The sequence below is a fragment of the Corylus avellana genome, chromosome 9 (assembly GCF_965113065.1).
Source record: "Corylus avellana chromosome 9, dhCorAvel1.hap1.2, whole genome shotgun sequence".
Lineage (NCBI taxonomy): Eukaryota > Viridiplantae > Streptophyta > Magnoliopsida > Fagales > Betulaceae > Corylus > Corylus avellana.
The window spans coordinates 14,927,968-15,072,146 of record NC_142498.1 but is presented as its reverse complement, the minus strand read 5'-3'; the positions used below and the strand labels follow the sequence as shown (position 1 = coordinate 15,072,146).

Below are 144,179 nucleotides of genomic sequence, written 5' to 3'. Positions count from 1 at the left end.
ATCGATGTTGCCTATATTACTAAACCCTAAAAACGTAGTTTTAGTTTTTAAGAGGTATGGGCATAATTCTAGCAGAAATCACCAGTATTTCTAGTGCAAGAAAATAATGCTTTATCTAAGTCATAATTATCTTGTATCATCTACGCAAGATATTATCCATTTTCAGTAGGGTTGGCGTTGTTCTGAGGGACCATTAATACAATACGTGTGCCCTTGATATTATACACTACCATTCATAATACTAGCAGCCCGACTGAGTTCGACCTCGGGTGGCCCCCATTACTAATGATGTACGTCTTGTAATGACCCGTCAATCAAACATGATTGCACCGGTCACGAACAACCATTAGATTCAAGACTCATATAAGCACACACATTTGTTTGACCATAGAGTCTAGCCCATATAGTAAGCACATGGCCATTATACCGCATATATCGGTGCACGATGTCATACGATGCATCTTATTAATTAATTATTTAATCGTTACCAAGTTAAGTAAGAAATAAAAGGCTCATAACATATGTTGGGTGGGCACTAGAATGCATGCAAAACTCTAAAATACTAACTAACCCATGTTCTAATCCAACCAAAGCTACTAATAGATCAACATAATCATGTTAAACCATAGGCATAAATGCAAAAGTAGTCATTATAGTTGGCCTAAATTACAAATCACTCTTTATAATATAAAAAATAATTCTGAAGTCCTTGAGGTAAGCCAAAATAACAATTTATTCACTGCAGTCAAATTCCGTAAAAACACTTAACAAATTTTATTAATGTGCTATGTCAGCACCAATAAAATGATGATACGGGTCACTCTTAATAAAAAAATATATAAATATATTAAATGTCACGCCTCTTTTTTTTGTAGTAGGTCCCTAATTCTTTTTATTTTGAGGATGGAAAATACCTAATTGCTAAAAAAATTCTACACAAATGTTGAGTTAATCCCAAACCTAGTGCTTAAAGGAAAGGAAAAATGCCATAAACTCTAAAACAATTCAAATCAAAGTACCATGATTACGAAGAAAGACCGAATCTAGTCTTCAATTTGTTCTCAAAGTCATGGTCGTCCAATAAGCTCTATTCGTCATCGTCTTGTAGTGACAAAAGAGTCAATGTTGGGACAAGAAGGAAATGACACCATTACCAGTTACACACCCAACATCCAATCACCTTTTCCTAGAGCGTGATTGACATGCTATTTTAACAACCATTTTAACTAAACACTGAAAAACACTTTTCACGCGTGTATCCAACTACTAAACCTTTTCAAATATTTCTTCCTGTTATATCTTTTAGGGGCGAAGATTGACATTATTATGTAACAAAAATAAATAAATAAATATGAGTACGAGACCCACCCTCTACACCTCTTACAGAGGTGCGGGGGTGCGAGGGTAAGTCTTCCACCCCCACAAAACTAAAGGGTATGGAGTACCTCTCACTAACAATTCTATACTATAAAATTATTAAACTTAGGCTCCGTTTGTTTCGGCATAAAATATTCTCTATCATAAAATATTTTCAGGAAAGTTATTTTACTGGAAAATAATTTATAATAAAAACATTTTTCGGCATTTGGCGCGCTTGGGACCCACTCGAGACTTGATCGGAAGCCAACTGGGACTCGACCAGACCTACCTGAGACCCGCTGGGACTTGCCCGGGACTCACCTGGGACTAAACCCATATATTATTCTCCATTAACATAAAGTTTCTATGGATAGAAGAAGGGGTAAGAGAAGAGAGGAAGGGATTGGATTTCCTTGAGTTTCTTTGAGACCAATTATTTGGCCTTTGCTACTTCTTTCTTCGATAATACTTAGGAATTCCTAGAGACTAAAGCAACAAGGCTGCGTTTGTTTCAACGTAAAATATTTTCCGTCATAAAATATTTTCAAAAAAGTCATTTTACAGGAAAATATTTTACGATGAAAAAATTTTTCGGCGTTTGGCGTACGCTCGGAAAATCACAAATATTTTTTATATTACCATTTTATAATATTAACCTATAAAATGTAATTTTTATTCACAACATAAAAGTACATATACAATAATTTAAAAAATAAAATATAAAAATACCCGCCTTGGACTTGACCAGGACTCGTCAAGGACCTCGCCGGTACCAGACTGGGACTTGACCGGGACTCACCCGAGACCCCACCATGACCTGACCAGGACCCAACCAGACCTACCTGGGACCCGCCCCAGACTTGACCGGGACCTACTCGGGACCCCCCAGCATTCGCCCGTGGCTTGACTAGGACCCACCCAGGACCTATTCGGGACCAGCCTAGGACTTAACCTGGACCTACCTGAGACCCCGCCTAGACTTGACCGGCACCCACTCAGGACCTGCAAGAGACTTGACCGGCACCCACTCAGGACCTGCAAGAGACTTGCCCGGGACTTGACCGAGACCCTCCCGAAACCAGCTCAGGACTCGATCGAACCTGCCTGGGACCCGTCCGGGACCTGCCCGAGACTCCACTGGACTCGCCCGAGACACTGCCAGGACCAGATCGGGACCCACCCGAGACTCGACCGGACTTCCCGGGACCCGCCCAGGACTTTACCAAAACTTGCCTAGGACTTGACTAGGGGCGGGTCCAATTGGGTCTCTGTTAAGTCCTGGTCAAGTCCAGGCGGGTCCTAGCCAAGTCCGGTCGAGTCTCGGCGGAGTCCCGAGCAAGTCCCGGTGGGGTCTTGAGCAGGTTCCGGGCTAGTCCCGATCAAATCCCGAATGAGTCCTAATCAAGTCCCAGGCAAGTTCCGACGGGGTCCTGGTCAGGTCCCAGGCAGGTCCAATTGGGTCCCGGTCAAGTCCCGAATGGGTCCTGGGCAGGCCCAGTCGAGTCCCAGAGAGGTCCTGGACGAGTCCCGGTCAAGTCACAGGCTGGTCCCGAGCATGTCCCAAGCGGGTCCTATTCAGGTCTCGGTGAGGTCCTGATCAGGTCTCGGGCATATCCTGGTAAGGTCTTGGCAGGGTCCCGGGCAGGTCCCGTCAGGTCCAAGACGAGATCCGATCAAGTTCGGGGCGAGTCACCGTCAAGTCCAGGGTGAGTCCCGGGAGGGTCCCAGTTAAATCTCGATGGGGTCCCAGGAGGTCCCGATCAAGTCTCGGGCTAGTTCCTAGCAGGTCCGGTCGAGTCCCAATGGGTTTCCAGGAACATCCAGTTAGGTCCCAGGCAGGTCCAGGCGGGGTCCCGTGTGGGTCCTAGACGAGTCCCGGTCAAGTCCCGGGCAGGTTGCAAGCAGTTTCCAGCGGGGTCCTGGGTAGTTCCCTAGGGTTTCCAGTCAAGTCCCGAGCATGTTCTGATCAAGTCCCTGAAGGGTCGTGGGTGGATCTTGGCATGGTCTATCGATTCTAGAATGAGATACTCAAAGTTGAAAAATGGTTTACGGCTGACTATTATTTTACGTCGCGTCAAATACCCGAAAATACGTAAAACATTTTCCGTAAATCATTTCATGGCAAAACAAACGGAGCCTAATTTGAGTTATATTTCTAGCTTTTTTGATAACTTATATTTAGTGATTGGGCCAGCCAAGTCGAGTGAACAATCGCATATGTAAGATTAATTCTAAGGCTCTATTATTTTCAATGTAAAATGTCTATTATTTTCGATGTAAAATGTTTTTCCATCATAAATTTTTCAACGGAAAACATTTTTTTGAAAAATGATGTTCTGAAAAACATTTTTCAATGTTCGGTGCGTACCCAAAATCACAATTTTTTTACATATATAAATATTTTCATTCAATCATATTATACTTCAAATTACGAAAATGTCCCGACCAGGTCCTGGCAATGACCTGGTCAAGCCCCACGAGTCTTGCCGGAGCCCTAACCCAGTCTTGTTGGGGTCCCTATCGAGTCCTGGCAGTGTCCCAATCAGTTCTCAACGGGTCCCAATCGAGTCCTTGTGAGGTCCCGATCAGGTCACGGCGGGTCTCGACAAAGTCCGAGCGGTGTCCTAACCGAGTCTTGATTGGGTCCCGACTGGGTCCCGTTAATGCCCAAACGAGTAGCTATCAAGCCCTAGCGGTGTCCCGACAGGGTCTTAGCCAGGTCCTGACAAGTGCTAACCAAGTCCCAATAATGTCCCAATCGAGTCCCAACGACGTGTAGGTCGAGTCCTAGCATGGTCCCAATTGGATCCTAGCAAGTACTAACCGGGTCCCAATCGGGTCTCGACAGGGTCCAGCCTAGTCTTAGCGAGGTCCCTTTTGAAATCAGAATTTGATCAAAATCTAATAGTGATTAATTACAAGTTCAATGGTGATTTTAAGAGTTACATCATCCTTAGAGGGACACAAAAGAGACTTGTAGCATTACTCTCATCTAATGATAATTTTAAGAGATATGATAGGAGCTCAACTGAGCCCCATCTAAGACCCAACTTTTACTTACATTGCACAAAGTCAAATAAGAGTTGTGTTAGGTTCAAAATTGAAATTTAAAAAAAGAGACAAAAATCAAAACATATGTCCATAAAAGTTGAGTCTTAGATGGGGCTTAATTGAGCTCGTATCATATGTCTAATTTTAAAAGTCATGTCAATTTTAAAAGTCATGCAAACTTGTTTAGTATATACTAGCATATTTTACTTGTGCATATATATATATATGGTATGTTATTATTATTATTATTATTATTATTATTGTTATTATTATGTTCACACAAGAGGAAAGAGAATTGAGATTCAAACTAGTGACCTCCGCTTTATGAGACGTGGTCCCTAACCAATTGAGCTACCTCTTGAAGACCTATATACATGTGTTATTAAGTTTGTGTATATACATTAACATATTTTAGTTATGTATTATGTTAGTATATATACAAGCTAGTATTTTATTATTATATATGAGCTTAATGAGCTAAGTTGAGTTATACGGGCATTGTTCACGATCTTAAACAAAGCCGAACCGAATTTATCCAAATTTGACTCGTTTAATATCATCCTATTTCTTAAAAAAAACTGAGCTCACAAGTCGAACTTATAAGACCCGAGCTAAAACTGTTGTGAACAATTCGGTTCTTTTACAGCCTTAGATCGAGTTATTTTGAGGTACAAGTCATAATTACTTCTCTCTCTCAGCCTTCCCTTGTTTTTGGCAACAAAAGTTTATTTTAGTTTTTATCTTGGGTGCTTCTTAGAGATATGGTTTATTTTCCTAATAGTAAGCAACAGTACCAATCCCTAAAGAGGAAACAATTGGTGTTGAGATTAAAGAACTTGCCTAAACCCTAAACCCTATAAGGCAGCACAGCAAATGAACTCCCAATCCTAGATCAGTGAAGATGCCAAACTGCAACTCACATTTTTATAAGTTTACAAATAAAAATTTGTTTATCTAATTAACTAAAACACATAATCTTAATAATAATTGAATAACTAATCATTAGAATAAATCCTTAAAAAAATGTGTCAAATAATAAAGATTATTTATTTCATATGAAGAATAAATAAGTGAAGCAGGTCATCAGCAAAGCTCAAATTCGTTCAAAAAGTAAATAAACAAAGCTTGAACATGTAATCTATCTCAATAATAAGTTCGAACTCGAGTCATAGTCAAAATAAAATTGAACAAATGAAGCTTAAAAATTTAGTACTTAGATTGACTAGACTATATTACTGCCCTAGCTCTAGGCAACAACTTTCCAAGAAAATCTAATCCAAACCCAATGTCCTACGACAAGTAAACGGATCAAAAAGTGGTTGTAGAGAAAAAGATGAATAGATAAATGCACTAAAGTGGGGAGATTCAAAGTCTCGAAATAATTTAGATAAAGATGTACAGGTCCTTGAATTGAATTGACTCCAAATTTGTTTGAATCTGGTACATGGAGGAGTACCACAGCGACATAGAATTACCATAATTTTTATAAAAAATCACGCTTCAATATTGTGCTCAAAGGAGGAGAAAGAACAAAAAGTGGGGACTTGTCTCACACAGAAGTTGCTAGTCATTCTTCATCTGAATAATTGAACTTAACGGAGTGAGATTGCAAATCAATCTGCCCACCTCTATATGTCCCACGCTTCTTCTTGGTCTTTTCATGCCGAAAATCCCTGAGAGAGAGAGAGAGGGAGAGAGAAAGAGGTGTCAGGCTGCTTCTCTATACAATGAAAATAACAATGGCATCAAAAGAAAGATTCTAATTGCAATGCTCATGTTCAATCACTCTTGAAACCTGAATGTTCACTATGAGTAACATAGCATACAATGAAGAAAGCAAGTCAATATTTTGGAGAATTTGCTATTTATAGTGTTGATCTTCCGGTCCTCGCATTATGTCAGAAAATTTATATTTTTTTGGCAACGAGAAAAGAAAATTTCAACAGAAATAAACTCCTAGATGCAAAAGGCAAGCACCTCAGGAAAATTGCCGAGCCTTGCTCTAGCATCTACACTATCACTGGCTCACCTTGAACTTTCTATAGATGAGGCAATTGGTACATTATTAACACGGCAAACTGTAATAAAAGAGGAGAGGATAAAAAAGGAGAGAGAGCCTAACTAAACTGCCATCTGAACCAGGTCCAACTGGAAACTATGTTAACAGCTTAGGGTACATTCGGTACGTGGAATAGCTATTCTATTAGAAAAAATGAATAGCTTTTATTAGGAATGGAAAAATGTGGAATAGAATAGCTTGGTGTTAGAGTAGAATCCTTATCATATACTCTAACACTTGGAATAGGCATTCCCATATATTTAGTAATAGCTATTCCTTAAATTTAAAAAATAGTCATTCCCTTGAAGGCCATGAGAATGGCTCTTTCAAAGGTATTCAATTCCACTTTCTTCCATTCCCAATAAAAGCTATTAATTTTCCTAATGTAATAGCCAATCCGCATACCAACAGTCATTTCCTCATAGGCCAAGAGAATGGCTCTTTCAAGACTATTTGATTCCACCTTCTTCCATTCCCAATAAAAGCTATTCATTTTCCTAATGTAATATTCATTCTGCATACCAAACATACCCTTAATCTTCACTTTGGTTGCCAATAGTGATAATCAAGAACAGCATTAACACAACATTGTTATCAAATACGGAGAGGGAAAAAAGGGGGAGAGAGCCAAACTGAACCGCCAACTAAACCAGGTCCAACAGGACACTATTAAAAGCTTAATCTATGGTTCGGTTCCCAACAATGGTAATAGCAGAACAGAATTGAGGCAGCTTTTACCTCAACAGAATGAATAATGTTCTCCAACAAATACACATATATAGATGGCATACAGCAAAACATACCGTCCTCTAACTTGCCCAAGAATTTCTTGTGCTTTTGCACCATAGCCACTTTCTGCCCCATCCTGCAGAGATTTGACCACGGGTCAAAATTTAATACAAAAAAGAAATTACAAAAAAAATGATAGCAAGGGGGAATAAAATGGATGAAACACACACGTAAAGCATCAGTATATCACACCTTTGCCCAGTAAGAATTATCTTCAAGCCTCTTATCAGTGAATATCACCTCCTCAGCTTTTATCCGCCGAAATGCATTAGCTGTCTTTGGCTGCAACAAAAGAAGCGATCAGCGTGAATATTACCAGGAATCTACTGTTGTCTAAGAAATATTGCAAACTTGTATAGAGCAACCCTCACCCTTACACAACATCACATTTGGACAGAAAAGCCATTGCCTCTTGAGCAACATCCTCATCAACACACAAACCCCTAGGTGTGGTCGCCCACCCCCAATACAAAAAAAAAAAAAAAAAAACTCTTTTTTTTCACTTGCACTTTTCTTTTCTTTCTTTTCTTTTCTTTTAAATAACTTTATAGGGGTATAGTTGGTATTTCATATGGCTTCCGTTTGGAAATTAACAAAAAATGTGACAAATGGACTTGGATTGAAAAAGGGCTTAAGCTCAAGACTATTATTGAAAAATGGCTTGCAACTGATTTTGTTTTTCTAATTTCTTAAGAATTTTTTTATTTGTGTTTTTCTAAAGCTTCTTAATTTAGTGTTTCTCTTGTATACTTCTTATATACTTGGGTTGCGCCCCTCTGCACCTTTTTAATAAGATTGAATTACTTCTTTAACAAAAGAAAAGATAACATTATTTTCTTCATATTCCCTATCATATTTTTAACACTGAAAAGACACATAAAAGGACTTCACATGATATATGGACAATATCATTCCCAACCACTTAATGTATGTAGCATATGCTTTTCTTAATGGAGAGCCTGATCACTAACATACCATGTAGAACTTCAAGCAGCAACTCCTAAGTTTGCAACATATATAAAACCATGTGTCATCAAAACCGTGCATATGCATATTTTATATGCTAGAATTTTGATACAATGGATGGTCGCTTGTGAATACTAGATAAATGCACATATTATACTCATGATGGTAACAACAGCAAAGGACGTGTAGTGAGATTGTACTCTAGGAACAGATCAAACCTGTGGGCACATTCGATAAATAGAAGGATTTGGCTTTTAATTTTGAAGATGATTCACTTGTGTGCTTCACTCATATGGTAGTATAGACTAAGAAGGTAGTTAGAACCATACCTCAACTGAACCATTATGTTGGTTCTTAGTTTTCTGAAAGGCAGGTTTCTCTCCATTTTCCTCAAGGCTTCCATTTGTCTGCCCATCACTTACTAGGGACACATTCACCTCTGCAGGCTGCTCACTTCTCTCAGATTGTTGCAAACCTTCTACCTTTCTACGTTTTGATTCTTCAGCTGCTTTTTTGTCGACAGGCTGTAAATCATTTTCTTCAGAAGCCAATCTTTTTCTTTTTTTGGAACTTTTCTTCTTGTTGTTAGCCACATCGTCATCTGGCGTTTCACAATCATTATCTTTAGAATGGTTTCCATTTACATCTCCTGTCTCAAGATCCTCCAAATTATCCTTCTTCTTTTTCTTACCTTTAGATTTGACACTCTTATCTTCTGTAGTAGCACTAGAATTATTAGCTTGGGCATCTCTTGAACACTCCACAGATTTTTCCTCAGTTGCTCCAGGCAGTGATTCTAATAAGGGATGTTCCACAGAATTAACTAGAGATCCGGAATCTGACTTGCTTTTCTTTTTCTTTTTCTCCTTGCTTTTCTTATCAGGTTCCTCCTCCATATGCGATACACAAGCAATAAGACCAGCAGGCCCCTTTGATATTTCTGTGTTGAATTGTTCAGTTCCTTGACCGAGCAAATCAGAAATCTTCTTGCTTTTCTTCGTCTTTTTAGATCTTATATTTAGTTCTGGGGCTGCATCATTTGTTATTATCTCCTTGGCATTGTTAGAATTAGAAAGTGTACTAATTTTGTTGTTTTTCTTACTTCCAGTCTCCACAATCTCAGTAGAGTCACGTTCTTCATCTCTTTTACTAGTGTCCTCAATCTTTGTATCTGAAATTTAGCAGAACTAGAATGAGTTATATCAACATTTATCAAATGAAGTACATCATGCTGCCACTGAGAAGGAGGTAGAGAGAGGGAGAGAGGAAAGCCATAACCCCACTAACATAATTAAATTTCAAAAACAAAGTATTTGAAATTTCAGCAGTCCCCAAGGGATAGTTCAATTGGCTGGAAGCGGTCGAATCTCCCCTTCCCCCTCCTCTTGGGGACAAAAATTTACTTGTCAAAAAAAAAAAAAAAAAAAAAAAAAAAAGAGCATACCTTGCTTGTCCTGGTTGCTTACTTCTGTGTTGGAAAGATTCCTACATAGAACAGAAGCTCAAATAACATGAGAATAGAAACTGGAATTCAATCTCTAAATTGACAATAGCATAGCATATGCATGTATGTATCACACACACACACACACACATACATATGAGAAAAGCACAAAATGCAAAAGATAGATTTGGCAGCTGACACCAGAAGGGACATTTGTCTGTGATGGCAGCTGACATCATGAAAACTATGGTTGTGAAGGCTTTTTGATGTCTTACAAAGATATACCCACGTTAATCATTATTGAGAAGTAAACTGCAGTGCTATAAAGAGAAATTGGAATAATAGATATTTGATTGAAAGGAATAGCAAAATCATATTCTTGTGGCCAACTCCAAATGGGTAAACTATGCAATATAAATGGCAAGAAACATGAGCAACAAAGTCTAGCACACACATTTCCAATAAAAGTATATTAAGTCTTATGCCTTATTTACTTGTCCAAAAAACGTTTTATGCCTTGTGAAGACACAAGAAAAAAAGTAGAAGACATCAAGGAAAATAGATAATTTATGATTAAAAGGCTACAAAGATATCACTCAATATATATGTCAGAGCCACTATAAATAATGATATTATCTTAGAGTAATTCTTGTGGGTGCATGTATGTGTACGCATGTGTGTGCATGCATGAATGTCTATATATAACCAAACACATAAGAATGAACAATTTCTTATCATACCACATCTCCAAATACTTGTGGTAAATTTCTTCCAAATCCAGTGTGGAACCCTTCTGACCATCTTTCTGCAGCAAGAATAAGATGAAGAACATTGACAAGCGGATTTGGGTTAAACTACAAAAATATGCTATCAAAGAATGAACCAGAACTCTTTCATAGGACACCGTTCGAAGAGAAGGGGGGAAACTAAACTACACATAAACACATTATCAAGGACTACGATGTAATGGTTTACTCAAACACGTCAGCCATACTTTTATATTACCGGGTGCAATGCCAAGCAAGTAAATTCATGTGATATGCATAATTAAGTCAAAAATGTTGAAGGGAACTAGAAATCAAAATCTTAACGGAAAACAATATGCGAATTATTAAAAATTTCTAATATGGTTCAATTCAACATGCCTACAAGGCCAAGAAGAAGGTCAACTGAAAAAACAAGCCAAGCCACAAAACTGATAGAAAATAGAGATGGCCTGCACAAGAAATGGCTTGTACATTTAGCGATGCGACTGAGTATGTATATATGTAAGTGTGTGAGTACTTGTGTGAGTACATTATAAATAAGACAATTTATTTAAACAAATCCAAAAAAGGGAGAAACCGAGTAGACAAGTATGAAGGAAATGCAGAAAATTTAAGAGAATAAATAAATAAATAAATTAAATCCAATGGTCTATTAAATTAAAAAAGTCCAATCTCCAAAGTAAAAAACAATAAGCAACTTAAGTCCACCTTATCACCATCTAACTTCTTATAAAATCATATGTCAAAATTCACAAGTATCCAACTTCCAATATCTTAACCTGAATCGTATAACCCAACATCTCCACAACCAATCTCAACAAACCACATAACAACAAGAATACTAGTGAGCAAAGTTCCATAGCAATCGAGAAATGAAATAGAAGCCAATCCACAGTCTTCACACATAAAGATCCTTGGGGAAAACTGGGTAGAAGTTTTCACTTTGGGATAGGGTCCTAGTGCCACATCTATAGCATCATCTGACATACATATCTTTTTGGAAGCCTAAGACAAGATATCACCTCTACACCAGGCAAGAAGCCTTTTAGGTCCAAAAATAAGTGTCCATTGTAATTACTTAGGGTAGTCTGTTATGTAATACCAAATTAATCTAGCTAATTAATTGCCTGAAAACACTTCGAACCACTCCTTTAAAAAACTAAAGGACTAAAAATCAGATCACAGATGAAGATTAACAGTTTGCAAAATTATTTATCAAAAGAATATTTTCCAAACAAAGATCACTCCCTCATGCTTTCAGATAAAAATTTGCAAACTCTGCACTCTAAATCTTCAGGAATATCTTAAATTTACACAAATCCTGCTGATTTCCTTGGTGTTGTTAGTTCTATTGAAAGGTAAGGTTTCTATTACTGTTCTGTAAGAAGATACTTTGAGCCAAATGCACCATTGAACTAAACAATCCAAAGAAACACCAATCTCCACTCCCTTCTCTTTCCTCCATATTTATATCCTCTCACTAAAATCACTCCTATCGAATGGACTGTTGGACTATTTCCATAAGGAAAACCTGAAACTTTCCAAATAAATCCTCAGCCAAATCTTTGAGCCAATCGATATTGCTAGCTCCACTTCTAACGATTTTAAATGCACTCACCACCATGGTACAGAGAAGCCAAGGGGAAAACCCATCTTACACTTCAGTTTAATCTGTACTTTGAAATGGCAAAACCCTCTGCCTTTTTCACAATTTACAAATTTGTTGCTAATAGAGAAAATACAAACGGCATAACCAAGCTGAGGTGGCATATATCAGACAAGGTTAAGAAGACTCATAATCTTAACATTATAGCTAATCACCCTATACAAGGTCCAAAATGCATAGAAATTTTATATGCCTCTCTAACAAAATTATATCTAATGAATCACCCCATATAATGCCTTATCCAAAAAAAAATCAGCATACTCGATATGCCTTTCTAAAAAACCTTCACCATTCTCTAAAGTGCAAGACCACAAACCTAACAAAACTAAGCATAGAGCGCAATTATTTAGATCAGGTTTATTGAGTAAGCGGACCCCCTATCACACCTATGCTCCTTACATAGCTAATCATAACATCCAATATTGTTTTGTACATGTGGTCCGCGCAATTCAGAACCTAACATCATTGGGTTCGTTCTATTGTCAATCTTTCTCCCCTAAACACTTCAAATGCATTTAACCAAATAACAAGATGATTCTATCTTCATCCAAGAAAATGATTTACAGATGCATATTGCAGTAAACACAAACAGATGCATAGATACATTAATCAAATATAGGAACAAATAAGCATTGCGCATATCACATGCACAAAAGTGAAGAATCAAGCAAAAAAATAGAAAACATTGAAAATCCCTAGTTCCTCTACTTTCCCGGCAACCAAACAGAACCGTATCCACATACCTCGACCTGCGCTTCGGACCGAAACTTCTTGAGGGTCTTGGAGAACCCACTGCGGTTCAAGAACTGAGCCACAGCTTGGAGGAGACGGGCCTTCTGGTCCGCGGTTAGGGCAGAGGAGGAGGCCTTGCCGCTGCTGGGCTTCTTCATGGTGGTTAGGTTCGCGAGCAGAACTTGGCGAGGCTTCAGGGCTAGAAGGGAAGGGTCCACTGCTGGGTTCTCTCTTATTAGGGTTTTGGGCATGTGAGCGAGCTTTACCACTCTCTGCGAGTGTGGGTGGGTTTAGGGTTTTGAGGTTCCCTGGCTTAATATTTTATTAGGACATGTAACAGTTGATTGAACTACAAAAGCTAACGTTTTACTGTAATAATTTATTTATCCAAATAAATTTTGATCACCTTTTCCTGCAAGTAAATCTCATATAACATCTCTCGGATTATCGGCCTAAATTATAAGCAATTCGAATATATAATTATTATGAATCTCAATCTATTCTTAAAAAGAAGTGTTATATATCCATTTCTTACTCATCTCTTTTGCAAATTTATCATTAAATCTATAAAATTCACGTGTGGATCTAGTGAGCGGAAATAGACAAAAGATGAAAACCAAACATTTCTCGCTTTTAAATGCTATAATTTTGATATTCGCATGATTTCTCAACTTAATCTTAAACACATAATTTGTGATAATTTAATAATTCTCTTATAATTTTCTGTTATTGATTTTCAAATGATTTCCATCACATTATTTAATGATATAGTTCATTGTCACCTTATATTATTAATCTACATCAACAAAACAAAATAAAAAATAAAAAATAAAAAATAAATCAATCTACCGTTTTTTTATAAATAAAATTGTAAAACATAGGAAGAATACAACAACATTACAAGAGAGAAATTGATAGGGAGGCTCTAGGGGTGAAAAGGTGGACGGTTATTAACCGCCCACTAACCGTTAACAGTCATAACCGCTAACCGTCTTAAAAGCGGTTAATAAAAAATCGTTAACTGCCTAGTCGGTTACGATTAGGTGTTACTGAGTTTGCTAACCGCTAATCGCCAACCGCCTTTATTCTATAATATATATTTATATATTTTTATAATAATAATAATCTTTATATATATAACATGATCAATTGATCATTAAATCATAATTATTTTTTTTTGAGATAATTAAATCACAATTTAAGTATTAATGTACTACCATTATAATTATATGATTATATCACATGATCAATTAATTATTAAATCATATGATTATATAATAACAAATTATGCATATATAATATGACATAACTCAAAAGTATACAAATTCATACTAATACAACAATTAAGTACCTAAAGACTTATTTTCAATGTATGCTATAAACTTATAAGTCCATATATATTATAAATTATAATTATACATATATGCATATTGAATAATATAAATGAATAAGATCAATACTTAATCATATGATTCAAATTAAATTTAAATAATTAATCATAATATTTATGTACAATGATAATATGATTCGTATAATATCAAATTAAGTAATTGGCATTGGATTAAACAATGTGTTACTTATAACCACAATTGAAGTATTAATGTATTTTATATATATATATATATATATATATATATATATATATAATCATATTAACTTTTTTTTTCTATTAGTATAACTTGTAATCTTAACAAGTTATGATTTACATTTAAGGATTTTTTTTTTAAAAAAAAAGTATAAATAGATGTAAATTAATGTGAATTTGGGGTCAAATATTTTAGATTTTTCAATATGGGCTCCTTTTAGAGCAATTTGGCCCAATGTGGTATATAAGAGAAAAAGCCCAAAACTGAAAATTGGCCCAAAGGCCCAACTTTGAAAAAAACGGTTATAGTAGGCAGTTATATGTTTACTAACCACTAACGGATGCGATTAATAAAATTTAGTAACGGTTACGATTAGCAACTATTGGTAAGGATAATACTAGACATTCCAACATTTTTTCCCAAATGATCTGGTTTATTCAATAAATAAATAGATTTATATTGTTTTTTTTTTTTCTTAAATGAATGTAAGGTCCAGATCATTTAAGAAAGGAAATTTGGGAAAAAGTGTTGGGATGCCTAGCAGCCCTCTAATGATAATAACCGCTAACTGCAACCGCCTTTTCACCCCTATAGGGAGCCAACACTAGCCATGATCCCCTTTTTTAAAAAGCCCCCTTAAGTTAGAGCATCCCAACAAGCCCTCTAATATTGTTACACCCCCGTTTTGGCGATATAGTGGAAACATGAACAAAATGATCCTTTAACTAACAAGGAAATAAAATGAACAAGCAAGCCCAAGAAAAGGTAAAAGAAAAAAATCATTATAAAGAGTTCTTAACATAATATATATAAGATGTCATCTTTAATACATAGAAGTTGGGATCATAATACATAAAGTGTCCTACAAAAGAAGGAGGTGTAATAACAAAAAGTAAGTTAGTACAAGAAAATCATAGCCTTCCCAGATATAAGTGGCCTCCTATACGCAAGACTTTAAATTAAGGGCTATACAGTATACAAAAGGATCAAAAGTTGTATAATCTACATAACAAAAGTTGCATAGTCTATATGAGTCTTAGGTTGTACAATCTATTTAAAGGAGTCATATGCACTACTACTGCTTCTACTACTACTCCGAAGAGAAGTGAGTCAAAGAGTCTCAATCATAGGGTCATATGTTCGGATCAATGATGACCAAGATGCCCACTGGTATCTCCGTCCTCAATGCTATGATAAGTAATGCCATCTGAAAAAGTTTATAGAGTGAAAGGGTGAGTTTGACAACTCCGTAAGTAAACACAAAACAACAGTAAGAATATGAATTATTTTGAGTGAAATGAGATGTTAAAATACATGATATACATATTTTATATCACAAATTCATTTAGGTACAACAATAAACTTTGCAGAATAAAGCAACTAGCAAATAAACCATGAATAAATACATCATTAAGATTAAATTAGCTATATAAGATAACTTAAGAGCTCATTCCATTCATTTTTCTTTCCATAAACTGTGTGTTTACCCCTTTGACCAACTCCGATAGTCATAGGGCATGTTTGGAATTTGAGGTGGCTAAAAGTGCGTTTAAAACTCAAAAAGTCCATTTAAATAAAAAAGTACTCGTTTGGTAAAGAAATTAAAAGCGTTTTTAACGGTTCAAAAAGCCTAAAAATTGCCAAAACGCACTTTTGGCAAAAACTTAAAAATGAAGCTTTTACCAAAAAACGATTTTTTACTTAAAAGCTCTATTTCTCAAATGCAATCCCAAATAGGCTCTTAAACTATGAGCAGCGAATATTGGCTTGTCCTGAGGGACTCTATAGACTCATAATGTGGTCACAAGGGAGAGCGGGGCATGTGGTGGGGATCTTCCCTAGTCGAAGTACCATGATCGAGCACCAGACCGTCGTCATATGAGAAAGCCATCGGGCTAATAGCCTACACCTTCATCTATCCGTCCTTCGGTGTGGTTTGCCATGCTGTCCATGAACTATACGTGTTAAGTGATCCGGTACCAATCATAAACATATCACTACGGTGTCATGGGGTCAAAACATATGAACATGTATACACATATATGTAACTTTGAGAACTCTTATCATTCATAACCATAAGACGTACCAATCATGATGTAAATCTTTTCATAATTATAGCATGAGAATTTAAAGCAGTCATATCATGTAAAATTCTTAAATCATAGTATGAGGATTTATCATGATTATATCATGTATAAAATATGGAAGGAAGTATAGCATTGAAACATGTAAATAAGTGAGTGATAAAATTTCCAACTTTTTTCCAAAAAGTTTACAATAAAACTTGTATTGGGGGTTTTAGGGGTGTGTTTACTTACCTGGGTGTGATGAAGGGTGGCATTAGGTTGCTTTTCTACCAAGATTATTTATAAAGATATGTTAATGAGGATATTCAGAAATTTAATAAAAATGTTGGGTTGTTTACAAAAATTACTGTATGGTGATATTATCTGAGAATGTACTATTAATCTAATTCCACGCGACTCTTTGCAACTTTCTAAATGCTATAAACATTGGGCTTTCGTATGGGTTTTGAAGACAAGAATAACTTCTATAAGGACCTAGCATAAACTAGCTACTTTGTGTCCTCCAATAAAAAATGAGCACATCAGCATATTGCACAAAATGAGATAGAGAGAAAAACACTAGATTTTTACTTCTCACAGCCCATCGTTTTCCACTTGGTCGTGATAAAATAACCTACTACCCACCCCACCAAGCCACCACCACCGCCACCTCCCTTTCCATCGTTGAGGGCCGCCAAACACCACCACCGGTAAGTTCTTAGATTTTTTGTTTTTCTCTCTCTACTTTCTCTAACTTTTTGTTTATGTCTGTGTGTGTCTCTCTCTCCATATGGTTTCCACGGGCAAGGATTTTTGGAAATGCTTTATGCTAGAGCAAATCTAATATACTTTGGAAAAATTGGAATGGTATTAAAGGTGGTAGTTACCAATACATAAGAAGAGCAAATTTTGGCAAAATAAATACAAGGAGTGCCGACTAGAATCCTAAGTAAGGGGAGATTTAAAAAGAAATAAAGAAAACTTGCTATTTGGGAAGATATAAAATTTGGCGACATATACATCAGAAGTGCGATGAAGAGACAGTTTGTTGTAGAGGTTGTTGTTTGGGTGCTGTTGAAGTAGCGGCAGGGGAACATTTGGTGGCGTCCGGCGGTGCTTGATAGAGGAGAGGGTGGTGATGGTGTGGGCAGTAGGGGTAGGCGGTGGGTCTCTAGTTCTATAATGAATTTACGATTAAATGGGAAAAATGGATTTTGTAAAGAGTAAAAATCCAGTGTTTTTCTCTCTATCTCATTTTGTGCAATATTCTGATGTGTTCATTTTTTATTGGAGGGCACAAAGTAGCTAGTTTATGACAAGTCCTTATAGAAGTTATTCTCTTTGAGGACATACACATTGTCAAGATATAAGTAAAGTGACTAGATCATACCTCATAACAGGTTGTGACGAAAATGACATTAATTTCTCATGCTAATGCTGCTCAATAAGTAAATCATAGAATCTTCAACCATATGAACCTTAGTTTTCAAGTTTTAATCCTTGCTTCAAAATAAATTTGGTGCTTACCTAGAAAGTCCACACAAAACCAACTGAAAATTTGCTCAAGAATTAGCCAAAACTCAAGAAATCAAACCAAATTGAAACTCCAACTCATAAACCTCACTTCTAACAATTCTCCTCCCGATACAATCCTATCAACTATCTGAAACTTAAAAAAATCAAATTCAAACCTTACTTATATTCGACCATTACAGACATCTCCACAAAATCAAACCAAAATCACACATCAATTCCTCAAAATCAAACTACTTGAAATCTCAAAACAACAATATATCAAGTTCTACCATCATTTAGCTAGTTCCCAAAAAATCAACTAAAGACAAAACCCCCAAAATATGCAAAATCTCAAGCCTAAAATATTTACGAGCCAAAAACTATAGTGACCCGGATAATTAACTAGGCTTAGGCATCTTAGCTGAGGGGATAATTTAGACTTTGGGTCACTAGGAACAACTGGAAGGGCACTTTGAGAACTTCAAACTTTCTGACCGAACGTTCGCAGGGGGGACCACGCAAACGTACGCATGGGGACCGGTCGAACGTTTGTTGACTTCTAGTTGACCGCTAGATAATGCCCGAACGTACGAGGCAGCCTTTATTCCATTGGATAAACAGTACGCAAACGTTCACCCCTATGGTACCAAATGTTCGCTACTTTTCATAACAGTCCCCACAGCACTCACAGCTTTTCCCACCTATAAATACCCTACCTCTACGCTACCCTTAAGCCCATTTTTGCTCTTGTGTCCTCTGGAGACCCTGTGTGAGTGATTTTGTGAGCTTTGGTTGTTCTTGAGGAAGGAGGAGAAGTTTTTGGAGGTTTTGCTTCTAAAAGGTAACCTTCTACGCTTAAGTTTCTCTTTATAGTCGTTATATTGCTTTTCTAGACTAGCTTAGTTGTTAGTTTGGACTTTTAACTAGGTTTTTTTGTCTTTAATCTTGGCTTAAGCTCGGTTTAACATTTTATTTTTGTTGAACGTATTTTCGTATGCATGGAGACGTTGGTTTGGGATAGGAGGTGCTAGAAAACCTTTTGATAGCCCTATGACTAGTGCCAGAGGTTTAGGAGGACGTGTAGACCAAATGAGGTTCCAGCTGAACCTTCTGGCCGAACGTTCGACCAAGGGACCGAATGCTCGCCCAGGAGTGCTATAGGGGAAACGCCACTTGGGCCAGATGTTCCGTAGCTCCTGTTTTCATGTCTTAGGTGTCACGCCCCCGTTTATGGTGAATAAGGAAAACGTGAACTAAAATAATTCATAATTATTAAGCGAATATATAATACTACTATTATTATTATTAAACGAACACAAAGAAGCCCAAGGGAAAATAAGAGAGGCAATTGGTATAAAAAGAGTTTTTAATATACTTAGAACATCATCCAAAACATATAAACTAAGAATCCATAATACATTTCAAGTCCTTCAAAGGAGGTATAAACAAAAGTAACTAATATAGGGAGGTAATATCCTTCCTAGGTGTCAGAGTCCTCCTATACATAGGATTTGTATGGTATACAAAAAATCAAAAGTTATACAGTCTACATAAACAAAAGTTGTATAGTCTACACTTGTCCCAAGCGATCTATAATGGAGTCCTAGGCACTACTATTGCTGTAGCTCCTGCTAGTCCACAAAACAATAGGTCCAAGTATCCCAATCATTGGGCCAGATGATTGGCTCTTTAATTACTAGGAGGCCCACCGGTACCCTTGTCTTCAACACTATTATAAATAAAGCAATCTAAAAAAATAAAAATAAAAAAGAGGGAGAAGGGGTGTGTTCAACAACTCAGTAAGTAGCCACAACACCAAGATGCTATAAAACATGCTATGCAAATTTTTTATGTCATAATCTCAGTCATGCACAAAAATAATCTTTATAGAATAAAATAATTAACAAATAAAGTAAGAACATTAAGTAAATAAGTTATAAAATGAATATGCACTTCCTTTTATTTTTATTTCTAAAGAAAATCACGTTTTACCCTTTGACCCGACTCCGCAATTTTACCATGAGCGGCGCACGTTGGCTTGTCCCGAAGGACCTATAGGCTCATCCTGTCGTCATAAGGGAGAGCTATCACTTTGGGAACTTCCCTAGGTGAAGGCCACCTGGTCGATAGCACACACCTTCTCGTAACCGTCCTTCGATGTGCTTGCCATGCTACCCATGAGATTCGGTACCAATTGTGACTTGTGTAATACCTCGAGGTTAAACATTTATTAACATGAATGCACATGTAACATTTCATATAATTTTTGCAAGCTCATCTATAATCGTGTAATACACCATGAAACCTTAAGAGCTATTTTCAGTCACAATGACAGTCATATATAAATCATAAAAAAAATAAGATAATTGTAACACTTAAAATTCTTAAACAATGACATGTGAATGAATAAAACTTGGCATTAAAATATGAAAAGAAGTGCAATCATGTAAGTGGATGATTTATAAAATCCTCAACATTTTTTCAAAGATTTATAATAAAATTTATTGGGGTTTTTAGTATTGTGTCCCCTTACCTGAATTTGATAATAGATAGCGTTGGGTTGTCCTCCTATCTAGAGGAGTATTCTGGAATTTCAAGTCTAAAATTTAAATTAAAATACTGCACATATATACAATGACCGTACTTATACATATATACATATATACAGTATTTGTAAAATCTACAGAAACTAACACTCAACAACAAACACTCGTTGAATAAGCCTTTTACAAAAATCCTAAAACAAATACCCATCAACTACTACCTAATATTCACCCATAAACTTCACAAACACCCTCATCGATCAACATCTAGAAATTAACCAAGAAATACAAAAATCAAACCTCAAAACTCCATTTGGCTAACCCATAAAATCTCCATTAGAGTTCCCATGATCAAGCACCAAATTGAAATACAAAACCCAATTATAATCAAGAATCAAACTTAAGAGGAGGAATTTACGAATATAACAATGGGTACAGAAAATCGTCATGAATATATATCCAACACATAAAAAGCAAGCAATAAAAATATCTTCAAAAGGACAGAATATCCAACGGAGAAAGAGAGAGGCGATTTCTTACCTTGAGAAGCCGGTTAGATGATGTTATGTTACAAACTGTCATAAAGAAGAGGAAAAAAAAAAAAAGAATTAACAATGGACAGTAAGAATCATGATACATAGAAGAAGAAGAGCCTCAAAGGAAAAGAAAAAGAAAGAAGAATGTTATAGTTTGTATGAACGGTTTAGACACAAAAAGTGGAGACTATTAAACTTATTCAACTTATGTTAACCTAATACAAGCATCATATTATATAGGATTAGGGAAATACAATAAAGACTAAATGTAATACCCCGGTCCCATATTAGGAAAATGAGAAGAAACCCACATAGAGTGGGTTGTTTTTAAAGATACAAGCAAACGAAAAACAACTAGAAAAATATACTCTAACACTCCCCCTCAAGTTGGAATAGCTTGGAGCACACAATACAAATAACAAGATAATTAAATAAAGCTTCAACACCGGTTGAAAACTCATCACAACATTGGATCGGTTCTCGCCTCAAAACACCAAGGCCGATCGGATACATCGATCCATAACAACTTGGGATCGGTTCTAGCCATAAAACACCAAGGCCAGTCAGATACAATGATCACCAACAATCAACAACAAATTTTTCACATGATTAACCAACAAGTTTCACTGGAAAACAGTTACTAAAAAAATAAAAAAATAAAAACATAATAGAAACAGTGACAAGAGGAAAACTACACAAATATAGCGGAAACACTACTACAAACAAAGGGCCAAGGATTTAAACCCTAAAACTCTAATACCATATTATACACTACAAAAAAAAGGCAATTTTGTGACGTGTCAAACAGTTCCAGTTTTTTGCCACGTCAACAAATTTTTTTTGACGTGCCAAAAGTGGCACGTCAACATTTACTGATGTGTTGAATATAACACGTCAGGATTTACTGACGTGTCACTATCTGACACGTCAGTAAATTTGAATTTAATTTTATTTTAAAAGTTTTTATTTAAATAACATAATAATTTAATATTTACTGACGTGTCAAAATTAGACACGTCAGTAAATATTGACGTGCTACTTTGACACGTCAATAAATTATTGATGTGTCACAGTGGCACGTCAATAATTTATTGACGTGTTAAAATGACACGTCAATAATTTATTGACGTGTCAAAATGACATGTCAGTAAATATAATGTTTATACATATATAATATAAAATAAACATGATTTATAAAAAATAAAAATTAAAAATATATATATATATATATATATATATATATATATATATATGATAAAAGGAATTCCTGACGTGCCATATGTGGCATGTCAGGAATTCCTGACGTGCCAAATTTGGTACGTCAGGAATTCTTGACGTGCTAAATCCGGCACGTCAAGAATTCCTGACGTGCCACATATGGCACGTCAGAATTTCTTTTATCTTTTTTTTTTTTTCCTTTATATATATATATTCCTGACGTGCCTATGTGGCACGTCAGGATGTGCCTTAGAAGGCCAGCAGGCAGCATGGCCCATCGCATTTGCCTTCTATTTTTTTTTTTTTTTTTATCTGGTTTATATATATATATATATAAATATTATAAATTACTGACATGCTAATTTAGCACGTCAGTATTTTTATTTTTACTTTTTTCTTAAATATCAGGTATATATATATATTGTAAATTTCTGACGTGTTGATTTGGCACGTCAGCATTTACTGACGTGTCAAAACTAGCACGTCAGAAATTTCTGACGTGCTAAAATTAGCACGTCAAAAAATAAAAAAGCGGGATATTCAATTTAATTTTCCCTCTTCTTTCTCTCTTTTATTATTTATTATTTCCCCAGATTTACTTTTCTTATTTAATTCCAAATTTTTTTTCTCTCTCTGAATCTCCCTCTTCTCTCTCAATCTCTCTGAATCTCCCTCTTCTCTCTCACTCTCTCTGCACGGCTACTAGAAGAAAAGCAGATCAAGAAGAAAAAAAAAACAAAAGGAGAAGAGAAGATCGAAGAAGAGAAGCAGAAGAAAAAAAAAAAAAAAAATTAGAAGAGAAGAGGATCGAAGAAGAGAGATTTTTGATTTGAAGAAGCTCTGATTTGGTTTATTTTGATTTGATTTGAGAGATTTTTGATTTTTGATTTGAAGAGAAGAAGATAGAAGAAGGAAGAAGGATAAAGTTTATATTTTGATTTGGGTTTTTGATTTTTTGAAGATTTTTTGGGTTTGGGTTTTTGAAAATGGAGGAAAGAAGAGAGAGAGAGAGAGAGTGCAAATGGAGGAAGGAAGAAGGCAGCAGGGAGAGAGCTGGGGGGAAGAAGAAACGTACTGTTTCAGACTAAAAAAAATATTTTTAATTGAAGAAAAAAAATCCAGAAAAATTTTAAAAAAAGAAAAATAATTTTTTTAATAATTTTAAATTTCCTGACGTGTCAATTTTGGCATGTCAGGAAATTTAAAATTATTAAAAAAATTAATTTTTCTTTTTTTAATTAAAAAAATTTACCGACGTGTCAAAATTTGACACGTCAGAAAATTTTTTGACGTGTCAGAATTTGACACGTCAAAAAATTTTCCTGACGTGTTAAATCCAACACGTCAGTATTTTCTGACGTGTTGGATCTAGCACGTTAGGAATTTCTGACGTGCCATATTTGGCACGTCAGAAATTGCCAATTCCTGACACCCACATTTTTCACGACTGAACACATGTCAGGATTGCCCCGTCAGGAGGGTTTACTGACGTGTCAGACAGCCTGACACGTCAGTAAACCTATGTCAATAAAAAATCCTTTTTTTGTAGTGTATAGTTTGTATGAACGGTTTAGACACAAAATGTGGAGGCTATTAAACTTATTCAACTTAAGTTAACCTAATACAAGCATCCTATTATATTAGATTAGGGAAATACCATAAAGACTAAACAACCTCCAAAACCCTAATGACTCAAACCCTAACTCTTCTAACAAAGAAAAGAAAGAAAGATTACAGAAATTTTGGAAGAACGTGAGACAAGTTTCTTATTCCTTGGCTTGGTACAGAATGTGAGGAAGATGAAAGGTTTTTGGCTCTTCTAAAATAACCAAAGAGGGAGAGAGAGAAGAAGACTCATGTAATCAGGTTGAAAGACAAGTGGCTTCTAAAAATTTGATTGAGCTAAGCATGTGAAATATGTGTCAAAGGAAGAAAGAGGGAGAGACACGTTTATGCTTGGAGGCTACGGTAGTTTTGAGGTTGTAATTAAACAATAATTCCTCATAGATTCTAGAAAGCTTCCTATTATCTAATTGTTAATGACCCCCCACTAGCAGTTACCTAGTTTAATGGGTCATGCTAAATATATATAACAGATAAATAATAGTAATAACACTTATAAATGTCTATAATACTATTTTACCTTCTGTCGATCCGAAATAAAAGTCCATCCATGTTGACTAGGGCCAAGATCTGTAACAAGCGCCCCTAAAAACTATGTCCAGCTATCTTTTGTCTTAGCCTCTACAACAGCCATTGCAATAGGGTATATATTGTTGTTGGCATCCCTGCCCACAGCAACCATGATTTGCCCCTTATACGTACCTTTTAAAAAATATGCATCAAGACCTACAACAGGCCTACACCCTTCCACAAAACCATTCTTCATGGTTGCCAATGAAAAATAAAGCCTTTGAAATTTGCATGGCACTTAAGGCATTGGTCTCTCAACCATCAAAATCAAACAACTACCCACATTAGTGCTCCTAACCATGGAGCAATAACCCCACAACCGATTTCATCCAGTTTTCCATAAATAATTTCTCTTGCTCTTTTCCTTGCCTTATACAAAGAACTCACATGGACATCCACATTTCATTTTGCTTTTACCTTTTTCTGCAACACATCTATGGGCATGTTTGGCTGCTCCCTAAAAGAATCCATGCACCACTCAGTTATCCAAGTTAAAGTGACCATATGATTTTGATACTTCCTAATGCAAGTGTGTTTGAGCCTTATGGATACTAAAAGGAATGTCATCTCATTCTTCAATTGCTTCTCATATACCCTATACTTACACCTTGGATCTTTGCAGACAATCACAACCCTCTTATTTTCATTTCTCTTGAATTTCAAATTCTTCCCTCCACTAATATGTATTGTCTCACGGTTTTTCTAAATTTCACTGCACTATGAAATGTATTCCCTACAATCAATATTGGATTATTCATATCAGTACGATTAAAAGGAATTCTTTTGGTTACATCCTTACGGGATGAGTGCACTATACTTTCATCACCATTAACATGTGGTGACTTTAGCTTATCATTATCATATATGTCTCCACTACTATCACTATCTTCCCTCTCTTCCCCACCCTCCCTAGCATTACCCTCCTCAGCATCACCCTCCCCAGAAATATCCTCAACATCCCCTTCCACATCTACCTCGTCAACAACCTCTTTAGCATTTTCAACCCCCTCATGAATGGCCCCACTACTATGAGTAGTATCCTCATCAGAATCAAGACAATATGTATCATCACTAAGAACTAAATCCCATAAGGCATCCTTCCTAAACATAAATGCTCTCTCGTACTCTAAATCTTCTTCTTCATCTCCATCAACTACATCATCTGTTACACCATAAGTTACTATATACAACACTACAAGATCATGATCTAGATGTTTTGCCACCATTTCAGTTACATTGTAATCAAATGACAGAATTCTTAACCCTTGGTCTAATGGCAAACCTGGTACACTGTAATAAACAAGGTCCCCAGACCTATACCCATATGTCCTACACATGTCCTTGATATCAAAAAATTTCAATTTGTTCCCATCATATGGGTCTGGGTAATTACTAACATTGCCCCTTCATAATTAATCATATATTGCCTGTTAGAAGTACCCACATGATGCACTTCAAACATCATACAATGTGTGCCCATCACGTATCCTGCCACATTCATTACAGTCAAAGGTTTAATACAATACCCCAAACAATTCCAACCACAAAAAAATTATACAATGAGAAAGTTATAAATATACCAATGAGCAGATATTTGCCATAATCATATATTGTCTTCATCAATCATTATTATAAAAACAAACCAACTAACAATTTCAGCAAAGTAAAAACAACACATTCATAATTGGTGGCCAATAACTGGACTCAATCAAAGCATATATTTAATCTTAGTTTAATTAAAATCCATACATAACTTTTTATAAAATTGACCCTAAACTCTAAGAATATTCTACATCTTACCCCTGTACTCAGAGCAGCCACCAAACAAATCAACAAAGTTTAAGTAGTAATAACCTAAACCCTAATGATAAGAAACAATCCAACTAACAATTTCAGCAAAGTAAAAACAACACAATCATAACTGGTGGCCAATAACTGGACCTAATCAAAGTATATATTTAATCTTAGTTTAATTAAAATCCATACACAACTTTTTAGAAAATTGCCCCTAAATCCTAAGAATATTCTCCATTTTACCCTTGTACTCAGAGCAGTCACCAAACAAACCAACAAAGTTTAAGTAGTAATAACCTAAACCCTAATGATAAAAAAACAACCCAACTAACAATTTCAGCAAAGTAAAAACAACACAATCATAACTGGTGGCCAATAACTGGATCCAATCAAAGCATATATTTAATCTTAGTTTAATTAAAATCTATACACAACTTTTTAGAAAATTGACCATAAACCCTAAGAATATTCTTCATCTTACCCTTGTACTCAGAGCAGCCACCAAACAAACCAACAAAGTTTTAGGAGTAATAACCTAAACCCTAATGATTTAAAAAAAAAAAACCAAGAAGTAGTAATACCCTAAACAGTGATAAAAAAAAAAAAAAAAAATTAAAAAATTAAAAAAACAAGAGCATTGTACATTATGCTACACATTATGCATTGTGGTCCCGTTTGGTTATAGTAGCAAAGGATTGCACTACTCATAAACCCTAAACAACAACTTCAACAAAAAGTGAACCTCTTTGCCGATGTATAAGCACATTTGTGCCTTTTAAGGTCAGAAACCAAACAAGTAGTAATGGAAAGGACCACTTGACCACTTTATTCAATGTAATAAAACCCATAGTGCTAATCACGTGTCCAACACAAGTCCAAGCTAGGGGACCACACTTAGATGAAAAAAACAACAACTTTAAAAAAAAAAAAACTAACGACAAGCTGACCAAACATATGACAACTTTTAACGCATTGTCAGAAAACAACAAATCTAAAAAACGACAAGATTACGACCCACTTCAAATAAATACTACTCAAAATCTCTTCAAATAAATACTACTCAAAATCCTTTCCAGAGTCGTTACATGCAAAACCCCCCAAACATCCAGCACAAATTATTGATCAACCATAAATTTCAAATACAAACCCTAAATCTAAATTTTAGGGATAACGAAACTTACTTGATTATAGTGGATTTGAACTGATTTATATGAGATTTCTAACTAAAACGCTGCAAATCGATAATCAAACTTTAGCTACAATGGTTCGCCGGCGATGAAGACAATGGTTTGCACTGGCAGTTCCTTCTAGAAGTGTTTGGCAATTTGTGATGTCGATTTTGGAACATTTAGGTTTAATTTTGCCCCTTTTCAAGTGAGGGTATTTTGGGTATTTCGGTTAGTAAGTGTGAGGGCAAAACGGGTAACTAAACCCTAAACAATCACGTGAAAGTCACGTGATAGGCATTCTGTTTGATCTTGACGATTCAGATAGACGCAAGGGTCCTATTTAAGAGCAAATGGAAGTTCAGGGGTCCAAAATGAGAGATTTAGAAGTTCAAAGGGGTCTGTAAAATCGGATGAAAATTTAGGGGGCCAAAGTGAAGTTTCCCACAACTGTTAATGTAAAACTTTTTATTATTTTCAAACAAATATATATATATATATATATATATATATATATATATATATATATATATATATATATATATATATATATATATATATATTCATTATCATCATTGTTGTTTCGATAGAGAGAATCTGTGATATGGTAGTCCAATATCATTTGTTTTGGTTATTTTCTTTGGGGAAATTTCTTGTCTAATAAATGTTTTTCTTCTCTGTGCAGTTACAATATGGTATTGATGAGTCGTACAAGTTATCAGTTCTTACATCTGGGAAGCCTTATTTGTAATTCTTTTTTTGCTGCTTAGCTACATATGAAGTTTAATTTCTTAAGGAACATTGTTGTTGATGTATGCCTTCTTTGGCACCGGCTTAAAAACTTGACAATTATGTAGTTTTCTCATGATATTTTTGAGACTTATTCACTTGTAATGAACTCTATTTCAGACCTTTTAACATATTTAATTAGAAAAAGAGTTCTTGAGATAAGCTCTAACTACTGTTATGTTTAGATCAATCATACCAAACAATTTAAACCATTAATCGGCCAAAAGGAAAAGCATTTGATGTTGATGACGACATTCATCAGCAACGACATTTGTCGTTGCTGATGTATGGGTCATCAGCGACAACATTTGTCGTCTCTAATGTGTGCATCATCAGGAATGACATTTGTTGTTGCCGATGTGACATTTGTCGTCGCTGATGATGCTCACATCAGCGACGACATTGACTTTAAGAGGCATTTTTAGTGACAAATTTTGATAGTTATTAGTGAAGACATGCAAAGTTGTCGCTGTTTAGTCTTTAACGACAAATTACTTGCAACGACTGGGGGCGACGACCATAGTCGTCGCTAATTAACATTAGCGACAACTTGCGGGCCTTTTAGCGACAACTCAAAGTCGTCGCTAAAGACTGACTTTCCTGTAGTGACATGTGGGCTGACAATGTTCACAACTGGATGAAAAATGCATTTTTCATTGTTTAAATATTTGAATGGATGAGCTTTTTAGTGATTTGGTTAGCCATTTTGGCTAAAAGAGAAAATGGCTAAGCCACTGGAGTGCTCTTAGCAAAACCTTCTCAGTAATACTCGATTCCTTCATTTGCAAATTTATTTGATCATTAGTTGAACTCTTAAGTGTAAAATCCTAATTTACCCTTCTAGTATCTATGCCCCTAAAATTTCACAAAGACTCATTTGTGTATTGTCTACATACTATAAACCCCCCCCCCCCCCCCCCCTCGCGCTTGATATACCTTTTTTTTTTTTTTTTTTTTTCTTCACGTTCAATCGGAGTTTGAAAGGGATTGTGATCGAGGCGTTTGGATCCTCTTGTTTGAAAGGCTATCAATCGAGCCTTTGGATGGTAATTGCTCATGTTCGAACACAGCTATTGTTCATCGCCTTCCCCGATTTCTCTTCGCCAAAGCTTCGAATTTTCTTCCATCTGTCACCTCATCGACCTCCCAAAACACTAAATTTGTACTCAAGAACATTAAATTTTAAACATGGTATCTAGTAGAAATTATAGAAAAAGTTGGTGTAGATTATCTATTAGGAAGCTAAAGCTCGAACTATTACAACAGGGAGATTTAGGTAGATTATTGGGAACACTGAACTTTGTTTACAAGTGGGGGTTACCGGCCTCAATCCTCTCTAAATAGTAGTCTTAGGGCCTGTTAGGGATTACGTTTGAGGAGCCTAAAAGTACTTTTAACACTTAAAAAGTTCGTTTGAAGAAAAAAATACTCGTTTGGTAAAAAAATTAAAAGCGCTTTTAAGGGTCCAAAAAGCCTAAAAATGGCAAAAACGCACTTTTGGCAAAAACTTAAAAATGAAGCTTTTGCCCAAAAGCTCTTTTTGACTTAAAAGCTCTATTTCTTAAACGCAATCCTAAACAGGCTCTTAATGTCACTATTATTATATTATGAGCTTATTAGTTTTACATATAACAGTGTCTTTTGATTAGAGCATTCACATCCGGCTCAATAAATATTTAGCTAAAAAACACATTTTTTTCTATTTTAGCTACCCACTTTTTCGAATCATCTACATCCAGTTCAACATTTTAGCTATTCACTTTCACTTTTCTATATAAAATATTATTTTTTTATCTACTTTTCTTATTCCAAAGGAAGAGAGAGCAAGAATACTTTTATTATTAATTTAAATAAGGATTTGTTGAGTTACAGTGCTCAGCGAATTTGCTTAGCACTGTAGCAGCTCAACAAATCCTTAGTCATTTTATTGAGCCGGATGTTGAACATTTTTTGTTACATTGATAATTAAAATAGCCAAAAAGCTAATTTGTTGAGGCCAATATGAATGCTCTAGCATTCACATCCGCATCAACAAATGTTTAGCTAAATTTTAGCTAAATGATCACATTTTTCTATTTTAACTATCTACTTTTGCAAAGCACCTATATTTGACTCAGCATTTTAGCTATCAACTTTCATTTTTTTCGTTTAAAATATTATTTATTTATCTACTTTCCTTATTCTCAAAGAAGAGAGAGCTCAATATTAGATTTTTTTTTTCTTATTATTATTAGATATGCATTGTTGAGCTACAATGGTCAACAAAGTTGTTGAGCACTATAACTGCGCAACAAACGTTTGGTTACTTTGCTAAGCCAGACGTAGAGTGTTTTTACCAACGTAGCTCAATAAAGTAGTCAAAAGGTTATTTTGTTGAGCCGGATATGAATGCTCCTGTACTAGTTTTCCTAATTTCTTTTTTATTGTCTTAGTACTAATTAAGTTACAATGGTTGATTTGTTATAAAAATTATATTCAACAAGTTAGATAGAAAAGTTCATAAATCAAATTGTCACATGTATCAAATTGATGGATGATATGTGTTAAAGCTATTATTTCTTTTCATTTTTTCTCAAAAAGAGTTAAATTAAAGGAAAAAATACATATACTCCCTTCAAACTATAAGGTAATTTGTAATGTTCCTCCAAACTTTCAATTGAAGCAATGTCCCTCTATGTACCAAAAATGACAAAATTACATTTAGAAAAATTTAGAAAAAATACCAAAAAAAAAAAAATCAGAAAAAACATTAAAAAAAAAATAATAGTGACCCACCCAGGGCCATTGTAGGTCACAAGAACCATAGTTACCGTGTTTTTTTTTTTTTTTTTTCTTTTTTTCTTTTTCTTTCTTTTATATTTAAAAATGTATTTGTCTTTTTGAGAATTTGTACGACTATTTTTGTCTTTTTGTGAGACAAAATGAGTAAATTACAATTTTTAGTAGTTTGAAAAACAACATTGCTTCAATTAAGAATTTATGAAAACATTGCAAATTCCCTTATAGTTAGAGAGATATAAATACTTGTCCCTAAATTGAAAGAAAAACTTTAAATAAATTCAGGATTGTAAGAGTAGCCATCCTTATTTCCTCCATTTATGAGTAAAGGTAAAAGTCAATATATAATGGTTGTATTCATTAGTCCTTGGACAGAAATTTCGTACAAATTGGTTTGAAAAATATTTCTTGAAAATTGGTTTGAAAAAAATTTCAATCAATCTAGTCTAATAAGTGGCAAGTTTTATCTTTCACATATTTTTTTTAATATTTTAACCGTCGTTTATTGTCAGTTCACTAATCTAGAAACCTAAACATTAATTTTTTAAAAACAAAAAAATGTTGAATGACACTTATCACTTATTAGGGTAGGTTGAAGGAAATTTCCTCCAAACCAGTTTGGAGGAAATTTTTTGTCCTTAGCCTTTCCTCTCAATAAAAGCTCAACAGATGGAGCATGTCGTAAACTCAGGATTAAGGTTTTAAGGAGTAATGATATAAAATGCGGATTATAGTCTTCTCAAATATGATGTGATTTTTAAAATCATCAATAAATTAAAATTTAGTAATAATTATCTCAAATTTAATGGTAATTTTAAAAGTTACATTACATTCGAGAAGAGTCAAAAAAGGATTAGAATCCTTCTTATATCATAACTCATTTTGAGATGGGTAATAAGGGTGTGCTTGAGATTGTAATTTTGCAAGAATAATATGCGTTTTTAAAAAAATATCGCAAAACGTAAGATGTTTGGTATTGCAATTTAAAAAACACTTAATCTAAAATAAGAAAAAAAAAATCTGTGATTTCTATTAGCATGTTAGGAGGTACTTATTTGAAAAAACGCAAATTTAAATAAAAATCACAATTTTGCATAACAAATATTTGATTAAAAAAAATATTTTTTAACATGTTTTACCAAACGCCATAGTAATTTTAAAAAGTAGTAATTTTAAAAATACAAATTTTAAAATTTCACTTATTAAACCGCAATCCCAAACAAAACCGCAATAATGTGCGCACTCTCACATTCTTACTCTATTGTCAATGGTACGATTTTGTCCTTGCTCTGAAGTTGTAGTAAACTAGTGTTCGAAATGTCGATTTTGGCTTTGCCTTAGTTGAGGTAACCAAAACCCAAGCAAGGCCAAAAGCGACATTTGACATACACCAACGGCTAGGATTCAGTTATATAAACATCGCCAACATTGGACCGTCGATGGAATCCTCCACAAAACCCTAATATCACTTCATTGCTCTCTCTCTCTCTCTGAAGCTTTGGCGAGCCGCTGAACCGACCCTCTCCCAGCGATCTTAAAGTAACTCTCTTTTCTCTCTCATTTTCTGCGTTTTTCTTAGCATTTTCGAATCGCTTCTATTGCTGTGAGATGTTTTGCTCTTATGAGATCCAGATACGCTTAGTTTTCTGAGCACCCAAACTGGACTTTTTATGTGAAACGAAGTCACGGGTCTCAGTTTGTTGTTTATGAGAGACCGACCCTTGTACTGTTTTTGCTATATTTTGTAGAAAGCAGTGCTTGTTTGTTTCTCTGGAAAATATTTGCAGTAAATGTTTGTCTATCTGCTTTCTGGATTGGAAACTAGGAGTAGGAATGAAAACTTCTGAAATTTTTAAGGGACGGCGGTCTTTTGAATCTGATTTGGCTGAAAAGAACTCTGAAGAAAGTTTTGTATGGATTTGTCTTTGTTTGGCAATTTCTCTGTACACCCATTTTGCTTTCACAAAAATAAGATGGGAGTCTTAGAAGGGAAATAAATTTTGCAAGAAACTCATGGAGTAGAATTCGCTAGCAAAACAATTGGGTTGTCTAGTTTTTTGTTATTGAGTTAAAATTATTGTGGTGAAGCACTTTATATTTTTGGTGCTTTGTGTCCCTTCAGATACAGAGAGATGGGTGTAGAAGAAGCCAAGGGAGGACCGGTTGTTCCAGAATCTGTTTTGAAGAAGCAGAAAAGGAATGAGGAATGGGCTTTGGCAAAAAAGCAGGATCTTGAAGCTGCGAAGAAAAAAAGGGTTGAGAACGGGAAGCTCATTTATAAGAGAGCCAAACTCTATGCAAAGGAGTACGATGAGAAGGTATAGGAAGTCATAGTTGTAGTTAGTGCTTGATATGTGCTTTGATATCTCTGTTTTGGTATTCTATTTGCTTAAATGGATTCTCTAAATATTTTTATTAGCAAATGGAGCTGATTCGGTTGAAGCGAGAGGCAAAACTTAAGGGAGGGTTTTATGTTGACCCAGAAGCCAAGCTCTTGTTCATTATCAGGATCCGTGGGTATGCCATTTATGGTATTGCTGTGATTCATGTACTTATTCTTGATGCCAGAGTGTTGATTCTGTTTATTATAAATTTTGAAACTTTCAGTATCAATGCCATGGACCCTAAGAGCAGGAAGATTTTGCAGCTTCTGCGTTTGAGACAGGTAACACCACATCCAAATAAACTCTTTGTATCAGGATTTTCATTATATATAATGCCTCTAATAGGGTAATTATGAAGCCATCCTGTAGTACACTCTTTGTCTCTGCACTTTGTGATTTCAGATGTTTAATTCTAAGGGTCATTAATACAATTTGTTTGCGTGTTAATAGGGTAAGCAAAAGATGGCCTACCACCAACCAATGCTGTCTTCAATTCTATGCCCTTCTTTAAGAAAATTTCTGGATTTTATGCCCAGATGTCTGTGCTTCTTTGTTTCTTTAAATATTGATTTTGCAAAACAAAGTGAAAACAAAAAAACAAAAAGGGATAGGAAGGAAACATAGCATAGCTGGAAGAATGAGTGAGCTTTTGGAAAATAATTTGATCTTTTTTTTTCAATTATGAAATGCTTTCCGGTTGAGTTATGGTTATCTATTGACTTGTGTGCATGCTATAATAGATTATATAAGGTTGCTTTTGTAATTTTCTTTTTTTAGTTCAGTAATTCTGCATAATTTTGCAAACAGAAAACTATTAATTTTTCACCCAACCATAATCAACTGAAGTCTATGCGCTTTTTTCTTGAGATTTTTAATTTTCTGGTGTGGCCTAAGAGTTGTTGGAACAACTTGGGATGTCCTACTTATCATTTGAATTTCTAGAAATGGCACTTTTCTGGCATGTATGCTACAGAATGAGTTCTTTGCTTGTCATCTTGGGCTGTTGTGGTTATCATCTGTTTGGGTGTCTTAATTGAACAAATAGGTGGAACCATCAGCACCCATAGAATAAGAAAGCTATATTGCTTTGTTCATGGCCTCTAGAACTGGTAGTCTGTGGATTTACCCATTCCTTATGAAAGAAGGTTGAGAAATTGATATTTCCCTCTGTCGACTATTTTGTTAGACTCATTTCTCTAGTCTATCGTGGTATTTGCAGTAATACTTGTGCTTATGTATATATGGAAAATGAGTTTGAATCAGTAAATTTTCAAATGTGCATTTTTTTAGTATTTTATATACTGATTATGTAGCTGTCAGATCCATACGTATTTTTAAGAATTATAATGATACTCCCTGGGCATGAGGATAAACTGCTTAACCCGTCAGGGGTGAAAGCTCTTGGATTACCTGGTAACTAGTTCTGGCGGGTAGGGTCAATTACTCGTAGGAGTTTGATTAACGGTGAGGATTGTTGTACAGTATGCGTTTGCGACGTGCAATTAATCTAAGTAAAGTTCTCCTACGTTATAAAAAAATAATAATAATAACGATACTCCCTTGGTTAACATTTGTAGATTCCTTTTTCACAAATATTATTAAATTAACTAATGGAAGAGTGTCTTTGGGTAGACCTGTTCGGTTGTGGATTCATCGCCACACTTAGTTAGTCATGGCCTATTTGTTCTGTTCTCTTGTTGGATAGAATGGTAAGAATGATTTAGTCCTTTTGAGGGATCTGGGCTTGTAGGGGAATGTCTGCTCATGTTTGGTTTCCATCTATAGAATGGATGATATTTTGGGTCTTTGTGCAATGCATTATGATTTTCTTTGTGTAGACTGCTCTGGAAAGATGACTTGATGATTGTGTTTAACTTCAAGAGTCTTCTTTTTATTGTTATTTAGATTCTTCAAGATGTCCTAGGTCATTTTCTTTCACCTGCAACCTCTCTCTGTTCCCTATTTTGATTCTATTTTCAAGTTCATAGGGAGGTGATCCCCTCGTCACTGAATATTCAGTGGCCTGCTATTTCCATTCAGTACGCATATTTCAGGAGTTAGCCTTCTTGTAGAACATATCTCCTTTTCATTGTGTACTTCTCAAATATTTGTTTCAAAAGAAAGATAGTTGTATTCAATTATCTACCTTTGGTGGTTGCAGATATTCAATGGTGTCTTTCTGAAAGTAAACAAAGCGACAGTGAATATGCTGCACAGAGTTGAGCCATATGTGACCTATGGGTATGCATTTATCTTTCCTACTGTTTTTCTTTCTAATGCGCAATCTGTGGAGGCTATCTAGAGCTTCTCTTATGCTCAATGTCTTGTTAATATAAAGTATATAATTTCAGGTATCCCAATTTGAAGAGTGTCAGAGAATTGATTTACAAAAGGGGATATGGTAAACTTAACAAGCAAAGAATTGCTTTGACTGACAATTCGATAATCGAACAGGTTTGTGGCGTATAGATTAAATAGTAATGTTATTTAATAGATTATTATACAACTGAGATGATACAGCAGCAGATATAAATATATCTTTTCAATTTTTACTGCCACATTATAAAGTTATATAGCAATCGTATAACAGTTATCATGAAACGTACCATTTGTTGCTTAACATTTTGGCTTGCAATCACAGGCTTTGGGTAAGCATGGAATTATTTGCATGGAAGATCTCATCCATGAGATTTTGACTGTTGGACCCCATTTCAAGGAGGCAAACAATTTCTTATGGCCATTCAAGCTCAAGGCACCACTGGGTGGTATGAAGAAGAAGAGAAATCACTATGTTGAAGGAGGTGATGCTGGAAATCGTGAAGTTTACATCAATGAGCTCATCCGCAGGATGAATTAGGTTTATTATGCAGAGGATTTTATCCTATTAAAATTTTTGAGATTCTACCTTTTACCTTTTTGTTCATCGACGTTGCGAAACTTCAGAACGGTGTCGTTAGAGCATTTACATTTTTGCAGTTTGCTGGTTTGACATTGGTTTCTCAGGTTGTGCTAAATTTTATGGAATATCTATTTTAGTAAGGTAAGACAAATTAGTTATATTTATGATTCAGAGAACGTGCTTTTCTTAGGAGAATAGCATTTTTTTTTTTTTTATTGGAAAATTTTTTTTTTGGTATAATAAAGATTAATGATATTAAAGTTCTCAACTTAAATATAAATGATTATAAATAGAAGGGAGACTAAAATCTAATGTGCATGAATTTATTCCATAGATTATTTGTTTTCTTTATGATAAGGGTTTCAAATAGTATACTGGAGTGAATCATAGATTTGATGGAAACTTTTTAAATTTCTTTTTGTTTTTTAAGTACACACTTCCAACTGTCATTCAAACTATTGATCAAGTTGGTTCACGCAAACTCCGTACAGAAGTTATTCTCGCTTGGTAAATTACTTAAAATTGTCAATATTTTTTTAAATTAGTTTGAAAGAAATTTTTTTCAATTTATTTAAAATAGTGTCAAATGTTTATAAACATTTAAAAGATACATTAAATTTTTAAATTTAATGTGTCTTTCAAATATTTATAGACACATGGCATTATTTTAGATGGGTTGAAAGATATTTTCTCTATACTAGTTTATATCTTTCTTTTAATGGCAAAAATACATTTTCATAAAAATTATATATATATCAAAAGCCACCTCTTAGAGCACATTTAGAACATGTTTGAGATTGCATTTGATAGCTTAAAAATTATTTTTAGTAGCTAAAATGTCTTGCCAAACAAAAGCTGATTTGTTCTGTAAAAAATTTTAAACACACTTTTTTAACTTGTTTGACTCTAAAAAATGTCAAAACATATTTTTGGGCAAAAACTTAAAAATGAAGTTTTTGCCAAAAAGTATTTTTTTACTTAAAAATTCTATTTCTCAAGCACAATCACAAACATGCTCTTTAGACTAAATTATTTTTGGTTTTCTATCCAAATATTCTCAACAATAACTTTTCTTATACCATTTTTTTCTTTTTTCTTTTTTAAATATACGAATGCTAGTTTCTTAGGTACTCATGTTTTTTTTTTGGCCCTTGGGGTAGTTCGACCACCCCAATGGCCATGATGTGGCACCTCTTAAAATTTTTTTAAATTTTTTTATTAGCTTTTTATTATTTTGATTTTGAATTTAAAATTAAGGGTTAAATACTTCAGACCCTCCTAGGGTTTCATAGTTTTTTTTTTTTTTTCCTGAGGTTTCATTTTTATCACAGGAGGTCCTTATAGTTTTGATAATAGACCAAGTTAATCCTCCGTCAGTTGACCATTAGTTGACTTAACAGAATTCCACGTGGACCAATCAAATGTTGACACGTGGCACATACTTAATTTTTTTTTTATTAAAAAAAAATGTATTTTCTAAAAAAAAAAAAAGATTGGGGGTGGCTCGGGGGGGTGGCTCGACCACCCCCTTGGCCATTTGGGGGTGGCCTTTGGCCATGGGGATGGCCTGGCCACCCCCATCTGGCCAGATGGGGGACTGGGGGTGGCTCGGCCACCCCCATGGAGCCTAGGGAGTGGCCGAAACCACCCCCCAACCACCATTGGGGGTGGTTTCGGCCACCCCCAATCTTTTTCTTTTTTTTTTTTAGAAAATACATTTTTTTAATTTAAAAAAAAATTAAGTATGTGCCACGTGTCAGCATTTGATTAGTCCACGTAGAATTCCAATAAGTCAATTAACGGTCAACTGACGGAAGACTAACTTGGTCTATTATCAAAACCACAGGAACCTCTGTGATAAAAATGAAACCCCATGAGAGAAAAAATAAAGTTGTAAAACCCTAGTGTCTAATTTAGTATTTAACCCTAAAATTAAAAATTTGAAATAATAAAAAATTCAACTTGGGTCATATGTCCTTTGCTACCTGGAATTTTGATAAGCAAAATATGAGAGTTTTATTAAATTCTACCGTTTCTCTTTTCATTTTGGGTAGATTTCGGATAATATCAACAGTACAATCCAACGTGTAGCTCCCTCCCATTTTGCATGCGAGAGGAGCCACGTGCAGTTGTTCAACAACAGACACGTGCACAGACCACCTGCCATTCTGCTAAGAAAAAGTCCCATTCTGGTTCCTGAGCCTCGTCCAGATTAATATTTCTCTCTACCAGTCCAACCACCGTCCACGCACGCGCACTGCGCACACAGCGAACGATGGAGGCGAACAAAGAGAGAAGAGAGCAGGTGGAGAAGAAGAAGAACGATGGTCGTCCTGATCAAAGCGCAACGGACACTCCGGCGCCGGCGGGCTTGGATCCGACGGCTAAGACACTGATTCGTGAGTCCATCATTACTGAGGATGGTGGAGGTGGAAAAGCAGCCGATGATATTCTTGCCTTCTCCCGCTCTGTTCACAAAATCCACTCCTCTCTCGATTGAAAATTGTTATATATATTACGACATGTGTCCGGTTTTTTTTTTTTTTTCTTCGTTGTTTTTGTATTTCCCATCTTCCAACACTATCGAAATGAATCCTGTCCAATGAATTCCCTCTCCACCTTGGATTTGGAAAATATGACATTTTCAAAAAGACCCCCCCTGAAGTTCCAGCCGATTTGAAAAGACCCTCCTGAATTTTCAAAGCTCTCACTTAGATCTCCTGAACTTTGGTTTTCTCTCACTTTGGACCCCTTTAACATTAAACTACGTCGTTTTGGATGTTTTATACCCATTTTACCCTTCCTCAAAACTATGTCGTTTTGTGTCCTAAAATCACAACACATATCTAGCCCAAAACGACGTCGTTTTAAGCATAATTTTTTTTTTTTAATTAAAAAAAGTAAAATATATATATAAAAAAAATTTAAAAAAAAAAAAAAAAAAAAAAGGGGTGGCTGTAGCCACCCCCTGGCCGATCTGGGGGTGGTCGAACCACCCCCATGGCCAAGGGGGTGGTCCGGCCACCCCTTGGCCAAAAAAAAAAAAAAAAAAAAGGGATGGGGTGTTTTTGGGGGTGGCCGGACCACCCCCAAGGGGCTGGGGTGGTTTCGGCCACCCCATACCGGCCGTATGGGGTGGCCGAAACCACCCCCAGCCCCTTGGCCAAAAATGGGGTGGTTCGGCCACCCCATTTTGGCCAAGGGGGTGGCTTCCAGTTTTTTTCTTTTTTTCTTTTTTTTTTTTAATTTTTTTTAATTTTTTAATTTTTTCTTTTTTAAAAAAAATAAAAATTAATGTCTAAAACGACGTTGTTTTAGGCTGGGTAATTTTAGGACACAAAACGACGTAGTTTTGGGAAAGGGTAAAATGGGTATAAAACATTCAAAACGACGTAGTTTAATGTTAAAGGGGTCCAGAGTGAGAGAAAATGGAAGTTCAGATGGCTTAAATGAGAGTTTTAAAAATTTAGGGGGGTCTTTTCAAATCGGCTGAAACTTCAGGGGGGTTTTCTGAAGTTTCCCCTAAACAAAACAAGTGAATTTGATATTTGAAAAACTAAAGTTGTTTGTCTCGAATTTAGACCCTAAAATATAATAAGAGTTAAATATTTTATTCGCACTTATAGTTTAATTTTAATTTTTAATTTTTTATTCTTATAGTTTACCAAATTTTTTGGTATGTCTCCTAAAGTCGTTTGCTTAAAATAGAGATGCGTCAAATTTAATGAAATGTTATATCAGCACCAAACTATATATTAATAGTTAATATATAGTTTGACATGTGTTTAATAATTAATTAATTAAATAAAAAATAATTTTTTTAAATTAAAAAATTAAAAAATTATATTTAATTAAATTTTTAAAAAAAATTGGGTGGTTCAAAATATTAAATTTAATATTTGACTGATCTCAATCCCTACATCTTCACCTAATCCTTCGGTGGTCGAAAAAAGACAAAAGACAAAAGAAAAATGCATGGGAAATAGAGCCAAAAAAAGAAAAAGAAAAAGAAAGAAAAGGTCAAGTCACCGACAGGTATGACGTGCGTGGAGGAACTGGGAGAGAGCACGTGATGTTTGGTTCTAGGAATTTGGCATTGAATCCACGTTTTTGGGGGGATGTGATGTTCTGGATTTTTGAAAATTTGATCAAACTCATGTTTGTACCGAAAAATGATTAGACATTTGAAATTTTTTTCTTTTTTTTTTTTAATTTAGACTACCAAGTTCTTAAAACAAATAATTACCAGATCAATTGTCATAGTTATCGGCTGTGTTTGGTGAAGGGTTGGATCGGATTGGACTTAAAAATTTTTAAAAAAATTTCTAATATTCTTACTTTTTATATCATATTAATAAGTTTTTATTACTATTTAAATAAAAAAATAACTACAAAATAAATTTTTTCACTTTTTTATATAAAACATTCTTACTTTTTTCTTTCATATTAATTAAATCTACTACAGTATTATTCCACTCTATTTTTCTATTCTATTGCCAAACATAGCTATCGATATTAAAATAACCAATTTTTAACTTTTGAAATAATTTTTCAAAAGTAAAATTACTCTGGTGACAATGACTAGTGCATTTATGAGACCTAACAACACGTGTTCACCTTTCATTGAGTAATTCTATAAATCTTCTTAATCTCTTAGAGTCATCCTAAATGTGATGTGATTTTTAAAATTACTGTTAAATTTGAGATGTGATTTATAGACTTTTGATTTATTTGTGATTTTAAAAGTCACATCACATATAGGATGACTCTAGATTTTTTTTTTTTTTTTTTTTTTTTTTTGTTGTAAAATAAGTAAATAATTTGAAGAGTTACATCTATCCTCAATCTATGCAATGGAATATATATATATATATATATAAATCAGAGGCCTATTCACACCTATATAACTTAAACACTCTTTAACATAACTTAGTAATAAAAATCAACATTGGTCATAGACCCAAAAAATCAAAATAGATATTCAAATCATCAAATAGAAAAGAGGTAACTTATGTACATAAAATAAAGTCTTATGAGTCTCAATCAAAAGTTTATAAAAGCGAGAGAGCCTTTTTCTCAGCCTCCATATGGTCTAGGCCACCATCTCCAGCCTAACCAAATCATCAATTGAAAATCTTTCTACGTGGCCCTATGAACCACCTTTTAAATCCTGGTCAGGAATATTTAATTTAAAATAGGGTGTAAATTGACGGCGTCAGAGTTTGAACCTAAGACCTCTAATTTTGATACCAAATTAAATAATTAATATCTCAAAAACTTAAACTAATAAAAATAAGTAAATTTAAACATTTTAATCGGTACTCTAACAACATGAAACATGTCAATATGTAGTAAATTCAATTTTTATAAAAATATGATAAACCATATGCAATAAATATCATGCTATAGTGTTTCTGACAAGTAAACAAGGTAGTAGTGGCGGAGCCACATGTAGGCCAATGGTTGCATGGCCCTTACAAATTGTTGAAAAATTTATACCAATTTGCTGATTAGTAAGAAAAAGTTTGAACCCTATTGGTTAATGGCCCCGCACTTCTTGTTTTTACCTTTTTAGACTTTCGGTAAGACTACTATTTTTTTGGAAATGAATCAAGCGATATATAAATCAAAACAACTTGGGTACAACGCTCTACAAAGATATGTCTAAAATGCAATTAGGAACTTTGTCAATAAGGACTTGTTCCACACTACAAGATAATGCTTCCTTCGTCAGGCAATGAGTAGCACATTAAGATTTCTTCTAACATGATTAACTTTCCAGATTTGTAGACAATTAAGCAATTCCCTTGCCTCCTCTATAAGATGACCGTAACGGCTTCAATTTATCCCATCCTTATTAAGAGCCTGCACCACTAAGAGGAAGTCACCCTCTAGAACCACCATATGAAAACCCAATTCCCGACTCAATTTAATCGCCCTTAATGTTGCTGCTACCTTCGCAATATCGGGCTCGACGATGTAGTCTTTTGGCGCTACCATAGTCGTCAACACCTCTCCCTTCCCATCTCTAACAACCACACTGATACTCATCTTCCTTCTACTCTTATCTACAGTCGCATCCCAATTTATTTTAACAAACCCATTCTTAGCAGCTTCCCATCGAATGTCATCTGTAATCACCCTCCCCATTTGGCATCTTTCCGAGGGTTAGCTAATTCAAATGCCTCCAAAGACTCCAGGGCACACTCGATTACACTATAAGGAGGACTAACCTTCTTCCCATAAACACGGGCATTCCTACGAAACCATAACATTCTAGCTACAACCGCCATGAGCTCTATATCTTCCTTACCCAAAAATTGAAAAAGCTCCTCCAATATGAAAACAAACTCCACATTCTCGATGCTTCTTTTTTGAATTTTACTCCCACACCTACTCCATATATCCTTTGTAGCCGGGCAACTCTAAAAGATATGTCCCGTGGTTTCTACCTCCACTTCACAGGTGGGGCACAACAGGTCCTTTGTAATGTTCCATCGAAACAAATTTGCTTTGGTGGTTAGAGCATTGAGACATGCTCTCCACATAAACACCTTCACTGCGTTAGGTGTGTTCATCTGCCAAATTTGTTTTCACAAAGAGCTTTGTTGTCCCATGCGAGAGCATTCCCCTTTATTCGATAAAAGTAACTCATGATGGAGAAGATATGCACTCCTCATAGTGAACTCTCCATTAGTTAAGGGTGTCAAAAATTACCGGGAAACCGGTTTCCCGATTTCGGTTTGAAAAATCCAAAAACCGAGTACCCCGGTTTTTACCGGGAATACCGAAATCGGGTTTATATTTTATTAAATAATATTTATATATTATTATATTACATATATTAATATTTTTTAATTTTTTTACGCTTAGGTTTAGGTCTCCCGTCTCCGGTTCTCACTTCTGCCCTAAGTCCCCTTCATCTTCTTTTCTCACATCATGCCGCAAGCCCTCCTCTTCTCCATTTTCTCCTCTAGTCCTCTTCTTCATTTCACTTCTCCATTTTTACTTTTTATTGTTTTAATGTTTTCTTTATGTAGCTAATTTAAAATGATTTTTAGGGTATTTTAAAAAAATTGAATTTTTATTTTCTGAGGTCTATATAGGCAAAAACATTGATTTTTTTAGGATTTTTGGGCTTTTTTAGGTTTATTTTTTAATTATTTGGAACAGTCACAACAAAGCCTCTTTAATTTAAACAAAAAGACTACTAGATTTTTTATTTTTTATTTTTTTTTAAAAAAAAAATTTTAAAAAGGCTTATTTTAGGCCAAATACCTAAAATAAGCCAAAAAACTAATTTTCTTCAAAAACCGGTTACTGGACCGGGTAAAACCGAAATTGGCCAATAACCGGGACCCCGGTTAACTGGGGTCCCGATTCCGGTTTCCCAAAACCGAGAACCGGGGTACCCCGGTTCCGGTTCCTGTTTTGACAAAAAACCGGAAAATCGGACCGGGTTGACACCCCTACCATTAGTAGTAGCATTCCAAATCGGTATGTCACTACTAGTGATAGAGCCAATAGGAATTTGGCATATAGCCTCAACCGTACCCACATCAAATAGTTCTCGTAGCCTATTGGGTTGCCATTCATTGGAGGTCCAATCAATGAGTACCTCGACCTGCGCTTCCTTATCAATCTCAGCTCTTGGAAGTAGCCTGCCTAGCTCCCTGTACCTAGGAAGCCACTTGTCCTCCCAAATACGTATCTGTCTTCTATTTCCCACCCTCCATTGTAGACTCGTTTCCTTCTAAGACATTTCAAAATGAATTTATTCATTTACATGTAGATGTTTTATTATAGAATGTCAAAAATGTGTCCTTTTAAGAAGTTGAGAGAGAATTTAGAAACCTTATAAGCTAAATAGGTATATTATCCTATTGATTTTTTCCCCCCTAAGCATAGATTATTAATTTGAGATTTCAATTGAAGTTTTTTAAATCTTACATGCTTAATAATTTCAAGAATTAGTAAAGACAAAAAAATTAAAGACATATTATCTTATAAATAAATTGATTCGTCTTATTTTGACTCTTTTAGTGTCTACAACGACTATTGAACTAGAATTTTTCATCAATAAAAGTTTAAGACTTTGATCCCAACAAAATGGAGGATGAATTTTTGACAAATAATTTAGTTATTTATTTTGAAAGATAAATTGCTAAGTGTTTCAATTCAAATTAGATACTTAATGGTTTTGTTTCTTTAAAATATGATAGATTGCAATTCTAAACTAGTTAGTGTTTTTGTCTTTTTTACTAGTGCCGACAAATTAGATTGTTATCATATCTATTTTAGCACATATTAATAAACTTTTATAAATACAACTTTTGTGATATACATTGCAAGGTAGAAAAATCATGTTAATGCTTTATTATAATAATAATAATAATAATAATAATAATAATAATAATATCACATGTATCTCAAGTATTAATTATTCTTTATATTATTGTTATCTATTCATATCAATAACTCTCTTACGATAAGGTTTGTAGGGTCTTGGTGAAATGCAATATCTAGGTATCACTAGCCACCACGTGGAGGATGCAGTCATTTACTTTATTTTATCTTCCTCTTTCCAAACTGTTAATTAAATTAAAGAAAAATGAGTTGGCGAAAGAGGAAGGGGAACAGAAATTCTATCAAATGACATGACAGCGTGGGTCCCATGATCTAAAATATTACAATTTTTTTAATGCAAAGTTGGATGGATTGAGATCCGGCAATAGAGGGAGAATTGTTGGATTTTTTTTATAAAATTTTGGTCATTAATTTTCACTCAATGGTTACAAATTCGTCACGTGTCTCACATAATATAAAATAATAAAATATTATTTAAATTTTAAAAATAAATATAAAATAAAATAATAAAATAATTTATTAAAAAATAAGCCATCTCAGCTCAGCCTATGGGGTGGCGTTGGCCACCCCTACGGCCATGACACCACCTCTAACTAGCCTTTGACGATGGCATCGGCTGAGTTGGAGTGGCCGGCCACCTCCTAAGAAAAAAATGGAGTGGCTAAACCACTTCATTTTTTTCAATAAATTATTTTATATTTATTTTTAAATTTTAAATAATATTTTATTATTTTATATTAAGTGAGATACGTGACGGATTTGTGACTATTGAATGAAAATAAATAGTCAAGATTTCAAAACAAATCCACTAGCAACTCTCACTATATTGCCGGTATCTTAATCTTTTTTTTTTTTTTTTTTTTGATATATTCGCACAGGAAGATTTAAACTAATAATCTCCTCTTAATTAAATATGATCTAGCCGATTCAACTGCCCCGTTAAAGACCCTTGAATCTCAATCCTAATTCCTAACCCACAACCAACGTTGTTTAATGAAAATAAGTTATAGCGACAAAGAAGAAAACTAACTAGAAATTGCGAGATAACAGGAGTGGCCCCTCGTGCAACACGGCTGTAGCTTAGGTGGCGAGGTTGTCGGGTCTTTAATTAGGTGGGTTTGCACCTTTTTCTTAAAAAAACCATTTACCAAAAGAAAGACCCATAATCATTCAAATTTTATGTTCTCACCCACCATCTAGTCCTACGTGCTACAAGTATTGCTCTTAGCTTGCTTTAGTTTTGATGCCATGGGAAATGCTTATACTTTCACCACCCAAAAACTGTAACATGCAGAGAATTTAGCAATGATTTGGGTATGTAGAGAATTTTGTGACGCTCTACAAATAATAAAGGTGAAAGATTAACTATTGATTAACTGTTTATCGCCTATAGACCGTGCAACAAATTACTTCTAACTGTCGATAGGCGAAATAAAAATATTGGTTAGACACCGACTAAACCGATAACCTAAAAAAATTAGTAAATACATTATGAAAAAGAAGGACAATATTGAAGTCAGTATGAGCAGAAGTAAACCAAAATCTTCAATTATGGTATTTGAGACATTAAAAAAGAAGCGAATTGTCCGGCGAAGGCGACAATCCAACAATCACTCGAGCAAGGATGAAAGATTTTCTTGTCTTTGTTCGTAATATTGTACGGTTGAACGTATACGTTATCTTGATTTTAATGAAACCCTGAAGTTTTATGTTGGAGAGATCGTTTTCGAAAAATCATTTGAAGTTGCTGGATGGGGCCAGGGAGAATGGGGATCCGGAAACGAGAGAGAGAGAGAGAGAGAGAGAAGAGGAAAGAAAAGAAAAGGCATGTTTGGATCTCTCGTCTTCGCAATCAATGCACCCAAACCGGTATAACACCGGAAACCAGGGGCATCATCATCTGCAATTCATAAATACATGACAAATTAGAGCCTCTAATGGCACACAAATCCTCATCCATTCAACAAAACCAAGAAATTTTTGCTGCTAAAAACACAAAAAAAAAAAAAAAAAAAATCATATATACAAAAATCCCAGTTTCCATGAGAGAAATCACTGGTAATTCAACTCCAAGCGCCTGGCACACAGAGTACAGAAATACTTCCTCTTGATCTTGAAGCAGACGGGCAGAAAACAGAACTTCCACTGCCGCTCCACGTCCATGGCTTGCACTTTTCCTTCACAGTGAGGGCATGATCCGGGTGCTTGCTGCCTCCCCAACTCCGTCTCTTCTTCATCACACACAAACAGAAACCACATTTCCTTCTTTCTTTCTTTCTTTCTTTCTTTCACCCACACAACTTCCTCTGCTCTGCTGCACAGATGGGGCGACCTTGCTTGGATCTGAGATTTAAACTCTACTTGTATTGGGGTTGGAAGGGGAAGGGGGAACTGCAATACTGAAGCCTCGTAATGCTCGTGGGGGAGTATTTATAAAGAAAGGGAGTTGTCATGGGAGAGAATATTCCTTTGGAAAAGTTCTAGGTTTTACTAGCCCGTTTCCATGGTTTCAACTTTCAAGCTTTCTTCCTTTTTAAGTTTTTAGTCGTTACAATTTCTTTTGTTTTTTGTTTTTTTTTTTAATTTTCCCTTTTTTTCCGACACGTGAAATTTTTTTCAACCCACTCGATTTTCTAAATTTGTGAAATTTTAATAAATAACTATTAAAATATTAAAAAAAATATGTGAGATATGACACTTGTCACTTATTAGAGTAGGTTGAATGAAATTTTCTCCTAACCAGTTTGGTGGAAATTTCTGTCCTTTTTTTTTTTTTTTTTTTTTTTTCTATTACACTTAGGGCCCGTTTACAATTGCGTTAGAAAGTTTAAAAAGTATTTTTAGTACTTAAAAAGTTGTGCCAAACTGTTGGGTGGTCTTGAGCCTCTCTCAACCCCAAAAGCAATCTCTCCCTCACACATCGGGCCCTAGGTCGAAAGGACGACAACCCGTTTCTCCCGTTAACTGTTAGGCTAAGACTTGTTGGTAAACCTGAACTTTGATACCAGTGTTGGGTGGTCTTGGGCCTCTCTCAACCCCAAAAGCTAGCTCAAAAGGTAAGATTTTTCCTCATACTTATAAAGTGACCACCAGCCCCTTTCACAACCAATATAGGATAACCCCAACACAAACAAAGTTAACATGTTTAATAAAAAATTTTAAAAGCACTTTTTTGACCTTTTTACCCTAAAAATGGCTAAAATGAAGCTTATATGACTTCTTTTCTTTTCTTTTTTGGTTTTTTTTTTTTTTAATTTCAAAAGCATTTAAAAATGAAACTTTTATAAAAAAAAAAACACTTTTTAAATTAAAAGATCGCCTCTTATTAGCTTATCAATTACACTCATTTACACGTTGTTTATATAAATTACAACCTCGTCACATATGATCTCATTTGACTACTAAATATTGGCGGAAAAAAACTCTTTAGTTAGTCGAACACATTATTAAATCAGACATAAAAAGGAACACGTGAGTGATGAAAATGCCTTGAATTTATAAAATAACTTAAATATTCTTAAAGTTTAACAAAAGTCCAAAAAATGAGAATAAATAAAAAAAATAATAATAATAATAATAAAAGTAATTAACCACCTTTAGAGTGGCCAAACCACTCCTCAAGTGATTTGAGGTAGTCGAGTCACCCCAAACATACTTTGGGGTGGATTAGCTATCACCCAAACACATTTAGGGGTGGCTCGGCCACCTTCCATTTGATTTGAGCGTAGCTTCGGTAGTAATTCGACCATCCCTCTTGCAGTTGTTTTTGTTTTTGGTTAATTTTTATGAGAAACTGACAAAATCTTATGAAAGTCAACTCGTTTTAACACTGCTTTTCAAAAGTTTAAAAACTCGTAATTAAGATAATCAAATTTTCAATTATCTTATTATTCTAAGATTTTCGGTTAAATTTTGTCAAAAATTTCAAAATATTCCTGTTCTTTTTTTTTTTTGGTAAAAAATAAAATTAAAAAAAAAAGTTATTTTTTTTTATTAAAAATGAAAAATAAACTCTGGAATCTTTACAAATTTTTTAATTTATTTTTTTTAATAAAACAACATAAGTATTTTGAGAATTTCGACAATATTTAACGAAAAATTATGACCAAATGAGGTAATTAAAAAAAATTAAAAGTTTAATATCTTTAATCGAGAGCTTTTGAACTTAACAAAGTACTTTAAAAACCCTTTGAAGTTTAAAAGATTTTTTTTTATTTTTTTGTACTTTTTTACTTGAAGCGCAGGTAAAATTAAGCACATGCACGTCACATGTGTTTTCTTGGTAAGTACCAAAAATTAGTTGTTGAGATGAAAGGAGGTCATGTTACGATTGGTAGTTCGTGGGAGACAATCCATAAATGAGTTGTACTTTGATGAGAGGTTAGTGTAATTATGTTTTTTTCTTTTTGTGGCTTTTATATTTGCCTTTAATTGTGTTCTCTTTTCACAACAAATGCGCCACGATTTTTTAATTTTTTAATTTGTATCAAATACCTACTGGTCAAACAAAATTGCTTTTTGTCCAACATAAATGTCAACATTGGATACCCTCTACCATTTATCTATATATATATATATATATATATATTCTTCCGAGGATTTTAAATTTTTCTAATTTGGTCAAACATAATTGTAGTTTTGGACCGAGTTTTTTTTTAAATTGGGTTAGAAGAACTTTTTTTAATTTGGTCTATAAAAATAATATGTGTTTATTTTTTAAATAACATGTAAGATGCACATGAGTTTTTAATATTATTTATTTTAACTTTGTCACTACTATAAAAAAATATGTACATTTCACATGTTCAAATGACACATATTATTTTTATAAACTGAGTTAGAGGAAGTTCTTTCAACTCAGTTTGAAGAAAAACTGTCCCGAAAATTATAAGCAAAACTAGAATGAACTTGAATTTAGGAAAAAAACAAAATAAGCCGCCTAGCATTCATGTATAACATATTAACATTGGTCCACTTTAAATTAAAATTTGTCATCTTTTTTTTTTTTTCTATGAAAAAGTTGAATTCTTTAAAAGTTGTGGGGTTGCTGTGGAACGAACCGGAAAAAATATAATAATAAAGAACAACAAAGAAACAAATTAAAATACAATAATTTAACGGTTCACCCAAATTTCGGGCTACATTCACATAGTTGCTGTAGCTTTGACTATAAAGGGGAAAAAAAAAAAAAAAAATACAACTTACAATGATGATCTTCTTAAAGAGTTTAGTTTATGATAAATACGTAGCGTGAGAGTCACTCTATTCAACTACTGCTAATTAACAAATATGTCATCACTTTATGAAATTTTTATAAATTTACTCGAGTCGAGGTTTTTATCTTCTGTTATGCTACACACTCACTCAAACGACCGTCAAGAGAGACTCAAACTGGTTTTCTATTTAATAAAAACTTAGGTTGACCTGTCATGACTTTTTTCCCATTTTTAATCCTCTACAACTATTTAATTCCGCATAGGGTTCGATCTTAGGGTTCTAATAGTCGTTATAATAATTTATAGGGGTAATTATCTTTTTTCCCATCAACTACAACGTATTGTCACTTTGTTTCTATGAACTAACAATTCTATTGTCTGGTCTCATCAAACTACCATTTTGTGCCTAAAACCCCCATTCCGTCAATCAAAGGCGTTAACTATGACGGTCAACCTGTAATTTTGCCCCTATGAACTACAATACATTGTCACTTTGCCTCCTTAAAGTACAACGCATTGTCACTTTGTCCCCATAAATTACAACACATTGTCACTTTGATCGTTTGAGTTAACGTATTTGGCTGACGAATGGGAGGTTTTGGGTACAAAATGGTAGTTTGATGGAGTCGGGTAGTAGGATTGTCAATTCATGGAAGCAAAGTGATAATACGTTGTAGTTGATGAGAGGAAAAAGTAATTACTTCTAATTTATATTTCCCAAAAAAAAAAGCTGGATTTATTAAAATTTCTTAGTAATTTGGGTATGTAGATCATGCAATTTCTTTGTCCAATTAAGTGGCTAAGTAGCTCAAAATGCATTTGAACATGTGAATCTTTTACAAAATCTCTCACATTATCTGTCTAATTTGCTAAAAAGTAAGTTATGTCGGCACAATCCTACGTGGAGCACAATTTTAGGAGTAAGAACTCTCATCGGATAAGAAAGCTTAAAACAAAACAGTGGAATTGTCCCAGTTGTGTCATGAATAAAAAACGTTTGGAAATAAAATTAATAAGACAAGAAAAAGACATGACAATGAAAATGTGTTCACGACACGTTAAAATAGATATCGATTCACCTAGTCAAATAGAGACGGCCACGCCGGCGCCGGGGCCAACAGATCTGTGGACTCCACTAGCCGTTGGCCTAGTGGGCACCACCACTGACGCCGACAGTCCAGATTGACACCATTTTTACTGTTGATAGCGGTAATTCCTCCGTTTCAACTGTCCGTCTCGTTTTCAAATTTATCCTTAAATTTTGTAGGATTGCCGTGTAAGTCTTATAAATTAAATAATAAATTTTTAAAATATATGAATAAAAATAATAACATTTCTTTTTTACAGTTTTATCTTATTTTTATAAGGGAAAAATATAAAAAAGCTTCTCAAACTATCAGCTGTTTTCGATTTAGCCCCCTAATGTTCCAAAAGTGATAAAGTAACATTCTAAACTATCAAATTATTACATTTTAGCCACTCCATTAGTCAAAACAGTCAGTTTAGACGGAAACTACAAAACAACGTCGTTTTGTTATGAGTAAGTTACTACAATGTCCTTTTATGAAAAAAAAAAAAATTGGAAAAAATATAAAAAGGCCCCCTAAACTACCAGCCGTTTTCATTTTAGCCTCCTAATGTTCAGAAAGTAATAAAGTAGCCCCCAACAAAACGACGTCGTTTTGAATTTTCGTCCAAACTGACGGTTTTGATTAACGGAATAGCCAAAATGCAATAGTTTGGTAGTTTGAGGGGCTACTTTATCACTTTTGAAACATTAGGAGACTAAATTAAAAACGGTTAATAGTTTAAGAGGTTTTTTTATATTTTTTCATTTTTTTATTAACTTAAAATTTTAAAATAGATGGTGATTTAACACATCACACGCCACGTCTCTCAAATTATTAATTAAGGATTATTGAGTAAATTTCCTTAAATTTATCAACAATATTAATGGAACTGATATTTATTGAATTGTTCAAAGAAATACTGTTGATAATTATCGATAAAGTAATTTAATAGATTGTTATATACCTCAATGTCGTTGGAGTGAAAATTACGAATTAGATCAACATTCTAATAAAAAATAATGATTAATTTTAACTGTCACGTTATATCAATTATATAATAATTTACTGTTTTCAAGAACAGAGGAAGGGGGACTGACGGGGCAAGCCTCCCCCAAATGACAACAAAATTTTTTTTTTAAGGTAAAAACAATTTTTTATGATTATTATTATTATTTTTTTAATTTTTGGCTAATGGGCCATGCCCATTAAATTTTTTAAGCCATGACTCCAGCCTATTTTTAAGGCTGGCTCCATCCTGACTGTTTTTATACAAATGATAAAAAAAAATTGAATATAAAAATATTTTAAAAATATCCACTAAAATAGTTTAAAAATTATAATTATTCTTCGTACGCCTGTGAGGTGCTAACTTTAACGTAAGCGCCGACGTGGATTTGGATGAAAGTTGCAAGAGCTACGTGGCGCTTTTGTCCTGAAGCGTGGGAGAGTCTTTTCGAGCCTATAAGTATCTTCATTATTAATTAGACTCCGTTGCAGCCTACGAGAGATATAATATTATAAATTGATAAAATCTAGACATCTTTTTGGGATTTTGTCCATTAGCTGAAACAATAAATGTTTTTTTAATGATAAAATTAGGAGAAATTATATTTTTATCTTTTGTTTGTTTGTTATGCAGTAGAGAGTTCATTTTATCAATCATTTTACGGTATTTAACAAAAATTTGACACGTAATATAAAAATATCTGGTTTGCGCTACAGGGTATCTGACTTTGGTAAAGACTTTTGGGTTGTTGATGTAAACTATAGTCTAGAACTTTGAATTGTGAATGTGAATGATATTCTAACTTTGCGGGCCGAGGAATATGAGTTTTGACATGGAGTGTTTTTTACCTCTCAGGGTCTAGGAATAAACGCTTCCTATATAGCGGATGATGTTTGTTTGGTACAGATTTGATATTAAACCTGATTTTTAGTCATGGGATAACAAATGTGCTCAGTTATGGTTGAATGGTTGGCTATTATTGCATGTATCTTTAGCTTCGATTGTGATTTACTTTCAGAGTTTTTCTCTATTTGTAAGAGCTTATGCTTGCAATGTTTTCTATGAATGAATATGATATGTTGCCCCTTTTTCAAAAAAAAAAATACAATAAAGATGAGTACACTGTATTTTTAATTCAAATCGATTTTATGGACTTTTCTTTTTGTTTTAATTCAACGCCCACCACTCACCACCGAACCTCCCACTTACCTCTGAGCTCTGGACAATAGAGTCTCCGAAACGAACCAAGACAGTGGCTTCGATGGTTTTGTCGATGGATATTTTGTCTATTTGATATTTTGTCAAGAGAATGAAAAATATTTGGTGTGAATAATTATATTATTTTTTAGTGTTTCAAGCTTAAATGTTTACTTCCTATTCGATGGTGCTAAACACTCAATTTACACGACTTGATTGAAGTTATTCTCTATGCGGTAATATATGGAATCTTATGGTGTTCTCCTAATCTTATATAGATATTATTTTTTAAAATATATATATAATTAAATCTGTGAGATTTACATTTGACCCAAATATTTAATAGAAAATTTGTGAATCTCATGCATAGAGATGAACAATAAATGCTAAATATCTCTCTATATTCTCATTGTGGTCAAATTCAAAATATTAAATCAACATGCCCAGCCTGTAACCAATCCGATTGATTATCAAGAAAGAAATATGTACCTTCATTTACTTTATCATATTGTAAGATGGAATTGATTTTGTCCTTTCTAATTAAAAAGACGTACTGGATAATATTCAATTATATTTATTATTTTTAATTTGGGCTGAAACACATTTTTAATATTTAAAATTTGGTTCAGATTCGATTTTTATCCTAAAAAAAAAAAAAAAAAAAAAAAAAAATCAATTTGGTCACCAAGATCATTTCCAGCAATTACCTTGAAGCTGCTTCCCTTCCCTATACATACGGAAAATCTTTTTAAAAAAATCACAAAAACTCACCTACAACAGCTTCCCTATACATTAGGATTGTTGTATTGGGTTCAACTGTAGCAATTCACATGGTTTATTATAATCATAAAATGACATTTTCTCTCTTCTCACATTTTCCTATGCAAAATAAATGAATATAAAAACAAAACAAAAGTAAAACAAATAATATTTTAATGTTATATGGAACTATAAAATGAAGTTATTGTGGAGTGTATTTGAATAGGAAAGCAAAAAGTAGTTTGGTTTCCTAAACTTAAAGAAAATGAGAGAAAAGTTGCTGTGGATGCTCTGAACAATTTAAAAGGTTATGTAAATTTCTATTTCTTCTAAAAATTTAAACTAATAAGAAAATATAATTTTAATTATTTAATTAATATCCTAACAATTTTATATCCTAAATAAATATAATTGGCTAACGATCTTATCTCTTTAAAATCAAGTAACTTCATTGACTATCCTTTTGTTTCCATAATTTGTTACTTTGGTTTAAAAAAGGATACACGTTCCTTGAATATTATATGTTCATATTATAAGCTCATACTAATTAAATATGTTCAACAACAAATTGTCACAATCAAAAGAAAATGTTAATAGAGTATTCCTTTTATTTTTCATTGCACTTGCTCAACACAAGTATAAAAGGGTAAATTGTCCTTTAAGGCTTGACCTTTATATATGTAACAAATAAAGGTCAATTTTATAATTTTGACAATTAAAGGCATGAGTTTTTGTCTTGTGACAAATAATTCGATAATGGTGCGTTTCAAATGGTAATTTTGCAAGAATAATTTGTGTTTTTAAAAGATATTGCAAAATGTAAGACGTTTGACATTGCGAATTAAAAATCACTTAAACCTAAAATAAGAAAAAAAAAAAAAAAAAAAAAAGCGATTTCTATAAGTAGGTTAGGAGTGCTTATTTGAAAAAATGCGAATTTAAACCAAAATCATAATTTCGCGTAACTAATATTTGATAAAAAAAAAATACTTTTTAACATGTTTTACCAAACGCCTTTACGATTTTAAAAAGTAGTAATTTCAAAAACGTAATTTTTAAAAACGGAAATTTTAAAATTGCACTTATTAAAACAATAATCCCAAACGAACATTTAAAAAAAATAAAAAATAAAAAATTAAGGGTGTTCAAGTGGGTGGTTAAAACCGCTCCACATCCACTATCGGTCCACCAGTATGGGTTACAAGTGGATTATGAGTACTTTGAAGGAGTATGCGTACTTTTTTCCTAGTTTTATCTTATTGATACTTTTATTTTTGTGTGCTTCATGCATTTAATATTGACTAATTTGGCTTGGTGGTATCCCTAAGGGATAACTTAATCGGCTGGAGACCACAACTTATGAAGTGGATGTCACTAGTTTAAATTTCCTTTCCCTATTTTCCTTCTCTTGTGTGGACTTGAAAAAAAAAAAAAAAAAGGACACAAATTTTATCCAACATATTTCAATAAGTGACAAGTGTCATTCAAACATCTTTGAATTTCTAAAAAATCAATGTTTGGGTTTATAGGTTAGTAAAATGACAATAAACGACTCTTAAAAATATTAAAAAAAATATATGAGAGATGACACTTGTCACCTATCGAAGTAGATTAAAGGAAATTTCTGTCAAAAAAAAAAGAAAAAAAAAACAGAAAAAAGAAAAATTGGCTTGGTGGTTTGAAATGTCACCAAAACGCTAAACATTTGACACTGTGTCTACTATTAAGCTGTGGACATTATTCCAAGACAATTAAATTTGTATTTTTTTAAGAACATAATTCAATTCAATTGTATTATTATTTTTTTCTTTCAATTTACTTGCATTGTCCAAAGTTTATAAAAATAGGTGTATTTTCTTTTCATATTATAAATCTGTCTGTAAATACTTGTATTACTTATTATTTATATGGATGGATTTTGTCTGCTCTAGACGAGCAGACGGCTACTAAGGTAGTGTTTGTTAAACAACACTATTACATTCCCACACACTATTCATTTCATTTTTTTAAAAAAATCGACATCAAAACATTCTCACTTTTATATCACATCATTAATTTTTTACTACTATTCAAATAAAAAAATCCTTATAAAACAATTTTTTTTTTACTTTTCAATATAAATTTTTTATTTTTTTAGTATAAACAGTGCCTTGTAAAATTGATGCTATTTAACAAACAAAGCTTAAATTTTACCCCCCATAAAGTGCGGATGCTTATGCACTCATATAATATATAATTTGCACTACCTAGGAGAAATTGTCTATTGTGACATGAGACATGGTAACGTGGATTTGCATACACACTGACAAAATAACAAAGACTAATAAAAAGTTTGTTAGACTTATTTGTGGAAAGATGAAAATATAGGCCTTTAATTATTAAAATAAAATAAAAAATCATATTCTTATTTGTCACATGCGTACGTAGAACTTAGACGGACAATTCCATCGTCTAATTTATTTTATTTTATTTTGAACGTACGAGATGGGGCGGAGTCAAAAAGGCAATATGAACTAAAAAAACATAGTTTTAAACGTGAAAGCCGTGTTACTTGCAACCTTTGACCGCCGCAATGTACTAGCTGGCTATGACCTCATTCCCATTACTCCTCCATTTCTTTCTTTTAGCAACCAGAGTTTTCCAAATGCCTCCTTTATATGTTTCTTTTCTTTTTTATAATTTTTTAGAAAGCAAGGGGAGATGGGGTTGAGGGGAGCAACTTTACGGCTAAAATTTCTTTTTTCTTGTAAAAAAAACTTTATGGCTAAAATCATTTTTTAGATTATTAGATAAATTACAACTACTACAACAACAACAATAATAATGATAATAATAATAATAGCAAACTTGAATCTTGTGATGTACATATGCCCCGTCAGAGACGGAGGGAGGGGGGGACCGGGGTAGGCCATGGTCCCCCCCAAAATAAGGAAAAAAGAATTATAAGTAAAAAAAAATAATAAAAACCCCAAAATAAGGAAAAAAAAATTATAAGTTAAAAAAATAATAAAAAAAAAGTAAAATTAAAGTTTTAATTTTAGTCATTTAGCCCCTTCCAAAAAAAAAAAATTGGCCCTATTTTTAAATTTTTTGGCCATATCCAATAAAAATTTTTGGCCCTATTTTTAATTTTGTTGGCCCATACCCACTAAGTTTTTTTTTGGTCCTTACTTTCAAATGTCCACTTTTTTTGACCTTTATAGTAGTCTTTAGTTCATAAAAAACAACCAAAATAATTTTTTTTAATAAAAAAATTTTGGCTGGCCCCCTTTCATAGAATTTTCTGGCTCCGTCCCTGTGCCCCGTATAGCTATATATGTTCAAAACAAGTTGAAAGATATGAACATTTCCAATTTAGTTTTTAGTTCTATTAAATGGAGGGGCACCCTTCCATACTAAGAGCACTAGCAGCAAATGTTCTATATGCCATTTTCTTCCCTATGTTTAGGAAAAATGTCAAAAAAATCACAAAATTTACTCACATCAGATTCCCTATATTTAATCAATCCTTAAGAGTTGGTTCTCTATACATTATTTTAATCTAAACATTTCTCTTTCCTATCTCATATTTCATCATTTTGTTTTTAATTGGGGATTGTGTTAGAATTTTGTGAAAAAAAAAGTGAGGATAGGTAGAAACTTGTATTCTGTAAAGAAATAATATTTTAATAGTACAGGAAAATGTAAAGAAAGTTATTGTGAAATATATTTTCATAGAGAAAAAAAAAATAGTTTTGTTCCTTAAACTTAGGAAAAAAAAAAAAAAAAAACTGCTGCTAATACTTTAATTGACGAGTTAGGCGTTACACTTAGACTAGGCGTTAGGCGTTAGGCGTTACTCTAAGTTCTTAGCCTCCCTACCAATGGGGATGTAGCTATTTATAGCCTCTCCATTGGATGGGTGAAGGCATATGAAATCATGGTAGTAAGAAATTCTTAGACAGAAATAAGTATCTCTCTTCTTTGTTTGTTTTTTTTTTGGTGTACTTAGACCGTAGAATTTGTGGCTATCACTCTTGCAATGTGCTTCACCATCGGGAAATAAAACATTAGAATCAAGGGTTGAATCACATGGAACAACCCAACAAAAATTTAAATTTGGTGGAACAAATTTAATTGCACATATGACCCCAATATTAAAATCTCATTTTCATGCGCACACTATTGTGTTCTTTTTTGGAATCAACTCTAGGGAGAAATCCATCATACGCTTGGCGAAGCATTTGGAAAGCTAGAGATATTCTTAAGGAAGGTGTGCTGTGGCGGGTTGGAGACGGCAAGTCCATAAGAATATGGGAGGACAAATGGATCCCTTCGACTTCTACAAATAAAATTCAATCACCCAATCTTTCCTTCCCTAGAAATGCACGAGTTTGTGAGCTCATTGATCCAGAGAAGCGGTGGTGGAATGTACAGGTCCTCAAAGAAAATTTCTCTCCCCTAGAAGTGGACAGAATATGTAGCTTGGCAATTTGTCCCGGTAATCGGCCAGACCAGCTGGTGTGGGGAGCTACTAAAAATGGCGACTACTCTGTCCGCAGCGGCTATCATTTGGCGAAGATTGGACTGGTCAGAGCGCAGGGTTCCTCATCAACGATGCAATCCAAGAAAGAGTTATGGAGATCAATATGGAAATTCAGGGGATCGAAGGCATTGCAGATGTTCTTTTGGCGAGCCTGCCAAGATATTCTCCCTACACGAGAGAATCTCTAGCGGCGAAACATCATTTCTGATCCACTATGCCCTATTTGTGGTTTATATGTAGAATCGGTGAGTCATATTCTGTGGAGCTGCCAATCCGCAAGGGACGTTTGGCTGGACTGTCCCATTGCGCTCCAGAAATCCACCAGTGATGATGCTCCCTTTACGGACGTGGTCCTAAAGATGATGGAACGACTAGATGAAGCAAATTTTCAACTTTTTATTACAGTTGCCCGTCAACTCTGGTTCAGAAGGAATAAATTTATCCATGGGGGTGAATTTCATCCACCAGCAGCGATTCTGAGACAAGCAAGAGAGCAAATGGCAAACTATGAACTGGTGGAGCAGATGAACAGAAGAAACGATGGCTGTGCAGCTACCACGTTGAACACCAAGCAATGGGAGAAGCCACCCCCTGATTTTTTTAAAATCAACTGGGATGCTTCTATTTCAAAAGCAACAAATCGTATGGGGGTGGGAGTCATTCTACGGGATCATGCTGGAACGGTGCTAGCAGCCTTCTGCACGTCCAAACCAGCTACCACAGATCCGGCCTCCGCGGAAGCTATAGCTGCATGGCATGCAACAGAAGTTAGTCGTTCGCTGGGTATGAGGAGATTAATATTTGAAGGCGATGCATTAGAAGTGGTCCAGGCACTACGACGAGATGGCAACTGGAGAGGACGATATGGGATGGTGATTGCAGAAGCCCGAGAAAACTGTCAACACCTGCTGGAATGGCGTGTTAATCATGTTCATAGACAGGCTAATGTCTCAGCCCACCTCCTAGCTAAATATGCTCTAGACACCAGTGAAGACCGTTTATGGATCAGGGGGTATCCCCAGTGTATTCATGAAGTTGTAATTGCGGAGCAAGCTTCTGCTTAAACAATAAGATGAGATCTATTTCAAAAAGATAATACATTAAATGAGATATGTCATGTCGACAATTATCTATTTTACTTAAGAGTTTGAGTATGTAGTATCACGGTGGAGTGTTTTATGGCAATAAATCTCTATTGCCTTAGTTTATTAAAAGTAGGAGTTTATAGTCTATCTCGTAATAAGGTTAGGAGTTTATCTTTAAGTGACTGTAGGAGTTTCTCTCAAAGTCTTCTTCTTTGATTCATGTATTCATTGAGTCTCCTACTTAAAGGGTGATCAATTAATAAAGAATAAGGATAATTAATCTCAAATCTTGTGTTTGAAAAAAGGGTTTAAAGTTTCATCAAATCTAAAAAGTCTAGGTTCCATCAAAACCTAAAATCTATCACTGAAATCTATCACTGTTATGTGTTGCAAAATCATTCACGTAACACATTGTCACTAAACTATGCTCACTAAATGCAATTTCGAGCTCAAAATCCATATTTTTCACCTCCAAAGCTCCATTTCAAGTTATCATTTCACTTTTTTAAAATACTTATTTCTTTTAATAGCGGTTAGGTTTCTTTTTCCATATTCATGATTCATCTTTCATTTACTCTGCAAATAAAACCACAAATATTTTCTATTACACGGTCAACTTTAAATAACTATGATTGTAATAAAAAGTGCCAAAAGGCATATTTGAAGACATGTGAATGAAAGTAGTCTAAAAACAATAAAATGAAATTATGGGATATATAGTATATACATTTAAGTTCTATTTTCAAAAAGGTCTCACGAATTGACGAGTGTGATATTTTGATAGACTACCATTTTGTGGCAAATTAGCAACTTCATTAGCCTTGACCCTTAGGTTGGATGAAAAAATGATCACGTGCCTTGTAAGCGATCACTTTAACTAATTTTTTTTCAATATTTTCACCATTGAAAAATAAAATTTGCCCTATAAATTGCTCGTTTATTATTATTTTTTTAAAATTAATTTTTTGTTTTGGTTTTTAAGAAAATAAGAGTATTATTATATGGAGAAAAACATAAAATTGGTCACATGCAACACACTTTTCTATCCAACCCTAACAAAGTTGCTCATTTGCCACTAAATGGTAGTATAATGTATTTAAGCGTCACCATTAGTTTGTGCTACTTTTTTGAAAATAATGTTTAGTTCAAGGAATTTAAGTATATTTATCCCATAAATAAAAAGACTGTGATCTATAAACCCTAATTTTGTGGGATCTAGGACGGATCCTAGGGGGCTAGGCCCTAAAGATTTTGGAAAAAAAAAAGAAAAAGATAAAAAAGACGTGGTTGGGTGAAAAGAATAAGAAAATAGCATCCACCCACCCTACACGGTTGCTAATGATTGGAACTTGTAGATGAGGCTTGCTGATCTACACCATTGATACCAATTGATGCAGCGTGACTTAGTGGGCTGCAGCGAATAAAAACAATAAGGAACAAATAGGTATTTCTGAATCTTGATTCTATCAAAGGATCTATGAAATCTTCTCTAAAACGCTAGATACTCTCTAGGTTTTGAAGGAAGAACAAAAGAATGCTCAACCTTGAGGCTTCTTATTGAACAAAACTCAATCATAAACAACAATCGCGTTCTAGGGTCTATAAAGTAGGTATTTATAGGCCCTCAAACTCTAAACCTAATAAAAGTACGAAACTAAATCAATTTGACATTCTACGAACCCTAAAATAGATACGAATTAAAGACAAATTACAATTCTATGATGGTCGTTCGGATGGGACATAACACCGTTTGGACGGTCTCCGGATGAGGACTCACTACAAAAAAATAGATGTTTTTTGACGTGTCTAAGTAGACACGTCGAAAAAAATATTGTTGACGTGTTGTATTTTAACACGTCAAAAGTTTTTGACGTGTCTAACCAGCATGTCAAAAAAAATAAATTGTTTAGCTGTAAATAATTAGGTAATAATTGATATAAAAAATAAGTATTAAAAAACAATTAATTTTAATTGGCATAAAAAATTAAATTTGATTGGATAGGAAAATTAAGTTTATCATATTAATTAGTATAAATTACTTGGTATATATGTATATGTACGTATATATATATCACAAGCATGCCAATATATATATATATATATATATATATATATATATATGTGTGTGTGTGTGTGTGTGTGTGTGTGTGTGTGTGTGTGTGTGTGTGTTTTTGTTGTATATATGCATGCTCATTTTATATATTGTATGTATATTAATTATCACATGCATGCATCTAATTCAACCATTTCATTAATATTAATTTGAAGATAATATTATCATGCATATATCAGTCTAGTTATAATATTAATATGATAGCTAGCCATATTAATTTTTAAAAAATATATATTAAAACTATTCAATACATTTATTTTATAAGACCCGCAAACCTCACATTAACTCGGCCAACACAAAATATGTGGTCGGTGAGTGGATACATCTAATTATCTATACATTTAGAATATTAATTTATTTATTCTCTAACTAATTGTAATTCTTTTGTATGGATAATGTGGACATATAAGAAGAAAAAAATTATATAATAGAATAAATACAATTTTTAATAGAAATTATATGATAGAGTAAATATAATTTTAATAGAACTATAATTTAATATATAATCTTAATAAAATTAAAATAAATATAATTTATTATAATTTAAATTATATAATATAATTAAATATAATTTTATATGTTTTTGACGTGCCATGCATTTTGACGTGCTACACATGGTACGTCAAAAACATTTTGACGTGTTGTAGTTAAAACGTCAACACATTTTGACGTGTCTAACCAACACGTCAAAAAAAAAAAAAAAAATTAACATTTGATTGTAATTAGGAAATAATTGATATAAAAAATATGTATTAAAAAACAATTAATTTTAATTGGCATACAAAATTAATTTTGATTGGATAGGAAAATTATAGTTTATCATATTAGTATAAATTACATTTTTTTTTTTGAAACATATCATACTCATTCATTGATAAAAGTTGCGATTAATTATCATGCATAAATCAGTCTAGTAATATTGTATGGATATTAAATTATTTATTCTCTAATTAGTTATATAAGGTGAAAAAATGATAGTAATATTAAAATGATTCTCTAATCAGTCTAGCTAGTAATATTAAATTTTTTTTTTTAAAAAAAAATTTAAAATGTTACAATTAATTATTATTCTCTAATTAAAATTTTATGTTTATAATAAAAAAAAATTTAAAAATATAGGTAGAATTTTTGACGTGCCACATTTGGCATGTAAAAAATTTTTGACATGCCATGTGGCACGTCAAAAACAACCTCGGGAAGGCGCGCACGCCAGCTGCCTTCCCAGCTTTATTATTATTATTTCTTTCTTTCTTTCTTCTTTCTTTCTCTTCAGTGGCGGAGCCAGCCATTTAACATTGGGGGTGCCGCTAAAATTTTTCTGGCGTCTTAAAATTTTTTTTCACCCTAAAAATTTGGTAATTCACACAATATTTGCATCACAAAAAATATCTATAAAAGTTCATAAATATGTGCTGAAATTGATATATTAGAAATGTAACATGTCGACACTATATCAAAAAGATAGAAATACAAAAAAAAGTGTCTAGAACTGCCTTTTACGGTCTTTTAGAAGTACAAAATCATCAAGTATTGAATCTAAATCGAAACTCTCAGCAATTTCCCTTTCAATATAGAGAACTAAACTATTTGCAAGAAAATCATCCTCCATTTTGTTGCGAAGTCGTGTTTTAACAATTTTCATTACTGAAAATGCTCGTTCGGTAGTTCCTGTAGACATTGGAAGAGTCAAAACAAGACGAATCAATCTATCAATAAGATCATATGTCTTTGTTTTTTCCGCCTTTGCCAATCCTTGGCATAATTCTGCAATGGAAGACAAATTTTGTAATGTCGGATCAGTAAGCACATCAACTTCAAAATACCTCAACTGATATCTCAAATTAATTTTCTCCTGCTCAGAAAAATCAAGAGGATAATACTTCTCTGCAAGGATGCATATATCGTCAATTTTAAAGGATTTATAAGCATCTTTTGGATTCAAAGCAGAGCTAAGTGTCAAAAGTTCTATCGCCTTTTCACCAAACCTACTATCAAGCTCTTGCAATTGAAAGTCGATAGTAGTATTGGATATGTCAAAATGATAAAGATGCTCCAATGTAATGTGATTCTTTTGACTACGACCTCGACCTTCAATATAAGGAGCACTCAAATCCGGAATGCCAATTTCAGCTTTCTTAGAGAAAGAGACAATGTTCTCAAGCAAATTATCCCAACCATCATCTCTCAACTTTTGGATAAGTTTTTTTGCAATAGAAACCAAATTAATAGCATTCAAAATGTCTTAAGATTTTTGCTGCAAAACTTGACAAAGAACATCAGTAATGCCCATAATTTCCTTCATTAAATATAAAATAAATATGAACTCGAAGGATGTAAGCATTTTATAAGCAGCCTTAGCAACTCCTCGTTGAGAATAAGTACCTCCTTCTCTTTCAACATCTTCAAGCACTGTACAAGTAGCATCAAACATCCTTACTAGGCTACAAATAGAATTAAAATGCGAACCCCAACGAGAATCACCAGCTTGTTTCAAAGTGCCAATTTGATTAGCCCATTTTCCAGTTTCAAGCTCACCAATAGCTTCCATATGTGCAATTTGTGTTGCATGAACAGCTTGTAGTTGATCATGACATTTACATGAAGCACTGGCCACATTGATAACAAAGTTCAAATTTGTGAAGAACACATGAACAAGAGACACCTCTCTAGATGCAGCAACTAATGCTAATTGTAATCGATGAACAAAACAATGAACATAGTATGCACAAGAACTATCCTTAAGAAATAATGCTTGCAATCCCTTCCATTCACCACGTATGTTACTAGCACCATCATATCCTTGTCCACGGATATTTTGAATATCAAGGCAATGACGAGAGAGAACATCAGATATTCCATTCTTTAGAGTCAATGCCGATGTATTTTTAACATGAACTATATCAAAGAAACGTTCTTGTATAAAACCATCTTTGTCAACAAATCTCAAAACAATTGCCATTTGTTCTCTCTTAGACTCATCACGTGCCTCATCAACAATGATGCAAAATTTAGAGTCTCCAATATCTTCACGAATTTTCTCTCACACTTTACTTGCAATGACTTGCAAAATCTCCTTTTGAATTGTATGTGAAGTATACTTCGCAGATTTTGGAGCATTTTCCAAAACAACACTTGCAACTTTATCATTATATGATGCCAAAAGCTTAACCAGCTCAAGAAAATTACCTCGATTTTTTGAATCAAGAGTCTCATCATGACCTCTAGAAGCACATCCTTGAAGTGCAAGTCATCGAGTGACATCAATAGAAGTTTTCACACGTAGTCGATTATTTTGAATTTGTTCCATACTTTATTGATATGCCATGATTGATTTCGTAAATCCTCATAAGATTTCATAGCATTATTATGAGGTGAACAATGATCCTCCCCAATATGAGTCAAAAAGGCACAATTTTTTCCCTCATGAACTTTTCTCCAATTTCTAAATCCCTTGATAGTAAATACATCCCATCCAGGACGTCCATCTCTTTTCATAGTAAAAAGATAACATGGTAGACAATATGCAGCATCCTTGGAACGAGAATACTCAAGCCAAGGAAATTGTTTGTACCAAGAGGCTTGAAAGCGACGAGGGTGATTTTCTGGTCCAGAAAGTGGATAATTTGCAAGAATAAATCGATTTGGACCATGTTTCAAATAAGCCCGTCTTATTTCATCACATCAATTGACTGGATAGTCTCACATTGGAGGACGTAATCCTGGATCTCGCTCTATAGAAATAGAAGAAACATCAACTTCATTAACATTGAGTGTGGATGATTTAAAAGAAATCTCTTGTGTTTCCGCAATTGGAGATTCAAAAGGATGTTCTTCATCTTCAACCCTTGGAGATTTAAGATGACGCTCATTGGGATTTGAAGTTTCGGCATTAGATTCCAACAGTGTATTACTTTTCGAAATGTCGGCTTCTTTCCTTTTGAAGAATGAATCGATAGTTTTAAATTTTGACCTGATTCATGAACCTAAAATTTTCAAGTTAAATCACGACCCCGTAAGAGACAATGAAAGTTTATAAACATTAAACAACAAAATAAGCAATCATACAGATATTTAAGTTTATTCAATCATTCAAATTAATAGTGAAATTAAATTAATGTTTAATCAAAGTTTATATGGATATAAGCAACAAAATAAACATTAAAGTTTAAAACCCACAAATTAAACAGAGAAAAAACAGAGGATGAATAAAAAATGTAGCACAAAAGTTTATGGTTTAGGAAATTACTAGTGTTGTGACTCACCTGAGAAGATAAAGAGAGTGTCTTTGATTTCGATTTCCTAAGAACCCGCCAGACCCAAAAGGGCCAAATTAATTGAATTGTAGAAAACACCAAAGTATTTGAACTTTTCTCCCAACCCTCTTATTATAAAAGGAGCAAAATATAAATCTAAAACTAGAACATAAAACTACAAAAGCAATTGAGAAGCCAGGGAGGAGGAGACAAGGAGTTACCTGTGAATCTGACAATCTTTGATAGAAAGAACAGAGAACGAAGAGACTAGAGAGAATCTGAGAGACTGAGAGAGAGCGTCTTAGAGATTTTTTTTTTTTTGGGGGTGCTCCGCCACTGGCCATAATCACTCCAAGAAAAACAAGGGAAATTTGACCAACTACACATAACACATCATTGAGATATTACATCACACATGTGATGTGTGTTAAGTTTGAGCAAGGCCAAAAAAGGAAACAAATGCTTATATCCCTCACAATCAAAAGCTTAAACCTTAATGACAATAAACAAGAGCAATTCAAGTCATGAATCAAGGTAAGTGGCTCAAAAATGTCACTTAGGCATTTTGTCAAACATATGGTGTGCACAAATATTTAGTCATGTGCAAAGAACTCACGGATAATGGAAAATCATACCTAAATACATCACAAACAATGTGTATAACACAACCACAACCAGAATCAAGCATAACAATTAACAATTAACAAGAAATGAGACAAGATTAAATCATGGGAATCATACTATTTGGTTGCAGAGAAACTTGAAGAAAGTGAAAGAAAATAAAAATGTTAAGCACCAAGTTTATCCATTTTGCTTTCATGGTTACCTGTAGGCTGTAGCTAAAAATTTGACTGAGATTTGCAGCCGGCTTGTTTGGCCTTCGATTCGCTCAATATTGAGCCCTAATGAAGCACCGAAGCGGTGAGAAACTGAGAGAGGGAACCGTTTTTTTCTAGGTGGGACTGGTTTATTTGCTGTTAACAAATTGGGTTGAATGGGGATGGGGGTATACAGCCGTGCGGTGTGGGTCACTGGGTCCTGCGGGAGAACTGAAGAACAGGATTACAGGAGAAGGGATGGAGCTTGGGGGTGCTGGGCAGCTGGGGCGCGGGAGATCAGATTGCCAAAGTAAAATTGTAATTTTTTTTTTTTTTTTTTAAGGGTGCCGTGGCCCGTGGGTTAAAAAAAAAAAAAAAAAAAAATTACAAATCCTTGGTGCGGCGTGCGGGAGACTTCTGAAGGGTTGGTAAATTTTTTATTTTTTATTTTTTTTTAGGGTGCCGTGGGTTAAAAAAAAAAAAAAATTAGAAATCCTTGGTGCGGCGTGCGGGAGACTGCTGAGTGCTGAAGGGTTGATAAAATTGTAATTTTTTTTTTTGAGGGTGCTGTGGGTTAAAAAAAAAAAAAATTAAAAAAAAAAAAATCCTTGGGGGTGCCGTGGGTACCCAGTGGATCCGCCACTGTTTTTCTCCCCCGCGTCTTCTTGCTGCAGACCCATTTTTTCAAAATATATTTTCTTGTTTCTTCTTCATTCTTTCTTCTTTCTTTCTCTCCCCCACGTCTTCTTGCTGCAGACCCATATTTTCAAAACCCATTTTCAAAATATATTTTCTTCTTTCTTCTTCCTTCTTTCTTCTTTCTTTCTCTCCCCCGTGTCTTCTTGCTGTAGACCCATATTTTCAAAACCCATTTTCAAAATATATTTTCTTCTTCCTTCTTTCTTCTTTCTTTCTCTCCCCCGTGTCTTCTTGCTGTAGACCCATATTTTCAAAACCCATTTTCAAAATATATTTTCTTCTTCCTTCTTTCTTTCTCTCCCCCGCGTCTTCTTGCTGCAGACCCATATTTTCAAAACCCATTTTCAAAATATATTTTCTTCTTTCTTTCTCTTCAACATTTCTCTCGTGATCACCCGCGTCCTCTCTCTCAGCCAGGTCTTTTCACGTTGTCTCTCTCTCTCTCTCTCCCTCGGTGGTTCTCTCTCTCACCGGCGCCCGTCACTGCCACTGCTCCCTCCGGCGACCAAGCCTTCTCCGACGCAGTCTCAAAAATCAGGTATATATATATAGTTATCACTACAAAAAAACGATTTTTTATTGACATAGGTTTACTGACGTGTCAGGTTGTCTGACACGTCAGTAAACCCTCCTGACGGGGCAATCCTGACGTGTTTCAGTCGTGAAGAATGTGGGTGTCAGGAATTGGCAATTTCTGACGTGCCAAATATGGCACGTCAGAAATTCCTGACGTGCCAAATATGGCACGTCAGAAATTCCTGACGTGTTAGATCCAACACGTCAGAAAATACTGACGTGTTGGATTTAACACGTCAAAAAATATTCCTAATTTCTGACGTGTCATTTTTCACACGTTAGGAAATTTTTTGACGTGCCAAAAATGGCACGTCAGGAATTCCTGACGATCCATTTTTTGGCACGTCAGGAATTCCTGACGTGTGATTTTTAACACGTTAGGAATTACTGACGTGTCATCTTTTGACACGTCAGCAAATTTAAAATTATTAAAAAATAATAATTTTTCTTTTTTTAATTTTTTTCTGAATTTTTTTTTAATTAAAAATATTTTTTTAATTCTGGAACAGTACGTTCGTCTACTCCGATCCCCCAGCTCTCCCTAATCTCTTCCTTCCTCCATTTTCACTCTCTCTCTCTCTCTCTCTCTCTCTCTTCTTTCCTCCATTTTCACTCTCTTTTCTCTATTCTTTCCTTCATTTTCAAAAACCCAAACCCAAAAAATCAATAAAAAATCAAAAACCCAAATCAAAAAATAAACCTTTCGATCTTCTTCTCTTCAAATCAAAAATAAAAAATCTCTCAAATCAAATCAAAATAAACCAAATCAGAGCTTCTTCAAATCAAAAATCTTTCTTCTCCGTTTTTTTTTTTTTTTTTTTTTTTTTTCTTTTGCTGCTTCGATCTCTTCAACTTCTTTTTTTTCTTTTCTTTTCTTTTCTGCTGCTTCGATCTCTTCTCCTTTTTTTTTTCTTTTTTTTTCTTTTCTGCTGCTTCTCTGGATCTTCTATCTTCTCCCATTTTTTTCTTTTTCTTCTTCTTCCTCGATCTTATTTTTCTCCTTTCCTTCTTCCCTCTAGAGGAGCTGGTGGCCGGATGTACAGAGAGAAGAGGCTAGGGAGATTGAGAGAGGAGAGAGAGAGCTGTGTTTGGAAATAAAAGAAAAAGGATTAAAGAATATGAATATATAATAGAATTATAAAGGGAAAAGAAGAGGGAAAGAAGATAGGAAAAAAGAGGGAAAAAATTGAAAATCCCGCTTGTTTTTTGATATCAGGTTTATGACGTGTTAAAATTAGCACGTCAGAAATTTCTGACGTGTTAATTCTAGCACGTCAGAAATTTCTGATGTGCTATTTTTAGCACATCAAGAATCTGACATAAAAAAAAAAAAGGTGAATATATATAATATAAATAAACCTAATATAAAAAATATATATTTATTTATTTATTTCTGAAACATATATATATATATATATATATATATATATATAAAAGAATTCCTGACGTGCCAAATATGGCACGTCAGGAATTCCTGACGTGCTATATTTGGCACGTCAGTAATTCCTGACGTGCCAAATATAGCACGTCAGGAATTCTTTTATTTTATTTTATTATTTATTTTTTTGTCTTCATTATTTTTCTTCTCTCCCTTTCTTAATAAATTCATTCTTCTTCACTCCCCTTTCTTTTTTTCTCTCTCTCTGCACGTAGGCTTCAATTCTTTTAATTTTTTTTTTCCTTTTTTTTTTTTCCTCCCCCAAGTTCCAACTCACCGTAGTGTGCACGTACAGTACCCTGCAATTTTTCTTTCCTTCTCTCTCTGTGCATGGTAGCTTCTAGCTATCTTCTTCATTTTAATTTTTTTTTTCAATTCCTGACGTGCTGAAACTAGCACGTCAGAAATTTCTGACGTGCTAGTTTCAGCACGTCAGGAAGCTGTAAAAAAAAATTTGAGATATATATAATATAAACATATTTTTTATAGATTGCTGACGTGCTAAAAATGGCACGTCAGAAATTTCTGACGTGCCATTTTTAGCACGTCAGAAACCTGATATATTAAAAAAAAAAAAATTGAATTTAAATTTCCTGACGTGTCAAATTCAACATGTCAAAAAAAAAATTGTTGACGTAGCAAAAAAATGGTACTGTTTGCCACTACAAAAAATGGCCTTTTTTTTGTAGTGCGTATATATATATATATATATATATATATATATATATATATTTATATATTATATTTACTGACGTATCACTTTGACATGTCAGTAATTACTGACGTGTCAAAGTGACACGTCAACAATTACTGACGTGTCAAAGTGACACGTCAATATTTCTTGACGTGTCAAAGTGACACGTCAATAATTGCTGACGTGTCAAAGTGACACGTCAATATTTCTTGACGTGTTAGTATTTGACACGTCAGTAGATAATCAATCAATTATTTATTAATTTTAAAATGATGTCAGATTAAATTTGGTTCAAATTTACTGACGTGTCAATTATAACACGTCAGGAAATACTGACGTGTTGTTTTCAACACGTCAGTAAATGTTGACGTGTAACTTTTAACACGTCAGTAAATAATTTGTTGACGTGTTACTTTTGACACGTCAGCATTTACTGACGTGCCAAAAAAATATTACTGTTTGCCACGTGAAGAAATGGCCTTTTTTTTTGTAGTGTATTGATTATATATATATATATATATATATATATATATATATATATAAACTAATTTATTTATTTATTTATATATATAAATAAATTATATAAATATGCAATTTACAGTGTATTACTTGTTAGGTAATTAATTATTGCCATTATATATTGTTGTTGTAGTTATATTAGCAAATTCTTTTTACATGTTAGCTAATTAATTAATTAATTTCAAACAAGTATACTTGTTTTACATATATGTTTTGTTTATGGTGAAAATATTGTTTAATGTATTTGCGTGCATGCATGCAAAATTACGTACCCTCATAGTTTGAAATAATTTTTTTGAACATTAATTTGCATTTATATTTAGACCCATATTTTGTGTAGGTTATGCTTTTGCACGTTATCGTGACAAATAAGAAATGCATATCTATTTTGGTCGTTAATTAATGATTAGATTTTGTAAATTTAGAATACATTCGTAAATGCTAAGATATAAAAAGAAAGTAAGGAACAACAAAATGTTATAATAAACGGAAAAAAGAAAACCAACATTTAACCTAGCTAGCTACCTATAACTAATTTATTTAGGGTCCCTATATATAAAAAAATTAATTTAGGTCTTACAACTTTAGATTATGTAAATGTCATAAAAAATGAGAACAAAAAAATAGATAGCTCATAAGATAGCCACAGATATTTTATCTACAGTCCCCATGTGGCATGTCAAATGTTTTTTAATTGTGGACCTTAATTTTGTTTAGGTTTTGCAATTTTAGATTATGTAGATGTTATAATTAATACTCAATGTATGTGTTTCTTTGTTAAAAATAAACAAAAATTTGAAACGATGTACTTAAAGAAAAACACAAAAAACAGATAATAACATCTAACTAACTAACTAAAATTTATTTTATTCAGTTACGGTTCCAGTAACAAAAGCTATGGACAAGAGTTTGATGACAAAGTTTAGGGGTACGAGGGAATACAGAGACGGGTGTAGATTATTCGTGGACTTTGCAGTTAGGAACTGTAGAATCCCTGATGGAAAAATTCACTGCCCCTGTAAGGTGTGCTGTAATAACCAGCACCACCCCCCGGGTTTGGTATTTGACCACTTGACAGGGGGTAAGGGAATAATGGATTTGATTATTGATTATGTGGATTATTGATTGGATTATGTATTAGATATTTGATATTGTATTGGGTTTTGGATTATGTGGATTATGTATTAGAATATGTGGATTAATGGATTGGATTATTGGATTAATGGATTAATGGATTGGATTATTGGATTATGTACGTGGATTGGATTATTGGATTATTGGATTATGTATATCGATTATTGATTGGATTATGTATTGGATATTAGAAATATTGGAATATTGGAATATTGGAATTTGATTTATTGTATTGGAATATTGTAATTAGGAAATATTATAATCAGGAATTATTTCAATATTTCAATATAAAAAAAAATATATAGATATTTTTTGACATGTCAAACGGGGTGACACGTCAAAAAATACCGCATAAGTTTTTGACGTGTCAGTTTTGCCACGTCAAAAATTATCTTTTTGACGTGCCTGTGTTTAAACGTCAAAAACTTTTGACGTGGCACTGTAGACACGTAAAAAATCTGGAATTTTTGACACCCCTTTTTAACCGTTGAAAAACGTCAAAAACCCCACGTCGAAAGTGATTTTTGACGTGTCTATACCATTGACACGTCAAAAACTCCACGTCAAAAATTCACACCATTTTTGTAGTGACTCCAGAAAAGACTCTCGGGTTGAGTCCCTTCCGGACAGATTGCAGACGAGACTTGCCAATCTACATCAAACTGTCTTTCGCTTGACAAGTGAAAGGAGAAGAGAGAGGAATTCCTTAGTGGGATAAAATACTTGGTCTAAAACGTTGCATATTAATAATGAGTAATATTATATACTACATTAATATCTCACCACTATTCTATTATATTGACGTGACTTTGCCAATTTACTAATAATTTTTTTTAAAAAGAATTAATTTAAAGATAGATTGACAATACGACATCAATATAGTGAGATGATGATGTGATATATATCTGTTAGAACAGTTTTCAACACAGTGGATGCGCTTTCTTCGGGATCTTCAATACGTCGTGCACTCTAAATCACTACAAAAAAGGCAATATTGTCAAGGGGGTCCCCGGGGAACCGGGGACACTCCGATGCCAAAGTCAGAAAGTTTCTCAGAGAAATATTATGCTTCGGCGCACAATAATTTAATATGCTCAATAATATGTGTGAGGATATTTCAGAATTCAAGATCTAAGATCTTTTAGTACCTTATGTAGAGGCCTATTTATAGGCTCAGGCTGTTGAAGTAGACTTGGACTGGACCTTCTCATTTGAATTGGTTTGAGAGTCCAGAGTTGAGATAAAACTCAACAGTTATCATGTAGAGATAAACCTTCAACAGATATCATGTAGAGATAATCTTGAGTAGTCATCTTGTAGAGATAAGTATGACGTCTTTATTCCAATATTATCCTAATTGGAATATAAGACTATCAATTAATTAAATAGTCCTTGCTATTTAATTAATATCTTCATGAACCTATCATTGGCCATTGGGCCCATAATTTGGTGGGCTTATAGTGTGAATTTATTCCCAACAGTTACCCCCCAATTCCCTTAGCCAAGGTATTTGGGTAATGGGAATTTAGTCAAAGCCTTCTGGCGGCTTGTTGTTTGACCTTGTCCGAGACTCGTGTCTCCCTAGTGAATGTGCTTTGAGCTCGTTAGTTGGAGCTCTTCAGCTCTGTTTTTGGCATCGCCTGAGGTCCCGAGAGCACCCCCAACTCTATCCTTTGCATGGGGGTTAAACCCGTCCTAGTTTCGAGATACCCATGGATCATGCCCGGGTCCCTCTCCAAGTCATCAAAATAATCCACACCTTGGAGTGATTCCTTGTTTTGTGACTGGATTGTCTCATGTTGCTTGTTTTTAGCCTAAGGTTGTCTCCTTGTCTCATGATTGCCGAGAGTACCCCCCAATTATTTCCTTTGCCCGGGGGCTAAGCCTTGGTTCCCCGTTTGTCTTGGGGTAGCTCATTGTTTTTTACCGGGTTGTCTCCCGTTGATTGTTTTTGCCCAAGGTTGTCTCCTTGTTTTTTTACCGGGCTGTCTCCCGTTAATTGTTTTTGCCCAAGGTTTTCTCCTTGTCCTTGTTTATTGTCGGGTCCCTTTTTGTTTTTACCCAAGGTTTTCTCCTTACCCTTGTTCTAGAGGGTTGTCTCCCTATCCTTGTTTTTGCCCAAGGTTTTCTCCTTGTCCTTGTTTTAGAGGGTTGTCTCCCTATCCTTGTTTTTGCCCAAGGTTTTCTCCTTGTTGCCGAGAATGAGTCTTCTTGTTTTTTACCGGGTTGTCTCCCGTTAATTGTTTTTAACCAAAGTTTTCTCCTTGTCTCCGATGGTGACATATCTGGGGTGACATACCCGGCTCTTCCTTTGCCATATTCGGGAGTGATATACCCGGTTCTTTTTTAAAATATCCGGGGGTGATATACCCGGTTCTTTTTTGAAATATCCGGGGGTGATATACCCGGTTCTTCTTTGAAATATCCGAGAGTGTTGAAATATCCGAGAGTGATATACCTGGTTCTTCTTTGAAATATCCGGGAGTGATATACCCGGTTCTTCCTTTTCCATATCCGGGAGTGATATACCCGGTTCTTCTTTTTCGAGATAGAGTATCCCCGAAATGTAATAATTTGGAATAAGAATTACCTTATTCTCCCAACCAATCGAAACCCAATTTGGAATTTAAACCAAAATAGCCTATTCCTAAGCAAAAATATGAATATAAACTTGAACCAGGATAGCACATTCCTAAGCAAAAATAGGAATATAAACTTGAACCAAAATAACCTATTCCTAAACCAAAATAGGAATATAAACTTAAATCAGGATAACCTATTCCTAAATCAGAACAGGAATATAAACTGAATAAGAAAAACCTGTTGTCAAATGCCAATTTTCTTCTCCAAATTCCTCCAACGTACAGCCTTCACGTGCTATTATATTTTCTTTGTTCTTTTTTTTTTTCTCGTCTTTTCTCTTTTTTCTTTTCTCTTTCCTGCGCAGCACACTTTTTTTTTCTTCTTTTTTTCTTTCTTCTCCTTCTACGAGCAGTAGCCAACGCACAGTGACAACGGGACAGGTCGACGACCCAGGGAGCGGTGGTCGATGATGCTGAAAGCTGGTGGTCGGCGACGTGGTGTTGCGGCCTTGGAGTTCGGATCTCCGGCAGTGGCAGGTCGGCGACGCTGCAGGCTTCGGAGATCGGAAATGTTGCGGGCTTCCGGCAACAGCGGGTCACGCCGGCATTGGGTCTCCGACAGTGTGAGTTGCGTCAATGTTGGTTCTCTGGCGCGTCTGGAGATTGGAGGTCACGGGTCTGGGCCGTGTGATCGGATCTCCGACAGCAGCAGTGAGAGTGTGGAGATTCGTCAATGTCGCGGGCTTGGGACTCTGACAGCAATGAGTCGCGCCGGCGTTGGGTCTCCGGCAAGGTGGGTCACGCCGGTCGCTTGGCTTGCTCCGGCAGATCGTGCGGATCAGTGATGGCTGCCGCGGGCTGATCGTTTGGGTTTCAGTGAACGGTGAATTAGTCGTTCCCACAGACGGCGCCAAACTGTTAGAACAGTTTTCAACACAGTGGATGCGCTTTCTTCGGGATCTTCAATACGTCGTGCACTCTAAATCACTACAAAAAAGGCAATATTGTCAAGGGGGTCCCCGGGGAACCGGGGACACTCCGATGCCAAAGTCAGAAAGTTTCTCAGAGAAATATTATGCTTCGGCGCACAATAATTTAATATGCTCAATAATATGTGTGAGGATATTTCAGAATTCAAGATCTAAGATCTTTTAGTACCTTATGTAGAGGCCTATTTATAGGCTCAGGCTGTTGAAGTAGACTTGGACTGGACCTTCTCATTTGAATTGGTTTGAGAGTCCAGAGTTGAGATAAAACTCAACAGTTATCATGTAGAGATAAACCTTCAACAGATATCATGTAGAGATAATCTTGAGTAGTCATCTTGTAGAGATAAGTATGACGTCTTTATTCCAATATTATCCTAATTGGAATATAAGACTATCAATTAATTAAATAGTCCTTGCTATTTAATTAATATCTTCATGAGCCTATCATTGGCCATTGGGCCCATAATTTGGTGGGCTTATAGTGTGAATTTATTCCCAACAATATCAATACTTGAAAGTAAATATAAAGACTTGTAAACAAACATTTGTCCATGCAAGAAAGAATAATACTGAGATGAATAGAACGAAAAAAGAAAAAGAAGAAAAATATTGAGATGTCAAGGATTAAATTGTGAAATAAGTTTTGGTTTATACACAAAATTGAAATCTGAAGCATAATTCGAGGACTAAAATAACATTTTACTGTTTTCATTTATTTTGAACATAGACGCTTGTTTTTTTGTTTTGGGTTAATTACATTTTTAGTACTTAAGTTCGCAATTTTTTTTTTTTTTTTTTTTTTTTTTTTTTTTTTCACTTAGGGTTCAAATCCTATCACAAATGATACATGACTTACGGAAAAATACCAACTTAATACCTCCGTTACCAAAAACTAACGGAATGCCATGTGTCTAAAAAAAAAATAATTAAAAAACTAAACGCGAATTTTTTTTTTTTTTTTGGAAAATTTATGGGGTGGCCGAACCACCCCCTACGGTCGGCCTGAGGGTGGAGGCCACCCCCAATGACCAAAATGGGGCAGCCCAGCCACCCCATAATTTTTCAAAATTCTTTTTAATGGTTTAGGTTTTAGTTTTTAGTTTTTTTTAGTTTTTTAATTAATTTATTTTATTTATTTTATTTTATTATTATTATTATTATTTTGAGGACATGGTGCATTTCTATGTGATGACACGTGTGACGGAACCTAACAAAGGTACTAAATTGGTTTTTTTTTTGTAAGTCAGATACCATTTATGATAGGATTTGAACCACATGTGAGAACAAATAAAAATGTACAAGCCTAGGTAGGGGTGTACAAGCGGTTGTAGTTAGCGGTTATTGTTTAAAACATCTAATCACAATCGCCTAAGGTGATTATTGAATTTTAATAATCGCAACCCGCTTACGCGATTAGTGATTATTTTATAACCGACAATTATCGGTCATTCAAACTAATTACAACCGGCAGTTTTATAACTTTTTTGTTTATATGGGCTTTTGGAATTTTAAAGGTGTTTAGGGATTTTTGGAAGAACGCTTGGTTTAACAAGTGGCAGCTGGCAAGAAGTTGAAGTCCTGGTTCATGGGTCGGGCTTAAATTTGTGGTCTCAATCCAATAAACCCAGTACAGTTCGCCCAGACCAACTTCAACCCGAGCCAAGCAGCCCGTTCCCGTTCCCCGCACCGCCAGCTCCACCTCCATCGCTGCCTTCTCTCTTGTCCCTTCCGCCAATTCCTCACGGTATTTTCTTCGCTCTCATTCCCTCCCAACTACACTTTTTGCCCGATCACGATAAAGCAAACCCTACGCTCCCACTCGTATCTCCACATTGTTCAGCTTGTTTTCCGAAGCTGCTCCGATCAAATTGGAGTAATTCTTAATCTTCGGATCAGCAATTGCTTCCCGATTGGGGCCGAGCATGACTTCCAGTGAGCTCAGCCCAGGATTCTGATTGCCCCAACCATGTGGCTTTCCTTCTGGAGATCCAGGGATCGGTTCTCCTTAGACGAACTCAGGTCCGATTAATCTCTATTGTTTTCGTAATTCTATTCAAATTTGTTGAGTTTTCGGGTTTTCTGTCGCTTAATTGATAGCAGTTAGGGTAATTGCGTGCTAGACGGTGTGTTCCACCTTCGCGCGGATCAATTCTAGTGTGGTGTGAGAATTTTGAGTTTTGGACTTATGGGGTCAATTCGTATTGAATTTATTGTCACTGAAGACCAAAACCAATTTGTTGGGTTTTATATTGGGTGGTGGGATTATTAATAAGCATTTGGCTTCGTTGAAATTGTGGGGTTGTATCTGTCACCATCACACACACCATTGCTCCATTTGGCTTCGTTGAAATTGTAGGGGAGATAGAACTTTAAACTTTTAGCTTAACACTGCCTACAAGTGAAATAGCGTGAACAAGTAGCAGATGTGTATATTGTATCATATAACTTTCTTGGACATACTGGAATTTTTCAAGCTTGTTGGTGCGTGCTAAAGCAAGTGATAGACTTCGAGTTTTCAGTGGAAGCATTTTGTGTGTCGCCCTTTAGCTGAGTGACTAGAGTGATAGTCATTGAGTTCAAGACCCGCTGATTCTGTGTGCCAGTTACCATTCAAAGAGAGTGTGTTGTTGTTCATTGAAGGGCTTTCCATACCAAAGTTTAAACTTGGAACTTTTGGACCCATTCCAGGACTATACTAAAGCATTCTTTTGGTTTTAATTGCACTTTTGACTCGGTTCATTTACAGAATTTTGCTGCTACACCTTGCAAACTGTAAGCTTATGTTGAAATTTATTAGAGTGTGAGGCGAATGGGTTGACTGGATCAAGGTTGTAATGTTAACAGTAAGTGTTGTATGGTGAGAAGAATTGCTGCTCCACATTGGGTTAACGATGTTGGTAAGTCTTTAAAGGAGAGAAAAATGGGGTTTAGATAGTTTAAGGGAATGCTGCACCTGTTTTGGAATTTCTCCATAGAACAAATTTGAAATATAGAATACTGTCTTTTCCTAGATCTAAAGATGACTGGACAAAACTGTTAGTCTTGTTAAAATGCTGTCTTTTCTACTTACAAGAAATAGAAGAGTTTTTTTTTTTTTTTTTTTTTCTTTTCTTTTTCTCACTAATAGGGGGTTTCTCTTTTATATTTTCTATGTATTAGGGTTGCGCCCCTCTGTGCTTAATGAAATTAATTTACTTATATATAAAAAAAGAAATAGAATAGTTCTGTCAGTTTCACATTGCCTTGATGAATTAAAATTATGAACAGGAATGGGAACCTATCAAATGGTTTGTAACAATGTGCAAGCTGTTTGCAAGTTGTGTACAAGAGCGGCTCATGATTGAGAGGTGGATGTCTTTGCCTCATTCTTCAAGGTGTTGTATTCAATTAGAGTACGACGGGAATGTGAATACAAGCTTTGGTAGGGTCTCTCCAAAAGAGGGTTGTTCGATGTTAGATCCTTCTATTGTGTCCTGGGTTGTAATAATGGCTTTATTTTCCCTTGGAAGAGTGTTTGGCAACTAAGGTTCTTTTGAGGGCGGCTTTTTTTGCTTGGTTGACAGTCATAGGAAAGGTCCATACCATGGAGAATTTTAGGAAGCGACATGTTATTGTGGTTGATAGGTGCTGTATATGTAAAAGGAATGAGGAGTTTATGACCATCTTTTTTTCCATTGTGAGGTTGCTTGTGCCTTATGGAATGTTTTTTTGGGTTGCTTTGGGCTGTCTTTGGTTTTTCCTAGAAGAGTTATTAACTTGTGCTTGTTGGAGGATTGCCGGCAATACTCGGAGTGCTGTTGTGTGGAAGATGGTGCCTTTGTGCCTTTTTTGTGTCTATGGAGGGAAATGAATGATAAAAGTTTTGAGGACCGTGAGAGGACATTGGAGGAGCTTAAGTCTCTATTTTTCAATACTCTGTATATCTGGACAGCTGCAATTCTTGATGCTTAGTTATCATGATTTATTTGTTCTTTTTTCTCCAGCTATGTGTTTTATGTAGTGTACTTCTTGTGTACTTGGGAGCGCCTTACGCTTTTAATGATATCTCAGTTACTTATATAAAAAAAGAGTTGTGTACAAGAGCTTGCAAGCATGCCTCCACCAGGATGAAAGAGGATTTGCCAACATAAAAAAATAAAAGAAATGATTCTTTTGGTTTTATTGTCTTCTGAACTAGGGGTAACCTCTTCTGTTTAGTTTGTGTTTTCTCTAGTATACTTCATGTGGACTTGGAGGTGTCTTACGCTTTTAATGATATCTCAAATACTTATATAAAAAAAAGTTGTGTACAAGAGCTTGCAAGCATATCTCCACCATGATGAAAGAGGATTTGCCAAAATAAAAAATAAAAAAATGATTCTCTTGGTTCATTGTCTGAATGGGATTCTTGTCATGTTTGGCTAGTTGTTACTGGCATCTTTGCTAGTAGGGCTTAGCGATGAAGAATTTTTTTGTTGATACATGCATTCTCAAAAACAAATGAGAAAAAAAACAACTAATCTCTTAAAAAAAGTGGTATGTAGAAACATGATTTCTAAAAAAGCTTTGTATCAATGCTGCACTATCTTCTTCTCTACTTTTCTTGGCTTCATCTTTCTTTGTTTTTAAGATAGAGACGTCTTTATCCCTTTGCAGATTAGTGAGAATCTGCTCTATATTATCAGTTATTTGGAAATCCCAAGTTGTCCTTGAATTTTCTTGATTAGTGCAAGTAAAAATAAGTGGTAGGGTATTTTCTTAAATTAGTCCCCCCCACACAGTGTTATAAAGGAATGCTATTTATCAAAAAATTATTAAAAAATGAATGTTACACAGTTCAATTCAAATACATCTTCTAACAAGATAAACATATTCATATCTTTTAAATCAAATACCCAACAGATTAAATATAATTAGCAAGAATGATATAAACCACATTGTCCTGTGAGCGAACTATAGAATGTCAAGCATCACCTAATTTGTAAGGTAATTTGGATTTTTCGGATTATGAAAATTACTATCTAGGAAGGAAGGATATGGACTCTGAATATGGGAAAGAACATGGTCATTCTGAAACATATAATTTTAAAAAAGTAGGACATGGATATGGGGGGAAAGCACATTGTATATATGTATTTAGATTACGTATACCATTCGCATTGAAATCTGAATGTATTCAATAAATAAAGTATTAGTATCTTAGTTGACTCTTGACGTTGAAGGATTCCATAACACTTTCTTTTGCTTCTGTTCTCACTTTATTTCTCTTTGAAGTTGGGTACCTATGAAATCAAATCAGGTTTTCTACTCTCTTTGATTTTTATTTTTAAATCTGATAAAAATCTTGCCATTCAAATAATAGCTATAAAGATTTCTACATGTTTTTTTGGAATGGCCTGGTTTATAGAAATGCGTGAGACATGCTTGATATTGAACATGTCCAAACATGTGTCTAAGCTGTGCCCAATGCTTGTTGTGTCAAATGGTTTGTTCACCTTACTCACAAGGTGTGTGCTCTCTAGACGAGTGCTTGTGGTGGGTAAGAACTAAAGTAGGATATGTACTCCATATGATGTTAAAGACCTTTCGTTGATATGGAACTCACAGCAGATTTTGCTTATGGTTGAACCTTGAGATCTAAAATTCCTTGAACAAAGAATTTACGTTAGCTGTCCAAACTTGTCTTTTTCTGGAATGGAACATGCTTGCTAGTATGAGGTTGAAAAAGATGATTAAATTGAATTGATATGTGAGCCAATGCTCGTTAACAAAGGAAATATGTGTGATGTATAATGGTACACCACAGATTACAGATTTTCCCTTCAATAATATCTTCTCTTCAATTCATGTTGATGTTTATTTCTTTTCCTTGCAAGCCATTCTGATCACAGTTCTTTTACTTCATGGGTACCGGGTCATCTTAAAACTTAATTGAAAACATACGATATCTGGTAGTTTTAGTGAATGTTTTATCTTCTTTTAAACCTTCTTCAACTAATTTAAGTCTAAGTGCAGGTATTTAACTGAGCAGCTGGCAAAAGCTCAAATTGTTAATGAAGTTAACAAGGTAAACTTATATATCTATTTTGTGTGCCCTACTTTAGCTGAATGTTTTCATTGCTGTTGTTTTTGTTGATGTACCTATTGTTACATATCGTGCTCCTTCCTGAAGGATTTTGTTATTGAAGCGCTGAGGTCAATAGCGGAATTGATAACATATGGTGACCAGCATGACTCAACCTTTTTTGAGTGAGACTTCTCAATGCTTAGTGTTCCTTGATATACATGTGTTAGTGTCAGTAATTTTATGTGAGACTGGTTCTGGGCAGATTTTTCATGGAGAAGCAAGTCATGAGGGAGTTTGTACGTATACTAAAGATAAGCAGAACTGTGATCATTTCACTTCAGCTGCTGCAGACGTTGAGCATTATGATCCAGAACCTAAAAAGCGAACGTGCTATATGTAAGTTGGTTTTTAAAGAAAGAACCTAAGTTTGGAGTTACTTAGTTTCTCTAGTTAGTCATAAGTTATAACAAGTTGGATGGATTTAATGGTATAGCCTATTGGAAATTTTTGCAGACTATATGTTCAGTAATGAATACATGAACTACCTTATAACTTATTCATTTGACTTCCGGAATGAAGAGTTGTTGTCTTACTACATATCCTTCTTAAGGTTTGTTTTCAAATATTTTAGTTGTTCTGATGATAATTGACGATCTTCCTTTATCTATATTGTTAATTTGCAACCATTGTATTACTTGACATACTTCTGTTGACTGGTATTTTAATTGCATATTTTATTGTTTGTGAAGAGCAATAAGTGGGAAGCTGAACAAGGATACAATTTCTCTGCTTGTGAAGACTCAAAATGTATTGTTCTATTCTTTTGACTTGATATTCTCTTTCAAAAGTTGATAAATTTGATTTAATAGCCAGAAATTAATCTGTTCTCTGCGTGTATTGTTATTTGAATTATTCTGTTCCCTTTCATGCATCTAGGATGAAGTTGTTTCATTTCCACTGTATGCTGAGGCAATACAATTTGCTTTTCATGAGGAGAACATGGTCCGCACTGCAGTACGTGCTTTGACACTTAATGTTTATCATGGTGAGTTCGTATTATTCTGTCTGTGTTCATTTTCGTTTGTCTTTCTTTCTTTTAACCCTTTTTGCGGTTATGTTTAGCAAAAAAATTTAATGTTAATATAGTTTTTGTCATTTTTCAGTTGGAGATGATAGTGTAAATAGATATGTGACCAGTGGCATTCATACGGAATATTTTTCAAACTTGGTTACATTTTTCCGGAAGCAGTGCATCGCTCTAAAAGGATTGGTTACTGATGCTGTGAAGTAAGAATTAGAATAATTTTTCTGATTGTAACAATGAGCAGAATATGCTTTTTTTCCCCTAAAATGTATCTTTTGGTTACTGAGACAGAAACCCAGGGCACGACTCAACCTCTACAATTCTTGCCTCTGTAGATGATATTGAGGACAATCTCTACTATTTTAGTGATGTTATTTCTGCTGGGATTCCTGATGTTGGAAGGCTAATAACAGACAACATTTTGCAGCTTTTGATATTTCCGTTACTTCTTCCTTCTCTAAGGATAGAACCTGTTAGTGTATGTAACTTTTGCCCTCTCTAATTGATTCTCTTTGTCCCCTTTTTTTTTTTTTAAAAATTTCAAGAGAAAGAGGGTGAAGGGGGAGGAAGGGAAGGTGAATCTAATTATTTATTTAATATTTTAACACTCCCCCTCATGTGTGGGTTAAACTTTCCACATTGTGACAGGGAGAGTAGTAGTAGTCGAAAAAAAAAAAATTTCCCTCAACAAGTGAGGCCTAACATGTAAAATATTTAACTGAAATAGGGGTAAATTGTGGAGTCAAGACTCGAATTTAGGACCTTGAGTCTAACACCATGTTAAATCATTAATTGTCCCAAAAACTTAAGATGATAGGAATGAAGAATTTAATAATTTAATTAATATTTAACAGTTCTTTCCTTCACTTATCCTTTTATTTTAGTGACACTATTTTTGCTGGGATTTTTGATATAAAATTTTAATAATTTTTCAGCATATTCATTGTATAAATGCAATTTGTTCCTATTTAACATTTGGTGGATTGTAAATCCAGGAAATACGAGTTGGTGCTGTGACTGCTCTGTATTTAATTTGCTGCATCTTGCGCATTGTCAAAATCAAAGATTTAGCAAATACCATTGCTGCTGCTCTTTTCTTTCCGCTGGAGGCCTTCACACCAAATTCTGAAGTTAAAATCAATGGTCATATGCCTGGTCCTGGTTTTATTCATGAAAGCCAACCTCCAGGAAATGAGATTCTAACTGAGGTTGATATTGCATGCTTAAGAGTTAATGTACCAGAATTATCTAGCCCTTCACATATTCATCCAGAAGTTGTTATAACTCAAAATGATAGTACTGGTTCACATTTGGCTTTGAGGTAAGATATTCATATTAATCACTGCTAATTTTAGATTTTATTTCTCTTGCTATTATATGGTGAATTTCATGGATTTCTTGAATAGGATATTCGTTAGAGGAGTGACTCTTTAATGACACTATTCTTCACCATGATTACCTCTGAAAATTTGATAGGCAACTTTTCATGCTACAAATAATATCTTCTTGTTGCACGAACATTATGCTTGCATAACAAATATTGTGTATAGTTTTTCAATCTAGCATACGTGAAGTTTAAGCTTATGTCTTTTCTTGCATATAAATGGTTTTTGAAGTTCTTCCTTATGTTGGGCTACGCGTTAATTTGGAACTATTGGCCTAAATATAGTCACTGGGATTAGGACGATAAAAAGTTGTTTCCTCTTTTAACTTTGTTGCTGGTTTCCTTTTTTCCTTTTTCGTAATTCCTTTTCTTCTTTGTTTCCATCATGTATAGCGAGAGAGTGAGACAAAAATGTTGTGGTACTTGTTATTGTCACAAGTCTTGTACAGTTATGTTGTTAATCAGGAAGGTAGGGTACAACTAGATGAGGTGTCCATGTTAGGGATTTGCTTAAATGGTCAAAGAGACGTTTTGAGGATCTTGAGAGGTCTTTGGAGGAGCTTAAGTTTTTTTTTTTTTTTTCTTCTTCCTATTCATTTGGACAGCTGCTTATTTAGCTCCGTTAGTGATTAACTTTCCCAATTTTCTTGTTCTTTTTTCTTCTTCTTTTTAGGCGTTCTCTTCTATACACCCTGTGTACTAGGGTTGCGCCCCTCTGCGCTTTTTGGTATATACAACATTACTTATCAAAAAAAGAAAAAAAAAGAAAAAAAAAAGGGATTTGCTTAAATGGTGGGCTGTTTAAGTAAACCTAAGAACGGTGCCATTAGTTCAACACGGTGCTTGTTTTCAGCACCTGCAGCCTCAGCTGAGGTGCTTGACCTGGCACCTTAGTAAAGTGGCCTTATCTGAATTGTTGTAAATAACCCTTTCCTTGCCCGAGTGCCTAGGCAAGCACTCGGCTTACCTTTGACTACATTGATTCTTCTTTACATTACTCTATTTTTATTTTTTTTATTTGTTTTATTTTATTTTTTACAAGTAATTGAGATATCAATAAAAGCATAAGACGCTTCATGTACACATGAAGTATACAAGAAAAGCCAAAAAGAACAAAAAAATATGATAACTAATTACGAAAGGAGAAACATAAGCAGCTGTCCAAAAATGCAAAGTGTTGAAAAATAAAGACTTAATCTCTCCAAATTCCTCTCGTAGTCCTCAAAACTTCTATTGTTCCTTTCCCTTTATAGACACTACAAAAGGCATGAATGCACTATCTTCCACACATCAGTACTCTGAGTGCTGCCGATAGTCTATCAACAAGCATACAAATTGACAACTCATCTAGGCATAACACAAGACAATCCAAATCGATTGAAGAAAACATTTTAAATGGCACAAGCAACCTCACAATGAAAAAGAAGATAGTCCACAGACTCCCCATTCTTTTTGCACATACAACACTTATCAACCACAATTACGCTCCACTTTTGGAGATTGTCCATGGTAAGGATCTTTCTTAGGGCCGCCGATTAGACAAAAAAGGCCACTCTTAATAGAACCTTAGTACTCCAAACACTCTTCCAAGGGAAACATAAGCCATTTTGACAACCCATAACCCCATAGAAGTATTTAACTCCAAACAACCCTCTATTGGAAGGGACCCACCACAACTTATCTTTTCCTTCCCGTCTCATTCTTACTAAATACAACATTCTAAAGAATGAGGCAAAGGCATTTACTTCCCAATCTTGAGCTGCTCTAGCAAAGCTAACGTTCTATTGAATGAAACATCCAGAAAATGCCACGTGAGCCGCAATAGGAGCATCTTTTGCGCAAGCAATACTAAATGAAACTGGAAATACATCCTTAAGGGCCATATTTCCACATCAAAGATCGTGCCGGAATCTAACCTTAGAGCCATCTCTTACCTCAAATCTAGTGTGACTACAAGACTTTCCCCAAGACCTCTTAATATTCTTCCATAAACCTACCCTATACGTTCCAACAGGGTCACTAGAACACCACCCTTCCCATGAACTTCCTTATTTAGAGTCCACCACCGCTTTACACCAAGCTTCTCTCTTAAGCCCATAGTAGCAAAGCCATTTACCTAGGAGAGCATGATTAAACCTCATCAAGTTTCTAATCCCCAACCTTCCCTCAGAGATCGGTGTGCAAACTTTAGGCTAACTCACCAAGTGATATATTAACTCTTCACCTAGCCCACACCATAAGAAATCACGTTGGAGCTTCTCAATACGGTTTGCAACAATCATAGGGAGAGGAAAGAGGGACATGAGGTACCTAGGTAAGTTGGATAGGGTGCTCTTGATAAGGGTAATCCTACTACCCTTAGACAAATACAACCTTTTCCATCTAGCCAACTGATGTTTGATCTTCTCAATAACACTGACCCATATATGTTTGGCTTGGCCTTATAGGATGCCCCTAACGGAAGGCCAAGATTCTTCAAGGGCAGGGATGCAACCTCTACATCACTCTAATCACTTTGAGATCATTTTCAACTGGCAAATACTTAATACCCTAATCACTTATAGCTATATTGTTGGATATTTGAACCAGTTCCAAGATCCATACTTTTTTCTTTGATAGGTAATCAAGCAAATCTTATAAAAAAGCTCTTAGTTGGTGCTTATTTAGAAAGACCCTGCATCAAATATCCTCTCTAGATCACTTACTCAACTGAAAGTCCACCTTTGAAGTGACCTTTCTCTTCAAATTTTCTTGGTCCTAAATCCGTCCATGGCGTCACTGTCTTATAAGAAGACTTACCTCAAACTTTGTTTTTACTTTAAAGGCCCAGCACACTTTGTTCTCCCCTACTACATTAACTTGCAACCAATAAAGGGTTATAAAATCAGCCTAGACTATTTACTTTGTGATGTGTTTGGAAAGTGCTGTTTCTCAAGGAAGCTTGACTTCTCTTCCCTCTTATACCAGAAGATAACTTTTGCTGAAGTTCTACAAAATAATACATTGTCAATAAGTCACTGTTTGTGCAATCTCTATACTTGCAGGTTTATTGCCACTAATATACTTGTTAATAATGATGCCCTGTTATTTGTGATGGAAGGAGATGCTATTTGGTACAAGGACCCTTGGCATTGCAAGAGGGAAATGCTCTGCTAGCATTTGAAAATTAAGAGGCCAAGTTAAGTGAAAAAAATGATAGATGGCGAACTCCACCCATGATCAGCTGAATTGCTTGATGATGGTTATGTGGATGATAGTGTTGCTGTTGCTGTCATTTTGTCATTGATATTTGTTAAACATGCCAGGAAGAAGCTCAGAAGGGGGGGTGGGTGGGTGGCTAGTTCTTTGTTCTTCCTGGTAAATATCTTAAAGAATTTTCCTAAGTTAGCATTTGTTTGGACCATACGCTAGAATTATACCACTGGTTGGTATCCTGAAAATTCAATAGTGGATAGACTGGTTCCTCCCAACTTAGCAAAGACATAATATCTAGACTCTCTCTCTAATTTTTCCCCGTATGAATGAGGTAGAGCAAGAGAGTAATGGATGTAAACTACCGAGTCTATCACAGACCTTTAAACATCGTATGAGTGTACTAGCATGGGTAAATTAAAAAACATGATTAAAGTTCTGTTCTTGCTTATTCTATAAGAAGATTGTGAATTAGAAACAAAAGGTGAAAACAGGATTTTGGAAGCTTAGAAGATGCCTTCTAACACGCTTGTGGGTTATTTATCCATGGAAATAACTAAACCAGATATCTGCTTTTATAAAAAAAAAAAAAAAAAGGATAGTTTCTACCAGCTTGTGTTTCTCAAGTTGGTTGATAATAAAATTTGTTTTTGTTGTGTGCCATATTAAGAACAGTTGATCTTCCATGGTTTTGGATTTTCCTTCTGGGAAGGAGGCATGAGCCTGTGAAAGGTCAAACATAGAGTTTCTAATTTTTACTTAATTCGTTTTACTTCTTTGGCTGTGGTCCTAATTTAGTGTTTTTGGTTGATCCTCCATTGCATCTTATTTCGAGTCTACTAATTAAAAGGTAGAAAGAGAACAAGAAATAAGTCAAACATAGAGTTCACTTGCTGTTTTTTTGGTCACATGGTTACCTGTGCTTTCTATCTTTTAAACCTAAGGGGTTGCTTGAATGGTAAGTCACTTGGCCCTGGTGCCTCATGAAGTATTAGGTATAAGCTTCGATCCCCTTGAGTTCAAACAATTCACTGGACCAATGCCCGCGGGCAAAAGCCTGAGCTTTACCTAGCTCGTGTGGAGGGTGTGCTTTACATGGTGTCCGGAGATTTAGTCAGGGTATCTTTAAGTAAAATTTTTAATTAATTTGTCACTTTAACTAAAAAAAAAAAAGCGCATCTTTAAGTAAAATTTTAACAACTTTGTCACTTTAAGTTGGACAATAGTTGATGATGAAAGCTTTCTTGTGAACTGCCCAAGAAAAGTAGATTGTTAAGGCATCTTGAAATTAGTGATATGAAATATGACTGGTCTTCCAGTGATAGGATGCTGTGCCCTGTTATTGCCAAAATAGAACTTTATAGATACGGTTTTAATAAAGTTTATTATGTATTTTCTGGTGGCCATAATGGGGAAAGTGGTAATTATGGTTGCTAACAGAATCATATTGGAATTATTTAACAATTTTTTGAAAGAAAAAATGTGGAGATGCCATGGTCATTTTGTACAAGAATTTGGCTTGGCTGAGATTGAGGGTTCTGTAGGAGATTCTTTTTAACTTTTAATTTTTTATCACATAGCTGTATATATGTTGATCTGAGATGGGGAACAATGGCTTCTCTTAGCTTTGCCTTAACCTTCCTACCTCTTTCGTGCACCTTTTTCAGTCATGACCAGAATTACATTCTTTAGTCTACAAGCTTTCTTTGTTTCTATTCTGGTATATTACAGAGCCCATTATCTCACTCCATGCTGTCTTGTATACTTTTCATTATGATACCTGTGATATGTGTAGGGAGGCTTTGCTTTCTTACCTTACAAGTGGGGACGATATACTGGTATTGGGTTCCTTGGGAGTGCAGGCTACCTTGTTGCAAACAAAAGGTTATCTTACTGAAATGCTGCTTTCTTCACCATTGCTTCTTTTGCCGTTTACTTATTGAGTATTACTTCTGTAGAACTGGATGAGTCAGTGCTAGATGGTCTTGGAATTCTTCCTCAACGCAGACAGCATAAGAAACTCTTACTGGTACGTAACTTTTATTAAAAAAAATGTGTTACGGGTATGTTGTGAAATTTAATAATCAATAATTTTTGGAATGTGTTCTAATGCTTTAACAAGATTGGTTGGTTCCATTTTCTTTGTGAATGAACTGATGTTATTTTGGCGACCATATGCTGGCAAACTGTACGGTTGCCCGGTTTTGTTACTCATTTTTTGCATGATTAAGGACCCACAAATGCCATACTCTTTGTTTGTAATATCAAAGTATTCTCATGGACGTTCATATGATGAGGTGTTCTATAAATAAGTTTATGAGGATACGTTGGAGAGGGAGAAGTGTGATGGCTTTTCTACTTGAAGAAAGAGATAACAAAAGAGGCATGGGGGTAAGGGAGTGTAATAAAAGGGTCTGGATGGGGAATTTCCACCAACCCCCTCTCCTTCCCTATTTCCACTCTACAAACAATCGAAAATCTTAATCCTTCCTTCTTTTCCATCCTCCCGTCTTCTTCTTTGTGAAATGCTCACTAATGATGAGGGCCGGTTGATTTTGGGCAAAGATAACCCAACACAAAAACAAGCCACACCCAAAATCACTTTTTACTCATGTAAAATCCTGTAAAACGTGCCATCAAACCTGCATTGATTCAGGCCTCATGATTTTATTTTATTTTTTATTAGTAATGCAAATTCATTAAAAGCACAGAGGATTCAGGCCTCATGAATTGTTCCCAAATGAATAATGTCCCCTTTTACGATGGGGGAATGAATTGCAAAATATCCCCACAGCCTAGTATATTACATGTCTTATTTGTTTATCAACTTCAGGTGGCATTATTGGCATGATTACCATTGAACCAGTAGAATGGGGAGTGAGTGACTCCATTGATGCAGGATTGCCTAGTCAGTCCCTGCAATCAGGGCAGATGAACAGATGCTGCTCCTTGTCATTCAGACAGCATCACAACTATTCCTTGGCTCTAATTCTGTAGCTAACCTCTACAACCATTGACTCAAAAAGGGCTCGATTAAACTAAATCATATTTTTCACCCCTAACCCCGTTGAAATTTTCGTAGGAGATATATTCGATCAATTCACCAGATGTAACTTAAAACCTGTATATACTGAGAGTGGCATGGAATAGTGTGGAGAATAGCTGTTTAGTGGGTAGTCGTTCAGTTCTAGCTGTGTGGAGAATACCACATGGAAAGAGTGGAATGCAAGATGTTTTGAAGATCATGGATTTTTGTTCTTTTTTTAGTCTTTAGTGGGAACTATCTTTGTATACATCCTATGTACTAGGGTTGCACCCCTCTGTGCTTACAATGAAATGAATTACTTATTAAAAAAAAACTGATTGCAAGTTCATATTAACTCCGGGAATATTTCTAAACTTCCTACTTTTTTCATTTTTTGCAATCTAACTTTTTCCAGAGGATTGCTACGTGCTTGCCTGTATCAGTTCCATTTGCACTTTCACTTAGAAGTTTGTATGCTGCTGTCCAAAAGTTTGGGTTGTGCATGGCTCAATGATGCTGTAAATTTGTACTTATTGATTTCCACTTATGTGTTTGTTCTTGTTCTTGTAGTAAAGTTTCTTCCATTTTTTTAAATTTTATTTCTCCTTTTAGTGCATTATTGGTCATCTATTGCTTAGTCATAATAATAACTAGGCATCGACTCTGAGATGATGATAATATTAATTTCACCTGTCCTATTATCAACTGAATATTCTGCTTTTCTTCATTCTAAGCTTTAGAAAGAGATTGTGTCGTGTTGATTTCTTGGTTAATTGAAATAGCATACTTTCTTTGTCATATTTCTGCAGCAAGCTTTGGTTGGTGAGGGCTTAGATGAAGAACAACTCTTTTCTTCGGAGGATAGCACAATGAGAGATGGTATTGGTAGTGAGCTTGATGGTTATCTGCAAAAGCTTAAGGTAATAATGCAATTTCCCTCACACTCTCTCTTCCTCTCCAACCACCCTTCAAAGTCCTTTTCCACAATGGGGAATGTTAATCTATTGGTAACATAGTTAAACTCTAAGAATAGAAGTAAAGTACCTTTTAAAGTAGCTGTATAAAGTCATACATGAAGTTATGTCATTAAGGAACCGCAAATTTCTTGCCCATATGGCTGAGTTTGAATTTAACACATCTTCAAGAAAAGCGCAAAAGAAAATATTTTATGCTCTTACTTTTTCCTCAGGTGGATAATTTGAGAAGCTTTATCTACTTTCTTTCTCAGTCCACTGCCCGCATCTTTTGCCACTTGACAGAGTGCTATATTTTCACAAAAGGAATGAGAACTTCCTATCTTGCTAGCTTGTGAGAGGAATAATTCAAGGGAGAGCTATGCCTGCTAAAGTCTACATGAATTATAACATTTAATCTGTTTTGTTTTTGTTTTGCTAATTGTTAGATTGATAATTGTGGGGCTCTATGTGTAATAGTGATTGATTAGTTAATGGCTTCAGATTGGGCAAAACTTCTTGATAATTATAAGACTTCATAATTACAGATTTTTGAATCTCATTGTTTCATTGTGTTCTGTTCTTGTCGGGAAAATTTTAGCTTGTCTCAAGTGTCCTTGTTGCTTACCTTTTTCTTGGCTTGACAAGTTGGTTAAATTTTTTCGTTTCTTCTATATCTAATAGGAGCAGTATGGAGTGTCGTCCTCTTCTTCAGAAGTGGGTGCAAGCTCTCGTGTACATAGATTTCAGGTACTTTTATGTGTCTAGCACTGACTTTGTTCATCTTGTTTTTAATTTCTTTTTTGTTAAAAATCAATATAACCTAAGAGTTCTCTTTTTTCTTTTTCTTTTTTTTGGGTCTATTGTTATTCAAGCTATAAATTATAGGTGAGATATTTTACTTTCTGATTGCTGTTGTGTGAAGTGCCCAATGAAGTTGTTGCTCGAGCTAATAAAATTCACATCTTCCCTTACATGCTTGTGGATAACCATGGTTTTCAATTTTTTTTTATGAGTGTCTTGTCATGGGAAGTGAAGCGAAAATCCTCTGGTGCCTTCTTCTTTTTTTGCTTCATGAACCCCCATAAAGGGTGCACGCAATGAGAGTTCTATGCTTGAGGCTTGTATTAGTGCCTTGACACATTTATTTTAGCTGAGTTGTGTCCTTAGCAGGACCTACTCAATAAGAATGAGAATGAGTAATGAAATTAATTAAAAAAAAGAGATGCCTTGAGAAAGGGTAGATTTCACCCAAAAGAGGAAAAAGCCCCGAGTTTTTTTTTTTTTTTTTTTGATAAGTAATGTATATATAGTCAAAGCGCAAAAGGGCGCAACCAAAGTATACAAGAAGTATATAAGAGAATCTGAAAGAAGTACATAAAGCTAAAAACTCCGAAAACTGTCTAAAGACATACCTTAAAAAGAAGTACATTTTAAGTGCATAAATAAAGGGGTGAAATAGAGTAATGCTATTTAGTAGATTCCTCTACAACTACCATACAACTGGATGACGCAGCAGTAAAAATTAGCCCTTAGACCAACACTTGTAAAAAAAAAAAAGGGCTGATTTTTATTGACACGTCATCTCAGTTATATGACAGTCATACACGAGTCTACTAAATAGAATTACTCGAGTGAAATGTATCATTTAGATAAGTGATTGAAAGAAAAAGGTGAGGAGAATGAGCTGCACAAGGAATCCTTTAGTCTTGTCCATAAAAGACCCAAATGCTCCGACAACATTTTCCGTTGACGTCTGAACTATTATTGATGTTGGCGGGGAGGGAGTCAATGTTGGAGTTTTGGCAAGCTTGGTATTTGTTCGGATGAGATCGAAAGGAACAACCGGAATGTTTGGGTCTTTCTCAGACAAGACTGAAGGAATATTTGATGCCGGTGGGGAAGGAGTTCGGACAGGAGAATGGGTTGTTGTTACAAAGGGGAGTTCATCGGGTTTTGCATCTGACGGTGGTCCAGGAGATATCAATGAAGGGAAAGGTTTGGGGGTGAATGGGTCCTTGGAAGTGGGGATGCTTTAGGAGAGTTTTTCAGTTTAGAGGGTCGATTCTCACTTGGGTGATTAATATTTGCATCAGGTTGTAGATGGTGGACAAAAGAGAAAAAGGCCCATTTTGAAATTATGTTATGGGAATCCTCTGGTGTTGTTGGAAAATGGGGTGAGGGAAGGAGGTTTTGATGGTTGGAATTTATAGGGGATGAGGGTAAACTGTGTCTGTGTGAATGGAGAGATGGGTTTGAGGTTGATAAAGGTTTGTTCTGTTGTGGGGATGTGTCTGGTCCATCTTTGGCCATGGTGACTTTGTACAAATGAGGAGAGTAAGTGAAGTGAGCTTCTGAATATTCATCCACTTGCTGTAGTCGAGGAATAAGGAGGGCCTTATTTAGTGTCTTCAAAGTGGGTGGTTGAGAGAGTAAAATTTTGTCATGTAGTTGGGCAGTCATGTGAAGGTTTTGAGGATCAATTGTTAGCTTTGTTCATTGTGATTGAAGCTAGTTGACATCAAAATGGTGTGAGTGGTCTAGATTTGAGTGTGAAGTCGGCTAATAGAGGAAACTGTGAATTGAAGAGATTGGTGTGTTCAGTGTATTATGATATTAAGGGAGGTCGTGACAAGGAAGATTTATGATGTCTTCCGTGTGTAGTAAATTGAACATACAACCTCCTTAGGTTGTCAAAATGCTACCTTCATTGCTCTCATTATGAAGAAATTCGGGGCTATTGATTTTAAGGGCATCCAGCCTTTGGTCTTGTGATTGAAGTTTATAAGATTATTGTCGAAGTCTTTGCCAATTGGTTGAGAAGGGTTGTGGAGAAGATTATTTTGAAGCCCCATAATGCTTTTGTTCAAGGTAAATCCTTGATTTTGTTCTCATTGAAAATGAATATGTGGATAGTAGAATTAGGTCTGGTGAGCCAGGGGTGCTTTACAAACTGGATATTGAGAAGGCTTATGATCATGTCAATTGGAATTTCTTACTTGTTGAGGAGGTGTGATTTTGTGGAGAAATGGCGTTCTTGGATAGCGCCTTGTATTTCTTCGATGTGCTTTTCTGTTCTGGTGAATGGCAATCCATCTGGTTTCTGTTGTTGCTCCCATAGTTTGAGACATGGAGATCCTTTGTCATCTTTTCTTTTTGTTATTGTTATGGAGGTCTTAAGTAGAATGCTTTCTGCAACTTTTAATGGGGGATTTTTCTCATGCTTTTCTGTGGGGTTTAGGCACTCTGATGTGGTTAACATTTTACATCTATTGTTTACAAATGATACTTTGGTTTTTTTATGAGGCTAAGCCTAACCACCTTCGCTATTTGTGTGCTTTATTTTTATGTTTCGAAGTTGTCTTAGGTTTGAAGATTAATCTAGCTAAGTCAGGATTGGTTCTTGTGGGTAATGTTGATAATGTGGATGGGTTGGCTATCATTTTGGGCTGTGGGGTTTCTTCTTTACCTTTGAAGTATCTTGATCTTCCGTTGGGGGCTATAAGGCCAAGTCTATTTGGGAAGGTGTTATTAAAATGATAAGAGCGTCGATTGGCTAGTTAGAAAATGGTGTACTTGTCTAAGGGTGGTAGGGTTACCCTTATAATAAAGAGAACACTTTACAATTTGCCTACGTATTCATTTCCCTCTTCCCTCTCCCTACGGGTGTTGTAAACTGCATAGAGAAGCTTCATCAAAATTTTTTATAGGGTGGGTTAGGTGAAATTTCATTTGGTAAGCTAGTCCAAGGTTTGTTTTCCAATCTTTGAGGGAGGGTTGGGGGTTCGGAACTTGCTGAAGTTTAATTGTGTTAAATTATCACTTGTTCTACAAGCTTAAGCTGATAGGAAGAGGTAAATTTAACCATTTAGTCAACACTTTACACTCCCCCCTCAAGTGTGGGCTTAAACTCCCTTTTAATAGGTGAGGCCCAAAACGTGAAATATTTAATTGAAATAGGAGGTAAATGAAGAAGTCATGGTTCGAACTTAGGACCTCTGGCTTTGATACTATGTTAAATTATCACTTGTCCCACAAGCTTAAGCTCATCGGAAGAGGTAAATTTAATTATTTAACCGACACTTTAACAAATTGTACTCTTTTAGAAAAATGGCTATTGTGCATGAGAGAGAGGCTTAGTAGAGAGTTATGGTGGACTCTAAATTTGGCAGTTCGTGTGGTGGATGGTGTGAGCCTCTTGGGTTGTGGGGAGTGGGTTTATGGAAGAATATTATGAGGGTTTAGGGGATGTTTTCAAGTCATACTAGATTTGAGGTGAGAGATGGCTCCAAGGTTAGATTTTGGCATGATCTGCCGTATGAAGGCAAGGCCCTTAGGAGGCCTTTCCAGAGTTATATGGTATTGCTTGTGCAAAGAATACTTCCGTAGCGGCTTACTTGGAGCTTTCTGGTGGCTCCAATAAGTGGAACATAAGCTTTGTTAGAGCGGTTCATGATTGGGAGGTAGATGTCTTTGTCCCGATCTTCAATTTGTTGTTTTCCATTAGGATGGATGGGTATTGAAAATTTTATTTAGTAAGTGGATTAGATCACTACTTTATGCCACTCCGAACTGGGGGCGGGTAAGGAGGGAGGCTTTAAGTTGCGGAGCTTGGGTATGAGGATGGAGAAACCAACCCACTCTGCCCCATTGCTACCCCTAGCTCTCACCTTGACCAGGGTGCACATATAGGCCACCATACAGAGTGCTATTGAAGTTTATTTTGTCTAAAGAAGCTCCTATGATATGGATGGTGGGTTTGCTTGCTTCTGATATTTACTTAGTTTCTAGAAATGGTTTAGATGCATTTTTGTCCAAGTTAAGAGATTTTGAATTTTTGTCAGTTCAAACTTGAATTATATTTTTCCTAAAGGAATATCTATTTTAGGTGCTCGATGCGCTGGTCAACCTATTTTGCTGTTCAACTATATCTGCAGAGGCATTGTGGGATGGTGGTTGGCTTTTGCGGCAGTTGCTCCCTTATAGTGAGGCTGAATTTAACAGCCATCATCTTAAATTGCTGAAAGTAAGTTAAAACTCCTGATGATACCATTGGGTTTTTCGGAATCTCAAGGCATCTTCTTCTCTTCTTTCTTTTTTATTTTTTATTTTTTATTTTATTAATAGAACTCAGTAGTTTTTGACAGAGTGACATCATCAATTGATAGCTAGCAACTTAAGTAACTCAGCAAATGATGTAGGTTTGCAGATGTAAGACATAGTGTCTTTACCTGTTAGATATATGGATCCTCAAGTAGGTTTTATTTGGTATATTGTTATTTGAAATTTGATTATTTAAATGAAGAGCACCTAAAGTAATATTTTGAGATACTACATTCCAAACTAATTTTTGTTTCATGTAATTTATTTGGATACCATTAATGGTATAGAACAATAGGTATTATTTTGGGTGCTGTTCATGTGATATACATTTCATATCAACCTTTGTAAAATGCTCTGCATTGCTAATTTTGCGATGCAATGGATGAGGTTATGTTGAGTGCCAAGAGTTGTCAGTTCTTTTGGCAGAGGGTAGAATTGCAAATATGATTAAATGACTTTGTAGTACAGTACTTCTGGCCTTCGTGCATGTTGTTCCTAAAGTTAGACAACCAATCAGCTGAGGAATTTTCTATTGTGTGTGTGCTGATGGTGGTACACCAGCAGCTGCTCTCTGTACACTGGATTCAGGTCGGAGGCACAGTGGATGTATCTGGTTAAGATTACCTTAGACTCTGCCTCAGTAAGTTGAAGGGATCACTGCTGCCAAGTGAGCTTAAGCCCACAAAAAATGGCCCAAAGATCAGTCTGATTTTTTTTGTTATATCAGAGAACCCAGAATTTACAGTTTGAACTGAAAATATGGCATTTCAAAATTAATAAGTCATTACATCAAGAAAGTACCAAGTTGACCAGGACATTAAGATCACAGACTCCCTTGAGAATGGGATAGAGGGTGTGGTCATAGGTTAAAAATTAGGGTTAATAACTTTTTTGGTACCTGCGTTTTGAGGTTTTTTAATTTTCCCCCATAAGTTTTAAAACATGACAAAACTAGTACCTCAGATTTTGAAAAAGACCGAATCACCACCTTCAGTTTGAAAAATTCTCCGGCCACCCCCAGTTTGACATTAGGGGTGGCTAAGCCACCTCCAAGGCCGGTCTGGGGGTGGTTCAGGTGGTGATTCAGTATTTTCCAAAATCTGAGGTATTAGTTTTGTCATGTTTTAAAACCTAGGGAGAAAATTAAAAAACCTCAAAACCTAGGTACCAAAAAAGTTATTAACGCTAAAAATTATTGGGTGCATGTCTAACTTCACAATAAAAGAGAGACAGAATACACGACTATGGGCAAGTGCATATTTTATGCTTATTTAACTGTAAGAAACTTATGAAAAACACTAACCATAAAACTAATGATAGCTAAATAAAACTTGTATGCTAATACGTAATTCAACCCACAACTTCACCCCTTCTCAAGAAACAGAGATAAAAGGTCAATATGGAGATCTATTTCTTTCTACTGGGAAACATAGTTGATCCCTGATTTTTTTAACTAAAGACAAAACATTAGAAAAGAAATTATAAAAGAGCCACTTCTGCTACATGGTCCAAAACTTACGGGAGAAAACAATTCACTATAATGTCCAGTTTCATTAAGTTGAAATCTCAATGGAACATATTTGTTACCTTTCTAAGTTATAAGATTTACAGGGAATAAGTGTAAGATTCCAACAAATATAAACTGGTCTATTGCAAGTTCAGTTACTCCCAAAATATGTATTAAATGAACATTCATTATCACATCCAAAATTTGTTCTAAATGAGAGCATAGAATATAGAGAAGGCATTCTGACATTGGTCCTTGTTTCAAAGAAATGGAGAGTTGTAGAGGGCTGTTCTAGGACAAGTTACATCCAACATGTAAGTGTCTGCTAGGGATTTTTGCTTTAGCTTTTGTTATATTTTCTTTTTTATTTATTTATTTCCTTCTTTAGGACTATTAGAAAGTTTCTTTATTTTCAAGGTTTAGTAATTTTCGTTATTTTAATACTAGGGTGTTCATTTTGTTTCTTTTGCTTTGTTTATTTCTCTTTTAGGGCGTTCTAGTAACTTTTGGATTTCTGTCTAGGGTTTAGAATTTGCAGCCTATATATAATGGCTTGTATTGAACCTTATTTCACCTTGAGTCATTATCAAACTTATTATTGAGTTTTCAATAAATGAGAATTTCTTTGTTTTTCTTCCTTGTGGTGTTCAATGATTCAAGAGAAAAATGATCAATTGTCTTTCTATCGCTTCCATTTTGTCAAATATAATGAAAAAAAAATCTAATTCTAGGACTGGAAAATAATAAAATGACACAAGAAAATGGTGGCTTTGCCTTCTCATTACATCTGTGGACCATCGTTTTACATTCCATCTTCAACAAATAATTTATTACTTTTCTTGTTTTTCTTACACAGGATTCATACAAGAACTGTACTTATCCTCTTCAAGAAGAAATTAGAGGAGTCTGGTCTGATCTACTCATAACAGTCCTTTGTGATGAGTGGAAGAAATGCAAAAGAGGTATTTACTGTAAGTTTGATGTTCTGACTGTTGAGTTGGTATGTTAAATGTTTTGATGATGTGTTTGCGCAATGAAATTTTCTACTTGTAGCAATTGAGGCTTCGTCTCCTCGGAAAGAGCCCAAGTCAATTCTCTTGCCACCACAGAAGTACTGCTCTGACAGTAAGAATGAGAACTGTTCATAAATTGGTTGATTTTTAATTAATGCTTTCTGAAAAGTTTCTTGTTTCTTCATTGAATTTTTCCACTGCCTTTTTGAATTGATGTAACTGTTGTACTTCAGATGCTATTGCAGCTGAATCATCGTTTACTGATGGTGAAAGAATGTGCGAATCGGTGAAGGTTTGTGTTTGTACTTTTTAATATCCATCTCTTCTAGTCAAGCTTCTGAAATTTCAGTTAGAGTTAGTTAAACATTATTTCTCACTGGATTTCTGTCTCCATCATCGACGTTTAAATCTTGAGGAAAACTAGAGTTTTAATAAATTTATACAAATTATGCATTTGGCTTTGTTAACACTTTATGAAGATTCGTAATTCATTGTTTCTGTTGCTAATTTCTTTCAAATTTAGGTATTTGTACTTCTACATCAACTTCAATTATTCTCCCTTGGTAGAGCTTTGCCCGACCAACCTCCTATTTGTCCACCAGCCAGTTCTCCTGAAAGCTCTCGTGCCAAAACTGCTTGTTTAGATGCTTCAGGACCGAAGCCTGGCATTGAATTAAGGCTTGGTCAGTTTTCTATCATGAACTCATTAATACCCTGTTAAATGATACGGGATATGTAGGGACAGTTAGGATTACTAGGATGGCACACATCAAGATTTATTGGGCTTCCTGAATTTAGTAAAATGGTGGGGTTTTACAAAAATGATATGGTATCAATAAAATGATAGTTCGCTCAGATTTGTTTTTGTGTGGTTTATACACTGCTATTTGATGTTTATGAGCCTAGATTTAGACTGTATTACTTCATTCATCAAAGGAAATTTTGGAGATTTTCATGCTTAATTGTGATTATATTTTTCTGAATGATTTTGTTTCGTAAATGATTCCATCAATTGATGTGCAAAGGGTGAGGCTCCACAGTGATGCCACTCAATAGATTCTCTACCAATGCTAAAGACTGATGTTTTCATTTTATGTATACCTTTGTGTTCAACTTACAGAATATCGTTTTTATCTCAGCGGATCTTTTTAGTTATACTATTTTATCTAAGAGTTACACACACTTTGTGGTTCATCTTCTGGTCTCTGCCATTTGCAGTTGATGCTGTGCCTTGTAGAATTGCATTTGAAAGGGGTAAAGAACGTCATTTTTCCTTTCTAGCATTGTCCATGGGAGCATCAGGCTGGCTTGTGCTTGCTGAGGAATCACCCCTGAAGCAGCATTTTGGAGTCGTTCGTGTTTCTGCACCATTGGCTGGTTCCAATGTAAGTATAACTTCAATGTCTCCTTGCATTTTTATTTTTATTTTTGGTGGCCGGGCTTCCATGCTGCCTTTTCATTTTGAATTTATGCTTGTTCATTTAAACTTTATGGCACAGATGTTTTATGTGTGTAAAACTTTCACAGTTCCAATTAGTTCACAGGCAAGATAAGATGGATTTGAATATTGACAGTTTGTTGATACATCCATAATGTTGAGCTTTATGAAGATGATGTGATCATGTGAATGCTTAATCGTTTTCTGCCTTCAGCCCAGAATTGATGATAAGCATTCGAGATGGTTACACTTGCGGATCAGACCATCCACTTTACCGTTTCTGGATCCCGTTAAATCTAGTGCCTATGGAAAAGTGAAGACAAAAGCTTTGGTTGATGGGAGATGGACCCTAGCATTCAGGGACGAGGAATCTTGCAAGAATGCTTTGTCTATGATTCTTGAGGAGGCTAAGCTACAAAGTAATGAGGTGGAGAGAAGACTGAAACCTCTATTTGACCTTGAAAAAGCTGTTGAGTCTTCAGACTCTTCTGTACTGCTTTCTGAGGCTTCCTCCTCTTCATATATAACACCATCCAATTCGTTTTGAAGTTTGCTTTACTCATGGGGTGGCAATATATTATGTCCAGTCACCCTTGTACATATATTCGGTAGCCTTAGATATACCCAGAAGTGTAGATTAGCACCTGAAATTTAGTCCCCATTCTTTGTATACAAGCATTTTTTCTTGCCCTGGTTTGTATGTTTATCAGGCTTTTCCTCTCATTCTTTTGGCAGCTCTAACCCTAGGCCTTTCTTCTTTATTCCATTATTTGTAAGCTATGTAAAAATATTGTATATTTGAGGCAATCGCATAATGCAAGGCTTTGTGCATTGTTTTCTTTTCAGAATGGATGCTACAAATTAACTGTGCGTGTGTGCATATGAGAGACAGAAAGAGAGGGAGGAGGATATGCAACTGGATGGGTAGGATGAGAGTGTGTATTATTACTCATAATATAAAGCTGGACACATAATTGGATGATGATTCATTGCAATTACCTGTTCTAATTGTTAGCAATTTGAGCATGTAATTGTTATAGATTCTCCAATCCCACATACATAGTACTTATATGAGTGGACACAATTAATGAAGAAATGGTAGGGGTTAATAAGTTTCTTATATTTGACCTATATTTTCTTACAATCAATCATTGAATTTGTAGACTTATATAGATCACAAATAAGTTAATGGTAGATTCCACAAATTTAATGGTTGATTGTAAGGGAATATAAGCTAAATATGTTAAACTTATTGACCCATGGCATTTTCCGATTAATGTATCTTCATGGCCTAAACACCTAATGCTCAAAAAAAAAAAAAAAAACCCTAAAAACGAAATGCTAGCAAGCTGTAAGAATAACTTTACTAATTATGGAACCCTAAATGTGAAACCATTGTTTTGAGGGAAAAAAAAATAAAAAAAAATTATTATTATTATTATTTTTTAATATAGAAAAACACATGCTAACTTAAAATGCTCTGTGGGAAGGAATATGTCTAATCATTTGATCCTAATGTTTGAACTTGCTTTGATTGAAACTTTGTTTCTTATCCCAAGTGCACCATTCCAATGGCACAGGTTGTTTTGGGAAAAAATAAATAGTATAATTCAAGCTTTTAGAACATTCAATCAATGGGAAACTAATTGATTTTGTTATTAAAATAAGTTTATCAAAAGATAATAAAAGTCAGGTAGTTGATTTCAAAGTTGGTGTATTTAGTAGGTATGCATTTTGTAATTGGGCTGTGTATGTTGTAAATGGGCCGAGATGCATAATTGGCTGTGTAAAAAGGCTGACGTGTGTAGTTGAAAGAAATGTTCACAACCTAATCTGTTTTTCCTAAATTTCCATCAACACAATTTAATGCAATTTCCTTCGATTTTCATCTCAACACAACCAAATATCATCCATCATTACTCAATTACTCATAAAATTCCCCCAAAATAATAATAATAATAATTCGAAAGCTGTACATAGATAGATTCCCATTGGAGGCGGCTCGAGTTTAGCTCACTGTGAGTATATATATAGGATATATAGTTAAAGTGTGGGATATGTTGGAATTAGAGGCACCTTTTTCTTTTAATTTTCTTTTATTTATTTATTTTATTTGAAGAGGGGGAAAAGGGTGCTGTTTAATTTCTACATGAATTGCTTACAAAAAAAAGAAAAAAAAAAGACATGACTAGAATTAACGACAAAGTCTTTAATCTTTTTAATTTATAAAAAGCATACCTAAATAAATAAATAAAACAGATGCAATATTAACACTACATCAGATAAAATCTGTCTTTCCGTAATAGAGATATGCTACACGTGGAGTAATGCTAATGATCATCTTTTTATTCTTCCAAAGTTAACGTGGCTTTTAAAATCACCATTAGATCAAAATTCAATAGTAGTCAATTTAAAGTCATAGGGTAATTTTAAAAGACACATCAATTTTGAGACGATAAAAGATAGTCCATAATAGCATTACTCCTCACATGTGAGTCATACAGATCCAATGATAAATTTGAAAAAAATGCATATGAACGAAGATGAATGAAAGATAGAAAAATAGTATTCTCTTTCAAACATTCTTCCTTGGTGTGTGGGTTACCTTTGCCCTAAATTTGGTTCACATTGTAAATATTTGAAAGATGGTAATCCTACACTAACAATTTTTAAAGCTTAAAGATAAAATTACAAAAGTAATGGAAGATCAATCCTGGTAAGTTGAGTTTTTCCTTTCTTTATCTTATGCAAACAAGTCTCTCTCTCTCTCTCTCTCTCTCTCTCTCTCACACACACACACACACATATATATATATATATATTGGTAATTTTGATATATGAATCTGGTAAAGCAGACCAATAGTAGAAATGTAATGATTGGATTCTTTTGTCCGTTGTTAAACTTTGATTGGTATTATGGTGTAATTGCATTGTTAAACATTCTGATTGGGTATAAGATCTTGTTAAAATAGTGAATTTTATATTAGCCCCAATTGAAGATATATAATTGAATTGATGCCTTTTCTTTTAGCACTAATTGCAGGAAAAAGCAAGGGGCCCCAATACTGAAAATTAATCTAACAAGAAGGAAGATGGATGGAGCTCATAATTCAAACCCGAAGGAAGAATTTCTTCTGCTAAACTTTTGTGACCATTAATTCGCACACCTTTTCCGGATGGTGGAAGGTAGATCAGCTAGAAAATGACTCCCATAAGCATGAAAATTAAAAAAAAGGAATTGACAATTCTTTCCATTTTTTTAATTTTTTCTTTTCAAATGATAGAGTTTGAGTTTTGACTTTACAATAGTTGTTTAGCAAAGTAGTTCAACAAAAAAGTAAATTACAAATCTATCTTTTTGTTATTAATTCTTCTTAATTGATGCCTAATTGATGTATATAGCCTATGATTATCATTTGATCAATAAGGGTAATAAAGATATTCTTATTTTTTTATTTTTTTTTATGATCCCAAGTTTGCCACGTGTTAAGAAAAAGTCAATTGGTTCAATCACGTTGTATCATCTCTACATATATAATCAATTCCCGACAATCAGCAAATATTGCCAAATCAATTCTCCATCTGGTCCTTTGGCACCACGTCCATCCCTCTATATCACCAGAAACAAAATCGCACTTAGCCCATCATCATATCAAGGGTTTTCTTCCACACTTAACTTATCATCGTTGCCCTTGCTTCATCTTTCATCACTTATAACCAAATATCGCCCAATAAAAAATAGCCCATTAATAAAAGTAGATAGAATAATAAATTTTATCACTTTTAAAAAGCCTGAGGACTGATTTGATACCCACCAAAAAAAAAAAAAAAACTTCAATATGTGAATTAGAATTAATTTTCTATAGTAAGGTGGACCAATTAAAAGATGGCATTGGAGTAATTATGTTGAAAATACAGTGGCAATGATAGTAAAGACCATCATTCCCCTATGATAGATGATAGACCAAACTTTTATCCTAATAAATTTACAAGAGTGTTGAGAGAGCTTTTTCAAAGCGGTGGAAGAATTGGATTATCATATCTTAATCAAACACACAAAGATGGAAGAAATGATGATTGTGTTGTATCATGGGAAGACAGGCCCCACCTCCGCCGTTCGATTCAATTATCACTTTCCTTATTATCAAACTCTCTTTTAGGTCAAACTAATCATGCTGATTTTTTTTATTTTTTTTTTATTTTTATAAAAAACAAAATAGGTGGTGAACCAAAAAGGGTTCTTGGCTTTAGTGGAAGCCAAATGAATTTTTATTATGTGATTGGTCTTTTTTTTTCTTGGTTATAATGACCCCATTTTTATTTTGTATGGCCTTTGATTGCCATCTAAAGTGTTGAAGGATATACAAATGATGAGGGGGATAACATTATTTAGGAAAAGGTTTTTGGAAACCTTTTGTGGTGACTGGTGAGTGAGTTCCACCAACACCATTTGCTAAAATCTTCCACTTTGATCATTTTTTAATCTTACCTTAACTTTATAACTTATATTATGTTTTCTCTTACAATTACTTGGCAAAAGAAAAAAGAACAAAAAAGGAAAAAGAAAAAAAAAATGGGGTTACAAGGACATTTGCTTAGGTCATAATATTTCAAAATAATAAACCATTCTTTTTTTTTTTTAGAGAGAAAATTCCATAGCTTTCATTAAAATCAAGACAAAGCATCTCCATCACCCAATATAATGTCATTGATAAAAATCTTTTAGTTAAATTATCACTTATCTCAAAAAATTTAAGTGGATAGAAAGTGATGAGAAGCTGAAATATTTAATTGAAATGAGAAGTGAATTGTAGAGTCAGGGTTAAACTCATGACTTCTACTTTAATACCAAGTTAAATTACTATGTATTCAAAAAGCTTAAACTGATAAAAATTGATGAATCCATTCAAACATTCTCTAAAGATCGTTGGATTGCCGCTCTCGCTAAACGATAAGCTACCATGTTTGCATATTTTTTGGTGTGTTTCACTTACCACGATTACAACTTATTTAGTACCGTTTTCGCATCATCAACCAGTTGCCTATAACGACTCCAACAACTATATAAGAAAACCATTCTTAGGAGAACACCACTATATATATAAAAACTATTATAAACAAGTACCCAATTGAATATTATATGGTGCAATGATGAAGGGATGAATAGTTCTAGGCTACATCATCACTTTATCTTCGAAAGAAGAGTTTAAAAATTGTGAAGTTTGTTGATATCCATTAAAGGTGTTATTTGGGCAATTGTCATAGTGATCTAACCAGAGATTAGATTCTGACCAAAAAGCGAGGGATACTCTCAAAGTATACAATTAATTACTTTATATATAATATGGCTTTTATGGATGAATGAGGATACATCTTAAATTAACATTTCTTTCTAAGTGCATTCACACACGACACAATAATTTTTTAGAAAGTAATGGTAAAAATTATATTTTTATCCTCCAATACTGATGTAATTGTCTCAATCAACCTTTAGATCAATCTTTATTAAAAAAAATTCGGGTTAATAAAGACTGATACGTCAATATTGTAAGAATAAAAATATAGTATATATCATTTATTTTTTTTTGGAAAAACTTCACTTTAAACCTCTGAACTAGCACGCGATTTGACATATCCTCTTCAAATTTTGAAACCTCTCAATTTGGACCCCTGAACTTTTGATTGCAGTCAATTTACCCCATTCGTCAATTTTTGCCGTTAAAATCCTAAAAAGACAAAATTACCATTCAATTTTCTTTTTATTAAAAAGAAAAATGAAAAAAATGAAAAAAAAAAATTTGAAAATGATTTTTTTAATATATATTTGAAATTAAGGGTAAATTTAGAATTTTATAAAGAGGTTAGGGGTATAAACGTCATTGTTTCATTTTTAACATTTAAAATTTGACGAATGGGTTCAAATTGACTGCAATTAAAAGTTCAGGGGTTCAAATTGAAAAATTTCAAAGTTCGAGTGGGTATGTCAAATCTCGTGATAATTTAGGAGTTTAAAGTGAAGTTTCCCCATTTTCTTTAAAACCAAAACTTGTTGGAAGGAAAGCAAGTTAGACTTGTGGATGCATTTCATGCTAATAAACGAGAAAAGAAATTAAAAGGAGGGTAAAAGATTTCAACACTCCACTTTTTTTTTTTTTTGGTGTGTCTAAAGAAAGCAAAGCCGTCTGGAATTAGGGTCAAGTTGGGATGCCCTGGATTCCAATGGGCGTGGAACACGCAAAGTGCCACCATAAGAAATAATCTAAAATATATGAAATTTAGAAAGTGAAAGAGCATCCTTAAAGGACAAGGAAACTCTTGTAATTGAAAGTTTGAAACTCAAAAATTATGGGATCCTACCTTGTAAGATTAATGCTAAATATTTAATTTTGGTCTCACTCTCATATAATTAGAATGATGTGGCTGTGTCACTGTGTATAAGTCCTTCAATTTTTATTTTTTAATAAAAATTGGTTCTAAAGATTTATGAATACTGTCACATCAACCTAATTGTTTGGAACTAATGGAAGTGAGATTTGAATATGAGTATAGTATTACTCATTTGGTAATGGTTTTGGATGCAATAATAATGAGTAGAATGGTAAATAAAGAAAGCATATATACATAGGAAGAATAATGTTATTTAATAGACTGTCATATAATCTGATGATATGACAGTAAAAATCAATTATTGAATTAGTATTTGTTAAAAAAAAAAAAAAAAGAGCTGATTTTTATTGCCACGTTATTCTAATTGTATGACAAATAGCTTTATAAGAATGGATCATAAATAGTACATTTTCGGTTGGTGATTTCTTGAATATGAAAGTTGACATGTTATCATACAATCATATATTTGTCATAAATCATCCTACAGCTTAGATTTGCTAGCAATCGGCCACTCAATAGGAACATTCATACTAGAGTATGAAATTATGTTTTTTTATTATTTTTTTTTTTTTTAGGGTAAAGTCCACTTAACCTCTTCAAATTACCACCTCAATGACAATTTACCATCCAAACTATTAATTGCGACAATTTACCATCTAAACTACCAAAACAATAACAATGTACCTCCCAATGCTTGCAAAATGACGAAATTACCCATATAAAATTTTTAATAAGACAAAAATACCCTTAAAAATTTGAAAAAAAATTAAATTTTAGTATTTTGTTTTTATTTTAGTAAGGGCAATTTCATCATTTTGTTATTGTTTTGGTAGTTTGAGGGGTAAATTGTCGCAATTGATAGTTTAGGAGGTAGATTGTCATTGGGGTGGTAGTTTGAGAGGATTAAGTGGACTTTATCATTTTTTATTTTATATTATATTATTTTTATTTTTTTAAATTTTCTTCCAAGCAAATTATTATTAGATAATTATAATGCTTTGGACCCAAGTTGTTATGTTTCGGGCCTGCTTATAGCAAAACCAATTCTGTAGAGTGGTTTTTTTTTTTTTTTTTACCCAACTTTTGAGAGGGAGAGAAAAGAAAATATATATTATTTTTATTTTTAACGGTTCAAATTTAATTTAATTTAATTTTCTGGTAAAAACTTAAAATTAAGTCTGAACTCACCTAAGCCAAATCCTAAAAGTGGAGGTATTGGAAAATAAAGAATAAAAAGAAAAATAAAACACATTCTATTCTAAAAAGGAGCAGTTACATAAGGATATTGTGGCCATGACTTCCATTTGTGAAAGATTTTACAAAAAAAAAAAGAAAAAAAAAAAAAGAAAAAAAAAACCACTCAGTCCATGGAAGATACTTTGACTTTCTTAGGTAGACATGAGGCCATGAAGCCATCATCCTCCAAAATCCCCTCTCCTTTCCCACCACCCAAACACAGCTTAACAACACCTATACCCTCCATGTCCTCCTCCTCCTTCCCGCCAAATTTGACCGTTTGTTGCAAGCTCGTTTGAAAAATGTCTTTCAGCCATTTCTCAAACAAGCTGTTGGGAAACGAAGCAGACCCAACCAACACCTCTTCCAACACCCTCTCTTCAACAACAAAACTGTCGGCATTTTTCTTCCCGCAGACATCCTCGAACGACGCTTTGATCTTCGACATGAAAAGCTCTATCATCTCTCTGTCCCGGGCGGGGCTCCGATCGAAAACGAACCGGTTCTCGATCAGCTCCAGAAACCCATTATAGCTACGGGGATCGGTTGTCGTTTCACGAGTCAAATCACTCGAAATCGGGCTGTACTCCCCTGGTTTGTCGTCGCTTTCGTCGTTCTGATCATCGGCTCCGATGTTCAGATCAAGGGTGCTGAAGCTCGATTGCCTTGAGAAGTCTTTCTTTCCGTTGCCATTCCCGCCATTCTCGCCGGCTACAGAGGATGATGAAATATCTTCCTTTTCTTCATATCTCGCAGCCTTTGTCTTGCTCGACAAATCCCACTCGTGTTTGCGCTTGTGATCAAATTTATAGCTTTGATTCATTGGTTCATTGATTCTCAAGTTCAGGCTAATCACAGAGTCTTGATTCTTTTTCTCTTCATAGCTTGTGGAACCGCCCTTAGCCAATACGAATATTGCTTGGCCTACACTACCCTCTCCTTTGCTCGATTCTCCAAATTTTCCGGTTTCATATCGATCAGCAAGGAATTTCATGAACTGGGCATCAGCCAGATCAACATCTTCCACAAAAACGACAAGCTTTCCGTGATTTTCCAAGGCTTTCGCTACCACTTCAGAACAGGGGATCACCTCATTGGTTCTTTTCGTCATGTTCATGTGGAGCAGCAAATCAGCAGATCCGAAAACAGATTCTGCAATTGCTCGCGTCAGCCTTCGTTTTCCTATCCAGTCATTCCCCTGAATCAGCAGCCATGTCTCCTGCTTTGCCAGCTTCGATTCAATCAACGCTTCTGCTATTGAAGGAGTGGTTTCCGATTGCCATGGCACATTCTCTTGCAGTAGCTTACATGTATCAGCTCGTTGCATTGTTCTTACACTTTTCCGTTCCACCAATTCCGCAGAATCAGAGAACAGAGAGTTGCCCAGAGCAAGAGTGATCTTCAGTTCCTTCCCATCAATGTCTTTAAGAGAATCCAAGCTCGGTTCCGGTGATGGGTTTTTCTGGGTCCCGCCAGTGAAATTGAATTCAATGGTGCAGGACTGTTGTCGCCTGAATCGAGGGAAGAGATTAGAGCTGTTCGCCGACTTCAAAGCTGAATTATTGGCAAAGGAAATCGAGCTCGAATCAGGGAAGATGGTGTTGCTCTGTCTTGGCCAGGAAGAGTAGGATGAAGAATAGGAGTAGCTTTGAGCATTCCTTCCATGGTGTAGGCTCTGGCACAGCCTGTTCCACTTTCTTCTCAACTCAACCAATTCATCCTGAGCATATATACAAACATACAAATAATTATAATCTTTCCAAATTTCTGTCACATAAAAGAAAAATATGAGTGTTTTGACTCATATCAAAACACAGTTATAAATTTGACCAATTTAATTAAACGAGTCAAACACCTTTTAACCCTAACCTGCAAAATTTCGTGTTAGGTTTGTGTCTGTTCTCAAGTCGTGTCGCGAATTATGTTCAGATCAATTATAATCCAATCTATTTAACTAAAAATATCAGACCTTTCAACTTTAATATGTTAATTTTATGTTAAGTTTGTGATGATTTCGCGCGTAATATCAAAAATTGCCAACCCCTTATATTGAGCGGAACTTTTATTACCTTTTGACGGGCTTCGGTCCCACGAGGTTGCAGCCAGGGAGGCAAGAGCTTTTGCTGGCCAGATTTGAACAACGGAGCTTCTTTTTCATAATTGGAGGCACATTCTGGACAGCAAGTGAGCTTATCTTGTTCCTCCTTGCTGCTAAATGGCTTTGCTTCCAACACTTGACATGGGTTCTGGGATAAGCTTATCTTTGAATCAAGCACACTGCAAATCACAAGTGCAAAAATTTAAGTTGGTAAAAAGTACTGGAAAGCAAATAATGTTCACAACACAATCTATTGCACAAGCTAATTTGGTGTTAAATTTAGGGTTTATTCAAGTAGAATAAAGTGGAACCACCAATGTGACACATGCAAATGAATTCTTCTAGGACTATAGACCCCCAACCTCATCTAAAAAGTTGTCATTGATTTTGTAATTTTCTTCTAAACTTGAAAAATTTGTAAATTGATCTCCCAAACTATTTAGCTCTTCGCCGTTAGAATTTTCTGTTAAATTCAATGGAAAACATGTCACATGTGACACACATGATATAAATTATCCTTTATATTTTTATTATTTATGTGAAAATTTCAAAAAATCTTCAATTTTTTTTCCATGAGCATAGAGACCCGACAACGTTTTATTTTATTTATTTTATTTTTTATTTTTGTTTTTGTTTTTAGGTTTAATTTGATGTAAGGGTATTATAGTCATTTTGCTGACTTTCCGTCAGATTTAACAAATAATTCTAAGAGGAGTAAGTATAGTTTCTCCTATAATATTACACTCATAATAAATTACGGCCTTTCATGTTTAAATGGTATTTTTGTCATAAGATAAATTATAATATCTTAATATTATTATTATTATTGTGGTTGTAGTTATGATGTGGTAGATTAGTTCAAATCTATATACTTGTATTGTCAGTAGGACACTGGTTTTTGGAACACAAGGTTTAATATTTTTTTGTAGTTAATTTCTTCGATCCTAATCTTCGCGGAAAGGCCATTGAAAGCTGTGGTGAAAGAGGCCAAAATTGGTGATGAGAAAATCAAATTAACAGTTTTTTATTTTTTTTATTTTTTTTGTTTGCTCAAAAGGAAAAGTTGATCTATTAATTCATGCTCTTTCAAAAAGAAAAGAAAAAAAGAAATAAAAAACTATATGAAGAAAGACAAAAATAAAGTAAAAAAAAGCAACCTTCAAAACCTTCCTTTTTCAAAATTTCCTTACAATATCTGCTGAAACAAGTCTGTAAATATCCCGTGGCTATATGCAGACAAAACCAAGAAAAAACAGGACAGTGGTTCACGTCTGTCTCACCAACCATACTTTTTCTGTGTTTCTGCGTTAATGCAGGCTAAAGCCCCAGCAAAAAACGTTGAGAGAACACAAAGCTTGAAGAGAAAAAAAGATGGAAAAAAAAAAAAAAAAAAAACAATAGACATGAAAGAACATTCAATTTATAGAGCAAGAGAGAGAGAGATAACCTGGAACCATGGAGGCTTAAGCCAAGTCCACCTGATGGAACAGAAACTGCCTGAAGAGCCCATTGAACCTCAAGAGGAGGTTGCCTTACTTGGCACTTCATGTATGTTTGATAACTTGCTGTAGCCATTAACCAGACCTTTGTGTTTGAGCTGCCATAATCAGAGACTAACCTTCCTATTTCTGCAACAAGATGATCAACTGGGTTATAATAATCTGATGCTGCTTCTCTCTCATTGAAATTTGAGTCAACTGTCCATTTAAGGTCACCAGTGTAAACAATGGCTCCTCCACCTCCTGATGATGCAACAGAATGCACCTTCCTTTTAAGTTCTGAAAGGTTCATCTCCACATCTTCCTTCTTCATGAATCTTAAAGAAACTGGTGCAAACTGGAATTTGATGAAATGGCTTGATTTCAGCTCTTCAGGGACTTCTCCTCTCTCAAGCCTTGAAATTAGCTCTGCTACTATGCCTTCAGTGATGAGCACTGAGTCACCAACTATCACAGTGTTCCTTCTCTTGTTCTTCCTCAGAAGGACCTCAAAGACCAACTTGATATCTTCCTTCACAGAGGCTGAACCAGCTGTGATGGGGTTGGTTGGAAATTTCTTTTGAGGGGAAAAGAGAAGTGGGTTTTGATGATCAGAAGAGTAAGTCAAGAAATGGGTCTGCCAGAAAGTGCTGGGATTGATGATTTCTCTCTGGGTGTCAGGAGGAGAAGGAGAGCAAGGTGAAGAAAAAACCCCACCGGAACTGTTGTAACACTGAAAAACAGAAGTGGCTGAAGAGTCTTCTATGTTGTTCTTGACAGAAGTGCTGGAGAAACCAGCCTCTCTCATAACCCTGCTGACGCTAGGGTCATCTAAGATGGATATAATAAGCTGTTCAACCTCAACTTTTATGGTTAAAAGCGGCTGCTGTTGCTGTTGTTCTATGCAGCCCCTTCTTTGGTGCGCCTGAGCTCTTTTGAGTGCTGCAATCAGAGCATTTGAGAGAGATGGCTGGCATTGGAGCAGAGGAGCTGGAGCTGTTGGCAGCCTGTTGAGAGCCACATTGAAGCAAAGCTCAAGAGCTCTGCATTGGAGAGGATGTGATGTTTGATGTGGCTGAGATTTGAGACAAGCCCTTCTCAAAAGACTGGCTCTTGAACTCAGCAAAGTCGCAGCCACATGGAGAGGAGTGACCTGAGCATGGCCCCTCCTCCTTGCCAGGCTGAGAGAATGCTTCAAGACTGAAGCAGCCTCCGCTGTGAGGGTCTGCTGTGCTGCACAAGCTCCTGAGCGCATCACTTGGCCAAAACCACCCCCCTTCCACCCCCTGTTGAGAACACTTTCTTTTCTGAGGCTGAAAACTACTTCTTCCTTCTTTTCTTTTACTTTTTTTTCTTCTTCCTCAACACCACCCCTCTCCCACTCTCTCTAAAACCTGAGATGCTTTCAAAGAAAACAGAGGAAACAGAGGAAACAGAAACTACCCACCTGGGTTTTAAGGCTTGAATGATATATCACACTACGTTAACAGCAAATAGATAGTCTGGTTTTTGAAATAAGAGCTAGCTTTGAGAGCTTTGGAGCCTAGTTGAGCTTTAGAAAAACCAGACTAGAACAAACGACCTTCTTTATACATCTTATTGTTGATTTTTTCATTTTTTCTTTTTTCTTTTTTGTTTTGTGTAAAGAAAACGTGGATACTCTACTTTTCTGTTAACTTTTGTTTTACACATTGGAGATTTTCAATAATAAATCAGTAAAAAAAAAAAAACAAATTATAGAGATAATGAGCATAAACAGTACCATTTTCTGTATAAACACTCAACTTGATTTTTGTTTTTGGTGATAATTAGGATTACTTTTGAAAAACAATTTGATATGTTGGGAACAGCAAAAATCAATATATATATATATATATATATATATATATATATAGTAAAACTTGGCATGGCATGATGCAGCTATCAGATAAATTATCCCCATGATGATGAAAAGCTGAAAAGAAGATTTTGATCTACTCCTGCACTTTATTAATCTACTGCAATGACAATATGCATGTACTGTTTAAATGATATAATATGAGGGAAACCAAAACGATATGATTCTTATTAGTAATTCTATTCACTCCTTTCCAATGTGTTATTTCTATGGAGATGTTTTTTCATAAAAAAAGGGGTCCACTATGGGGACCCAGATTCATTTCTTTTTAACTCGAATTCTGAGCGCTTCGCTCCTTTTCTCACATAACCCTTTGAATGGACAGACAAGGCCAGCAGAAATTCAAAAAAAGTACTAAAGGGGAAAGGTGGAAAAGAAGGCAGAATGTGATGAGAGATAAGAAGATAAAGTGTACATTTTCTTTTACATTTAATTAATTAATTAATTTCCTTCTTCATTTTTATCTTTTCTTCTTTCCTATTTATTTATTTACAATATTGGCTTTTGTTGTCATGGGATAAAAAAGGAGTCTCTCTCTTCACGCCAATCCTCGTAGAGAGACAGCATTTTATTCGCGAAGTACCCAAAAAGCAACGCTCTGTCTGCTATCCTACATAACATTATTGGCTCTTTTTCAGCCCTTCTCTCTCTCTCTCTCTCTCTCTCTCTCTCTGTGTTTGTGTGAATCCAAACTGCAATAACCTTTTGTCTTATAATCCACCATCTGATTGCCAACCACCCATTAATTACCTTTTGGTTACCAAATAAAGTAAAAAACTGTTGTAATGGACAGAGATTGTGTTTACATAAGACTTGTGTATCATGGTTTGTCATTTTTGCAGACCAGAAAACATGGTCTGCATGGGTTTAATAATGGACTTTCTCAGTAACTTTTTGACCCATTTATTTCATCTTTAACCACCAATTATCCACTTGCCTTTACTATGTGTTTTGTTCTTGTCATTTTTTACTTTCATAGTTCCATTTTGTTTTTCTTTCTTTCTTTTTTTTTTTTTTTTTTGTCGCTTTTTCTCTTTTCCCTTTCTGAGCATGCCTTCATAGTTCCATTATTAAAGACAAATTCTGCTGCTAAATGTTTAAACGCCATGCACAGGCTTATTTTTTGTGAGGCAATTTTGTTTTTCTTAATCTTAAAGGGAGATTGGATTTTACTCAACTTGAAGATAAACAAAAAGTAGTGAAAGCGACATATATATGTCATGTGAGATCAATCCTGATTCTCATAATTTGTCGTTTAAATTGCTAGTAGTAAATGTAAGAGTGTTCTTATAGAGCTCATCTGCTTGAAAAGAAAATAAATTGTCCGAAACTTGTTTGGACATGTAAATTTCATAAAGACTCTTTCACATTTGATATTCGAATTGCTTTGTCTACCAGCCAAATTGCTCAAAATTTTTATCCATTAATGATACCATTGTGGTGGACAAGTACTATCGCCCCTAATGATATCCGTACATTTTCATGGCTGGAGAGATAATGAGCAAATCATAGCAGATGATGATAAAAAAAAAAAAAGAAAAAAAAAAGATAGCAGATGATGATAAGATTTAGAGGGGAATCTCTCGCTTATTTCATGATTTTAGAGAGAACGGACTTCAGTGGGGGTGGTTCATATATACTCAATTGTCTATCTCTTTATTATTATTATTATTATTGAAATTTCACTTAATTATCATGATCTTTCATTACTTTTGCAATGTTTTTTCTAAAGTTCAAAAACTCTTAATTTAATGTATCGAACAGTCGAACTTTTAATTTTTTGCAATGTCATACATTTGTTAGGTTTCTTCGTTAAATCCTAACGTATGTAGGAGTGTCAAAATTACCAAAATACCTCTTTTTTTTTTTTTTTTAAAAAAATAATTAAAAAAGAGACATGTTACACAATCATCTTTAAATCGTCTTTCAACAATATTTTTTTTTATAAATTTAATAGATTAACCATTAAATTTGTGGACTCATGTGGATCCTACACAAATTCAATAGTAGATTCATGCATTCACGATGAAATTTCTCTTTAAAAAAATGGCAGATTCAAGCATTGATCATGATTTAACAAAATTTGCAAAAATACACTCGCCTGAGGTTGAAAACAACTCTCATCGAGCTTGGCTCGATAGCCACGACACGCGTGTGCCAAAAAGTGCTTTCTAGAATAAGCTTTTATGCGCGATTCTAATACTGCACACCGCATGCATGATATTGACCCAAACACAACTAACAATTCCAATTGTTGATATTATTATACAGATCTTCTTAGCATGATATTTCAACGGTTTGGTTCAACATTTTCTCAGCATTTGTAGTGATTCTTGCGTCACTAGATCAATTTGTATTGTCCTTCTAAGATTACACTTATTTTGACCCTATGTAAGGTGAAATGGGCCCTCATGTAGTAACATAAATTTGACCAAGCTAGACTACGTGCATTATGGGGTTTTATTAGTTAATCATAGGAAAATCAATCATTTAAGCAATTTACCAATCAAAATTGAATTTCGGAGTAAAAGAAAAGGGAAAAAGGAGGAAAAGAAAATAGAAAGAAAGAAAGAGGACAAGAGGAAGCTTGATTTTGCTGACCAGAAGGACTTTCAAATCTTATAATTAACCTCGAAGTACCAAAGTATATATATATATATATATCATTGAACAAAGTTCTGCCCATCAAATATTTCTCGTATATATCAATTTTAGATCCATATTCCAACCATTAGATAGGTTCTTCTACATGTAATTTCATAAAAGTAAGAGACTTACTAATCCTCCATATCTTTTATTGTTTTTGAAGTTATACATTTCAACTTTAAAAAGTGTCAATTTATAGTTACTATCTTTTAAAAGTTTGTAATATTAACCATCTTGTCAAAATTCAGAGTTAAATCTTAACGGAGAAAGTGAAATTTTCAAAATACCACTATCTAAATTCAAGGTATTTTTGTAATTTTATAAACACCTTAAGGGTATTTTGGAGATTTCACTTAGTATATCGTTTGATTTAACGTTGAATTTTGATGGAAGGGTTAGCATTGCAAAAATACCTTAAATTTAGAGGATTTCACTTATCAAACTGATTGATTAACATTGCAAATTTCTAAAATATGGTAAACCTCAAATTGACATTTTTTTTTTTAAAGTTTAAAAATATGATTACAAAAATAATTAAAGATCGAGAGCCAAAAATGAAGTTTTCCCTAAAAGTAAATAAATATACCATCTTGTTGCATGCAGGAAGGTTTTCATTAGAAAATCTTTTCTTCCATTTGAATATGTTTCAAAATTTATGTTGAGAAAAAAAAAAAGAAAAAAGAAAAAAAAAGCACTTTATGAGTGGCTGCAATGTTTCTTCTTTGCTCAAACCAGCTGCATCGGAAAACTAAAAAAAAAAACACTTTTGGGTCAAAAAAAGTAGAAGATGCATATATGCATTCAAACAAAGGTCATAGATATCGTCTAAGTTAATTACACTGCAAAGCTAACGGATTAGTATCGATCTACTTAATTAATATATGCTTTTAATGACTCTTTTTTCATTAACATATATATTCTCTCATGATTGAAAGCTTCATAGCAGATTGTTTACTTTGAGAAGGACAAAAGCAAAAAACAGTGAGTAATATGGTAATTGTGATGAGGCTGGGGTTTCTCTACTTAGAAGAAAAGTATCCCTTTATGAATTAATTGGGGTGGCGTCATGTTTGGGAGTCGAATGATTTTGTTCACATTTTCCCTAACAAATTTTCAACCAAGTGGGAAAGTATAAAATTACAAGCTACAATAAATGGGACATACAGGCCCACGAAGAAAAAGCTAATTAAGTAGGGAACATGGTTTTTACCTTGATAGTAATCTTGTTTTTACCATGTTAATTAATTCATGTGCTTGAAACTAAAATATAATTGATTCCTATATAAATTTTACACTGGTCGTTGTGAGGGTGCTTTGCTTTGGTTAACTAGGTCTTTATCCAAACTAATGTATTGTTATTGGTCCATGATATCTTTGTGTTATTCAAAATCTGATGTGGTTTTTAAAAGTACCATTAAACTAAAATTCAATAGTAATATATCACAAATTAAATAATAATTTTAAGAGCTACAGACATGGGTCTTCATTTTAGTAGTATTAGTATCATTAACTAAAGCGAGATTTGATGTTAGAAGAATGTAAAACCCATATATATATATATAATAATAATAATAATAATAATAATAATAATAATAATAATAAAACATAACAGTTTGAATCACAATCAGCAACCTTAGAAAAGAAAAATCTTGCCAATTAACTTGCTAGTAATAAAGGTTGGAATGAAAGCTATGGATCTAACCTACAACTTGTGCAGGTAGTGTTGCACATTGATCAGTGTTAGAACTCTAAGCTAGACTCGTACTTCATTGTGGTGTTTAGTATTCAACAATTTTTATTTTTTCTCGATTAACTCCAAAATAAGTGTTTTTTGTTGATTCATTGAATTGGTGTTTAATGTCTAACAAACATTTGGAGATTATAACCATGAACTTATTCATAAAGTATATGTCAACTAATAAGTAACTTGTAAAAACATGAGAATCATGTTCCACCCCAAAACAACCACAATTTCAAAAACATCAATATAACCAAATGTATATCAATTTTTGGTTTGAAATGGATTTTATGCCTAGCATTGAATGTTCGACCTTCTGTGTCCGAACGTTCGATGTTGTGGCCAAATATTCGAAACTCTCTGTTCGAACGTTGAGGGTCAGGCAGAAAGTCTGTTTTAAGCGTATTTAGGTTTATGGCTTGTGTTAGCTCGGATTTACTAATGATAGGTCTTTTCTCAGATTTCGAGGTTGTGCAGCCTTAGGAGGATTTTCAGGAAGCCCGTACAACTCAAGTGAGTAGAAAATCATATGGATACTTCTTGTTACCTTCTTGCATGACATGATTATTTTATATATATGAAACTTGCATATTTACAACTATCATGAAATACATTTTGGACTACTATGAACTTTGCTTTGTGAAAGAAGTATGCTGATTAAGCAAGAAATGAAAACAATGAGATTTGTAAAAATATGCATATAAAAGACAGAAATAATAAAATTGTATCGTATGACATGGTACACTGGTATGTGCGGGATAATAGTCATAAGATTACTACAATTAAAGGAAAAATTACACTTTACCCCTCAAAGTTTGAGTCGATTTTCAATTTGATCTCCAATGTTTCAATTTTTACAATGCACCCCATCAAAGTTTCAAAATTTTTCAATGTGGCCCATCCGTTAACAATTTTCGACCAATTTAACCAAAAATTTGTCACATGCTAGACACATGTATTTTTTAATCTTAAATTTCAAAAATTGTCCCCATGTATGTTAACAAATTCCAAAAATGCCCCCAAATCAAATCCAAAAAAAAAAAATAAAAAAATTAAAATTGGGGTGGCTCTAGCCACCTCCTTTGGCCATGGGGTGGCCATGGCCCATGGTAGGTGGCCGACCACCCCCAAATCCTTTGGGACTGGTCGAGCCACCCCCAAATGGCCAAGGGGGTGGCTCAGTCACCCCCAAATGGCTAGATTAGGGGTGGCAAGCCACCCCCACGATCCATGGGGGGTGATCGACCACCCTAAGGGCCCAAATGGGGGTGGCTGAAACCACCCCCAAGTGGCCAAAGGGGGTTGTCGGCCACCCCCATGGATCGTCTGCCACCCCCAATCCGGCTGTTTGGGGGTGGCTGGCCAAAAGGTTAGCTATGGCCACCCCAAATTTTATTTTATTTTATTGGGGTAATTACCTTTTTCTCCCATTAACTACAATGTATTGTTACTTTGCCCTCACGAACTGACAACCTTATTGCCTGACTACACCAAACTACCATTTTGTGCCCAAAATCTCCATTCTGCCAGTCAAAGGCGTTAACTCAGACGGTCAAAGTGATAATGCATTGTAATTCATGGGGCAAAGTGACAATGTGTTGTAGTTTAAGGGAGTAAAGTGACAATGCGTTGTAGTTCAAGGGGGCAAAGTGTCAATGCATTGTAGTTCAAGGGGGCAAAGTGACAATGCGTTGTTGTTCATGGGGGCAAAGTGATGAGTTGATCGTCTGAGTTAACGCCTTTGACCGATGGAAGGGGGTTTTGGGCACAAAATGGTAGTTTGATGGGGTCGGGCAGTAAGATTGTCAGTTCATGAGGGCAAAGTGACAATGCGTTGTAGTTGATGATAAGAAAGGTAATTACCCTAATAAAATAAAATAAAATTGGGGGTAGCCATAGCCAACCTTTTGGTCAGCCACCCCCTTTGGCCATGGGGGTGGCCAGGCCACCCCCATCTGGTTGGATTGGGGGTGGCATGCCACCCCCCAAGAGGCCAAATGGGGTGGTTTCGACCACCCCCAAACGGCTGGTTGGGGGTGGCTCTACCACCCCCACGATCAATGGGGGTGGCCGACAACCCCCTTTGGCCGCTTGGGGATGGTTTCGGCTACACCCATTTGGGCCATTGGGGTGGTCGGCCACCCCCCATGGGTCGTGGGAGTGGCTCGCCACCCCTAATCTAGCTGTTTGGGGGTGACTGAGCCACCCCCTTGGCCATTTGGTATATCATAATGTGTATATCAAACACACACACACACACACACACACACACACACACACACACACACATATCTATATATATTCTCAAGTCTCTCGCCACAGCATTTTGGTTGGCAACCAAAATGCTGTGGCGAGAGACTTGAGAACAATATCCATAAAATCTATCTTAAGGAAAAATTTCTTATCTCTTTGTCTACCTAACAAAAGATTTGGATTTATTCTTGAAGTCTGTGTTCCCACAATGTTCATATGTGCACTGAGCTTCAATTGATCGACGATAGGTCTTTCTCTATGATAGATCTAAGTAATCAACATTTTCACATTTGGGTTCACAAACTTCTTAGAATTTAGAACCAAAGTCCAAAGAAGCCTTTTAAGGAGCTTATTGTCTTTTCTCAATATACAATATTTTTCTTGAAAAGACAACTCCTTGGTTCGTTCAGTGCTTTAGGAACCTAGCACACTACACATCAATTCCGAAGATGCTGCTTCACTTGATCAAGGTAGATCATTAAGATTCGATGTATAACGGTCTTATCAAAATGGAATACCCTGTTCGATTTACTAAGTGTGGACTTCAAACCTTTAAGGATACAAGGATTTATGGAGTAAGACATTGTGTGATAACAATGTTACTCACACCCTTATCCATATTCAATGTGATCCTAGGACATTTTCACATGCATGATGAGCATTTAGGTAATAGACATGTAAAAGATAGTATATGTCATAGCAAGACGATGATAGAATGAATAAACATCATAATCATTTATAAACATGGAATGTCTTCATGGATTAAAAATTCATTGAGATTATGGGCATAATCCCAACAGCACCAGCCAGATGGGCTAGACTAGTTAAGATAATGGTTGTGGGGAGTTATTCACCTTAACAAGCACAAGGACATGCTCTAATTGCCCTTCATCGTCAGCCACAATAGTACTTGAGAGGTCCCTTAAGCTTTCTAGTTGACCCATGTATCGAGTGTTAAGTCAATGTCTCCAAAACCAAATGCCTTTAGGGCATTAGGTGTGAAGACACCCCTAAGGACTTACTAACTCGAGTCAAAAAGGCTACGAAGCTAAGCTAGCCATTTTATTAATCAACCCAAAAATTTCACTTTTTGACGCGAACACTCACTGCTTAATGAAGCAAGAGGTCCGGTTACTCAGCGAGACATTCAAACTTGATTTTTTATTTTTTATTTTTTTTTATTTTTTATTTTTTATTTTTATTTTTTTACATATATAGCATGCCAAAGTTATTAATCCAATATGTCACCCAATAGAATTCAAGACATTGAAAACAAACATAATTGGTCTCAAAATTCATACCTCACAAACATGTGCTAGTGTGCTCAAGATAGATTTAAATTGAAACAAGAAGCAGCTCATGTTGCTAAAAGTAAGTAACAAGACTTAAAATCCCTAAGTCATATGATCATGTGTTCATAACTTTAAGCCTATCAAGGAAATTTAAACCAAAATCAAAGCTCAACCATATGCTTAAGACTGACATAACAACAAAAATGGACCGTGTTTTGTTTTTCCATACCCCCAAACTTGAATCATACATTGTCCCCAATGTATGTATAGAACTAAAGAATAAGATCAAGAGTACAGAAATACCTGAATGAGCAGATGGGGGCATATCATACCCCAAAACTTGAATGCAAAAACACATGTCTTGAAAATAAAGTGATACTCCAACCAAATACCAATCAAGTGCACACATTGTTGTAAAAAGATAAACAAAGAATGAAGCAACAATGGATAAAATAAACCTGGATGGAGATCATATGCCCTGGTGGAGTGAAGAGTCAAGCACACAGGGCTTGCGCTTGATCCTATGAGGTATTTCTCAATGTAAGTCCGAGTCCCGAAGGATCTTACCTCGATCCTTCAGAAGTCCAATCAAGCTCTTCCACCCCTTATTCTTTATGATCATGTAGCACTGCACAAGGAAGAGGATTCCTCTTAACATCCTAAAACTGCTTCTCTCAGCTAATAGGTCTTGATGCTCCCTATGACGATGTTCAGGGTGTTTGTCCCGAACTGGTTTCATGATCAACCTCTTGTCTCTATGGGAGTTCTCAAAAACTGGGGTAGCCAAGGAATTTGCCAAAAAAATTTCCACCCCAATGAAATCCACTTCAGCAACCTCTGAATGAAATATGTCCCCTGTGGGGTTGTCATTAGGTGGTGGAGTACTTGAAGTGAGAGGCATAGGCTCCGGTGGGTTGCTCCATGATGGGGCTTTAGATAGAGGATCATGAGGTGAGTCTTCAATAGTTTCTCCAATGTCATCCAAGAGGTAACATGCATTCTGATCAGGGGCATTCTGGAAGGCATTGAAGATGTTCAATCTGATCTTCATATTTCCAAAGGAGATCTTCATTACTCCGGTTCGGCAATTGATGCATGCATTGGCTGTGGCGAGGAAAGGTCGCCCAAGGATGACAGGAATTTGCTTCTCTGGATTTGGGACCGGTTCTGTGTCCAGAACTATAAAGTCAACTGGATAGTAGAACTTGTCCACCTTGATAATGACATCTTCCACAATCCCACGGGGTTTCTTGATCGAGCGGTCAGCCAACTGCAAGACAGTACTTGTCGGTTTCAATTCCCCTAAGCCCAGTCTCTGATATACCGAGTATGGAAGCAAATTAACATTAGCTCCTAAGTCAAGGAGAGCTCTCTCAATCTCAGTGTTTCCGATGACGCATGAAATCGTAGGCGCTCCAGGGTCTTTGAACTTTGGAGGAGTGTTATGTTGAATCAGAGAGCTTACTTGCTTAGTGAGAATGACCTTCCTGGGAATGTGCTTCTGATTCTTCCTCTTTTGAGTGCACAAGTCCTTGAGAAATTTTGCATAGGCTAGAATTTGCTTGATGGCCTCAAGGAGTGGGATGTTGATTTGAACCTGCTTGAAGGTTTCCATCATGTCTTGTATCTTCTCTCCTTGTTTCCCAAAGTGGGAGGGTGCCTTTAGCCGCTCTGGGAATGGGACCTTAGGCTCATATGGTACCTCAGGAGTGGGGGCAGATGAGGAAGATGCCTCGATGCTTAATTGTTTACCCTTGTCCTGATGCGGATTCTGTGGGGCCTCAATTTGCTCATCCTTCTTTTCTTCCACATGATTGTCAACCAGTCTTCCGCTTTGCAATGTGGTGACGGCTTGAACTTGCTCCAGATGAGGCGTGCTTTCTTCTACCATGTATAGTCCCCTAGGGTTGGTCACTGGATGTCTTGGAAGCTTTCCTTCTTCCCTCCTGTTGAGGGTATTGGCAAGTTGTCCGACTTGAGCTTCTAGCTTGGCAATGGAGTGGGTATGTGAGTTTACTCTTTCCTCTTGAGATTTGATTGACTGCTTTATCTCACTGGTCAGCTCATTCACTGCTTTTAGAATCCGATCCTCAAAATTAGACTCTGATGGAGACTAGTAGTGCTGCTGCGGAGGCCGGTAAGTGGAATGAGGTTGGTAAGGCTGCATGTTGGATTGAGCTTGATTGTATGGCCCTGGGGCTGAGTTGCCCGAATTTGAATTCTCCCACGAGAAATTTGGATGATTTCTCCACCCGGGGTTATAGGTATTGAAGTACTGATCATTACCCGGTCTGGAGAAAGCTGCATTAACCTGCTCATTTGCAATATCAGTATAATTTCCAGTAACAGGGTAGTTATTTACCTGATGTATAGGACTGGAACAGAATGAGCATGATTCAGTGTGTGTGTGAGCAGCATTAGGAGCAAAACCAGCAGTCAACAGAACTTGGTCTAGCTTCTTGGAGATAGCTTCAACCACTTGGTTGGCCATGTTTGGGGAATGGCTTGCTTCATACAAACTCTCATTCTTGAGTGCTTTAGGTGCTGGTGCCCTCCGTCTGGTAGAAACCTGCTGAAGAGAATTGTTACTCAAGTTTTCAAACATAGACCAAGCTTCATCTTCACTTTTTAACATGAATGTTCCCCCACATGATGCATCCACCATTTTTCTATTGGACTCAGTCAGGCCATCGTAAGAACACTGCACTAGCTGCCATTTCGGGACAGCGTGGTGTGGACATGATCTAAGCAAGCTCTACAACCTATCCCAAGTCTCATGGAAATCTTCTCCCTCATACTGGGAGAAGGTAGTGGTGGCTCTCCTAGTATCATTGGTCATTCCTATGGGAAATACTTCTTAAGAAATTCTTGCTGCATTTGAGCCCTTGAAGTAATAGAGTTAGGTGTTAAGGATTGGAACCAATGTTTAGCCTTTTCCTTGAGGGAGAAAGGAAAAAGACGCATCCTTAGGGCATCCTCAGTGAATCCATTCATTTTAGTGGTATCACAAATTGCTTCAAAATCACTGAGGAAGTCATAAGGATTTTCAGTGTTAAGCCTTAGGAAAGAAGGTAAACTTCGTATAGTGCTGGGCTTAATTTCATAATGGGTTGCCGTAATTTCTAGCAATCAAAGACATGTGGGAGTAGTGTAAGTGGTAGGCAGGTAATGATCTTGCAAAGCTACGTGGTTACCGTCTCCCATGGTCTCAGTGGAACGCTCTTCTAGCAAATTAGGGGTCCTTTGGAATCTAATTTGTCTAAGAGTGCGTTCAATTTCAAGATCGCAAGAAATTAATGGAAAAGACAAAGAACGGCGACCTAGCATAAACTAAACAGAAATTGAAAAGAAAACAGAAAAAAATTAAGCTAAAACAGAAAATAAACAAACAAGCTCACAAACGGCCTTAGAGCACTTAAGGTTCTGGATGCAGGATGCCGCAAGTGCGCTCGATCGCAACGGCGCCAAAAATTGATTGTGGTATTTTTGTGACAAAAAATATCAATAATAAAAATAACCACTCGCAATAGGACGAATCTTTGTAGGATACGGCTATAGAGAGGGTGTCGAACCTCAAGGACTGCAGGGGTTTTATTATCAAAATTTGAAATATTAAAATTAACTTAATTAAAAAGAGAATTGATTTGATTTTCTTTAAAACTAAAGTGCATAAAAATAAAAGAGATTTAAAATAAGAGAGAGAGTGTAGAGTATTGACTTCACCTCTATCCGCACAACAATGGCTAATCATAATTAATCCCAGAAATTCATTCTAGGCATGTTATAAATAAACAAGAAACTACCTTATTAAAGAATAAGCATAATCTATCTTCGGTTGTCACAGATCGTCCACCTAACTACTAAGATGCGGTACGACCCGTCTTTCCTAGGTATAAATTATAAAATTCTTTAATAGGATACATACAATCAATGAATAAGTGTAACCCATCTTCGATTGGCACGGATTGTCTACCTAAATTACACTAAACTAGGGTGTAGTACAATCCGTCTTCCCTAGGCATGGCCTATCAAATCCTATTGATCATATGTCAATTAAACCCATTGTATAACCATCATCCTCATAATCACAGAAAACAAGAATGATTTGAGATCAATAAAAGTAAAATATTTTCCAAGACAAGAGAAGAATTTCATAAATATTGATTTTGGAACTTAAGAACAATTGCATTTAATATGAAGAACAGAAATCAATTGTAGCAATCCTCAGAGTTATACAATCAACATGCATAAATTGAAAGACTAGAAATTAAATACAATCAAACCATTGTGCTTGGAAAGGGCTACATTAATACCCCACAATTGGGTTTAGCTGCTCATGATCTCCTAAGCTCCATAGATTATTTTACTGAATTTTTGCTCTAGAAGCGGTGTGTCTGTTTACAATGTTTAGAGCCCTATTTATAGGGAATTAGAAAACCCTAAAACCCTAGAAATCCTCAGAAAGTCGGAAGTCAGTCTCCCAGTCCAATTGGGAGACTAAAAACCAAGTCCATCCTGGAAAAGGATTGCTGTCGTGCTGTACACGCCCGAGTGTGCTCGATCCAAGATTTTGTGCGCTCGAGCCTAGCTGATATGCGCGCGAGTGTAGGCATGCGCTCGATCCCTGGCTGCAAACGCTCGAGCGCAGGTGCGCTCGATCCCAGGAGTGCTGCGCTCGATCCTAAATCCAGAATGCCCAGCTTTTTGCCCCTTTAAGCCCAATTTCCAATGGTTTGTCAAATAAGACCTAAAACACAAAAACAAAACAAAATCAAATAAATAACAATGCTAAGAAATTAACATATGTAAATTAAGGGGCTTGAATGTGCAACATTTGGCGCTTATCAGCCTTATTAGGAGGTTGAATTTGAAATAGAGTATATTTTGAGTACTGGTCCTATGTCGAAGGCACCATATAGGATGCTAACAACAAATATGAAGGAATTGAAGATCTAGTTACAGGAATTACTGAAAGAAGTCTTTATTCGCACTAGTTCATCACCATGGGGAGAAGAATGATGGATTGGTTGGATGTGCATCGATTACTGGGAACAAAATAAGGTCACAATCAAGAACAAGTATCCTCTACCAACGATCGACAACTTGTTGGATTAGCTATAGGGAGCGCAGGTGGTCTCGAAGATTGACTTAAAGTCGAGTTACCACTAAGTCAAAGTGAAGGAAGAAGACATTCCTAAGACGACTTTTAGAACTCGTTACGAACATTACAAGTTTCTGGTCATGCCCTTTGGATTGATTAACATGCCAGTTGTGTTTATAGACACGATGAATAGCGTCTTCCACAAATATCTAGATCAGTTCACCGTGGTCGTCATTAACGACATCCTGATCTACTTTAAGATTCGGGAGGAGCATGGGGTACATCTGCAGAACGCTTTGGAGAGGCTTTAACAAAAGCAACTCTATGCTAGACATGATGAATAGCGTCTTCCACAAATATCTAGATCAGTTCACCCTGGTCGTCATTGACGACATCCCGATCTACTCTAAGATTCAAGGGGAGCACGGAGTACATCTACAGAAGGCTTTGGAGAGGCTTTAACAAAAGAAACTTTACGCTAAACTCGAGAAGTGTGAGTTTCAAGAGGAGCATGGAGTACATTTACAAAAGGCTTTGGAGAGGCTTTAACAAAAGAAACTTTACGCTAAACTCGAGAAGCCTAGATAACGTTTCTTTCCTTGGGCACATGATTTATGGCGAAGGTGTGTCGATAGACCCCGAGAAAGTTAATGCGGTGGTAGAATAAGGAAGTTCAACCAGCGTACATGAGATTCGTTGTTTCTTATGACTTGTTGTTTACTACCGACACTTCATCAAAGGTTTCTCGAAGTTGTTAGGACTTGTGACTGCATTTACAAGGAAGAATGCTCATTACTTGTGGACATAAGAATGTGAGGGAAGCTTCCAAGAATTGAAGAAATGATTAGAAACTGCACCTGTGCTAGCCTTACCTACGAAATCTGAAAATTTTATGGTTTACAGCAATGCCTTCAAGTGGCTTTAGTGCATAGCACATCGGGTGTTCTAAGCTTGAGAGTCCAGTCTCTTGGTCATCTTCAATCATTGATGAAAATTTCCTAAGGCTCCAAAATTCCCAAAACAGCTTTATTCTTTGGAGAAAGTGTGAAGAAATAAAACATTGCCCATAGCTAAGGAGTGGAAAAAAATCCAAGTATATTGCTTCTTCTTTGCTTTTTAATTTGGAAGTATGATCTTTCCATATCCTCTTGAAGTGACTCTTGGGATAATTCTGGTGTATATATGATGTACAAGAGTCCAGCAAATGGTATTAGAGCCAAATTTTTAAAGAAAATATGGAATAAATGGAAGTGTGTGAGACTTCATGATTACGATAGTTCATATACAACTTTCTCGGTTTGTCTCTAGCTGCTGTCCAGAGTTGTTATGGGTGCCTCCCATGTTGGATTGATTGTCCCTAGTCCTTTGACATGCCTATAAACATTTTAGGACCTTCATTGGATCAATCCAAGTGGTTAGAAGCATGTTTTATATTTAATTAAATTGTCGCCTTTAAAACAGTGTTGCTAATAATTTTATAGCAACACTTACTTGTGTTGTGATTTTTTATTTTTTTTATGGAATTAATGTAATTCATAGTAACATGTGACAAATCATGAGATGAGAAGTGTCACAAACCTATTGGAGCTAGTTATATTTTTCCCTTTTGGTCCCTCCAAGTTGATTTAATTTGACCATGGTGATAGGCTTAGTAGACTTGGAGTGGGAATTAGTTTCCCACCTCACCAAGTAATCCATTGCCTATAAATAAGAAGCTTGTAGAGGAATTAGATGCACTTTGAGTTATACAACATTCACTCTCAACACGCAATGGAATTTGTTAGGTTTTAGAATTTGGACTCATTTAATGTTAAAAAATTTGCTTGCAAATTTATTTCATAACCTAATTACCTTGGTGTGAAAAATATGTTTTATGTGCTAAAGTCAAATAAAAGTCATAACCTTAGAGTTAAAGTCAGATAAAAGTCATGACCTTGGAGCTGAAGTCAGATGGTCATCATGACAATGGAGCTAATGCCAGATGGGCATCAGAATGGCTGCATGATTTTCAACCATAGAGAGCTAATGTTCGAACCACATCAAAAAGTCATCATGACAATGAATCTTTGAAATATCTTGTCTAATAATGTCATAACCACGTCAAAAAGCCGTCATGAAGATGAATCTTTGAAATCCCATGTTTGATTTCGTTAGAAGCATGTTAGAGAGGCGTTATGATGATGAATGCTTAGAAGGCCACCGCCTGATAATGTTAGAACCCCATCAGAATGTCGTCATTGCGTCACCTACCAAAGTTGCAATCATGACACCGCTAGTATTTTTAACTTGTTTACACTTTCTTGTTAGCCAGATTTGACCAATTAAAAACGTCCAAATTTAAAAAAAAAAAATTGAAACATAATGTTGTTGATATGGGAATAAGCTTTCAAAAGCAATTGAGTGGTCTTCATTGGACGTCGGAACAAAATGTTATTGTGAAGATACCTTGATTGGTTGTTTCCTAGTTGAATTTTTAGCACTACCATTTCCCATCCTTTAAATAGAATACGATACTCATTTGGGTTAATGAGACAACCAAGCTCAAAAATTAGATTTGAGAACCTCTAGAGAGGTGCTCTTGCTTCTCCATTATAAGCCAAAAGTGTTTTGGTAAAGTACCCTAGAGCTAAGAAAGGATTTGTAAAAAGCTTTGAACTATTTCTCTTTGGATTGTTTGATTTCATTTTTCATACCACACCATATATATCCTTCAAATACAAACAAGTCTATTAGTGGATCGGTAAGGAAGGCCCTCAAAGAAGATTTGCAAGCACGGAGGCAAGCATGGAGCTTGTTGTCAATATAGAGTCTTAGATTTACAAAGAGGTTTTAAATATTTATGTCTGTACTCTGGATCTTCTTTTCTATAGTGATTTTCGAATTTGGTTGTCTCTGAGTGGGTTTTTCCTTTGATGTTTTCGAAGGATTTTCCACTACATCAACAAAATCTTGTGTTGTGGATTGTAATTGATTTTGTGGTTGTGACATTTGTGTTCTTTATGTTCAATAATTTTAATTTGTGATAATTATTGCTTGTGTTGTAAATATGGAGTTGGAATCATTCCTCAATGTTAGGTTTTATAGATTGGCTCATTTGGTGTCAAAAACTCTATTTGATATTTTGGAGAACTTAGGTCTGCAATTAATGAAGAATTGAAGAGGTGTGAAGAAACTATTGAAAGAAGACAAGTATAGAACTAAGCGTTCGAACAAGAAGAAAAAATGTTTGGACGACATACTATAGAGGACATTACAAAAATTGCTTAGTACCAGAGGAGACTGGACATCTAAGCAAACAAACCTTGCCGAGTTTAGGGTGTCCAAACCAATAGAAAACATGTCTAGATAAATTGAGTTTTAGGAACATTCTGTTGGTAGGGATGTTTGGAAGGCATTGGGGACAGTGCAAATCTAGAAGTGGTGAATCTGGACAACACATATATGAATTTAGAAGACATAGTCTATTACATTTATGAAAGCCTAGTTGTGTCTAGGCGCACACAAATTGTGTTTGGACACCGCCACATCTGCCACTGTAAGTAGTTTTATATTTAAAGGATTACTTTCTCAATACAATATCACTTCTCCCTAGGAAATGAACTAAAGAGACTCTATAAGGAGTGAAATCCCAAGAACTTGATACAAGTTCTTGTGTATATGTGTAGCAAGAGTTTGTTAGTGTGGTTACTCTTGGGTGAGGATTGAGTCTTGCATGGTATTGTGATTGCACATCTTGAAGACAACGCAAAGTCTACCGGTGGGGACTGATAATAATCCACTAGTTGATGATATGGCCAACAGATAGTTGGAGCAGAGGCCCGTGAGGAGTGCACTGTCCTACAACAATTTATGTTAAAGTTACTATGGAGTAAGTTTTGTATATATGTTGTAGCTAGTTCTTCATTATATTAGTGGAATCTTGTGTTTGGTTGCCCCAAAGAGGTTTTTCCCTTGATGCAAGGGCTTTCCTCTTTGTAAAATATGCAATATATATATATTGCATTGTGGCTAGTTGATGAATGATTTTTAAATTTTTGCCTTACTATAGGGTTTTATGTTTTGATAATTTCATATATCTTATATTGCAGGTGTTTGGTATTATTTTATTCGACTATGTGTTGGGGTCTAAATTGGGTGAATAGTTATAACGCTTGTTGTTGTACCAGATCTTTCACTTCTTGGTATTAGAGTAGGTACACACTTTGAAGGAATTTTTTTTTTTGTCCTATGTGATCCTTGACCTCTGTTGTGATGCTTCATTAGTGTCGATGAATGTCCCCCCTCATTTTGCTAGAAACAATTATGCGTATTGGAAGGTTACGATGAGAGCCTTCTTCATGTCCATAAATGATGATATGTGGGAGATAGTGGAGACAGGTTGGGAACGTCCAAAGATGAAACTAACCGTGGAGGATAAAGTGCTTAGTAAAGCCAACAACAAAGCATTTAATGTGATTTTTTTTTTTTGGTGTGTCTCAAGAGGAGTTTAAGAGGATTGTGAACATTGTGAGTGTGAAAAAGGTGTGGCATATTTTAGAGGTTATCCACTAAGGGTCCCAAGGGGTGAAGCACTTCAAACTTTAAATACTCACAATGAGATTTGAAGAGTTGAGGATGAAGGAGGATGAGACATTCGACGAGTTCCATGTGCAATTGAATGATGTTGTGAATTCGAGTTTTAATCTAGGGGAAATTCGTAACAACAAAGTTGTCAGCAAAATCTTGAGGTCCGTACCATAGAAGTTTAGGTCTAAAGTGATGGCCCTAGAAGAAAACAAGGATCTTGATTCCTTGAAAATAGAGGATCTTGTAGGGTCTCTTCAGACCTATGAAGCTAACTACTTCTTTCAAACTAGAGTGAAGAAGAGCTTAGCTCTTAAAGCCTCCACTAATGTTGGAAAGAAGTGTAGTGAACCAAATAATTAACTAAGCTTAGGTAGCTTAGTTAGAAGGTTAATTTGGACTTTGGGTTACTAGGATCAGCCAGAAGGGCATTTTGGGGAAATTGGACTTCTGGACTGGACGTACGCTAGGGTTGGCAGACATACTCTCTTGTCTTTAATATGGATGTACGCGGGGGGACCATTAGACATACGCTGACAAATAGTATGCCGTACTCTGTGAATAGTACACGGACGTACGCTCAATAGTATGAGGACGTCGATTACTTTTTGGATTGACCGCTGGTTAATACCTGTACGTACGAAGCATCCTTTGGATCGCTAGTGAATAGTACGCAGACATACCCCCCTAGGACTGGACGTACGCTCCTTTTGTCACCTATAAATACCCCCTCACCCCCTCGCCATTTCACACCCATTCCGCCCCTAAACCCTCTAGAGACCCTGTGTGAGTGCCTTTTGTGAGTTGTGAGTGTTCTTGGAGGAGAAGGAGAGATTTCTTGGAGGTTTCGCTTCAAGGAGGTAATCTTCTAAGCTTAGCTAGTCGTTATGCTGTTTAAGTGCTTTTCCATAGTTAGCTTAGTTGGTAATTTGTAGCTTCTAGTTATGTTGTTGCCCTTAATCTTGACGGTTTAATAGTTTATCTTGATTTAGTGTTTAATTCTTGTTGGGCATATTTCCTTTTGCAAGGAGGTGTTGCGTTAAGATAGGTAGTCTTAGAAGGCCTTTTGGTAACCTTAGAAATTAGTTCGGGAGGATAGGAGGATGGTTGAACCAAATGGGGTTCTACCTGAAACTCTTTAAGCAGACGTACGACCTCAAGCCCAGACATACGGCCCTAAGTATTTTAGCGGACGTACGGCCTCGAACCCGAACATATGGTCTAAAGTATTTCAGCGGACGTACGGCCACGAGTTTGGACGTACAGTCAGAAGTGTTACAAGAAACGCCACTTTGGCCAGACGTCCGATAGCCTTTGTTTTCATGTCATACGTTCGTTTTAGTTGGATTTAGAACTAATGATAGGTTTTTTCTTAGTATTTGAGGTTATTGAACTTCAAGGGAATTTTTTGGAGAAGCCTTACGACTCAAGTGAGTGTAAACTCACATAGATGCTTGTTGTTACTTTTCCTGCATTGCACATCTATTATATATATATATATATATATATATATATATATATATATCAAACATGCATATTTTGCAACTCTCATGAAATACATTTTGGAACTATTGTGAACTCTCTTTTGTGAAAACTTGTGTTGATTAATAAGATAACAATGAGCCTTGTAAAATTATGCATGTAAAAGATTAATAAGATTAATTGTATCGTATGACTTGGTACACCGGTATGTGCGGGATAACGGCCATGGGCTTACTATACAAGTTAACTTTATGGTCATGTGTGTGTGTGTGTGGGTGCTTCGGATCCAATGGTTTTATGACCAAGATGTAGCCATTTCCAATGGATGTTCACTATAGGACATACATCATTAGTGCTGTGGGCCACCCGAGGTCGGACATGGTCATGTCACTAGTGTTATGTACGATAGCCGTGCAATATCCGAGGCACCGGTGTCGTACTACAGGTCCCCTAGGATAGCGTCAACCCTACTGAGAAGGGGTAATATCTCAAGTAGACCATACGGTTGAACTATTACTGTTACTCATGATTATATATATATATAACGACTTAGTGAGTATAAATGCACATGACGTATCCGTCATTAGTTTGTGGATTCAGTTATTTGTATAGCACATGCGACATTATGATAGTTTATCATGGATGTGATATATATATATATCACATCCATGATAAACTATCATAATGTCGCATGTGCTATACAAATAACTGAATCCACAAACTAATGACGGATACGTCATGTGCATTTAAAGTCGTCGGAACTACTCTTGTATTATTTTCCTTTTTTCTCCATATGTACAAATGTGCTGTTAGAGATAGTTGAGTAGAAAATGGCAACTGTGAAGCACCGAGTTATATAATAGAGGATTCAACCCGGGAGATGCTTGAGGACTTGTTGCAAGCTTAGGTGGGTACTCATGGTAACTAGTACTTTTGAGTTATGTTGTAGAATTAGAGCTTTTATGCATGCTTGCATATTAAGGTATAGTATAGATCCCTTGTAACGATGAAGTGTATAGTGTGATTTTCACTACTTTGATATTCCTTGGTAGATGCTCTAGTTTTAATGATTAATGTTTATAGAATCTGATTGTTTCCACTGTTTAGTATCCTCTGTTTCTTTGAGGAGTAGAGGTCTTTGAGTCTTGTTTGGAGTGGAATAAGGCTGGGTGATGAACCGTGGAGTTAATTACCAGTTAATTAATTTCCGGGGGCGTTACAAGAAGTGTTGGAACTGGTGTCCAAAACTCCAATTGGTTGGATGATGTTTTGATTATATTTGAATAAATGCTGTTTATTTTTTGATTTTATTATTGAACAATGGGCATATAGATTTATATTCTTTATATGGTATATATATATACGTGGTTGTGTATTATTCTATTATGTACATGTAAAGTTCCTAAGATGCATTGTATTTGACTATGGTGTGAGTAAGAGAATTACCACATAGAAGATCATAGTCAAAAGTTTTTGCAACTTATAAAATTGTTTTTTGTAGTCATAAATGGAGCTGGAAACTCCATCTAAACTATAACAAGTCAACCTCAACGATCTATCTTGATTAAGAAAAATAGGTGGGCTTCAGGGTGGTATGTTGGTGTAGGAGCAAGGTAGTGTCATTCATCAAATGGACCATGTGAGTCATTAGTCTTTATAACACTCTCATAAGGAATGATGTACATGCATGACAACTTATAATAATTACTCTAAATCTTGAGAAGTTCGTGAACTCAGATGTGAAGTGTAGGTTATTTTAATGTATCAAGGAGTGAGATCCTTTTACGGTCAAAAATCTCGATGCATTGGGTAATCACATGTAACATTGTGGGAACACCCGCTTCAAAAAGGAATCCAAATCCTTTGTCAAAGAACAAAGATATAACGAATATTCTTCTTGTTTTAGATTTAATGAGAAAGATTATCTTGAAGCTTGGGCTTGAGTTTCAATAGAATTTACTAAAACTTATATATGTACAAGATGAGATTGACTCTCACAAGGTGCATAAGAATAATTATAAATTTAAATCGATTACTCAAGGAAAGAGGTAGTGAACAAAGTGACAATATATAGACTTTGGTTCGACAATGGAATGATTCCATGGAGGTGTAATATGTAATAAATAAGTATGTCATAAAGATTAATTGATTCAGGGCTCGTTTGGTTTGCGGAATAGATCTCTGAAATGGAAATGAAATGCAATAGCCATTCCTAGGAATGGTTATTCTCGTGGGAATAAATAATCCCTTACATAGAGGAATAGTTATTCGTTAAAAAAATGAGAGGGATAGCTATTCCTTAAGAAATAGAATACATTTTCCAAAAACACGCATATGGTTTTTTATTTTAAACTTAAAAATAAAAATAAAAAACATGAAAAATAAAGTGGGTGGCCAACTACACAGAAGAGGCCAGGGGTGGTCTTGGCCACCCACTTTATTTTTTAGTTTTTATTTTTTATTTTTTCTTCTTAATATGAGTTAAAAAAAAAGAAATAAAAAATATGAGGTTTTTAGTAATTTTGATTCAATTCCAGTTAGAGCATGTGTGTTGTTACCAAACTAAGGAATATGAATAACTATTCCATTCCACTATCCTCTATATTCAGTAATAACTATTCAATTCCTGAATGGAATACGTATTCCGCGAATCAAACGAGCCCTAAATAAAAGTATTTATTAGAGTACAGCCACAATTATTTAGCATAATTAATTGTGTTTAAATAATGTTGTGTGACATGTCAAGGTAGACATGGTCATATACCTATTTGATCTAATAGTATTTTTTCCTTTAGGTCCCTCTTTGAACTGATGTAAATTGACTCAATTTATTTTAGGCCTCAAATACATTATAACTCATCTTCGGGTTGTACGAATTGTTACCTAAATTACACTAAGCTAGGGTGTAGAGTAATTCACCTTCCCTAGACATGGCCTATCAAACTCTCTTGTTCATGTGTCAGATAAAACCGTTGTATAGCAATCATTCATATAATCACAGAAAATATGAAGGATTGAGTTCAATCAAGATAAAAAGCTTTCTAAGACAAGAGAAGAATTTCATAATGACTAAATGTAAACTTTAAAACCAAATCTATAAGTTATACAGCCATCATGTATATAGAAAATCCCTAAAGTAAAAATACAATTAAACTATTGTTACTTGAAAAGGGCTACATCAACACCCTATTACTTTAGCTGCTCATGGTGGTGCTAGAATGGTCTCCCGCCATGTTCATCTTCTCTTCAACTCTTCAAGCCTTTAAGAAGATATTTTTTGTCTAAAACTAAGCACATCTTCTCTTCAAGGATTAGAGGCCTATTTATAGGGTGTAAAACAAACCCTTGAAGCCTTAGATTTCTCTGAAAAATCGTGCTTCAATCTCCTAGTCCAATTAGGATGAAATCATAGTACAAATCGGAATAGGATTCGTCTAGATTTTCGTCCTTATATTGGGGGATGAGTTTGGCATAGCAAACATCTGAGTTAGGAAAATATTAGTCCGCAATGATTTGTATTATTTTGAGTTAGCTTTCCAATAACGCTGGTTTCACCTCAATCAAATACTTGAACTGAAAGTTATGGTCAAAATACTGAGACTTGTGCAAAATCTAAAATTTAATCCAATCCGATTTTAACTCAAATTAGAAAAATTCCAATTTAATCATTTCTTTGATGTAATTAAACTTAAACACATTATATAGGTCATTTATTATGATTGGTTAGGCTTAACCACATCTTCTAGATCTTCTCAAAGTGTGCTTTAAGCCAAAAATCAATGGAATTTCTTGCATCTTTATTAAAAACATGTAAACACTAAAATAACAACAAAATCAAATAGATAACAGTGACAAGGAATTAATATATGTGAGTTAAGGGGCTTAAATGTGCAATATTCGGCACTTATCACACCTCCAAACTTACATATTGTTAGTCCCTTAGTAATACAAAATTGAAAATAAACTGAACAACAACTAACTAATTCCATCTTTCGTGGGATGTACGATTGCTTTTAGCATATGCAACAAGCCTTTTCAACCCCTAGGCATCCCTAGAGGACGAGTGAAGTCTTAGGAGGGTTTAACGTGAATGATACCTACAAACATTGTCACCATATGTTATTCAAAAAGAATGAAGCATCATAAAAATAATGGTTTTCATTCATTAGCAAGCTTAAAGAAATAAATTCCATCTTCAAAATTTTAAGAAATTCAAAATCAAGTTACTTACAAATGACAGTTTGAGATAACACAAGTTCTAATTGGTGTAATAGTAAACTAGGACAAAGATATGAGGCTTCAAAAATAATTTCAATATGAATGGTTCAATACTCAAAATTCGTTGGACCCCAATTGGATGAAACAACCAAGCAATAATCAATATATTTCTTTTTGTCTTTTTGTTTTTTGTTTTTTATTTTTATTTTATTTTTATTTTGTTTTTTTGTTGTTTTTGTTTTTGTTTTTTTTGTTTTTTTTGTTTTTGTTTTTTGTTTTTTGTTTTTTGTTTTTGTTTTGTTTTGTTGTTTTTTTTTTTTTTTTTTTGTGTGTGTGTAGGTTATGCAGTGCTTAGCTCAGTTAAGCTTTCTAGTTGACCCATGTATCAAGTGTGAAGCCAATGACTCCTAAATCAAATGACTTTAGGGCATTAGGTGTAAAAATATCCCTACGGGCTTACTAACTCCAGTCAAGAAGGTTACAAAGCAAAACTAGCCATGTTATCAACCAAACAAAACTTCCCAGCTTTTGACACGAGCACTCACTACTTAATGAAGCAAGAGGTCCGGTTACTTCCCAGCTTTTTTTTTTTTTTTTTTTTTTTTTTTTTTTTTTTTTTAAATCATGGCAAGTTTATTCATCCAACAAATCACCCAACTGCATTCAAAATACTGACAACAAACATAATTGATTTCAAATTTTATGCCTCACAAACTATATGCTACTGTGCTTGTGATAATCAAACTAAAACAAGTAGCATCTCATGTTGCCAAAGGTATGTAGCAAAACTCAAATTTCCTAATAAGATGATCATGTGCTCATAACTTTAAGCTCAAAAATGAAATATAAATCAAAATTTAAGTTCAATTGCATGCTTAAGAATAAGATAATCAACAAAAAATTTGACGGTGATGGGCCATACCCCCAAACTTAAATCACACATTCTCTCCAATGTGTATAGAACTGAAAAACAATAGTAAAAGGATATGAATACCTGTATGGGTAAAAGGTGGGGCAAAGTATACCCCCAAACTTGAATGTAGAAACACTAGTCCTGAAAAACAAAGTGATACTCCAACCAAATAACAATCAAGTGCAGTGCATTGTTGTCAAAATATAATTAAACTGTAAAAAGAATGGAACAAAAATGGAGAAAATAAACCTAGATGGAGATCATGTACCCTTATGGAGGAGGAATCGAGCGCATAGGGACTGAAGTTGATCCTATGAATTTGACTCATCTAGTCAAAATATAAGGGATCCGCCAAGTTAACGAAGTCCATATCCTTGATACACTCAATGCTCTTTGACCCTTAAGTTTAAATTTGAAGCACCAAGCTTTTCTTTTCTTGGACCAAAGAGAATAACTTTTACCTATAGAAAGGTAGATCATAATGTCTACATATCGAGGTAGATCACTCTGAGTATTCTTAAACAGTTTCTCATCTGGTAAGGAATCATGAACAGGAATAAATTGAGGAGAGTACTTAGGAATTTTTTCTACCTCAGTAGTCTCTTTGTGTTCCTCTAGCACACCTAACAGACTATTATTTTGGCCTCTTGTTAAGTCATACGCAATAATGACTGGGAGAGTGTCATTTGTACCTAAAAAGGAAGGCTTGAGATTATCTGAACTTGGCTCCAGCTCAAGTTCTAGTGAGGGCTTAAGGGAAGGCATGTGAGGAATACTTAGAGGCATAGGCTTACTAGGTTCTTTCCAAAGTGGAAGGTCCATAGTGGCAGTAGTATGGAGCGAGGGGATGATCTTGTCAATACATTGCTCTGTATCACAGTCATTGAACCCATAGTGAGTCGAAAAAGCCTCTAAGGGGTCCTTCAACAAATTTGGATTTGTAGGAGGCTCAATTTGCTCCTCATTCTTTTCTTCCTTCTTGTCATCAACTATTATCCCACTCATATCAATATCTTTAGCTAGCTCTTGAGTGGTCGCCCCCAATCTGCACAGAGTGGCCAACACTTTCTCCTCAAAGCTAGGAAAATATCTAAAAGGTGTTGGAGCTGATTGATATTGAGGGGAATAATATGATTGATCATTGAACTGCGGATATGATTGATAGTGCATTTCATGAATTTGTGGAGCATAATTTCTAGGAGCTTGGGCTTGCCATGAGAGATTAGAATGGTTGCTCCATGCCGGGTTATAAGTATCAGAATAAAGATCATTCCCCGGTCTAGACAATGGTGTGCTCATATGTTCATAAGAATAATTAGAAAATTGTCCAGTGGTAGGACAATTTCTAACATGGTGATAAAAGACTATAGCAATATGAACATGGTCTATGGGTGTTGGAATAGCAGGAGAGGTGGTAGGGACAGAGAAAGATGCTAAAAGTTGGTCACATTTTTGATTTAGAGCATTTAGCTGAGTAGCCAAAGGTATCCTACTACTAGTTAGAGCATGCTGTGCATAATATTCACTATGATTTTCAAAAGAGTACATGCTTTACTCTCAATGTCTAACATGAATGTCTCCTCATATGAACTAAAATAACAAACCTAAAATAAAATAACAAAAGAAAAGTAAAAACTCACAAATGGCCTGGAAAGCTTAGCTTTGAAGTGGAATTGCAGTAGCTACTCTATTGCAACGCACCCTAGGAGATACGTTTGAGCGTATTGGGATGTGTGCTTGAGCGTACTGATGAAGACCCGAGTTTGATCGAGCGCACAAAAGCTAGGCTCGAGTGCACTTGTGCAGAGTTGCCTGGGTAGTTCCGGGCCTGCAACAGAAAATAGGAAAAAAAAATAGCACACAAACAAAAATAAAGAAAACAGAATTAGAAAAATAAATAAAACAGAAAGAATCAAGTTAAATTCAATATTTAAAACTTAACAACGCAACTGTTAAGCAGTCCCTAGCAATGGCACCAAAAATTGATGTGGTCTTTTTGTGTGCAAAAATATCAATAATAAAAATAACCACTTGCAATAAAATGCATCTTTTTGAGATAAGGCTATATTGAGGGTGTCGAACCTCAAGGACTGCATATGCATTGTTATTATGCTTGTTAAGATTGAAAGTAACTCAATTTAAAAAGAGTTGATTTGTTTTTGTTTTCTAAAAATAAATATATAAAAGTAAAGATAGATAGTAATAATGAGAGAAAGAATAGGGGGTTGGTTTCATTGATAACATCATAACAATGGTCAATCATAAATTAAAAAGAAAATTTCATTCTATGCATGATATAGGCCTCGTCTCACTCGAGTAGTCAAGAAAATGCCATAATTAAGAAATAAGTATAATCCATCTTCGGTTGCCACAGACCGGCTACCTAACCTCTAGATGAGGTATGGTCCGTCTTTCCTAGGTATGATCTATCAAATCGCTTAATCAGTTGTACACAATCAAGGGATAAGCATAACTCATCTTCGGGTCGTACGAATTGTCTACCTAAATTACACTAAGCTAGGATGTAGAGTAATTTGTCTTCCCTAGGCATGGCCTATCAAACACTCTTGTTCATGTGTCAGATAAAACTGTTGTATAAAAATCATTCATATAATCACAAAAAATATGAAGGATTGAGTTTAATTAAGATAAAAAGCTTTCTTAGATAACAGAAGAATTTTATAATGATTGAATATAAACTTTAAAACCAAATCTCTAAGTTATACAACCATCATGAAAATTCCTAAATTAAAAATATAATTAAACCATTGTTACTTGAAAAGGGCTACATCAACACTATATTACGAATTTAGCCCCTCATGGTGGTTCTAGAATTGTCTCCTGTCATGTTCATGTAATCTTCAACTCTTCAAGCCTCCAAGAAGATATTTTATGTCTATAACTAAGCACACCTTCTCTTCAAGGCTTAGATACCTATTTATAGGGTGTAAAAAAAAACCTAGAAGCCTGAGAAATTCCATAAAAATCGTGCTTTAGTCTCCTACTCCAATTAGGAAGAAATCCTAGTACAAATCGAAATAGGATTTGTTCATATTTTCATCCTTATATTTCAGGACTATTTGGGCATAACAAACATCTGAATTACAAAAATCTTATTTCACAATGATTTGTATTAGTTTGAGTTAGTTTTCCAATGTCGCTAGTTTTACGTCAATCTGATCCTGAAGCTCAAAGTTATGGTCAACATACTAAGACGTGTGCAGAATCCAAAATTTAATCAAATCCGATTTTAACTCCAATTAGAAAAATTCTGATTTAATCATTTCCTTGATTTGATTAAATTTAACCACATCATATAGGTCCTCTATTGTGATTGGTTAAGCTTAACCATATTTTTTAAGTCTTCTCAAAGTGTGCGTTAAGCCCAAAATCAATGGAATTTCTTGCATCTTTATTAAAAACCTGAAAACACTAAAACAACAACAAAATCAAATCAATAACATTGCTAAGGAATTAGCCTATTCGAGTTAAGGGGCTTGAATATGTAACATTCGGCACTTATCAAGCCTCAATCCTATAAATTGAGGTGCCTGTAAGGCTTAAGATGTATTCGCTCATTCACTCCCTTGATTAAACTTCTTAGGTCCCTTTGACACTAAGACTCTTTTCCCCTTTTCTGGCTTCCTAGATTAGGGCTAGGACTAGATTTTTTAGTAGCATAACTGGGGGTGGGGTGGGGGGGGGGGGGGGGGGGGGAGAGAGAGAGAGAGAGAGAGAGAGAGAGAGAGAGAGTTCTCCTTGGGAACTAGGTGGTTTTTATAAGTTTTGATGCTTCCTTTTGAAAACTGAGTCCACACCTATCTCCATGGGGTTTTTGAAAACTCAAAATTTTATCTAGTTGAACACTAGATTCATGAGGCACATCATGTTGAGAAACATTGACACAATCAGGTTTCTCAACAAGTTGAGAGTTTTTACATTCCAAGGAATAGCATCTAGATGTCAAATTATTCATTTGAACATATAAGCATTACTTTTCCAACAAGTCATAAAATTGTTTTTAAAAAAAAGTTATTGCTTATTTTCTAACTTTGCACATTCCTTAAACAATTCGTTGTATGCCTTTTCAATATCAATCTTTTCATCAGAATCATTGAGTCATTCTTCATCACAAGTCTCACCAAAACAAGAGGTTCAACCTCACTATGACCTACACTCCTCATCGAAATAGGAAAAGCCATAAAGCTTACCTTCTTCTCCACCTTCGAGTTCTTAAATTCATTAGACTCTGACTTGTTACTCATACACGCATTAAGGGCTTTGCTCTTAGCGATCAGAAAGTTAGGACACTCAGTTCTATTGTGACCGTAACCCGAACATTCATAACATTGAACATTACAAGTGCTAATCTCTCTCTTAGGCCTCTCCCTCTTACCTTGGGTGTCTTCTTGAGAGCCATCCTTGGTAGTATCTGTGGCGTCCCACATCGCCTGGGTATGAAAATGGAGATGGAGATGTGCTTATATGTATAATTACACCCTTCATGACAATAACGCGATTTAAAGTCATGATGGTCATGATCTTATCAGAACTCCACAATTAAGCGAGAGTAGTACCAGGATGGGTGACCTCCTGGGAAGTTTTGTTCATGGGAGCCAAAAGCAGAGCTCCTCTCCAACTTTAGGAATTTCCTCAACTTCCCGACCAACATCGCAAGTTCCTCATCATCAGTGGAGTTCTCCTCAGAAGACTCTACAACCTTATTCTTGTTGGGATCTATTGCGTAAAATTAAAAAATCTTTTATGCGGCAAAAAAACAAACAAATCATAGGAACTTTGATCCTCTAGAGGAATATGGCTAGATTAAATTAAACACACAAGTCTGTGTTACTTACATGGTAATTCAGCCTCTCCTAGGTATTGGGCGTAGGACTGCATAATCCTAGTTGAATGCTTTCAGCAGATTCATAGTAGGATTCTATACTTATCCCTTGTTGTTCTTCGCATTCTTCAAGAACTTAAAGTTCTTAAAGAACTACTTGAAGTTCTTGAACGTTTAGGGATAGCGTTAAGGTCGAACATTCGGTAGTCCATACTCTAACTTTCTTCACTAGGGTTTTCTCTCGAACATTTGGTGACAAGGCTTTGAACGTTCAGTCAAATCCAAAAGTCAAAATTCTCATTTCCAATGAACCCTAATGAACTTAGCAAACCGAAAAGCCCACTTAAAGCTAAACACAACCTCAGTAAACACTCAGGTACTACAATAGTTGTTTCTTGTCACGTTACTGTCTTGATGTGCCATCCAAAGGGGATGATAGTAGCTTTATGTCATGTTATTGTCTTGACGTGCCATCCAACGGGACTTCCCGAGAGCACTTAATACATCCACGTTATGTCTCCGTCTTGACGAGACATCCAACGGGATTTCCTTTATCCTTTTTCACTTGCAATCAATACAAATTCACTTGAGTAATCTTAAACCCAAAATATACACAATGTTTTTTTATATTGAATAAGGCCAAAATAGAATCTAACAATAATGACTTGAACTCATGACTACTTATAGCATTAAGTCTCAATCGTGAGGGGAATGCGAAATCAAATGTGAAGTAGAAGTTACTTTAGTATATTTGGGAGTAAGATCTTTCATGATCAAAATCTCAGTGTTTCAAGTGATCATAGGTACCATTGTGGAACACTACTCCTCAATAAGGAGTCCATAATCCTTTGATTTAACAAAGCTATGTGAGATATTTCCTTAATATAGATTGATTGGGTATTGGTTATTCTAAATCTCCAATCATAGTATTTTAGTAAAAGTTACGGAGATTAAATGTATAGATTAAAATGTGATTTCAAGAGTATAAGAATAATCAAGAAATTAAATTGGGTATTCAAGGATCAAGAGGTACTAAATTAAAGTGCCAATTTTTTTATTACTCTAATTCAAATATGAATTATTTCATGGAGGGTTCAAGGGCAATTATAAGAAGTCATTGGGAGTTTTTTTTTTTAAAATAAAAATAAGGGAAAAGTACACTTTACCCCCTAAAGTTTGGGACAATTTTTAATTCGACCTCCAATGTTTCAATTTTTGCAATGCACCCCACCAGACTTACAAATTTTTGCAATTCGTCCAATCCGTCAATCAAAGCCATTTTGACTAACGGAACAGTGATCATGTGACTTGCACGTGATCACTCTTGGTCACCCATAACCTTTTGCTTGGACATAACATGTAGTGACCTAAATAATTAATCAGGATTAAGACAACTTGATTAGAAGGTTAATTGGACTTTGGGTCACTAGGGACACCTGGAGGGGCATTTTTGAAATTTTGAATTTCGGAGCTACTGTAGATGAACGCTTGCGTGGGGGACCTCACGAGTGTTCGCCTGGCAACAGCACACGAGCACTCGTGTAGGGACCAGGCCGAGCGCTTGTTGACTATTTGTTGACCGCTGGCTTTTGCTCGCGCATGCCAATTGCAACTCAAAAACCCCTTGATAAAGAGTACATGAGCGCTCAGCACTGTAGTACACGAGCGCTCTTTTTAGAGGTCACCTGCAGCGCCCTCAGCTTTTCCCCCTATTTAAACCCACCCCTTTATGCCTCTAACCGCTCTTTATAGCATCTGAAGCTTTAGAGAAACTCTATTGGTTTGGTTTTTGAGTGTGTAAGGTTGTGAGTGTTTTTGGAAAAGAATGAGGTGTTCTTGAAGAGCTTGCTTTGTTCAGGTAACCACTGCACTTCCTTTCTGTTTTGTTAGGTTGTTATGTTAGTTTCTTGTTTTATCATAGCTTACTTGTTAACATCTAGGTGTTTTAA

General features: G+C 35.1%; 6 protein-coding genes and 1 pseudogene across 8 annotated transcripts; 3 read left to right on the top strand and 4 right to left on the bottom strand.

Annotated features, from left to right (window-relative positions):
* Positions 1 to 5,525: 5,525 nt before the first annotated feature.
* Positions 5,526 to 13,163, bottom strand: LOC132190154 (nucleolar/coiled-body phosphoprotein). Its single transcript, XM_059605056.2, has 7 exons — positions 12,845 to 13,163; positions 10,409 to 10,473; positions 9,669 to 9,709; positions 8,554 to 9,395; positions 7,451 to 7,540; positions 7,273 to 7,334; positions 5,526 to 6,083 (listed from the first exon to the last, which is right to left on the bottom strand). Exons 1-7 carry the CDS (start codon positions 13,082 to 13,084, stop codon positions 5,978 to 5,980), a joined length of 1,446 nt encoding a protein of 481 aa, XP_059461039.2. The 5' UTR covers positions 13,085 to 13,163; the 3' UTR covers positions 5,526 to 5,977.
* A 19,287-nt stretch (positions 13,164 to 32,450) lies between these two features.
* Positions 32,451 to 36,464, top strand: LOC132190049 (large ribosomal subunit protein uL30y). 2 transcript variants are annotated; one of them, XM_059604930.2, is made up of 7 exons: positions 32,451 to 32,556; positions 33,140 to 33,335; positions 33,437 to 33,534; positions 33,625 to 33,682; positions 35,563 to 35,642; positions 35,753 to 35,855; positions 36,043 to 36,464. In XM_059604930.2, exons 2-7 carry the CDS (start codon positions 33,150 to 33,152, stop codon positions 36,256 to 36,258), a joined length of 741 nt encoding a protein of 246 aa, XP_059460913.1. In that variant the 5' UTR covers positions 32,451 to 32,556; positions 33,140 to 33,149; the 3' UTR covers positions 36,259 to 36,464. The 2 variants fall into 2 exon arrangements, with proteins under 2 accessions (XP_059460913.1, XP_088366588.1); XM_088510462.1 differs by lacking the exon at positions 32,451 to 32,556 and having other exon boundaries at positions 33,126 to 33,335.
* Positions 36,465 to 46,599: 10,135 nt separating this feature from the next.
* Positions 46,600 to 47,154, bottom strand: LOC148583847 (uncharacterized). The gene has a single exon (XM_088510610.1). The coding sequence runs from the start codon at positions 46,924 to 46,926 to the stop codon at positions 46,720 to 46,722; it is 207 nt and encodes a 68-aa protein (XP_088366736.1). The 5' UTR covers positions 46,927 to 47,154; the 3' UTR covers positions 46,600 to 46,719.
* An 11,280-nt stretch (positions 47,155 to 58,434) lies between these two features.
* Positions 58,435 to 59,504, top strand: LOC148583846 (uncharacterized). The gene is made up of 2 exons (XM_088510792.1): positions 58,435 to 58,585; positions 58,681 to 59,504. Exons 1-2 carry the CDS (start codon positions 58,435 to 58,437, stop codon positions 59,502 to 59,504), a joined length of 975 nt encoding a protein of 324 aa, XP_088366918.1.
* Positions 59,505 to 63,121: 3,617 nt separating this feature from the next.
* Positions 63,122 to 67,389, bottom strand: LOC132190950 (uncharacterized; annotated as a pseudogene).
* Positions 67,390 to 76,983: 9,594 nt separating this feature from the next.
* On the top strand, positions 76,984 to 100,917 carry LOC132189395 (CLEC16A-like protein). Of its 2 annotated transcripts, XM_059604128.2 has the most exons (21): positions 76,984 to 77,359; positions 81,335 to 81,386; positions 81,492 to 81,568; positions 81,649 to 81,782; positions 81,900 to 81,996; positions 82,136 to 82,193; positions 82,323 to 82,431; positions 82,550 to 82,673; positions 82,762 to 82,948; positions 83,466 to 83,791; positions 88,842 to 88,930; positions 89,005 to 89,075; positions 90,881 to 90,991; positions 91,709 to 91,774; positions 95,913 to 96,050; positions 98,491 to 98,596; positions 98,688 to 98,759; positions 98,881 to 98,939; positions 99,171 to 99,330; positions 99,866 to 100,032; positions 100,300 to 100,917. In XM_059604128.2, exons 1-21 carry the CDS (start codon positions 77,307 to 77,309, stop codon positions 100,630 to 100,632), a joined length of 2,589 nt encoding a protein of 862 aa, XP_059460111.2. In that variant the 5' UTR covers positions 76,984 to 77,306; the 3' UTR covers positions 100,633 to 100,917. The 2 variants fall into 2 exon arrangements, with proteins under 2 accessions (XP_059460111.2, XP_059460112.2); XM_059604129.2 differs by lacking the exon at positions 76,984 to 77,359 and having other exon boundaries at positions 81,355 to 81,386; positions 81,508 to 81,568.
* A 6,808-nt stretch (positions 100,918 to 107,725) lies between these two features.
* On the bottom strand, positions 107,726 to 112,832 carry LOC132190212 (Double Clp-N motif-containing P-loop nucleoside triphosphate hydrolases superfamily protein). The gene is made up of 3 exons (XM_059605128.2): positions 111,254 to 112,832; positions 109,778 to 109,985; positions 107,726 to 109,428 (listed from the first exon to the last, which is right to left on the bottom strand). Exons 1-3 carry the CDS (start codon positions 112,537 to 112,539, stop codon positions 107,833 to 107,835), a joined length of 3,090 nt encoding a protein of 1,029 aa, XP_059461111.2. The 5' UTR covers positions 112,540 to 112,832; the 3' UTR covers positions 107,726 to 107,832.
* Between the last annotated feature and the right edge of the window lie 31,347 nt (positions 112,833 to 144,179).

Excerpts from the sequence above, each read along its gene's own strand:
- LOC132190154 (XM_059605056.2), bottom strand. The coding sequence starts at position 13,084 with ATGCCCAAAACCCTAATAAGAGAGAACCCAGCAGTGGACCCTTCCCTT. Across the intron at positions 9,710-10,408 it reads CACAAGTATTTGGAGATGTG|GAATCTTTCCAACACAGAAG; the intron begins GTATGATAAGAA and ends TGTTCTATGTAG. Across the intron at positions 7,335-7,450 it reads ATAATTCTTACTGGGCAAAG|GATGGGGCAGAAAGTGGCTA; the intron begins GTGTGATATACT and ends AAATCTCTGCAG.
- LOC132190049 (XM_059604930.2), top strand. The coding sequence starts at position 33,150 with ATGGGTGTAGAAGAAGCCAAGGGAGGACCGGTTGTTCCAGAATCTGTT. Across the intron at positions 35,643-35,752 it reads GAGCCATATGTGACCTATGG|GTATCCCAATTTGAAGAGTG; the intron begins GTATGCATTTAT and ends ATATAATTTCAG. Across the intron at positions 35,856-36,042 it reads ACAATTCGATAATCGAACAG|GCTTTGGGTAAGCATGGAAT; the intron begins GTTTGTGGCGTA and ends TTGCAATCACAG.
- LOC148583847 (XM_088510610.1), bottom strand. The coding sequence starts at position 46,926 with ATGTGGTTTCTGTTTGTGTGTGATGAAGAAGAGACGGAGTTGGGGAGG.
- LOC148583846 (XM_088510792.1), top strand. The coding sequence starts at position 58,435 with ATGGCGACTACTCTGTCCGCAGCGGCTATCATTTGGCGAAGATTGGAC. Across the intron at positions 58,586-58,680 it reads GCATTGCAGATGTTCTTTTG|AATCGGTGAGTCATATTCTG; the intron begins GCGAGCCTGCCA and ends GTTTATATGTAG.
- LOC132189395 (XM_059604128.2), top strand. The coding sequence starts at position 77,307 with ATGTGGCTTTCCTTCTGGAGATCCAGGGATCGGTTCTCCTTAGACGAA. Across the intron at positions 81,569-81,648 it reads CATGACTCAACCTTTTTTGA|ATTTTTCATGGAGAAGCAAG; the intron begins GTGAGACTTCTC and ends GGTTCTGGGCAG. Across the intron at positions 90,992-91,708 it reads GTTATCTGCAAAAGCTTAAG|GAGCAGTATGGAGTGTCGTC; the intron begins GTAATAATGCAA and ends TATATCTAATAG.
- LOC132190212 (XM_059605128.2), bottom strand. The coding sequence starts at position 112,539 with ATGCGCTCAGGAGCTTGTGCAGCACAGCAGACCCTCACAGCGGAGGCT. Across the intron at positions 109,986-111,253 it reads TTAAGCCTCCATGGTTCCAG|TGTGCTTGATTCAAAGATAA; the intron begins GTTATCTCTCTC and ends TGTGATTTGCAG. Across the intron at positions 109,429-109,777 it reads GGACCGAAGCCCGTCAAAAG|GATGAATTGGTTGAGTTGAG; the intron begins GTAATAAAAGTT and ends ATATATGCTCAG.